At 54.3% G+C, this 141,393-nt stretch overlaps 2 protein-coding genes and 1 pseudogene across 6 annotated transcripts; 2 read left to right on the top strand and 1 right to left on the bottom strand.

The window, feature by feature from the left end:
* Window positions 1–25,246: 25,246 nt before the first annotated feature.
* LOC142440166 (interferon-induced transmembrane protein 2 pseudogene) lies at window positions 25,247–25,621 on the top strand (annotated as a pseudogene).
* Window positions 25,622–33,092: 7,471 nt separating this feature from the next.
* On the bottom strand, window positions 33,093–103,831 carry NDST1 (N-deacetylase and N-sulfotransferase 1). 5 transcript variants are annotated; one of them, XM_075541811.1, is made up of 17 exons: window positions 103,362–103,831; window positions 102,009–102,057; window positions 75,870–75,973; window positions 66,069–66,964; window positions 60,315–60,809; window positions 57,886–57,973; window positions 56,160–56,314; window positions 55,375–55,560; window positions 53,176–53,304; window positions 52,344–52,526; window positions 51,425–51,521; window positions 50,078–50,201; window positions 44,714–44,888; window positions 41,522–41,692; window positions 40,607–40,716; window positions 38,452–38,554; window positions 33,093–37,836 (listed from the first exon to the last, which is right to left on the bottom strand). In XM_075541811.1, the coding sequence occupies exons 4-17, from the start codon at window positions 66,579–66,581 to the stop codon at window positions 37,717–37,719; spliced, it is 2,649 nt and encodes an 882-aa protein (XP_075397926.1). In that variant the 5' UTR covers window positions 66,582–66,964; window positions 75,870–75,973; window positions 102,009–102,057; window positions 103,362–103,831; the 3' UTR covers window positions 33,093–37,716. The 5 variants fall into 5 exon arrangements, with proteins under 5 accessions (XP_075397926.1, XP_075397924.1, XP_075397927.1 ...); XM_075541809.1 differs by lacking the exon at window positions 102,009–102,057; XM_075541812.1 differs by lacking the exons at window positions 102,009–102,057; window positions 103,362–103,831 and adding an exon at window positions 102,978–103,006.
* A 30,645-nt stretch (window positions 103,832–134,476) lies between these two features.
* Window positions 134,477–140,585, top strand: RPS14 (ribosomal protein S14). Its single transcript, XM_075541808.1, has 5 exons — window positions 134,477–134,638; window positions 136,428–136,578; window positions 136,995–137,156; window positions 139,637–139,713; window positions 140,470–140,585. The coding sequence occupies exons 2-5, from the start codon at window positions 136,430–136,432 to the stop codon at window positions 140,535–140,537; spliced, it is 456 nt and encodes a 151-aa protein (XP_075397923.1). The 5' UTR covers window positions 134,477–134,638; window positions 136,428–136,429; the 3' UTR covers window positions 140,538–140,585.
* Window positions 140,586–141,393: the final 808 nt, after the last annotated feature.

Below are 141,393 nucleotides of genomic sequence, written 5' to 3'. Positions count from 1 at the left end.
GCAAGCTTCCTCACAGAACTCACTTATAGCAGAAGGAGGCCCGGCCCCTGAGGAAGGGTCCTTTTAATGGATTGCGCCAGGGTTTCAGCCCGAGTAAAGATGTTGCACCTCACCCTAATCCAACAACTGATTGGCTGTGATTCCATTGTGTTGGATCAGGTCATGGGAGATGACTAGGTGTTAACTGGCAAACCACTGAGAATCCTGCCACGTTGTCACGAAACCCAACTATTCCACATGCAACCCTAAGGTTACCAATGTACTGGGGACCTAAAAGTCTCAGAGAGAATATATGAGCCCCCTTGTTGAACAATTGAGAAAACCGAGCCCAGAAAGTAGAGGTTACAATAGTTATCAAATCCTACTATGTGCCCAGTAGTTATCAGACACCTACTACGTGCCCAGTGCATAGGACGCAAAGATGAGTCAAAGCTGGAATTCAAACCAGAGTCCACTAACTCCAAAGTTCAATGTAGACCCACACTGACATCTCATCGATGGGGGAAAGGTGAAAAGGGACAAGTTAGGGGAGGGTAGAGGGTGAGTGGGTTGGAAAGAGGGAACTGATTACAAGGATCTACATGTGACCTCCTCCCTGGGGGGTGGACAACAGAAAAGGGGGTGAAGGGAGACTCCGGACAGGGCAAGATATGACAAAATAATAATTTATAAATTATCAAGGGCTCATGAGGGAGGGAGAGTAGGGAGGGAGGGGGAAAGAAGAGGACTTGATGCAAAGGGCTTAAGTGGAGAGCAAATGCTTTGAAGATGATGAGGGCAAAGAATGTACAGATGTGCTTTATACAATTGATGTATGTATATGTGTGGATGTGATAAGAGTTGTATGAGCCCCTAATAAAAAAAATTTTTTAAAGAAAGGGGACAAGTTACTGTGGTTCCATCACCTCTTTCTCCAACTGTGACAGGCTAATTACTGTCAGGAAGGCAGGGGCGGGGGGGTGTGGAGAATCCGACTCAGGCTGGGCCCCTGCTCCTTCACGCTTCTGACAACCTGTCCAAAGTACACGAGAGAATGCAAACAGCCAAAATAAGAAACAAAAGACGAGTCGTTACAACTGGCACCATAGAAACACAGAGAATCCTGACAGAACAGTGCAGCCAACTACATGGAAGCACACTGTGCAACCCAGATGAAGTGACCAAATACTTAGCCGCACACACAGCCTACCCAACTGACTCAAGAAGAAATAGGGAGTCTCAACAGACATAGCAGTGAGATCAGATCAGGACAAATAGTTCCCACCACCAATATAAAAGCTCTGGTTTCCCTGGGGAATTCTATCCAACATTCAGAGAATCTTTGACATGAATACGATTCAAACTCTTCCAAAAGATATAGGGGGAGGGTGAAAAAGAATACTTCCTAATTCATCCCACGAAGCACACATAATCCTAGTACAAAACCAAAGATACCAGCAGAAAATAAAATTGTATGTGGAACGGCGAGAAGTTCTGCATGGCGAGAGCAAGGGTGAAAGGGAAGCCCTGACTAGGACTCACGCTCTCTGATTTGCAGACACGCTGTATGATGTGAATGAAGTCACTATGGGTCGGAACCGTTTCCATGCACCTAGCAACTGCAATACACAATGTGTTGTAACGGCGCCCCTGACTCCAGTAGAGTCAACCAAGGAGGCACGTTATGAAAACGTCTTAGCCATCACCAAGCCCCTGGGGTGAGGGGGTGAGTCCCTGGGCTTGGAGGCTTCACACCACAGTCTTAGGGGATCGGCAAGTCGACCGTGACAACATTGTTCACAAAGACAATGCTCTACACCTGCCATGGTGAGTAGCAACAGGGGTCTTAAAAGGTCGTGAGCAGCCATCTCAGGGGGAACTATTGGTCTCTCCAATCCAGAGGGAAGAAAACTGAAGACGACAAAAATGAGACACAGGATTCAGCAAAACAGTTTGTCCCAAGGGTTATTGACCAATGAGAACCATAGCCGCAGCTGCCCTGAGGTCGGCACTAGCTGGTGCCTGGCTACCCCTACTGACCATTTTGGCTGGGCCCACAGAAGGTCCTGAAAAGAATGGTACAAATATAGAACAGACCTCAGAATCATACACCAGACCACAGCTCCTGATCCGACAGGCCGCTGGAACCTGAGCCTGCGGCCCTGAGAGAGCCTTCCAACCTGGAGCCAAGTCCACCCCCGGGGATCGCGCTGCAGTCAAAGGACAGGCAGGCCTACAGACTAAACAATAACAGCCACCAAGGACGTGCTCTTCAGAACAAGCAAACCCACCAACCCAACAGGGCAGCGTTGGCTGAAACACAGCTCAGGAAGCGGGAGAAGCCCAGCAGGGCCAATGGAGAACCCAGAGAGGATGCGGAAAGAGGGGATTTTAACGAACATTACAAAATGTGTATAAATTGTTGAATGGAAAACTAATTTGCTCTGTAAACTTCCACCCAAACCACAATAAAACAAAAGCATGCTCTACAGCTACAGTAATCAAAAGAGTCTGGCACTGTAGAACAATAGACACATAAACCAGTCGAAGGGAACTGAGAGTCGGGAACTAAACCCACACGCCTACGATCGGATGCTTGAGAAGGATGTTAAATCCATTCAATGGGGAAGGAAGACTCTCTTCAGTAAATGACGCTGAGAAAGCTGGTTTTCCACACGCAGAGGAATGGAGCAGGATCCAGGCCTCACGCCGTACACAAAAACAAATTCAAAATGGATTAGGGGCTTAACTGTGCCCACTAAAACCATAATGTTCTTAGAACAACAAGCAGGGTAAGGCTGTAGTATCCAGTTTTCAACAACGGATTATCTAATACAACAAAAATACAAACAGCAGAAGAGACATAAATGGGAATTTTTAAAACATATTTTTTATTTTGTTCATTGAAAGATTTTGCCATACCCACTGCCAAAAATTTGACTCCAGCTCATAGCAAGCCCAAACAGGGTTTCTAAAACTAACTGAGTAATGGAGCAGACAACCTCCTCTTTCCGTCAGGGAGTGGCAAGTGGGTTTGAACCACTGACCTGTGGTTAACAGCCCAATGCCTAACCCACAACGCCACCAGGGCTCTTTGGAAGTGCCACAAGACACAGCACTTCCATGTCTAGGTATGCATATACCCCAAACTTGAAAGCTGAAACTCAAAAAGACGCGTAGACCAATGTTCATTGGAAGCAGCCTGAATGCCCATCACAGATGAATCAGAGGGTGGTCCATACGGAGTCCGTACAGACTGCCAGATGATGGTGCTGGAACACATGATGCTAAATAAAATAAGCTAGTCACAAAAGAATAAAGACTATCTGGCCTCGCTTTTATAGAAAGACAATAAGAGCAAATGTATCAAGAACAATGTTTATTAGTGGTTGGTTACAAGGGGCGGGAGGAAGAGGGAAAGGGGGATTAATGGCGATGGGAATATCATGTTGGCTAAGTGGCAGCGCTGATTACTGTCATTCCTGTTAGGAATTGCGCATTTGTCCAAAGTTGAATTAGCAGAAGTAGCCATCACCCCAGGTATGTATACGACAGGGACACAGAGGAGCAGTGGGGCTGGGGTTGCCAATGTTCAGTCAAACGCCTCCTGAATGCGGGTCCTTGGTTTGCGGGGGGTATCACGAGGCAGCCGTGCTTAGTGAACTGGTTCTACCTCCCAGTTTGTGGCCTCGTGCCTTGGTCTCCTTTCACCAGAACCACAAAGCAAGGCGGGTCAGGAGCGGGAGGAGGATGTGGACTGTGGCTGACCGCCTCCTTTGCCCCGAGACCAGAAGACCCGGAGGGTGCCTGGCTACTATTGCTCTTCAGACCAAAGTCTCCAGAGAAGGCGCCCAAGCAAAAAGGAGAAAAGGGAGAACGAAGTTGTTCCTTTTCAATAACTCCAGACCTCCTGGGGTTGGGCATCCCCTGAACTAGTGCCTTGACACCATCTTTAAACTTTAAACCAAAAATATTGTGTGAAGTCGTCTTAAAACAGAATAAAACCTGAGTGTAATAGCAAAGTGTTTTGTTCTGTGGTGCACAGGGTCATTAAGGGTCTGAACTGACTCAATGGAACCCAACTACGATGGCTTAGAGAGAGAGAGAGAGAGTTGGCCTTGAGTGTTCATCAATTTAAGAACAGTCTACAAGGTTCAAATGGACGACAGCCCATCTTAAGATGAGACAGGAATCGTAATGGGCAGGACATTTATGTAAACTAGGGAGGAATAACTCAGAGAGGGGTGAGAATGTTTGTACACCAGTGTAATCAATGTTTCTAAATGGGACATGTAGACGGGGAAAGAGGTTTCATGCAAGGAATTGGCTTATATGATGCTAGAGGTCTGGGGACAAGGCAAGTCTAAATCCATAGAGTAGATGGGCAGGCTGGAGCATTTAGACATGTGCTGAACTTGAAGTCCACGGGCAGGAATTCTTCCTTAAGATAACCTCAGCTCTGTTCTTAAAGTTTTCCAAGTGATGAAACCAGGCCCAACCAGATAATCTAGGATAATCTCCTTTTCTTAAAGCTGACTAAATAAGATCTTTAATCATAGCTACAAACACCTAACAAACTATGGAAAGCCTTGAGAAGAATGGGAATTCCAGAACTCTTTATTGTGCTCATGAGGTACTTGGACATGCCTCAAGAGGCAGTTAGGTGAACAGAACACGGGAAAGCTGCATGGTGTAAAATCAGGGAAGGTGTGCGTCAGGATGGTATCCTTTCACCAAATGTATTCGATCTGTATGCTGGGCAATATCCAGAGAAGCTGGATTCTATGAAGAAGAACTCTGCACCAGGATTGGAGGGGGGCTTATTCGCAACCTCAGATATGCAGATGACACACCGTGCCCGCTGGAAGTGAGGAGACTTGCAGCCCATGCCGACAAAGTGTGCTGGATACATCCGCTGTTCAGAATATGGAAGGGCAAGGATGGTACCTTGAGACGAAGGCGCCCTGACTCACGCCAAGGTGCGCATGTGAAAGTTGGTCCTTGAATAAGGAAGACCAAAGAAGAACTGATGCGTGTGAATTGTAGTCCTTGAGAAGCGGATTGAAAGTGCCATGGAATTCCAAGAGAACAAACAAATCTGTCATGGAAGAGTGCGGCCAGAGTGATCCTTTCCTTAGACACACGCCGGTGAGACTGTCTCGTGGTACTTTGGACGTGTTGTCAGGAGAGACCAGTTACGGCGGAAGGACGCCATGCTGGGTAAAGCAGAGAGGTAGCAGAGGAAGACCCTTGACAAGATGGATTGCAACCATGAGCTCAGGCATGGGTCCACGGTGAGGGTGGCTGGCACAGGGCCAGGCAGTGTTTCATCCTGTTGAGTAGAGGGTTGCTATGGGTCAGAACCGACCAATGGATCTGAACAACAACAGCACATATCTTTGTAGCAACACCCTGGATTCGTGTTTGATGGACTCATCAAGCTTGGCCTAGCCAAGTGGACACACACAAGGACAAGGACCATCATGACATGCTAAACAACACATGCCAAATAAGGTTTAGCATCCTTCCAATCCCCACCTCCCACCCCAGACCAAACTCAGCAGTCAGGAGACAGGGCCAACGTGTTCCAGAGGAGGGGCATTAAGGCTGGGCTAGTGGGTCAGTCTGGGTAGATGAGAGAAAGAATTTCATAGACACTCATACTTGTATGAGAAAGAGGTTTAGATACAAGAGCAGTTGAATATTGGGGAAACATCCCAGCCCAGTCCAGATCAAGTCCATAAGTCTGATATTGGCCCATATGTCCGATACCAATCTATAAATTCCTCTTCAGACTCACGAAATACATGCAATGATGCCAAATGAAGGAAGACCCTAGGCCAGATCATAGGAAGATCATTGGAAGTCTTGTGGATCCAGTGACGTTGTAAGCATATCAGCACTGGCAGGGGTCTCCACATGGCTCCTCCAGTTCTGAAACTCTGACTGCCTCAGGGTAGCTTCGTGTGGCTTCTCCTCAGAACTATCTCGCAGAGGGTGAATAGAGAGAGAGAGAGAAGTGCCTCCCCACCTCCAAGGAGGAAGGAAATACAGGAGTTCCCAGGATCCTCAGCGGAAGGCCAGGCCCACACAGAGGCCTCATTGGCTATGACCTGATTGACAACTAGACTCCACCCCCTTTACTCTTAATCCTCTCAAATCACAAACTGACACCAGATTACGTAACTACCACAGGTAGTATGGACTTCACAAACCTCCTCCAGCCCAAGTAGCTCCGTCCTCTGTCCTTTGGTTGGCCCACTGAACAGGCCTCAGTCCTGCTTAAGAGAGGGAGGAGAAAGGGGCTTGGAGCCACTAGGCAGAGTGCCCTTGGCCACATAGCTGGAGAGTGTTATTGTTAGATTCTGACTCCAATGCCCAACGCAGCAAAACCCTGCCTAGTCCTGTCCCGTCCTCACCACTGTTACGTTTGAGCCACTGTTGAAGGCACTGGGTCAACCCGCTTTGTGAAGGACCTCTCTCTTTTTTGCTGCCCCTCCACTTTACCAAGCAGGATGACCTTCTCTAGCGACTGGTTTCTCCTGACAACGCCTCCGAAGCACGTACGATGCAGTCTCGCCATCCTTGTCTCTCAGAGGCACGCTGGCCATGGATTCTGCTGTGCTCTTCCTTATTCGGTGTCCAGCTTCCACATGCAGGCGAGGCCATTTAAAACGCTATGGCTGGAGCCAGGAGTGCCTCCGTCTCCAACGTGACAGCGGGCTGTGCAACACCCTAAAGAGGTCTGTGCAGCAGACTGACCGAATGCAGCCTGCCTTTCAATCTCCCGACTGCCGCCTCCAAGCGCCTTGAGTGTGGATCCAAGCCGGACAAAAACCTTGACGATTTGAATCTTTTTCTCCATTTATCATGTTTCCTATGGGTCCAGGGGTGAGGACGTGGTCTTCGTTACATGGAGTTGTAGTCCAGACTGAAGGCTGCGATCAGCAAGCCTTTCACGTCCTCTTCACTTTCAGCAAGCAAGGTTGTGTCATCTGCGCATCGCAGGTTGTTGATAGCCTCCCGCCAATCCTGGTGCCGCGTTCTTCTGACTAGCGTCCAGCTTCTCTGAATACTTGTTCAGTGAGCAGGCTGAACGGCACCGGAGAGAGGCTATCGCCCTGATGCCCAGCTTTCCTGGAGTTAAACCGTGCAGCGTTCCCGTGCCCTAGTCACGCCGCGTGCCCAAGTTCCTCATGAGCACAAGGCAGTGTTCTGGAGTTCCCTTTCTTCTCAAGGCTGCCCACAGTTTGCTTGCATCCATTCAGTCACGTCCACAGTGAAGCATCGTTCTGGCATGCCCTGCTTTCCGCCAACGTCCACCTGCCATCAGCAATGATAGCCCTAGCTCTGTGCCCTCTTCTGAATTTGGCCTCAACTCTGGCACCTCCTGTCAAAGATTGCAGCAAGTGCTCTTCGCTGACCTCCAGCCAAAAGTGTGCTTGCCTGGGAGAGTCACCACATTGTTGTCATGTGAGCACCTGTGCGTCACCGCTCTCCGGCATGGGCACAGATATGGATCTCTTCCGGTCAGTTGGTCAGGTAGCTGTCATCCACCTTTCCTGGCACAGACAAGTGAATGCTTCCAGAGCTCCGTCAGCTTGTTGAAACATTTCGCTGGACTTTTAGAGGAAGACAGTGTTTCTCAACCTGTGGGTCGTGACCCCTTTGGCATCAAATGATCCTTTCCCAGGGGTCGCCCGATTCATAACAGTAGCAAAAGGACAGTGATGGAGTAGCGATGAAAATAATTTGATGGTTAGGGGGGGTCGCCACCACATGAGGAACTGTATGAAAGGGTCGCGGCATGAGGAAGGTTGAGAACCACTGGACAAAGGCTCTCAGTGCAGCTTGAACTTCTTCCTTCTGCACCCCTGGCTCTTGCTCCTGTAGCACCCCTGAGAAGGTGGAATGGGGAGCGGTTCTTTTTGGTGCCGTGACTCCGTGTATTCTTTCCGTCTTCTTTAGATGCTTGCATCATTTGCCTACAGAACCTTTCAGTGCTGCAACTCAGGCCTCTAACTATGTATCGATTTTGCGTACAGCTGGGGTGCCGAGCTAGACCTCAGATGAGCCAGCCTGCAGATCTCAGAGCCCATGAGCTGATCCACTCCCCCCAACAATGCCCTGAGAAGGTTGCTCTCTGGCTTCTTCCTCTCAGAAAGTGACTTGGCCAGGTCACGCGGAGGGGAGGGGAAGAGCCAGGCCATGAGCCACCTGCCTCCGGAGCACACGCCTCACTCCTCCCCAGTTAGAGGCTCTGCGCACTCCCCAGTCCTCACACAGGACAACACTGTGTGCTGGGAATACCCTCCTCTGCATTAGAGGCCGGACTCCAACAGGTGACATGCTGCCTCAGCCACACACCCAGGAAGTGGACCCCAATCCTCTCCCCATGGCAGCTTGCACACCCTTTCCTCAGCATCTGACCGTGGCCTCTCTGAGGGACCAGGAACCCCCTCTCCAGCTCAGGACCACCTGTGTAAGTTGGGGAGACCCCGTCCAGGTGTGGCCCGAGAGAACCTGTCATTGGCTCCAGGTGGAAGACCCTGGCTCCAAGGGTCCAGGAGGAGGCACCAAGGACAGCCTGTCATAGGCACCAGCCAACCAAATACCTTCAAGCCATCTGCCTTCCCAGCCTCGCGCTGGACCGGGCAGGGCCCGAGTTACCAGACAAACATGCATTCCTTGGGAAACCAGGGCCCCCTTCTGAGAGGCCAAGCCCCTGAAGGGTCCCTGTTCAGCCAAAGCTGCGGTCAGTGTGGCTGCAGCCTGGACTGCCCGCCCACCCCTTCCTGTGGGGCGTCAATGCCAGGGAGGCAGCGGCTGGACAAGGGAACAATCCCGCTCTGTCCCTGGCCTGGGAAGGTGGCCACGCCTCACACTGGGCTGGGGAGCCAACACTCTCAGGTCACTCCCAGGCCTCAGAGGACTCTCAGATACCCCTCCTCCAGTCCCCAAATGAGCCTGAACCCCACAGTTCGAAGACAGAGCCAGCATGGTTCAGGGGAGGAGTCCTAGGGCTGGACCAGCATGGGCTTCCCCAGTGGGGTCCCCAGCCGTGGGTCTCGGCCCACTCTCCTAGTGGGGAGGGTAGGGGGGACTTGGAAAGGCTGGCCGATAGCTTGGGTCACACAGCTGGGAAGGGCAAAGCTACACTCACATGCTCCCCGTCAGACCACGGAACCCAGTGTGGTCTTGGGTCCAGGGCACCAGGGAGTGGGCCCCCAGAGCTGAGTGCAGCCTCCCTTCCACAAACAGCACCCCCAGACACTGCCTGCGCAATGGCTGAGCAGTTGCTGGGTACAACGTGTACCCTGAACCAGGCCCCAGCTCTCTGAGCCCCCTTTGCAGACCTGGTAGGAGGGTGAGTGGGGGCTTTGAGAAGTTTGATGAGGGGAAAGCTAGGACTCCACCTCTCCTACCTGAGACACACACACACACACACACACAACCCTAACACACACATGACCCAAACACATACAACTCCACCCCTCCCAACACACACACACACACACACACACACTCCTTTCTAGTCCCAGCCGGAGCCTGCCTAGGCAGCCTGCCCTCCATGCTCAGTCTGGAGAGTGCCCTGTAAGGACCTACAGTGTCCCAGGCCCAGCTCCCCCGAGCTGGATGGGCCTCTCCCCAGCAGAGCCCAGGGTCCCCATGGGGTGAGTTAAGCCCTGTCCAAATGGAGCCCCCTATCCCCAACACCCCCACCTGGTAGGCTCATGGTCAGTAGGACTACCTCCCGTGCCCGCCCGCTGCCCCGGCCCCCAGCCAGCCCTGGCTTCCGGAGCTGCCCCACCCGGCCCTGCGCTGCATAGCACACATGGTTCCAATCTGTCCATGAATGGCGCCTTGTGAGAGCGCCACAGCCTCGCTCACCTCCACCCTCCTCGGCAGCACCCCCCCCCCCCGCCAGGGGGCTGTGGGGATACCAAACAGGGAAGGGGAGGACAAGGCAGCACAGCAGTGACACAGCCAGGGCCTGTGGCCAGGAAGAGTGGAGCTCCCGCCTGTCACCACGTCTGAGTCTGCACAGCGCCCTGTAAGAGTGCCCTTCCCCAGGCTGCTGAGGGGACTCACCAGGTGGGGCCCACCCTGGCCTGGTTTGCCCAGCTTCTGACTCAATCCTCCAAGGGCCCAAGGGGAAGGGGAGTGGGAGAGGGTTGCCTCCTAAGATCCTGGGTGACCCATATAGAAGGAAGATTGCAATTGCAGAGAGAGCATGGGCAGTCAACCTCAGCACACACACACACACACACACACACACACACACACACACACACACACACACACCCGCCACCACCGATCCCTCATGGTATGAAGGGCCCTGGGACCTCACGCATGGCCTCATTCCATCCACATTAAATCCTCCTCCTGTGGTTTCCATTTCACCCATGGCTCAGAGAGGGGAGGGAACTGGGCCACAGGCACACAGCTGCGGGGCGGGGCGGGAGGGGGCGGAGGGGGAGCAAAGCCAGGATGCCCAATCACCTGCCTCCCACCTGCCAAAGAAGCCCTGCCTCCCTCCTGATGCTGGAGGGGCGGTGCTTCCCTGGCACTTCTGTTGGTCACAGGTAACCAGAGGACCCAGACACATCCCCATGCCCCCTAGGAACTGGCAGCTGTGCCTGGCCTCAAAGATAAAAGTCACTGGGTCCTTAGGATCCCCTGCTTCAGCTTGTTTATCTGCAAGCCTTTAAGACCCCAGATGCTATATCTTTTGATAGCGGGGCACCATCAGCTTTCTTCGCCACATTTGCTTATGCACACATTTGTCATCAATGATCGTGTTGCGACAGTGTGCATCATGGAATGCCAATTTAATAGACGTGTTCTTTGCGCAAAGGTTTTTATGTGGAAGGAAACAGACTTTGATGGGGATTGGGGGAGGGAAGAAAGGAAAGAAGTCCCAGGCAGGGGGGACAGGGGAAGAAAAGGGTGGGAGCAGAGCAAGCCATTGGAAGTGTGATGCTTTGTGAATGTACCCCTACAGGCATTCCCCTCATTGCCAATGAAATGTTAAAAAAAAAAAAAAGGAAGATGTATGTGGTTGGAAGGGGTGCCAGTCCCCCACCACTAATCATGGGTTCAATAGGCACAATTGTACGGTTGAGATATACAAATATTATAGTAAAGTCACAGAAAGCATGAGAGATAAGACAGTCAAATAATGGAGTCAGACACATTTCATAGCAGCATGCTCACCTCTTGGATGGCCATGATCTTATCAGCCAGGTGTGCTCACAGCATGGACTGAGGTAAGGTGGGGCAGAGACCTGGCGGGAGGCTCAAGGACCCTGTTTATTGCTAACCAAGGGTTATATGTACTTAGCGGGGTGTGATTGCAGGTAACCACATGACACAGGAAGGGGCATAGGAAGGGGATGAGCTAGAAAGGGGATGAGCTAGGGGCGTACACATGATAGGAATGGGAGGGAGTAGAGGTATACATGTGACAAGATGAACGGACCCTAGATTCAATATGGCGGCCTAACTTTGGTCACCCTTGGGTGGGCTTGACCTCTCTGGGGTCTCCTACAAGGAAGCAGTCAACTACTATCCTTATCAGAAGGGAGTGGGCCTACTTGTTGTGGGATAAACAGTGGTGACTGCTTGCTCTAGATGGTTGATAACTCTTAGGGAAAATAATCCCGGATCTACTTCTGATGACCTCCAAGTGTATAGTCATTCCCAAGCAGCTAAGTTTGGCATACATTTGGGGGAGACAACTTGGGAGAAATCCTTTTGTTTCCCACAGGTGTACACAGAGTCCTGGTCCCCCAAAAAGCATTGATTGGCTTTCAACCATCTTAAAAGGTTTGTTTCCAACAATGATTGAGAACCATTACTACTGAGGCCATGGGCATGGAAGCATGAGCCAAAATCCAGGCCTCAGGAAAGACAGGGTGCCAGTTACAATGTTTCCAGTGGTAAGAGTGGCCATACTGGGAGGGTGGAGAGAGAATGGGGTGGAAAGGGGGAACTGATTACAGGGCTCTACAGATAACCTCCTCCCTGGGGGATGAACAACAGAAAAGTGGGTGAAGGGAGACGTCGGACAGTGTAAGATATGACAAAATAATAATAATTTATGAATTATGAAGGGTTCATGAGGGAGTGGGGCGTGGGGAGGGAGGGGGAAATGAGGAGCTAATATTAAGGGCTCAAGTAGAAAGCAAATGTTTTGAGAATGATGATGGCAACTAATGTACAAATGTGCTTTATACATGGATGGATGGATGGATGCATTGTGATAAGAATTGTATGAGCCCCCAATAAAATGATTAAGAAAAAAAAAACCCTTTGTGCAACTCGTTATCACCATGGCTGCAGACACGCTTTGCCTTCTGCTTGGCTCATTTCACTAAGCATGAAATTCCCCAGGTTCTCCCAGGTGGTGGGGCATTGGGCAGATCTGGTGTTTTGTTATTCTCCACGGTGTGGTTGTATCGACGTCTCCTTGTATATAATATATAATATTTTGTCAATTTGAGGATTAAGAGTGATGGGGTAGTCTAGGCTGTCAATCAGGTCATAGCCAATGAGGCCTCTGTGTGGGCATGGCCTTCCGCTGAGGATTCTGGGAACTCCTGTATTTCCTCCTTGGAGGTGGGAGGCACTTCTCTCTCTATTCACTCCCTGCGAGATAGTTCTGAGGAGAAGCCACATGAAGCTACCCGGAGGCAGTCAGAGTTTCAGAACTGGAGGAGCCACGTGGAGACCCCTGCCAGTGCTGAGATGCTTACAACGCCACTGGATCCACAAGACTTCCCACCCACTGGCCTGCAATCTTCCTGCATTCAGTGTCATTACATGTGTTTGGTGAGTCTGAAGAGAACTTTATAGGTTGGTATTGGACATGTGGGATAATATCGGACTTATGGACTTAATTTGGACTGGGCTGGGATGTTTTCTCAATAATCAACTGCTCTTGTATATAAATCTCTCTCTTATACACACACACAAACATAAATAAATAAAAGAAGGTGGACGCACTGATGGGTAAGGCTATGTGCCAACATGTCGCCCAGGGGCATGGTTTTCAGTGGTTGGTGGTTTGGATTCTCCATGTTGATATTTAGTACTATGAATTCACCTCCAAGTTGAGATCTGTTTTGAGCACTCAATCAACTGCATGGAAGTTGCCTTGGGTGTGTGACCTGCTTCCAATGTACATGGACTTTCTGGCAAATCTCTTTTCCTTTTTGCTGGACTAGATCCTGCATCTGGCTAGTCATCATCTAAGCTCAGTTATTAGCACTTGAACCAGGGACCTGCTATATTGCCTGCCAATACTGAAATCGGTTAACCTCTGCAGCGCATGACTCAGGAGGCTGCCATCTGACCTGTCCGCCCTGCAGCTATGTGCTTCAGGAGAAGCCTACAGCCTGAAATCTGACTCATGGACTTGGGATTTGCCAACCTCTACAACCACCATTCTCTTGAGGTGAGTTTATACATTTGCAGTTATAAGTTGCATGCATTGCCTTTCTAAAGAGCTCAGCCTAAGACACACAGCATGACCAAATGAAATGCATTCCAGGAACGCAGGGATGGCTCAGCGTTAGAAAGTCAATCAACATGAACGACATCAGTAGAACACAGGAAAAGAACATAATCACCGCTTTGAATGCAGCTTTGGGTAAAGTCCATCACACCTTCTAATGGAGAAAAAGCCGGCGCCTTCCCTTTGAACATGACGAGGATACCTACTCTAGCCATGTCTATCCCACACGGTATCAGAAGTCTTAATAAAAACAACAAGACAAGAAAAAAATGGTATCCAGGTTGACAAAAGAGAAATGGCATGATCTCTATTCATGATAGCATTGTCCTGTGAACACGAAATCCCAGAGAGTCCACGAGAAAAGTTCTAGAGCTAAGAAAGGAATTTCACAAAGTTGTAGGGTATAAGGTAACCAAACAAAATCAGTTCTGCTTCTATATACTAGCAATGATTAATCTGAAAATAAATTAGGGAAACAATTCCATTGTTAGTAGCAACTAAGAGAATAAAACACCTAGAGATAAGTTTTACAGAGATGTGTAGGATTTAACAAATGAAAACAAACAAAAAAACTGCTCAAAAAGATTAAATAAGACTTAAATAAATGGAAAGATGTACATGATTTGGATGGCATACAATTGTTAAAGATGCCTATAATACTCATAGCAATCTACAGATTCGACACAGTCCTGACCAAAGTTCTTTACAGAAGCAGAAAAATCAATCCTCAACTTTATGTGGAAAAGCAAGAGAGCCTAAATACCTAAAACTATGAAAGATAAGAACAATGTATAAAGACTCACACTTCCTGATTTTAAAACATACTACACAGTTATTTGTGAGAGTGTTATATCTATCCACCTTTAAGGGACTCCAATCAGTAAACTATTATTCAAATTAAGCACCAACCACAAAAGCTAGGGATGAAGAAATTGAAAGAGTCTACCAATGTCTTCAGTCAGAAGTTGATGAAACATGCAATCAAGATGAATTGATAATTATTGGAGATTGAGATGGAAATGTTGGAAACAAAGAAGAAGGAACAGTATGCAGCTGGAGCTCACACGGTATAATATTGTAAAACCAACCACTTGTCCATTGCAAATATCCTTTCCAACAACACAAAAGGTGACTATACACGTATTTCTGATGAAATACTCAGAAGTCAGGTTGACTACATCTGTGGAAAGAGACAATGGTGAGTGAGTTCAATATCAGCAGCTAAAATTAGTCCGGGGCTGACTGTAAAACATATCATCAATTGCCCATAGGTAAGTTCAGGTTGAAGTTGAAGAAGATTAAAACAAAGTCATGGGGGCCAAAATACAACCTTGAGTCTATCCCATCTGAATTTGAGGACTCCTCAAGAATAGATTTTCTGCCTTGAGCACTAATGACAAAAGCCCTGGTGAGCTGCTAGAGAAGCCGTCAAGAACACCACACACAAAGACAGCAAGGGACAGGAGAGAAGACCAAGATCACAGTGGATGTCAGGAGAGACTCCGAGACTTGCTCTTAATCATAGCGTACCAAAGGCAAATGGGAGAAAAGGTGAAATCAGTGAGCTGAGGAGAAAATTTCAAAGGGCAGCTGGAGAAGACAAAGTAAAATATTATAACGAAGTATTTATAGAGCAGAAAACCAAGAGTGAAGAACGCACTCAGCATATCTGAAACAGAAAGAACTGAAGAAAAATTCAAGCCTCGAGCTGCACTGTTGAAAGATTCTATGGGCAAAGTTCTGAGTGATGCATGCAGCTTCCAAAGAAGATGGAGAGCACACAGTCCCTAGAACAAAAGAACGAGTCAACATTCCATCATTTCAGGAGGTAGCACAGGAGCAAGGACCAATGGTGCTGACGGACGACATTCAAGCTGCACCGAAAGCCTTAATCTAAAACAAGGCTCCCAAGGCTCCAGGATAGATAGAATGCCAACTGAAATGTTCCAACAAGCTGATGAAGCACTGGAAGCGCTCATTTCTCTGTGCCAGGAAATTTGGAAGGCAGCGACTTTGCCAACTGACTGGAAGAGATCCATATTTGTACCCATTCCAAAGAAAGTGTACCCAAAGAATGCTCGGATTATAGACCAATATCATTGGCATAACACACGAGTAAGTTTTTGCTGAATATCTTTCCATAACAGCTGCAGCAGTATATTGACAGCGAGCTGCCCAGAGGTTCAGACCAGATTCAGAAGAAGACATAGATCAAGGGACGTCAATGCTGCTGTCAGATGGATCGTGGCTGAAAGCGGAGAACATCCGAAAGATGGTTGCGTGTGTCTGATTGGCTGTGCAAAGGCGTTCCACTGTGGGGATCCTCACACACTACGGCCAGTCTCGAGGGGATTGGGAATTCCAGAACCCTTCATTGTGCTCACGAGGAGCCTGCCCCTGGGTCAAGAGGCAGCTGTGACACATGTACAAGGGTCCTCAGGACAACTGAATTATGGATTGTTATAAGGTCTGTAAGAGCCCCCAACATAATGATGAGTAAAACACAAAAAGAGGCAGCTGTGACAGCAGAGCAAGGGCTACTGTGTGGTTGAAGATCAGGAAATGTGTGCGCCAGGACTGTGTCCTCTCAACACACTTACTCAGTCTGCACACGGAGCAAATGTTCAGAGAGGCTGGATTCTACTGAGAAGAATGCGGCCTCAGGATGGGAGGCAGGCTTACTAACAACCTGTGATATGCGGGTGCCCTAACCTTGCTTGCCGAAAGTGAGGAGGCCTTGAAGCATTTGCTGATGAAGATCAAGAATTGCAGCCTTCAGTACCAATTCCAACTCAATGTAAAGAAGACCCAAATCCTCACAACTGGCCCAGTGAGCAACATCTTGATAAGATGAGAAAAGATGAATGTTGACAAAGATTTTATCTTGCTTGGCTCCATAATCAATGCTCATGGAAGCAGCAGTCAAGAGATTGGAAGTCAAGTAAATGGGCTGCACAAGACTTCTTTAGAGCCAAAAAATGATCCTTGAACTAACTACAAGCTTTTCTTTCTTGATGTGTTTTGTTTTGTTCTTTGTCAGTGGTTTGTTGTTGTTTTGTTGTATACTGTTGCTTTGTTTTCCTCTGTCTTGTTTTTGTGCATGTTATTATCTCCACAGGTCTGTCTAAATAAGATAGGCTGGATGAACTATCTGGAGGAAAAACAACGGGACCGACAGTTCTGGGGGACATGGGATAAGGGGAGGTGGAGAGTAAGGAAGTGATGTTAACCAACCCAGGGACAAGGGAACCACAAGGGATCCAAATTGGTGGTGAGGTGGGAGTGGCAGGCTTGGTAGGGAATGATCAAGGGTAAGGTAACGAAGAGATATAGCTGTAACCCAGGTAGGGATGGAGCATGATAGTGGGACAGGAGGAAAGTAAAGGGAAATAGAGGAAAGAGCTAGGAGGCAAAGGGCATTTTTAGAGGTCTAGACAAAGACATGTACATATGCAAATATATATATGAGGATGGGGAAATCGATCTATGTGCCTATATGTATAGATTTAGTATTAAGGTGGTAGAAGGACCTTGGGCCTCTACTCAAGCACTCCCTCAATGCATGAATACTTTCTTCTATTAAATTGGCATTCTCTGATGCTCACCCTCCCAAAACAACTGCTGAAGTCAAAGTGGGTGAACAAGAAAATGTGGTGAAGAAAGCTGATGGTGCTCGGCTATCAAAAGAGATAGCATCTGGGGTCTTAAAGGCTTGAAGATAAACAAGCGGCCATCTAGCTCAGAAGCAACAAAGCCCACATGGAAGAACACACCAGCCTGTGTGGTCACGTGGTTCCGAAGGGATCAGTTATCAGGCATCAAAGAACAAAAAATCATATCATTGGGTGCACACCTCCATGATATGATTGCTGAGGAAAAATGGGTGCATAAGCAAATGTGGCGAAGAAAGCTGATGGTGCCCAGCTATCGAAAGAGATAGTGTCTGGGGTCTTAAAGGCTTGAAGGTAAACAAGCGGCCATCTAGCTCAGAAGAAGCACACCAGCCTGTGCGATCACGAGGTGTCGAAGGGATCAGGTATCAGGCATCATCAGGGAAAAAAAATCTTACCATAGTGAATGAAGGGGGAAGTGCAGAGTGGAGACGCAAAGCCCATTTGTCGGCCTCTGGAGATCCCCTCGCAGAGGAGTCTAGGGGAGGAGATGAGTCAGTCAGGGTGCGATGTAGCACAGATGAAGAACACAGCTTTCTTCCAGTTCATAAATGCTTCTTCCCCCCAACTACCATGATCAGAATTCTACCTTGCAAGTCTGGATAGAGCAGAGGTTGTACACTGGTGCAGATAGGAACTGGAAACACAGGGAATCCAGGGCAGATGATACCTTCAGGACCAGGGGTGTGAGGGGCGATACTGGGAGGGTAGAGGGTGAGTGGGTTGGAAAGAGGGAACCGATTACAAGGATCTACATGTGACCTCCTCCCTGGGGGACGGACAACAGAAAAGGAGGTAAAGGGAGACGCTGGACAGGGCAAGATATGACAAAATAATAATTTATAAATTATCAAGGGCGCATGAGGGAAGGGGGAACAGGGAGGGAGGGGAAAAAAGAGGACCTGATGCAAAGGGCTTAAGTGGAGAGCAAATGCTTTGAAAATGATTAGGGCAAAGAATGTACAGATGTGCTTTATACATTTGATGTATGTATGGATGTGATAAGAGTTGTATGAGTCCCTAATAAAATGTTGTTGTTTTTTGTTTTTTGAAAAAGACTCTTTTAGAGTATGGAAAAACAAGGGTGTTACTTTGAGAACTAGGGTGTGCCTGACCCAAGTCATGGGATTTTCAATTCCCTCCAGGACATGTGAAAGTTGGACAATGAATAACGAAGACGAAAGAAGAATCATGCATTTGAATAGTGGTGCTGGTGAAGAATATTGAAAGTCCGTGGACTGCTAAAAGGACAAACTTGTCCATCTGGGAAGAAGTATGACTGGAGAGCTCCTTAGAGGCAAGGATGGCAAGGCTGCACCTCACACACTTTGGACACGTTGTCAGGAGAGACCATTCCCTGGAGCAGGACATCCTCCTTGATAAAGCAGTGGGGCTGGTAACAAGAGGAAGTCCCTCAAGGGGATGGACTGGCACTTTGGCTGCAGCAATGGGATCAAGCAGAGGAACTGTGGTGAGCATGGCAGAGGGCTACGCAGCGTTTTGTTCTGTTGCACGGACGGGGTCACTACATGTCAGAACTGACTCAAAAGCATCTAACAACACAACATCCAGCGACAGCAATCAATCCAGCAGAGCACCATGCACACAAACTGAAGGAATGGAATCGTCTAGCCAGAAGCCCACACATCTGTGGTCAACTGCTATTTGACCGGGGCACTAAGCCCTTCAGTGGGACCAGCAGCATCTTTTCCGTGAGATGCGGATAGCCTTCTCATCAGACAGCGAGCGTTGTCACGTCGAAGGTGCTAAATACAGGTAGGTCAAAATGCAATGTCATTGGATCTCCATTTTGACCCATTTCAAAGTTGTTTCCATTTTAAGAAAGCATAAAAGGGAAAAGGGCATGGATGAGGCCTCAGTGAATGCCCTCGAACCACCAACCAGGGATGTGGATCGCTTTGGTACCATGCAGAGGTCACTGGAAGAGGATCATTGTGGATGTTGTGAGCTTAACATGTAACAGCCTGTCATCCCGCCTCCCTTGGGACCCGTCTTTAAATTGTTCTACTTTGTCAATATCTTCTACCTTCTTTCCCATTGAGGTTTTTCTTTGGGTTACTTTGGTATTTTGTTAGTTTGCTGTTGTTGTGAGCGTGTGTTTCTGTGAATGAACTCCAGGGCAGGTAAATCTATAGAGACAGGAACTGGACAGAGAAGGTTGGGGGGAAATGCAGACCAGGTGACCGCCTGTAGAAGAAAATGCCCTAAACTTGATTGTAGTGGTGATTGGACACCTCTTGTAGCCATCGGATGGCCCACTATGTGGGTCGTGTGCCAATGGACCCGTTTAAAGAAATACAGATGGAATTTTACTTTGCAGGTCTTGAAGCCTCTTTGTCATCAGTGTCACCAAGTGGTACAGGTAGAATCTGCTGGGTTGGTTTGTGTTTTATGATGTCTACGGACAAGAGCAATAAATTCAAATGTAACGGACGCAAACTAGAAGGTGGGGTGGACTCTCGCTCTGCGGAAGCAGCTCTGGCTGTCAGGTCCTCTGGTGGGAGATTTTCTTCACATTTATTTCCTTTTCTTCCTATTTCTTGGTGCTTTCTCAATTTCTCACATAGAACTTATCGGGGGAAGGCTCTGGCTCAGGTCTTTGCCTGCACCAAGCGTCTAAGTCACGGCAGGCTGCATTTTTAGCTTTTTTACTGTCTCCCTTTTCCCTCGCTCTCACCTGCTTTTAATTTGCGTCCTCTTGCTGTCTGCTCATCTCACCTTACACAGAGCCCAAAACCCTCTGCGAGAGAAGGCAGACACCGGGCACAGGCCCAGCCCACGGCTCCCCTCCAGGGCTCCCCCACCTCCTCACACTGCCTCCAGAGATAACGTTTTAATTAGTGTGGACAGAGCCAAAGACAGAACTATAAACACCAGAGGCAAAGACCCATCAAGAGCCGTGTAACCAGCCCCAGCTGTATAGATAATAGACCGTGCTCGTGCATGGGGTGTGAGGGGTGCTGGCCGCCCAGGACTTGCCCTCAGCCTCCTGTCCTTCTGTCCTTACAGCATGAGCTCCCATGAGGCCAGCCGGGTACCAGGGGGGCTGGGAGGAGGCCACTGTCAACATGGATGCGTTTGCAATTCAAGTGAGACAGGGCTGGGGGGCCAAGGTCACCAGAAGCCACCTGAACTTCACGACCTGGGCACGGGAACAATTTCATTTAGCCATCTACATAATAGATGCTGAGCACGTAATCTGAGAAGCTGGGCTCATCAGGGTTGGAGGAAGGTGTACGAACAACCTGAGATAAGCAGAACACAACAACGCTTGCTAAAAGTGGGAGGACTTGAAGCACGCGCTGACGGAGATCAAAGCTGCCAGCCTTCGGCATGGGTGCCTCCTCAGTGTAAAGAAGACCAGTGCCCTCACCACCGGGCCAATCGGCATCACCATGCCAAATGGAGAAAGCGTGGCCTGGTCACGGATTTGTCTCGCGGGGCCCACAGTCAGTGCTCCAGGAAGCGGTGATGGAGAGCTCAAGCGAGTCACTGCGGCGGCGGGTAGATCTGCTACCCAAGACCTTCTAGTCACTGCGACGGTGGGTAGATCTGCTACCCAAGACCTCTTCGACGCGTTGAAAGGCAGGGCTGCTGCTTTAAGGACTCAGGTGCACCTGCCCCGAGCCATGGTATTTTCAATCAGCTACTACGCCTGTGAAAGTTGGGCACTGCATAAGGAAGACCGAAGAAGAATCGATGCATTTGATTCGTGGTGATGTTGAAGAATATCGAAAATCTCACAGGCTGCCAAAAGAACAAACAGATATGTCTTGGAAGGAGCGACTCCTCTCTGGAGAAGGACATCAGGCCACGTGGAGTGGAGGGGCAGCGAAGGGCAGGGAGGCCCTCAACAAGATGGATGAGCACAGTGGCCAGAATGGGGTCCAACATGGCAACGGTCGTGAGGATGGCCAGGGCTGGGCAGTGTCTCCTGTTGTGCACGGGGTCTCCAAGGGGCGGAACCGACTCGATGGTACCCAGAAACAACAACAACATCTATACCACGGAGGCAAGAGGAAGTGTCAGACGAGACGGGCCTACTCAGCTGTGCCACATCATGTTCCGCTCCTCAATCTAACAGCTGGGCCCAAATGTCTGTAATATCAACAACGGACTGCCCTCCAGTCCATCCTGATGCGTAGTGACCCAGCAGGACAGACTAGAACAGCTCCTTTGGGTTGCTGAGAATTTAAATCCTCACAGGAGTACACAGCCTCATCTTTCTCCTGCCGAGCAGCTGATGGATCTGAACCGCTGACCTCAATGTATAACCCACAATGCCACCAAAGTGCCAATGTCTTTAGTATGTGTCTCTGTCATATAAAAACCTGCATCTAGCAGTTCCCAGTCCAACCCTGACTTATGGAGACCCCGTGTGTATCCGGTTAGATTGGGGCTTCGCAGGGCTTTTAAGGGCTGATGCTTCTGGTAGAAGCAATTGGCAGGACTCTGGCAAGGCACCGGAGGGCAGACTCAAACCAGAGCACACCGCACCATTTGCACCACCCAGGGATTCTGATCAAACAGGAAGAAAGTGTACCGGCCCCACCTGGCAGCTGCAGGTGCTCCCGCGCCTGGCTACACAACAGAATGCAGGGCACTCCTGAATGAGATGGGGGCAGCACCTCCTGGGTGTTTGAATATGTGATCATTGCTCTGTGGACGCTAATACACATGAGCGGGGCAACCTGGGGTCAGAGTCCCCACGGCTGCAGGGAGAGCTCGGCGGATGGGGATTCCCCATGAATTTCACATCATGCCTTGTGTCTGCTGTCATCTTTGATCTTCTTCAGGAAGTGCTCCGAGTCCTCTTATTGTTCGGCACACAGGCACAGGCAATGCAGGGCAGTCAGACGTCAACCTACCTGTGTCGTCCAACTGTGGCAGCAGGGCCGGGAGCGTGTCAGGCAGGCCCTCCACTCGTCAAGTTTAATCCCCATCAACCTTTCTCCAACCCGTGAGGGTCCAAAAGCCCAGAGAAGCCTCTTGGCCCCTTGCTGACCATCACTTGACCATAGGTGCAAGAATTTACTTTTCTTCCGTGATCGGCATGTCTAGTTTTGGGCCAGGACCCCACTGACTTGACTGTGGTGCTTTGTAGTAAGTTTGGAAGTCAGGAAGTGTGACCCACTGCTGTTTAGTCAGTTATGACTTTTAGCAAGCGCTCCGGGACAAGGAGTGTTTGTCCTCTGCTGTTCTGCGTGTTCAGGCCTTCTGGACCATTCTGGTCCCCGGCGTGTAGGATCAACTTGTCCACCTCCACACTGAGATTCTGATAGGGACTGTGTGGGGTCCATAGATAGATTTGGGAAACATGTCAACTTGCTGCTCGGTGCCTGTGGGAAACTGAGGCTGGAGAAGAGCGCGCATGCGGACCCGTTCTCGAGTCTCATAAGTAAGAAGCTGAGAGGCCAGAATTCCGAATGGAGGGAGGCCTTCTTACTTCATATTGACCGTGTATACGGCAACCTTGCCGGAGTTAGCTATTAGCTGCGATTGTGTGTGTGTGTGTGTGTGTGTTAGATTCCCTAGGACTTTCTCAGGCGGTGTCATCTGAGAGCGGAGAGCCCCCACTGCTCCCTCTCTACCTTGGACACCTTTCCTTCTCTTGCCTCCCTGCCCTGGCGAGAGCCGGGCAGACAGTGTGGAACGGAAGCAGTGAGAGCAGACAGGTTCTCTTGAGGGAGAAACCACCATCGGATCTCAGCTCCTCCTTTCCGGACTGTGGCGCTTCCCTGCCATTCCTAGTGGGTGGTGTGTTTTTCTCATGAAAAGGTGCTCCGTAACATTAGGCATAAAAGAAAATAATAACCATGGCCATTTGAATTGATTCCAGCGCGTCGGGACCCCACGGGACACAGTAGAACGTGCCAGAGGGTTTCCGAGACTAAGTCTTTACGGGAACAGAGAGCCCCATCTTTCTCAATGGGAACTGCTGGTAGATTTGAACCGATGGCCTTGCGGTGAACAGCCCAGTGCCTAATCCACAGCCCCACCCATGCTCCTTAGTGGTCATCACAGTGAGTTTACACTCACCACCAGTAGGATGGCGGGGATCAGTAAGTCATTCAACAAGTGCCCAACTACGTGGACAACCGCCCTTCCCCCCCAGAAGAATTCACTTCAGAGGACAGCCCTGAAGCTACAGCTCAGGGAGAGGGACCTGTCTGATCAGAGCACACAGGAGCAAATGAAGGGGGAGGAAGAGAGAGTGGAGCACATCCTGGCCACCAATCCCTAAGGACGATATCCCCACTCGGAGCAGCCAGTGCACAGAGAGGACCATATGGCTGGCCCCACTATGAGACACAACATCCCTCACTGACCCATAGCCCTACAGGGGCCAACACTGGAGACAGTGTGGGAATTGCGTCTGATCTGATCCCACCACACTGAGGCAAAACACTAAGGGCATTAAACAGAGTAGCAAGGGGAGCAGAACAAGGAAGTCCTAGGGAGTTCCAAAAATAGACTTTGGGGCCAGGGTGTGGCACCCCATCAGACACAACCAGAAAACACTCCTAAAGGCCAACAAACAGACTGTGAACTATTTATAGGCGTTTCTCTTTTTTTTGTCATTGGTTTCTTTGTTATTGTTTTGTTTTCTTTTGTTGCTTTGTTTTGCTCTGTCTTGTTTTTGTACGTATTATTATCTCTGCAGGTCTATCTAGATAAGATAGGCTGGATAAACAATCTGGAGGAGAAAACAACAGGACCGATGGTTCCAGGGGGACATGGGAGTGGGGAAGGTGGGGGAAAGGAAGTGGTGTTAACAAACCCAGAGACAAGAGAACAACAAATGATTCAAAATCAGTGGTGAGGAGGGTGTAAGAGGCCTGGTAGGGCTTGATCAAGGGCAATGTAACCCAGAGTAATTACTGAAACCCAAACAAAGGCTGAGCATGATAGTGGGACAAGAGGAAAGTAAAAGGAAATAGAGGAAAGAACTAGGAGGCAAAGGGCATTTATAGAGGTTTAAATAAAGACATGTACATATGTAAATATATTTATATATGATGATGGGGAAATAGATCTATGTGCATATATTTATAGATTTAGTATTAAGGTAGCAGATGGACATTGGGCCTCCACTTAAGTAGCCCCTCAATACAATATTTTGTTCTATTAACCTGGCATTTCATGATGCTCACCTTCCAGACACAATCACTGAAGACAAAGTGAGTACATAAGCAAATATGGTGAAGAAAGCTGATGGTGCTCAACTATCAAAAGACAGAGCATCTAGGGTCTTAAAGGCTTGAAGGTAAACAAGTAGCCATCTAGCTCAGAAGCAACAAAGCCCACATGGAAGAAGCACACCAGCCTGTGTGATCATGAAGTATTAAAGGGGTGAGGTATCAGGCATCAAGAAACAAAAAAATCGTATCATTGTGAATGAGGGGGAGTGCGGAGTGGGGACCCAGGGCCCATCTGTAGCCCACTGGACATCCCCTTACAGAAGGGTGTCAGGGAGGAGAGGAGCCAGTCAGGGTGCAGTGTAGCACTGATGAAACATACAACTTTATTCCTCTAGTTCCTAAATGCTTCCTCCTCCTTCCTCCCTACCCCCACTATCATGATCCCAATTCTACCTTACAAATCCAGCTATACCAGAAGATGTACACTGGTACAGATAAGAACTGGAAACACAGGGAATCCAGGACAGATGATCCCTTCAGGACCAGTGATGAGAGTGGTGATACCGGGAGGGTGGAGGGAAGGTGGGGTGGAAAGGGGGAACTGACCATAAGGATCTACATATAACCCCTCCCTGGCGACGGACAACAGAAAAGTGGGTGAAGAGTCGGACAGTGTAAGATATTGCAAAATAATAATTTATAACTTATCAAGAGTTCATGGGTGGAGACAGAATGAGGAACTGATACCAAGGGTTCAAGTAGAAAGCAAATGTCTTGAGAAGGATGATGGCAACCAAGGTACAAATGTGCTTTTAAAAAATAGATGTATTCTCCATCAGAGCTCATAAAGAACTCTGCTCCAGGAACTTCCAGGCCTTTCTCATTCTGCAGGTCTGTGTCCTCACACCCAGGAGATGGCTCAAGAGGAGCTCAAGATGGGGGGGCTGCGGACCCCATACCAGGCCACCCCCATGCAGTCCACCGTGATCAACATCCAGCGTGAACCCCACGTGCCTGACCATGTCGTCTGGTCCCTCTTCAACACTCTCTTCCTCAACTGCTGCTGCCTGGGCTTCGTGGCCTATGTCTACTCCGTGAAGTCTAGGGGCCAGAAGATAGTGGGCAACATGATTGGGGCCCAGAGCCATGCGTCCACTGCCAAGTACTTGAACATCTTCTCTACGGTCCTCGGCCTCCTGGGAATCCTCATCTTCGTCATTCTTCTCGCCACGGGCACAGGGATGAGTTTCCAAGCCCTGTCGCAGATGATGGGCCAGCAAGGCCACTAGCCACTGCACCACGCTGTGTCCTAAACCTGCTGGACGACCTGACCCCTGGCCTGCCTGCTGCCGCTCCTGTCCACAGCCGTTTGTGCATGTATCTCCATCTCTCAGCAAGCTCAATAAAGCGCCCTGGTGTGTAATGGTGCAGTGAAAAAAAATAGATGTATTCTATGATCAGGGCAATAAATGTACAAATGTTCTTGAAACAATGTATGTGTGGATGGATTGTGATACAAATTGTATGAGCCCCAATAAAATGATTTAAGGAAAAAATGCTGGGGAAGAGAGAAGGAAATCAGAATCTCCTGCATTGCTGGCCGGGCTGTGGGAAGGTGCAGTCTCTTTGGGAAAGAGTCTGGCAATTTCTCCAACAATTAAACACACAGCTACCATAGGGCCCAGCAATTCCACTCCTAGAATCAAGCCCAAGATAAATGAGGAGATGTGCTCACACAGAAACTTGGACATGAATAGTTACAGCAACATTCTTCATGTCCGCCAAGGAGTCAAAGCAGCCGAAATACCCATCAATGAACCAATCGGAAGCCCCAACAAGCGGAGTATCATTCAGCCGTGAAAAGAATGAGGTGACGGGCTGATTCACTCAGCATAATGCCCTCCATTTCCACGCATGCCATGTGGTGTGCCCTCGGCTCCTCGTTAGTCTTCAAGGAGATGTGGCACTCCACCGTGCGTGTACCCACGTTTTGTGACCCAGCCTTCCACGGACAGACGCATTGGCTGGTTGTCTCCATCTTCTTGCTGTAGCGCTGCAGTGGGCATGGGCGTGCAAACGCCTGTCCTGTGTCTCTCAAGGAGCCCAGGTGGTGCTGCGGTGACAATCGTGTCACAGTCCTCAGGACAAGGGGGTGCACGCCGGCAGCAGAAGGCCCTGTCCTCAGCTGTTGGAAACACCAAAATGCTCTTGAAAGATTCGCACAAACTGGTGACAGCAGTTTGCTCTGAAGACATGAGCTGAGGTCAAGGGGCAGAGGTCACAGGGTGACTTATTTCTCCCCATAGGTTCTGTTGTACTGTCTGATTCCTTAAACCGTGCCCGTGGGCTTTTTGTGTTTAGGTCTGTGCGTCTATTAAGAGAGTGAGTATTGCAATGGAGGCTGCAGCTCAGCCACGCACATCTTCTTCCGAACCGACCACGTTTAAGCACGTCTCGGCCTGAGCTCGGTGAGCGGCTGCCGACAACGTGACTCAGTGGTACACTTGCTTCGGTCTCCTGAAGGAACTTCCAAAAATGAGACTTAAATAAAACAACACAACCCAAAACATGTTATATATGTGTTATACCAAGCTAAGCTGGCTCGAATGCGGACCTTCCCGTGAGTCTTTTAAGGAAGATGATTTTAATGGTGGGCTTGAATTTACCAATATCATCCAGAAAGCGAGGTCCAATCAAAACCGCAGCTGCGAAGGGAGCCATTGGGCTAGTTACAGTCAAGGCAGACAGGTCGCTCAGAAGGTTGCATGCAGGCAGCAGCGGGATTTAGCCAGTTCTCACTGGTTCGGGGCAACCAATACCTAATTTTGTGTGTGGAGTTTGGGGAACCGTTGTTAAAATGGTCCTTGTAAGTATAATCAGAGAAGTCACCTGTTTCTAATATATCACTCACAGTGATTATTGTCTACTTGGCCAACCTCTGAAGCAGCGGTTCTCAACCTGTGGGTCGCAACCACTTTGGGGATCGAACGACCCTTTCACAGGGGTCGCCCAATTTATCACAGGAGCAAAATGACAGTTATGAAGTAGCAACAAAATTAATTTTATGCTTGGGGGCCACCACACACCAAAACACGAGGGACTGTATGAAAGGGTTGCGGCAGAGGAGGGTTGAGAACCAGTGGTCTAAAGGCAAGGGATCCTGTTCCTACAGTGAAGATGGTGAAGATGAATCACCCAGCTGATGATGCGCAACTTGCAAGTGAGGACACCGATCAAGAAGCAATAGAGAAAAATCTTAAATAACAGTTTTATTGTCTTTTTCATCAGGTATTATTGAATGTTTCCATGAATATTTCCAAGCTCTTTTTGATAACATAATCTAGTTTTATGTACCTTTTAATTGTTCTTTAATTATTAACTGTATTAATAATAAACTACCTTATGTATATGGTGTTGGGCTGGGCAGACTGGAGAAACAAGTCCACAGAAACTCACATGTATATAAGAGGAAGTTTTATATAAAGGGTAAGTGTACATTCAGAAAGCATCCCAACCCCATGCTGTCCAAACCCATAAATCCAACATTAGTCCATATGTCTGACACCGATCTACAAAGTCTTCCTCCAGCTCACAAAACACATGTAAGACGCTGACTACAGGAGGAAAGCAGAATCAGTGAGCATGTAAGCATCTCAGCACTGGCAGGGGTCTCCACACGGCTGCTCCGGCACCCAGGGCTGCATCAGGGTAGGTCCATGTGGCTTCTCCTCAGGGATGTCTTGCAGGAAGTGAGCCTTGCCAGCTGAAGCAGGGAACTGGCTAAGGCAGCTCTGCTCCCTGGTCAGACCATCAGAAAGCAAGAGACCTGAACACTAGAAAAGTGAGGCTCACTGACCTATTTATCTCTCTGCCCTTCAATTAATCCCACATGTGTTTATCGGCCAGGTTGGCACAATAAGCCTTAACTATCTCATAGCTCTCTTTTTTAAATCCTGAAAATGATCATTAGGGCATCGAACTGGCTGATAAATTATTTGAATCCCACCCCTGGTTCCAATGACTGGTTTGGGGGACTCCCAGGGGGCAGTCTTGATAGGTTTTCGTGAAGGACTCAGGCTGATCCCAGCGGTTCGTTGGGGAAAAGCTGTAAGAAAATTGAAAACTGCATTGAGGGAAGGGGCAGGACCATCGTGTTGAGGATGTCCCTGCTCGTTTGTCAGGTAGTAAGGGCCATCCTTTGGGAATTTCACTGGAAGACCTTCCCCATCCACCCCACATCCCTGATCTTGCTTCTTTTTGTGCCCCCAAATTCCAAGACTACTTAAAAGAAACACAGAGGCGGACTCTCATGTTTAGACAGGGTGCAAATCCAGGAACACTGATGCTATCAACTAGTTGCTCATGGATGAGCCCACAGGGGTCAGAGTGGAAGGGTGCCCCCCAAGGATCTCCAGGGTTGTTTGGAGAGTCACGACTGACTCGATGGCACTGGGTTTGGTTTGGGTTTGGCATGAATCACCTAGGACGCGTGGTGGCGCTGTGGGCTAAACGTTAGGCTGCTAACCACAAGGTCTGTGGTTCAAATCTGTGGGGGAAAGACGGGCTGTTGGCTCCAGGAAGATGTCAAGTCTGGGAGAGCCCTATCCATTCCCTGTTGGTTATAAGCCACTCCGTGGCCATAGGGCCTGACCACAATCACATAGACCTAAATCTTCGCCCGCCTGGGGTGACAGTGCCCCCTGGTGGATCACACCACATCACACCCTGAGACCCAATCACACTCAAGCTGCCATCCAGTGCATTCTGACCACGGGACAGGCTAGAACTGACCCTGCGGGTTTCTGAGACCGTTACTTTGTTCCTGAGACATCTTTTCTTAATTTATTATGAACTGGCTTTTCATGCATGTGTATCATTCCATAGTTCAATCACGACAACCAGAAGTGGCCCACAGCCCGTTTCCAAACACCCCAGGCTGTCACTCTTTAGAAGAGTAGAAAGCTTCCTCATTCTCCCGTGGAGGAGCTGGTGGTTTCGAACTGCTAACCTCACCGTGAGCAGCCCAACATGCCCCACCCGGGCCCTTCCAATCTCACCACTGAAGTCAAAGTTCAGTGCCTCCACGCGCCCCTGGCACTCGATATTTCAGTGCACACGTCTGCCAGTGTCTGGCAGAACGGCGGTGTTGGTCCCGACCCACGGCAACCTCATGCACAGCAGAGTGAAGCGCGGTCCGGTCCGCTCCCAGCCGGAGCCCATCGTTGCAGCCGCGCTGTCCGTCCATCTCCTGGAGGGTCTTCCTCTTCTTTGGTGCCCCTCCACTTCACCAACCGTGTCCTTCTCCAGGGACTGGCCTCTCTCGACAACATGTCCAAAGTGTGTGAGTCAAAGTCCCGCCATCCTTGCCTCAAAGGAGCCCTCGGAATGTGCTTCTGGCCACCCCTGGCACTTCCAACATTCCTCTCCATTGCCTAGCAGTGCACGCCCTTCTCGGACAGCACCATCACCGAGATCAGCCCCCGTCCACGTTCCACCTGCTGTCCCGACAGTGCCTCTCGGTGGTCTCCTGGTCTACGACCCTCTGGGGTCACGCGTGGCCTTGGACGGCCAGCTCCTTAAAGCCCGGACCATTGCTCAGCTTTTATTTAGCTTCTGTGACTTTGACATGCCGAGTTCACGCCAGTGAGAGTTGACAGAACAAAGCATTGTTGTGGAGCCGATCCAAGCTCACTGTCCGTGCAGAACGGGCCCTCGGGGTTTCTGAGGCTTGAGCTCTCTCCAGGCGCACAGCCCAAACTTCTTCTAAGGATTTAAACTGTTGGCCCTGAGGCTGGCAGCCCAGCCTGTCACCCACTCTATCACTAGGTAACTGACAAAACGCTCCCTTATTGTGGGGAGAAAGAAAGGCTCTCTCCTCCCATACAGAGACCCAGCCTCGGAAACGCACAGGGGCAGACCGACTCTCTTCTCTAGGTCACCATGAGTCGGCGGTGTTTGGCTATGTGGTTTCAATCCCCTCGTACGAGTGTGCTCGCAGCCTACTCGAGGCTGGATTCGGGTCAGAAATCCCGCAGATGCTGTGCCCAGTCCTCCTTGGGCACCAATCAGGAAGCTCGCGCTAATGTCGCCTTAGCTTGATGCTAGTGACACAGGTGAGATCGAGGAAACTGAGGCTCGGAGGGCCAGTGAGGGGCCAAGATGTCCACAGACACCTGGCCGGTGAGCGGCAGGATCCTCAGGCTCGTGTCAGTGCAAGCGTCACCAGGCAGTGACTTCACCCCCTAGCTGGGATACGCGGAGCCCTGCCTCGGTGGAGCCCTCCCTCGGTGGGGCCCTGGGCGGGTTGAGGCCTGCAGCCCCGGCCCTAGGGCACCAGCCCCCCCACCAGGCTGGCTGCCTCCCATCCTCCCATCAGCTTCACCCATGCCATTTACAGCGGGGTTTGAGTAAGGCTTTGTTTCATTCCACAGATGCAACATGACTACATCATCCATGTAAAACAGTTTATTTTCAGTCAGGGCGAAAGTCCCCCTCCTTCGGAGTGCAGACCCAAAACCCATCTGTAGACCATTGGACATCCCCTCACAGATGGGTCACCAGGAAGGGATGATCCAGCTGGGGTGCAGTATAGCACCCATGAAACACACAGCATTCCTCTAGTTCTTGAATGCTTCCTCCCACCCCTCCCCCACTACCTAGACTCCAGTTCTACCTTACAAACCCAGCTAGACCAGAGCTGGTACAGATAATTCAATACATGGATTCCAGGAGACATAAAACCCTCAGGACCAGCAATGGGAGTAGCGATACCATGAGGTTAGGGGAGGTAGGTGAAAGGGGGAGCCCACCACAAGGTTGGATAGATAGCCTGCCCACCCCCGCCCCAAGGAGGATGAATAGAAATGTGGGTGAAGGGAGACAGTGGATGGTGTCAGAAATTAAAATAACAATAATAACATATAATTGATCAAGGATTCACAAGAGTGGGAAGGCTGGGGAGGGAGGGAGAGAAAAAAGAGGAGCTGATACCAAGGGCTCAAGTAGAATGAAAATGATGACGGCAACCTATGTACAAATGTGCTTGATACAATGGATGGATGGATCGTTAAAAGACTTGTAAGAGCCCTAAATGAAATAATTTAAAAAAAGAAAGTCCCCCCCCATCCTGGTCTCCTGAGTGCTGTCATCGTCGGTTTGGTGTGGAGGATAGAGTCACACACACACACATACACACACAGACACTGTCTTGTGCACAGCAGTGCCTTTCCACACGAGGCATTCACCGTCCAGGCCAGGCTTGGAGACGGAGGGGACCATCTTCAACTGTGTCACCACGGGCTTCTTGTGACACACACAGAGGAGCTGAGCTGGATCCCCCGGGGACGGACACCTGGGCTGTCCCCTTGTTTTCCTATCAGGAAACACACTGTTCCGCACATAGGATCCAAGGTGACCCCAGAGAGCTGCCACTCCTGGGGGCCCCAGCGCCCTCGTGGACAGTTGGACGTAACCTTGAGCCTGCGGCCAGGCTAGGTTACCTACATGGCAAAGGGGAATTCAATTTGCAGCTGGAATCACACTGGCTCGTCCGCTGACTTTGGGATGGGAGACTGCCCTGAATTGTCCCCCAGGGGCCCGATCCAGTCACAGCGGCCCTCAGTGGGTTGTGGGAGGTAGAGAAAGGCCTGAACGCCCTGCTGACCCCTTGATTTTAACCCACTGAGGCCCGTTTTGGATTTCTGCCTTCCACAAATGGGAGGCAATGAATTGTGTCATTCCTACATCTGTAGTCATGTGTTACAGCAGATTAAATACAAAGACAAATAAGCCCCAGTCCCTGTCTGCTTCCGAGGCTGCCCACACCTGCTCCCAGGGCCCTCCGGCCGAGGACGAGACAGATGCCCCGTTCCTCCCTGATGGACGTCTACCGCAGCCCTCCCAAGGAGATGTCGTCCTGGTAACTGTAGCCAGTTCCTTTCGGGGGTGGCCGCATCGGACTCAGGGTTGACAAACCGAGGCCTGTGCAGGTGATGCCCTTCTGTCACCAGGACTGGCATTTGGGCCCTGGGGAGTTATCTGTCCAGTCAGCTCTGGGCCATCCCTCCTGGCTCACACTCTTCCCTACACCTGCCTGTGCATCAGGGGTTCAGTCCACCTGGGGGAGCCCAAGAGCCTGCACGTACCAAGCTCCCCAAGGGGAGCCCATTGCAGGCAGCTGGTCCCTCTGCTGGCCCAGGCTCACCATCTCCCGGAAGCCTCGATTCAGCTGGAAGGGGAGCATGACTTGTTGGCCCAAAGGTCTAGCTCCTTGGGCAGTGAGGCTCTCAGCCCACAGAGACCGGCCTGAGGTGGGCTCTCCAAAGTGAGCAGTCTCTGGGGACGGGGAGAGGTTGGTTGAAAACGCAGCTGCCGGGCCCCACTCCTGTTCTGATGAATCTCAGGAATCTGCATGTTAGCCACATTCCCATCCCGGGAGAGGTCAACTCTCTCCACTGCCCTGCAAGACGTGGGAGCGGGGACCAAGCGACTCATCCCTGTGGCAGGCAGAGCTTAGGCTGGACTCTGCTCTCCTGGTCTCCGGCCAGCCATGCCTGAGCCCCAGCCCACCCCCACCTCATTTACGGCAGAACCCAGGCTGTCAGCTGAGCCACCCCAGGGGGCCGTGTCGTCACAATGGCAAACTGCCATGTGTGCAAGAGCGCGCTGAGGACCAAACTTTGACCATCCGTGAGATCATCCCCATCTCCATCCTTCGCCCCACCCTTGTGCCAAGGACAGACAGAAGGCAGGACCAGCGTGTACAAACAGAACCCCACTTTATTAGCAGTTAGTTCGAGATTGTACATTAATGGAGGCAGGCTCCCACTTTGAACACAACCCAAAACGGCTGGTTGGAGAGCCCTCATCAGGTGAGCCGGGTGGCGCCCCCTCTCTCCACCCTCCCAGCCCCCCAGTGTGGGAAGGAAAACTCTGCCTGCTCCCCGCACGTGCCCGCCCCCCTCCAGTGAGCCCTCTCCTCTCCCCAAGACATGACATGAATTTCATGCAAAAATTACAAAAGGAGCCCTCTTGCTGATAATAAAAGCTACAGTCATAGAAAGCCCCTCCCCCTCCAGGAGCAGAGGGGTGGGAAGGATAGGCGAACTCCTTGGGATCAACGCAGCCCTGGTCTCCCTGGCCCTGGGCACTAGCTCCACACAGCGCCGTGGCTGCTCAGTGCAGCAGCACAGCCACCTCTGGCCACCAGAGCCGGCAGGGCAAGCCCAAGGGCCTCTGGGAGGGGAGCCTCAGGGTCCCCCAAGCTCACTTCACAAGAACTTTGGACCTGCTATACCCCCTTGGGACTTCCTCTCGTGTTTGAGAAGCCCAGGCCGCTCATTTGTCAATGGGGCGCTGGAGCCCCAGGAGGGCAGCCTGCACACACAGCTCCTAACCACCCACAGGCTACTCCTCCTGGCTCCTCCCTCCTGGAGTATTCTTCCTCCAAGTGCATCCTGGACAGGCGCCCCCCCCCCCCCTCTGCAGCCCCTGGGCAACCAGCAAGTAGAAACCCCAGGGCCACGAGAGGCAGGGAACGGAGCACCCCAGGGTCCAGAGGTAGCACACGCCCCGCCTGCCATCTTCCACTTTTAGCAGAGGGCCTCTCCTCCGAGGGTGCCCTCCAGCTAGAAGCTGGGCCCCCAAACTAATTTGCCCCACTGCCCCCATTTCAGGAAAAACAAAATGCACTGTGCCCCTGGCAATGAAAAACTGTTATACTAGAGGTCATGGCCCAGCACAGAGGGTAGGCACCTGCCCCGTCCTCCAGACCCCCCAGGTGGCTGTACTGCCCACTTTGGGAACCAGAACTCTCCAGCATCCCCTCCCTCCATCGGCCCCTCTGCTGCTTTGTTGGCACTTGGAACAGGGGACAGTGGGAGCACATCTCAGGCCGGGGTGAAGATGCCAATTCAGCACTGATGGCAGACCCACACGGCCAGAGGGACAAGGGTGTGAGGAGGTGGCTGTATGTCACTGAGAGACCCAACAGGACCCAGCTGGGGTTGGGGGGCAAGGGGGTGGGGGTGGCGAGGATTCTGCAGACAGCAGGCCGCAGGCACTGCTACAAAACCCAGAGTGGGTGTATCTGGAGGAGCTGCTTTTCTGTATGAGAAACACTGTTCAGAGTGCCGTGAGGACCCGGATTTCAGAAGCAGCTACAGGTGACTGCTCTTTTGGTGGAGGCGGGGGGGCGGGTGGCGGGTAGGCTGGACTACTGGGTCAATGTGTAGGAGCACCTCCCAATTCTTATGAGATCCTGACTAAGGCATCTAGGGGGAGTCTCATGATGTTTGCAACTTTTAAAATAGTTCAGGGGTAAAAAGAAAATACAGAGATTTAGCATCTCTAGAGGCAGAAGGACATGTAGCCAAAATATCCAGCCCTGTGAATGGAGGAGGGCCAAACGGGACTCACGAGCACAAGAGGGTGGGGCGTCATCTCACTTGCTCTTCTCACCGCTTACCGGGGTTAGCAGATACCTCACTGACGGTGGACAGTTGGTGCTGCTGGCCAAGTCCAGCTTCTTGTCCTCTGGTGCCCCCCCCACCCAAGGCCTGTGAGTTGCTGTGAGGGACAGACAGCTAGACTCACAGCAACCCCGTGCGACAGGGTGGGCAGAATAGAGCTGCCGTGGGGGTTAACGGGCTGCATGGTGGGTAGCAACTGAGCGCCAGCAGCAGCACTGCCAGGGAGGGCTCCTTTGCTGGCATCTGTGCCTACCCCTCGGGAGACTGTGGGAACCTGGGGGCTGCCCTCTGTCCGAGGAGGACAAAGTTTCAGGAGGAGATGCAGACTGCAGGGTGGAGGCCCTGTTGCACTGAAGCAACATCTCTCCCTCTCCCCTTCCTGTCAGTCAGTCTGGTGAGTGGGGGAGGAGCACAGGGCTACCTGGCTAGCCTACCCCCCCACCCCCAGCCTCTGGTCCCTCTCTTCTCCTGGGGGAACCCCTGTCCATTAGCTGAGAGACCCTGCAGGTCCGGCGTCCATCCCTGCAGGGCCTGGCAGCATCTGGGCCGTGTGGGTCCTCAGGGTAGCCTTAGGAGAGCACCGGGGAAAGTGACATCCCCACGAGCGAGCGGCCTGTAGGGACATCCAGAGTCTCTCTTCTGCTTCCTCAGGATCTCGGGCCAGAGGCAGAGGGAGGGGGACTGGCTGCCTCACAGGCAGCCACTCCATCCAGTCAGCCAGGGTCCTTGGCTGGAACAGGTCTCCAGGCCCGGGGCAGGCACCACAGGACATGGGAGCCCTGAGGTCCTCACAGGCAAGGAGGCCACCGTGTGGCAGATGAGAAGTGAGGCCCACGGACTCCAGGTTGAAAAATCCCCACGTAAAGCATGATGGGAACTCACATGAGTGAGACCACACGTGGCTGGTCTGGGACCCACTTCCCTCTCTAGTCTGTTGCAGACCTGGAGTAAGGGGAACTTGGCCAGAACTGAGACAGAGCCAGGGCCCTTCAAGATGTGGGGTGTAAAAGGGGGGCACAAATGCCAGGCTGGGGTGAGCAGCTCAGAGGCACCCTGCTGGGAAGGAGTGGTCTGTCCCCTGATCCATGGTGTGACTGAGGGAGGGCAGGGACCTGGCCCTGAGCAGTGTCAGAAGAGGGGCTCTGGACCCAGGGTGGGGAGCTTCGAGTTCCGCTCTCAGTCTTGGTGGTCCAGCCAGCCCGGTGGCGGCAGTCGAGTGGGCCACTTCCCCTTTCCGGACCTATTCCCACACCTTCCAAGGACCTGTCCAGAGCTAACCCGTGAGTCTTGTGACCAGGACAGAGTTCTCCAGAGAGTTTCTGGGGTGTCAGTTCACAGGTGAGTTGGCAGTTGGAGCAAGCGGGGAGGGGCACCTCCCCCCGGCCTCAGTCACTTCACATTTGTTAAAAGAAGGGGGTGGTAGGAGCAGGCCCAGCCAGAGATCCCACTGTCTGAGAGGGGCTGGGAGCCGTTCTGGGGGCCCCAGTGGGCATGCCAGTTCCCAGGGCAGCTCCCAACCTAGCACCATGTGAGGGGTGGGGGGCAGCCGGCGCCAGCCCCAGCTGTTTCCTTCGGCCAGAACTCCCCGAGGGTCATTTGGGCTTCATGACGCCTGATTTTCTGGAGAGAGTCCTTCTTCCCCGCACGTCTCACCACCTCTGTCCACCTAGGGTGTCCCCAGGATGCTTGGGAGAGGGAACAGAGCTGCTCCAAGGCTCCTCCAGCCTCCTTGGGGTCCCAGTCACAGGAAGACACACCTTTCTCCTTCTAGCTCAGCCTCAACCACAGAGCTATGACACCCTTTGGAACGGGGGGGCTTGCCACCATTTTTATGACTGAATTAAAAACAATCCAACCCCCCCCCGAAAAAAAATAGAATATATATATATACACATTTTATATATATATATATATATAAAAACACAGTGCGACCCCAGCACCCAGGGTATAAACTCTGGCACCAAGAAAAAAACAAAAAACAAAATATTAAAATACTTTAGCTTCTTCGTATCTGGGAGGTTAACAGGGTCTCTGGGCACCCTCCGCCACAGGAAGCTTGGGCGACGTGGTGGGCGGCAGGCTAGTCAGCTCTGCCCAGGGTTTGCCGGGGACCGAGGCCGGCAGGCACAAGACGCTGTGTGTACACGGGAGCGTGCGTCCTGGCCGGCCCTGCACAGCCCCAGTCTTTACCACAGGAAACACCACGCGTGTCAGAGCCCAGGGTGCAGAAAGGGAGTGGGCTGGGGCCTGGGTCTCTCTCCGGGGTCCAACGGCATGGCAGGGCCCCAGGGCTCGAGGGGGACCTTGAGGACCAGGTGCATATGGCAGGAACCAGAGATCCCCTCCCCGACAAGGAGAGCTGAGCGGTGATGGGTTCCAACATGTGTGGGAGTCCAGAGTCTGCTCTAGGGGACCTGGTGTGACCGACAGCTGAGCCCCTGGGCAGGCGGGAGGCATCCGGCCCCTTCCCCTGGCTTGGCAAAAGCCCTGCTGGGCTCTTCCCCTTCTGGTGTGGAGGACAGGGGAAGCGTGGCAGCTGATGTTGCAGGCACACCCTGCTGAGGTGGGTGGTAGGATGGAGGACTTGGACACGGTGGGGAGGATACAGTGAGGGGATGAGACCAGAGTCTCAGAATCCCTCCTACCAGGAAGCGGTCTCTCCGCAGAGAACCTGTGAACGGAGTTGACCTCGGGTGGTTTGGGAGGTCCACAGACCGCAGCCCAGCAGCGGATGCTCGGAGCCCCACGCGGGCGGCCCGGCTGGGCTCTTCTCTGGGCGCCATGTGGCCTCGGCAGAGTATTGCTCATAAGTGCTTGGGTGGCCTCGGCCCGCTCCCACTGCAGGTCAGTCTGGCTCAGCGTGAGGCAGGACGTCCCCGCCGTCACAGCGTTCAGTCTAGTGGTGGTGGCCGCGGCTACCTGCTGCTCTGGAGGTCCTCCCGCAGCCAGGTGGGCAGCGTCTGGCCCATCTTGTACAGCAGCTTGGAGAGCTCGATGTTGTGGTCCCGGTAATAGTCCTTCAGGAAGGCTCGGGACTGGAACACAGGGGAAGGGGCACTCAGGGCTCACCCCACACACCGAGGACTTGTGCTCCATCTTCCCATGGGGGTGCCGGCAGACGCACTGCAGGGCACAGCACACAAGGAGCGCACCAGGAACTTGGGCCCAAGAGGAGAGGAGAACATGGCACAGTGTGCCCACGACCCTGTCACCCACTGGATCGGCACCCTATCGGTCCTTCTAAAGTACACCTCAGTCCAACTCCAGAGACCCTGCCCACCTGTGAGAAACCTTTCCTACCCTCCCAGCTCCGGGGACCCCTGCTTATGCTGAGTCCCCAGGATGCTGCATGAGGCGCCTTCTGCCTGCCAGGCCCGTTGGGGTGGGGGCCTGGGGGGCTGCCTCCCTTCTAGACAGGGAGCCTTGAAGACAGGACCATGGCTGTCCCTGGCACTTCCTTGGGCACCACAGCCCTCGGCCCACAGCAGCAGATAGCAAATATCTGCAAATAAACTGATTCTGACCACATGCCCCAGCCCGGTCTCCTCCTGTCCAAGAAATGCCAAGGCCGCCAACCACCTGGGCGCAGGGGGTGGGAAAGCTGCCCGTGGCCCAGGCTGGCCTTCAGGCCGACGTGTTGCAGCACTTACGTCCAAGTCCATCTCTGGGTACTTGCGGCCCTTGCTTTTGCCCAGACACTTGGTCTTTCCTCCTTCCAGCAGCTGGCACCAAAACCCTTTCTTTGGATCAAACCTGTGGAGGCAGTGGGGGGAAGCGTGTGGATACGGAGTGGAGCTGGCCTCGCCCAGCCCCTTCCCACCTTGAGACCACGTCCGCAGACCCCAGAAACGGCAGAGACCAGGGCATCAACTCTGCACCGCTCACGCATGCACGCACGCACTCACCCACACGAACTGTGGGGGTAAAATTTCTCCTCTGGCCCTCGCCCACCCGCCCACATCTTCTCTCCCTCAGTAAGCCGCAGCATGAGCTGCTTTCCCAGCCTCCTCTGGGAGTTCTCTAACGCGGTGGTGGGAAGACCTATTAGAGGTCCTTTGGGGTTTTAATCCATTATGCTTCTATCAGGAAAGGCCAACCGTGCAAGTGCTTTAGGCAGCCCCCCACTCTTCCTACGGAGGGCTTCTCAAAGGACAGAGCCAACGAGCCTTCTGCTCTGACGTCACGCGCTGGGTCTTCAGAGACGTCTGAAGCTGTCATGGGGAGGGGAAGCGCGTTGGTGAGTTCGGAGCTAGGAGCAAACAGCCTGGGAGCGGGGTAGGGATCTGAGTGGAACACAGGGTGGGCCGTGGATGGTGCTGGGGGACATCAAGTCAGTTCCAACTCACAGTAATGACAGAAGGCAACAGCGCCCGGTCCTGTGCTGTCCTCGGGCTGACCGTTGTGTCTGAGCCCACTGGCTGCTGTTTAACGCGGGGCTCCCAGGACACACAGCTCCTTCAACACGCCAGGGCCCTCACTATCTTTATCCCTAGTGGACAGCTGAGGAGACCGGGGCTCGACAGTGGCCAGAGGGGTCACACCAACATCAGTCTCGACTAGACTAAGGTGACCAGACGTCCCGCTTTTGGCGGGACAGTCCTGATTGTTAACAATTTTTCCCGCGTCCCATGGCATTTTTTAAAAGTCCCGGTTTTTGGAAAGAATGCACGACAAGCTAGGGTATGCGGTTTTCGGCTTCCATGTGGCTGTTTCGCCAGGAGATGCGTTTTATCAACGGTGTCCCGCTGGTGTCCCGCTTTGCCAATGTTAAACTCTGGTCACCTTAGACGAGACAGTGCTCAACTACCACTACCAAGCACTCTCAGAGGGTGACATTCGGGGTCCTGGAGAGAGTGGGAGGAAAACGCAAAACCACAAAAAGCAGCCACGTGTGACCCCCAGGGACTATGGTCCCGGGTCACCTTCGGTCTGGAGCTGAGCTCACCTCTGCGTGAGAATGACCGACCATGTAACACCAAAGGCGCAGCATGGGCCCAAGAACAGAGGGTCGGGAAAGGAGGGGGAATGGGGGAAGTGGGGTCTGTGATGGCTCACTGAGGGGGCCCCGCTGGTGGGCCGAGTCGGGCGGTGGAGAAATTGCTGAGTGTCAAACCATGAGCTGCCCTGGAAGCCTCCGCCTAGCTCACACTAAGAAGTCGGTTTTGTGTGCTTGTGTTTCAGTGAGGCTTGAGGAGGCTGAGAGACTTGTCCATGGGGAGATGGCTGAGGAAGTTGAGACCTGGGAAGGGGACACGCCTGCACTCTTAGCTGTGACCTTCCCTTCAACTCCCAATAAGCTGAGATGGGGGCGGGGGGCTGTGACCCTAAGACTTCCCCAAGAACTGTGCCGGCAGGGGTGACTTGACTCCTCCTCTCTGCACTGTCTGCTGTGACTGGCACTAGAAGGCCGCCCTGACCCTTGCTACGCAGGCTGGCAACCACGCATCCCGGGGAGGAGGACTCTCACGCACTGGCCCCAGGGCTCTGACAGGAGGAATGATTAATAACTTCCCGAGTTCCCTTTTCCCGAAATTGCGCTTCACATGGTCACCCGACATTAGGGTTCCTTGTGGGGACTGCGGCTGCTTGCTGCTGGTCTGAATTGCATAGCCCAGCTTGAGCGGACATTCCAGGAGTGTGCTGGATGGAGCCATCACCTCCCTCCCCCTTGAATGTATGCCTTTATTGATATGACTCGGGATGAGCTCAGCTTTCCCGCGAGCCTGCCGCCCCACTCAGCATGTGTCTCTGGGCCCACACACTCCCCCAGAGGGCGGCGCCCCGAGAGACCATGGCAGCACTCACGCCAGGGTTTTGTGGTAGTCGAGGGTGTTGGCCACCCCGAGGAACTTCTGCACTGTGTCCATGACCTTGGCAGGCTCTGTCCGCAGCAGTTTGCCGTCCATCACCAGGATCTGGAAAGAATGGAGGGGAGGATGGCCCGAGTCCGCAGCCACGGCAGCAGGGACCGAGGACCCCGCAGATCTGACACTGCACTCTCGGATCTTCCTGGCACCCTGCCCCCCACCGCCTCCGGAGGGCAGGTGTCCCTAAGCCTCAGTTTTCCTCTGGTTAAACTCCCTGCTCTCTGCTAACTCTCCTCAGACCAATGTCATCCTCTTAAAGCCTATTACCAAAAACCCTGGTACACTTCAAAATCCTCTAGCCCCACCCCCGCTCTCCCTCTTTGCCCTTTGGCCTTTCTCCCTGCTCACACAGCCAGTGAGGCCTTGTCTACCACACTCAGTCCTGCCCGCCTCCTCCAGCTGTGCCACAGGGCCCCCTGGGCCCCCTGCAGAGCCTACTGAGCCGGGCAAGGGCCCGAGGGGTTCTCCCACACCAGCCATGGAGTGCACTGGGCTAGCGTAATGGCTGGAGGACCCCAGAGGCTCTAACCCAAGGAGAGGGGCACTCCAGGCCCCTGATGGCGGCTGGAGAAGCTGCGAGCCCAGGGTGAGACCCCTGGGGCAATCGTGGACCTGGGGCTCGAGCGCAGGGGTCTCGGCCACCACAGGGCATATTTGCAGCGGCTGCTCATTGTAGCCAGCCTCCCCCCCACTTCCACCTGCAACTGGGTGATCAGGCAGTACATTCACTGAGACTTGGCCTAGATCGCCCTCCTCCAACCCTAACTGCCCACGTTCACCTCCTGGACCTCCCCACTAGCCGATGTGAGCCAGATCCACAGTGCCCTCCCAAGGGGCAGGGGCAGGCAGGTACCTGGTTGGCATGAAAGGCGCCAAGCCAGCGCTCGATGTGGGTGGCATACCAGCCGGGCACCAAGCAGCGGTTCTGGAGGGCACGCAGCTTCGGGGATGCATCGGACCTCGCTGTAATGACCTCATGGAAGGTGTACTTCAGGGCCACGGGGTCATCGTGGGCGCGCTGGTGCTATGGGCAGGAGAGGGGTGGCATGTGGCCCAGAGGGCAGAGGGCATGAGACGGCAGCCTGGGAGGGAGCTGGGCCATTCACTATGCCTGGCCCCAGGCAGCTCCCGGGCCCTCAGCCCCCGCTGCCCCATCATGGTAAGCTGGGACTTGGACCAGACTGTAATTTCCAAAGGCTCACACAGCCCCATCCACAAACCGCCTGTGTGGGCTACTAGCCAGATTCACTGTGACTCGGCTGCTGCCCCTCTCTTCACACGCACGGATCTCAAGGGAAACCTCACCGTCACCCCCGTGAATGCACAACCACAATCAGTTGTCACAAATAGGAAGCAAATACAGGAATAAGAAAACTTCATCGCAGATACAGAGGGGGGAGGGGTTTCAAGGTCATGGGAAAATCCCATTATCTTTTAATCCCATTTCTACACAAACCCTTTGACACCCTCTCATATATCTATAATTGTACATGAAGTTACATATAACAGCGTATGTGTGTCTATATGTATGCATGTGTGTGTACAGATGGGGTTTTTCTTTTTAAAATCATTTTACTAGGGACTCGTACAATTCTTATCACAATCCATACATACATTCATTGTGTCAAGCACATATGTACATTTGTTGCTGAGGTAGTTAGGTTATTGTGCCAACCTGACCGATAAACACATGTGGGGTTAATTGAAGGGCAGAGAAATAAATGGCTTGGTAAGCCTCGCCTTTCTAGTTCTTGGGTCTCTTGCATGTGATGGTTGCACCAGGGTGCAGCTGTCTTAACAGTTCCTGCTTCAGCTTGCAAGGCTGACTTCCTGCAAGACATCCCCAAAGAGAAGTCTCATGGACCTACCCCGATGCAGCCCTGGGTGCTGGAGCAGCCGTGTGGAGACCCCTTGCCAGCGCTGAGATGCTTACACATTCACTGACTCGGCTTTCCTCCTGCAGTCAGCATCATTGCATCCGTTTTTTGAGATGGAGGAGGACTTTGTGGATTGGTGTCGGATATATAGGTTAATGGGTTAATGTTGGACTTGTGGGCTTCGGTAGCACCGGGTTGGGATGTTTCCTTGATGTGCATTTACTCTTTATATAAAGCTTTCTTTTATACATGAGTTTCTGTGGATTTGTTTCTCTAAAGTACCCAGAGTAACATCATCATTCTCAAAACATTTGCTTTGTACTTGAGCCCTTAATATCAGCTCCTCATTTGTCCCCTCCCCCTGCTCCCCCCTCCCTCATGAACCCTTTATAATTTATAAATTATTACTTTGTCATATCTTACACTGTCCGACATTTTCCTTCACCCATTTTTCTGTTGTCCATGCCCCAGGGAGGAGGTTATATGTAGATCCTTGAAATCAGTTCCCCCTTTCCAACCCACCCTCCAGACATCGTCACTCTCACCACTGGTCCTGAAGGGATCATCTGCCCTGGATTCCCTGTGTTTCCAGTTCCTATCTGTCCCAGTGGACATCCTCTGGTCTAGCCAGACTTGCAAGGGGGGGTTGTTTTTCTATTGCTTTAACAAAGCAATGCCTCCAAACCCCAGGCGGACATAGCTGTCTGCTGCAGGCCTGGAGCGCCGGCCTCTCCCTCCCTCCGTGTGAACGCAGCCCTTGGTGCTGGAGGGGAAGTGTAGGCCACGTGCCCCAAATGGAGACCTTCTTCACTGAAATCAGAAGGACTGGTAGACAGCAAGGAAGGGGGTGGATTGGGGCAGGTGGGGAACGAGGGAGGGGACTCCTTCTCAAGAATTCCTGGCATTTTAGAGATCAGGAAACTGTGCGGGGGGGGTTGGGGGGGAAAGGGGAAGGGGGTGTGACACAAGCCCCCAAAGGCCCCACGCCTGAGGTCACACACAGCTGAGCAGGGAGCTAGCACAAAGCCTCCCAATTCTCAGCCACCCTCCCTTTTGGAGGCCTGTCTGGATGCTCTGGGTGGCACAGAAGCCTCAGCCCCTAGTCCATGCACAAAGAACAGGGTCTTAGACTTAGAAGTGGGCTCAAGTGGGCTTGAGCTGGAGTCACATGACTTGCGGAGCCTCAGTTCTCACCTGTTAGCAGGGGACGGACGGACGGACGGACACAAACACACACACACACACACACATACTTCTGCCAGTTAGAACACAGCTGTGGGCCCCAGCAGGGCAGGTGAACAGTGTGGACCGGGGCAGACTCAATCATGATAGCTCTCCCTCTGTTTGCTGGTGCCCACCCCACCCCACCCCCCAATGCTGGGAGTGGCCAACCAGGTCTGCGCACTGTCAGTAAGTGTGTGTGTGTGTGTGTGTGTGTGTGTGTGGTGACACAGCAAACAGGAGAAGTGGCTTCCAGGAGTCTGACCTTTCCCTGAGGACAAAGCCCATGGGGTAGAGGTAGAGACGCCAGAGAGGAAGCAGGCAGCTTCCCCAACAGATGAGAGGAAAGTCCCCAGGCTGGGGCCGGGGAGGGGGACGAGAGATGTGAGAGACCACATAGCGGGCCTGCAGGGAGCAACTCAGAGGCCTTCCTTCCCATCGGGAGGGTGGGTGGGCTCCTCTCAAGGTACCGGGGGCTCAGGCCCAGGTGCCACCCAACAAGCTGGCACTGCAGTGCCCCCATCCCCAAGCCCCCTGGGAAGAGTGGGTGGCAGGGCAGGGACTCTCCTAAATGGCTGAGCCCAGGAGAGAGTCACAACAAAGTCAATTAAAGTTCTAGTCATCGTTCACCTGGAGCCGGGATGAGGACAGACGATCTCTCTAACGTGTCACAGTGCACCCCGGCTTCCTCTGAAATCACCCCACCCCACAAGGCAGGATGACTGCCACACTTGGGCTTTGGCAAGGTGGGAGCAGCCTCCACCTCTTGCTGGAGGAGAACCTAAAGCAGGAGGCCCTGAAGCTGGGCATGTGCGGCCATGGCTCTGCCTGTCTCCGCCAGGCTGTGAGCTCCAGACAGCCTGCTCAGAGCACGGACACGGTAAGGCCTAGTAAACACAAGGTGAATGAATGAGTGATAAGCTAAGCCCAGCCCAGCCCCAGCTCACCTGGTACCAGGAGTAGGCCCGGTCGGCCGGGTTGATGAGGATGGTCAGGATCTTGGCCTTGGGCAGCAGGGCAGCGGCCCGTCGGGGACCCACTTCCGAGTCAAAGTAGTTGGCACTTTTCTCAAAGTAGAAGTCGGAGGTGGTGTTGGAGGGGATAGGGAAGAACTCCATGTACCTGCGGGCCCAGAGAGGTGGGCGTGGGGCGCGTTCATGAGCAAGACTCAGGAGGAAGGGAGCGCGAGAGCGTGGCCTGGGGGCAGCCCTTCCGGGGACACATTCTAGCCAGCTTCCGTCAGAGCAGGGGCCAGCCTCTTCTGATTCATTCCTCTGCAGGCCCCGTGGTTGGAAGGATCTTAGGGTTTGAGTGACTGACATTCAACCCTAAGCCCTGGGGTCCCAACACCCACCCACCTTCCAAAGTTCAATGCCCCCACCCACACACTGACGAGGCTGGCTCTCTCGCTCTCTGGAGGTGCTGCCCTCTTCTGACCTGGGGTGGAATTTTCTGGGCTGTCAGTGGACCAGGAGACCAAGGAAGGGGTGCTGTCACCTGCTGTCCCCTAACCCCCCTTCCCCAGGGTGACTCTCCACACTAGTCCTCCAGGGCCCCTCTGGGCTGAAAAAAAACAAAACACCTCTGGAAACTAAGCTCACACTCACACCTTCCAGAGACACTTCCTCAGCAGAGACGGGAGCACAGCTTCAGGGATCACGGGACCCAAAGCCCACCCTAACGGAGGGGTCTGTAGGGTCTCACTCTGCCTAGGTTCCACTGCCCCATGGAGACCCACCCCCAGAATGAAACCTCAAAGTGGCCCCAGAGGGCCGTCCCCAATGTCCCCAGGCAGTGAATCTGAACCGCCGCAGACGGCCTCCTCCCTCCGAGCGGCTCTCCCACGTGCTCAACCCGCTGCACCCCAGCACTGTGTCTTGGGGCTCCCCGGAGCCTGGCTATCGAGGTCCCGTTCACCGTTCTGAGCACACCGCCATCCTGTCGGCAGTGCCTACACCAAGCAAGCAATGGAAACGGAACCTGGTCCCCTCGATTCCTAGAAAAGTCAGCGTCAGCAGCAGTCCCTGGCCTGTTTCTCCCACTGAGTGTAACTAGACATATGTCTCGCTCCATGTTAGCGTACTCGCTAGTGGGGTGCTGCCCCAGGCCCTGCTGAGGCTGCTGTTAAAGACAGAATATAACGCATCACCTTTCTAAAAGAATGCAAAAATTTGACTTTCAAATACACTTCTGGACACCTTCGGTTTTAGATGAGAAAGTGGCGGGCATGTTAAGAGAGGCCAGTGACAGGCAGATGTCAGACAGTCAAACTTACTGACCAGACAGGATACAGACTACGGCTAGGCCAAAGAGAAAATGAAACTACACATGGGGACCCCCAAGATCACGCCGAGGGTAGCCCGCAGGCGCTCCACCTCGTTTGCTGAGGGACGGAGACAGAGCGGCAGCACACGCCCAAGGCAAGGAAAGGACCAACGTACAAAGACACACCAGACAGAACACTGGGGCAAGCCACCCCACCTCCGCTGCCAGGCTCGGCACTGCCAGGCTCGGCAGGAAGCTGCCATTCGAAGCACGCGGTCAGGGTTCAGCCCCCGCTTGTCTGTCCGTTTGGTGTGCTTGTCTGTCTGTTTGGTGTGCAGAGGTGGCTTGTCTGTCCGTTTGGTGTGCTTGTCTGTCTGGTGTGCTTGTCTGTCCATTTGGTGTGCAGGTGGCTTGTCTGTCCGTTTGGTGTGCAGAGGTGGCTTGTCTGTCCATTTGGTGTGCTTGTCAGTCCGTTTTGGTGTGCTTGTCTGTCTGTTTGGTGTGCAGAGGTAGCTTGTCTGTCCGTTTGGTGTGCTTGTCTGTCCATTTGGTGTGCAGAGGTGGCTTGTCTGTCCGTTTGGTGTGCTTGTCTGTCCGTTTGGTGTGCTTGTCTGTCCATTTGGTGTGCAGAGGTGGCCTGCATGCATTTCTATAGCAACAAGTCACCGAAGGTGGCCAGGTTGCAGCTGAGCTTCCAGGGTAAGAGACTAGGATGAAGAAATGGGGGGACTCACTTCTGAGGGATCAGTCCTTAAAAACTTTATGTGTGGCTGTGGACCACTGCCTGTTCTGAGGGCCAGAAGACGAGCCCCTCTAGTGGGAAGGCAATAAACATACAACTGGGCAAGGGCAGCCACCTCAAAGGGGACTTGACCTTCAAGACACGATGGGGTCAAGCTTTCCGGATCTCCCTTCGCTGAAGGGCACAACTCGACCTGCGAAGAAACAGCTGCAGGCGTCCGTTAACAAGAATGTGGAGAGCGTGCATCTAGGAAACTGCAAGCCGTTAAACCCGAATCGGAATGCATAGCAATCGACCTCTTTGGTGGCGGTGGGCTGGAAGGGGCTGGCAGGGGGCTGCTGAGTGACGCAAGCATACGGTTACTTTGCTGGGACTGAGACATCGAGAAGGAATGGTGTTCCATTCGGCGTCCAAAAGGAACATTTCAGGACCTATCTTGAAGCCCAATCCCACCTCTGACAGGCCAGTATCCGTGTATCTCAAAGAACGTCTACTGAACATAACTGGTATTCACATGCGCACGCCACCCACGAAAGCTGGCGAAGAAGGAAGAAGCGTGCCAACGTGTGCAGTCTGAAAGGGAGCCAACGCGCGTGCCATCGGGATGCGACTGGGATTCCCAAGGGTTGGTGGAAAGGCGGGCCGTGGTGGAAGAAGTGGAGCTGGAGACCTCGTGACATAACGTCCAGGCCAATCACTTCTTCATCACACACACCGTTTGTTCACTAATATAAATGGCAACAATGCACGGGGCCCACCAGAAGGAATCTATAGGAACCAGATGATGGCATCTGTGGGATGGACAGGTCCAATATCGTCAGCCCAAACTAGATCGGTCAACTGTGAAACACACCGCCAAGTACGTACATCCAAGTGCATGCAGGGTGAAGCCGAAGAAAACAAGGCCACTAGAGCCAAAATACCACCTAAAGGAAGTACATCGCACCCGTGTGAATGTAGAGAACGTTTCCAGAACAGATTTGATGCATCCAACAGCAATGACCCAAGACCTGGGAAGATGTGGGGTGACATCAAGACCATCACATGCAAGAAAGCAGAAGAGCATGAAAAAGTCGAGGAAGAAAACACCAGAGAAGAGACTCTGGAACGCGCTCCATATACAGCGGAGTGAAAGCAAAAGGAGGAAGTGACCGAGCAAAGGAGCTCACAGACAACGTCCCAGGGCCGCCAGAGAAGACCAGGGAGAGCATCGTGACAGCGTGAGCGGAGACCCGGAGTAAGAAAGCCAAAGAGGGGGTGCACGCTCAGCGTCACTCGAGATGAAAGAATGGAAGAAAGCGCTCAATACCATGGGGGTGTGAGCAAAACACTGAGTGATGCAGGCAGCGGCTGAAGATGGACGGACTACAGAGAATCACAGTATCTTAAAGAATCAGTCAAGGAGCTGATGATACTACGACTGAAGTAGAAAGAAAATGTTTTGGAAAGATGATGACAACATATGTACAAATGTGCTTGATGCAACTGATGTGTGGATTGTTATAAGAGCTCCCCAACCATTTTAAGAGGCAGCACATGACCAAGAAGCACACGGTTCTGAAGGAAGAAGTCCAAGCTGCACTGAAGGCATTCGCGGCTCCAGGAGTCGACAGACACCAACCGAATGTTTCAACAAGCTGATGAAGCACTGGAGCACTCGCTCATCCGTGCCAGGAAATTTGGAAGACAGCTCCCTGGCCACCCGACTGGAAAACATCTATATTTGTATCGGTCTCAAAGAACAGTGACCCAACAGAATGCTGAAATTATCAAACAATAATCATTCATATCACACACAAATAAGCTTTTACTAAAGATCATTCGGCAATGGTTGCAGCAGCAAGTTGACGGAGAGCTGGCAATAATTCAGCGGGTTTCAGAAGACGTGGCACTCGTGATACCACTGCTGAGGTACGATGGATCGTGGCTGAAGGGAGAAGAGGCCAGAAAGATGCTGGCTTGTTTCCTTCACCATGCAAAGGCAGCTGACTGTGTGAGTCATAACACACAGTGGTGACACAGATGAAGAATGGGGATTGAGAACACTTCGCTGTGCTCATGGGGAACCTGTACATGGATCAAGAGGGGGCTGGCTGAACGGAGCAAGAGGACACTGCGAGGTTTAACCTCAGGCGATGCGTGTGCCAGGGTTGGGGCCTCTCCCCACACTCCCTAAGCCTGCGTGCTGAGCACATCCTCAGCGAAGCTGGATTGCTTGAGGAGGAATTCGGCATCCAAACTGGAGGGAGGCTTCTTAACAAGCTGCGGTTCGCAGACCACACAGCCCTGCTTGCTGAAAGTGAGGAAGACTAGATGCACTTGCTGATGAGGATCAGACCTGCAGTCTACAGTGCGGGCTCCAATTCAATGTAAAGAAGACCGAAATCCTCACCACCGGACCAATAAGCAACATCCTAGTAAACAGAGGAAAGACCGACGCAGTCAAGGATTTTGCTTGGATCCACAATGAAGGCTCATGGAAGCAGCAGCCAGGAAATCAGAGGACGAACTGCCCCGAGTGAAGGGGCTGCCCCAGACTCTTACAATGCTGCAAGGCAGGCGCGGCGCTCTGGAGACCACGGGTGTGGCCCCGGCTGTGGGCTCTCCATCGTGTCGTAGGGGTCTGACGGACACTGAATGAGAAAAAAGAGGAGCTGGTGCATCTGCAGGGGGTGAGGGTGGGAGTGCTGGGGAACATCCAAGTGCCCTGAGCTGCCCAGAGAACAAGCAAGGCTGCCTGGGAAGAAACCCGGCCAGGCTGCTCCTCAGACGCAAGGATGGCGAGCTTTTGTCTTGCGTACTCGGGACGTGTGGCACCATAGCTGGTAAAGCAGAGGGTCAGCAAAATAGAGGAAGGAGAGCGAGGAGGCTGCAACAACATAGCAATGAGGAGAATGGCGTGGGACTGGGCATGGTGCTTCTGCTGACTCAGCCACACCCGCAGCTCCACCAAGGACAGGCAGGGGGCGCATCAGAGGACCTCCTGCCCCATGGTCAGCCTACTGCAGCAGGAAGGGACAGTTGGAGGTTAGAGCCTGCTCTGGTCCTCGGGTCCTTGTTTCTGTGCGAGCAAGGGAGGGCTGGACTGACGTCCAGCAGCCTCTGACCGCAGGCGATAACGCAAAGGGGCAGAGTTTCCTCATCAAGAGTCCTGCCTGCGATGAGGCTCCATCACAACCCCAAAGGGCACTGTGCTCTGTCCCTGTTTACAGGAACTTCAGCTGCGTGAGAGCAAGAGCCAGCTGCTTCCTGCGGGGCTCACGCTGGCCTTCCCATCCTGCTGGGGGCGGGAAGGTCCCCTCACCAGTCGATGCCTTTGTGATAGTTGTGGCCGTTGAAAAACTGGATCTCCTCAAAGGTCTCGGAGCTGGGGTAATTGCTGCTCAGGTCCGGGTGCATGCTCAGGAACTGGTAGAGGGCGGTGGTGCCTGGGGGGAGGGGAGGCAGCTGAGACCCAAGGCCCAGTCCCTGAGAAAAAGAGGGAGGCAGGAAGCAACATCCGGGTGGGAGGGGGTCGTTCCCTGGGTTCTGGGATCACGCTCAGTAGCTCCCCTCTTTTCTAAGCCTTGGTGTTCTCAGGGAAGGATTTCTACTAAATGCAGGCTGGCAAATGCATGGCATGCACGTGGGCACTCCAACTCCTGCACCCTCTGCAGACATGACTAATCCATCATAGCATTTGTCATTGAACAAACGTTCAGCCTCGGAATCCTCTCCGCTGTACCACACGGCCATTTCCAAGTGCTTATTCCTGCCTCACATGTAACCCCAGAACTGGATGGTGTCTCTGGGTCCCTTCCAGCTTCTGCCCTTTCCGGCAATCTGGAGAGGCTTACTCCAAGGAGGGCCCCACAGCTCCCAGTGTGGCTAACACGGGAATTCTCGGAGGTCCAGGAATGCACCTGAGAGGTCTCCTCCTGTGGGTGCCCGGACCTCACTCTTGCCCCCTTGTCTCCCACCGACCCAGGGAGCTCACCCATGTCCCGTGGCGTGGTCTATGGCTCCTTTAAAGCATGTGCTTGAGAAGCCCCCGCTGAGGGAGAGCTGCAGTTTTGGGGACTCACAGCATGTAAGTGAGCTTTGGGGTCACGGATACCAGGGTTTAAGACCTGCCACTTCTGCTGAACTGGACGTGTCTGTGGAAGTCATTTAACTTCTCTGAGACACGAGTTCCTGGTCGGTAAAGCTGGGCTGCTCCCCATCCGTGCCTTAAGGGTGGGGCGCTTCAAAAAAGCTCGTGGGAAAATGGAAGGAATAGGTAATGGAGTTTCCCCGTGACCATTTAGAAGACCCCTCCTCGGGACGTGCATATGGGGTCTCCACTTCTTTCCTGCGCCTCCGACGGCCCTGCCTCATTGATCACAGGCCTCTTGGCATGGAACTCGTTTTGTCAGGCATGGCCCAGACCGAAGGGGCAGCTGGCGTGGGCTTCTCTGACTAAACTGAGAGACTCGCAGGGGGCCCTGAGCTAGAATTCTGTGCCCACCCCACCCCTGCTTTCTTCCCACCTACATACTGACCAACGCTGCAGGATTACCCCACCTTTATGGCTATTTCCTGGGGTAAACAGGGCAAGACAGCTCCCAGAATGTCATCACTGGGACAGCAAAAAGCCAGGGGGGCGTGAGGGGCTGCCGGCTGGGAGACCTGCCTGTTTTCTGAGGGCCGATGATGAGCAGCTTGGGGAAACGGTCACACGTCTTCTCCTTGGACCAGATGTCTTTGTGGCGCTTGTCCTCGCAGGGGTCCTGGAGCAGGGCGGGGGGGGGGGGAGCCCCATTGAGCAGTCAGGGACCATTTTGGGTTGTCTCAGCCCCCCTACCCTCCCACAGATCCTAGAAAACTGTCAGCCCCCGGCTGGGCACCCAACAGGGACTGGTGCGCTCCTGCTGCAGGTAACTGGCTGAGCTGAGGCTGAGCTAAGGGTTGGTAGGCAAGAGTCTAACGTAAGTGCAGCCTCCGGTCTCTGCTGCAGCTCTTCAACGCTTCTGGTGCAGCATGAGCACAGCCACTGAGAATACCTAACAGTGTGAGCATGGAGGTGTTCCAATAAAACTTTATTTACAAAAACAGATGGCAGCCGGACGTGATTCAGGGGGCCCAGCCTGCAGACACCTGGTGGAAACTTTGACACTACCACCAATGCCAGCTTCCGCTTTCAGGGACAGGCTTCCGCAAAAACCCCCAGGGCCCTCCCTCCTATCAGGCCTTTCCCAGTGGCTCAGAGCCTGCCGGGGTCAAAAGAGGCAGAACTAATCCGACAGCCAAGCCACAGCAGGGCTGCCGTCTCTTACCCATCATCTGTACATGTTCCCCCACTCCCTGTACACACTGTGTGAGTGTGCAGACACGTGGGACTGGAGGGGAGGTGTGCACACATGTGCACCCAGGAGCAAGCATACACCATGTTCCCACAGCGAGCAAGTGTGCCCCTGCACTACTTGACGGCACAGGTGAGGGCCTGCGGGGTCCGAGTCCTTGAGGCCCCGCCTAGAACCTGTCCCCGTGAGCAGGTGGACATTCTATCCAGCTCCAAGACACCCAGGCCACCGTGCACCTCCGAGACCCACCTGCCAGAGCGGGTCCTTCTCCTCAGAGAAGATCTGGAAATACTTCTGAGCCAGCTGCACAGGGGGCAGTGTCTGCAGGCGCAGGTTGGTCCAGGAGTGCAGGAAGCGCACCAGGTGTTTGAAGGTGTACAGGCCCAGGCGGTCATTCCCGTAGTTGGACAAGTGCGTCATGAAGATGCTGATCTGCTCCCGGGGTGGAAGTGGGGGCAGACCAGTCAGTGTCTGGAGCCCCTGCAGGGTCACCCAATGACCAGTCCAAAGTAACTGGCTGTCACCGAACTAGGTGACCCCTGCCTGGTTAGGCATCAAACCCCCAAAATCCCAGCTCACTACCAGCGAGTCGATGCCAATTCCCATCGACCCCTACGGGACAGGGTAGAACTGCCTCTGCGGTTCCCAAGGTTGTCCCTCTCTGTGGGCACAGAAAGCCTCATCTTGGTCCCCTGGCTGGCCACACCCAGAAAGAAACCTACCAAAGACCACACCCCAGAAGTGGGACGCTGACGTCCTGTGAGAGCGAAGCTGGGTACCAGCACACACCTGACATGGGTTTCCTGTCATTCCCGCCCGCGAGGCCATGACAGAAGAGGAAGACGAGCCCCAGGGAGCTCCAGGGGCTAGTACCACCTGTGCATGTGTGTGAGGGACTCCGGGCAGAGAACAGGGGCCCAACATCAGCGAGCTCATCAAAAAGCAGTGGGTGAAAGAGAGGAGGTGCCAGAGACTCGATGCAGGACGCTCAGCACAGGGGGCAGGGGTCCCGAGGGCCAGCCTGGCACTCCCCGCGAGGACCCCCTGTCCTCCTGGCAGCCCTGGGTGGTGGGACACTCACGGGATTGAGGAGCACGGTGAGGAAGAGCTCCCCCCCGTTGATGATCTTGTCCAGCTCGCTGGAGCCGCCGGGGTACTCGTTGTAGAAGATGGTGTGTGTGAAGAGGCCACACGTCTGCCGAGGGAGGACCTGCGGGCAGGCGGGGAACAGGAGCGAGGTGTCTCTGTGGCCAGGTGGGGCTGGAGGGCCCTTCCTCGGGAGCCGGGCAAAGCTAGCTCCTCCTCAGAAAGCCTACTTCCCGTGCGACGCGGAGTCAAGGTCAGGGCCTATATCAGGGCCTATTCCCATTCAGGCTCCTCTCACAGCCTCCACTCTTGGGGGTCCCTTCCCCTATAGCCCCTCCCCCTCCTGTGAGCCCACAGGCTTTTGTCATTCACATACACGCTGCTACCCTCTGCACAAGATGCCCCGCGCCCGGGCTCACAGCCGCAGGAAGTGAGCGTGCCCAGAGCTCAGGACGTTTGCCCATGCGGGCGGACCCTCGCTAAGCAGCCCCCTGCTGGGCCCGGGACACCCCTGGCAGCAGCACTCTTGGTCAGGCGTTGGCTTCTCAGTCCCCTCACAGATGGAGGGCTCTGAGAGGGCAGGGCACGCTCTGGCCCTGCCTCGTCCTATGCAGGGTGACAGGAGCTGTCTCGGTCGGTGGTGGTGGGAAACTGAGAGCCGGAAAGAGTGTGTGCAGACAAATTCTCTGGGGAGGCTGAGAGGCAGGTTCTGGTGGAGGGGAGGGCTTCACAATCGTGAGCTGCAGATGCCTCCCTGTCACATCCTCCCAACTGAAGTAATTCCCCGCCCCGCCTCCCCCCCAATATCGTAAGGTACTGCCTGCAAGCACGTGGTTGCTGCTATGCCCTGGAAGGCTGTCTGCCTGAAGGTCATCACCATCAAGAGCAATCAGACCACCCCACCCTAAGGAGGTCCACTCCTGTTTGGTAAGGATCAGACTATTCACCTGGAGGAGAGTTCAGGGACACCTAAGTCCAAGTCAGCTCCTGGCAGGTTAGGCTGCCATCTTATCTCCAAAACCCGCCCCTTTTGTGGTGTCTGCACCTTCCCATCACATTGTATCTTCTGTCACATTGTATCTTCTGTCACATTGTATCTTCTGGTGTTTGTCTTAGTGCCCCACCTTCCTGCTACGTATGTGTTTGGGGTGCCTTGTGCGCTCCAGATCACATAAGCCTGTGAGAGAAGACATTCACTCTCTCTCTGGTTCCGGTCTCCATGCTCCGGTGAGCCCTTGCATGTCTTGTCTGAGGTCTCTTTAATTTACCCCTCAATTATACAACTGCTCCCCTATGGCCCATTTGGTGGTGGAGACTGGTCCCCTACAGTTGGTGAAGGAGCCAGGCCAGCCCTCCCTGCAGCTGCCCATGGAGTCTGCGAACAACTCACCAAGAAGCTTCGACCCCATCACTGACTTCTCTCCTTCTCACACACCCCGCACCCCCACTGGTCAGCGGCTCCGCTGGGCTCCATGTTCTCAGCAGGCCTAGAGCCTCTGCACGTCAGCACCACACCCTGAGCCGCTCCTCTGGACACCTGAGGTGGCCTCCCTGCAACCCCTCTCACCTGTGCCTCCATCCTGTGGACTCAGCAAGATCCTTTTAAAACAGTGGTTCTCAACCTGTGGGTCGAGACCCCTTGGGAGTTGAACTACCCTTCCACAGGGGTCGCCTGATAACAGTAGCAAAATGTCAGTTATGAAGCAGCAAGGAAGATCATGTGATGGTTGGGGGGGTGTCACCACATGAGGAACTGTATGAGAGGGTCACGGCATGGAGAACCACTGCTTTAAAACATGAGTCAGATTGGATCACTGCTCTATGCAGAACCTTGCCATCTCAGACCACGAGCTAACGTCCTTCAATGGCCCACAAGACTCTCTGCAGCCCAGCCCAGTACCCCTCTGGCCGCAGCTCTCCCCACATTCCCTTTTCAGTCACTTGGGCCTCACAGCTGTCCTCAGACACCTCCACCCTCACAGAGGGACAGGGCCCCTGAGCTTCCCCAGCACTCATCACTGTCTCTCTTCCCTCAGTCCCACCCAGGAGCACAAGGCCCTCCTCCTGCCCAGGGAACCCGAGCCCCTCCCATCGGTGCCCCCAAAGCGAGCAAGATCTCATGAGACTGGCCGTCCCCACAACTCTGCTCCCGTGAGAAGAGGGCCTCAGGCCGGGCCAGCACCCAGCAGCTCACCATGATGCCGTTGTGGATGAAGCCGCGGCGGTAGCGGGCCGGCTTCAGGTGCGGGTACTCTTCCGTGCTGGTCACTCGGATGCTCCACACCTGCTTCCAGGCCTCGTACAGTTGCACGTGCACAGGGTACACGCCTGAGTGGTGGGGGGCCACGGCGTACCCCATGTCTGTGGGAATGCCGTGCTCCTGTGGACGAGGACCGAGCAGGGTGGGCGTGGGGCCCCGCCCCTCTACGCCCTGGTCTTCCTGGGGACACCGAAGGCTGGATCCCCAGGGCACGTGGTCCAAGTCCTCATGGGCAGATGGGGAGGGGTGTGCAGGGGGCCCAGACTGGCTGAGCAAGACCAGAACCCAGACCTCCCGACCTCCTCACGAAGAGGCCTCATGCGGCCCATGGGGAGGAAAGGATGGGGGCTCTTCCCGCCTTCTCTTGGCTCAAGCTGCTCGGTGGATGGGCCCAGGCTGGGCCGAGAACCAGCCTCATTCCCGCTTCATGAGCACCTCCCTGCTGAGCCGAAAAGGAAGAGCCAGCGCTCGGACCACAGCCGGGCCTGAGTTTAAGTCCGGCTGGGCTGCTGTTGACCTGCTGTGACCTCCGAGCCCAGCTGCTTGCCTATCAAATGGGGCCACTGCTACCTGGCCGTGGGGGTCTCAGTGAGGCATCCGTGAGACTGCAAGTCCCGGCCCTGCCCCGGGATGCCACCACAGAGGTGTGAGGCCAGCAGTTTGCAGGCCAGCCTGGCCCCTAGCCCACCCGGCTCTGCCTGGCAGGGAGTCTTACTCACGACAGCGAACTTCTTGTTCAGGGCCATCTGCTCGGCCAGCACGGACTGGTTGTGGAACAGGTGGGGCTGCATGTGACTCCACATGTGGGGGAACCACCAGAACTCCTTCACGTAGGACAGCAGCAGGTCGTCCCCGGCGTCCTCGGCGTCAGTACCTGCAGCCAACATAGGAGGCTCAGCCGGCCCACCCAGCCTCCAACTCTCGGCCCGGCACTGGGAGAGTTACCTGCCATCCAGCACAGACCCAAAGCCCGAGAGCCCAGCCTGGATGTGCCCTTGACTCCAAAGCCCTTCTCTTCTCTGGGCCCTGGGAACCCACCTGCACCACACAGGGCTTGGAGCCAGACTCAGGGTTCCCACCCACTCTGACGTGTCTGCTCTTCGTCTCTGCATTTTTCTAACTTGGCCGCGTGTCCTTGATACATTTGTAGAGCTCCTTATGCTGCAGGCTGCCTAGTTCTTTGCCTCTTAGGTATTTCCACTATGACTCGGATGGGTGCGGGCTGGGAACACAGGCTGTCTCCCACTGGGCCCTGCAGCTGCGAGCACAGGCTGGCCCGAGGACTGTTCCTAGGAGTCTGCCTGGACTGCAAGCGAGGCGGTCCTTGCTCACATGCAGACTTCGATGGAAAGTGGATCCCTGCACCCACTCTATCACTGGGTCTCCCTTAGCATCCATTTAAATTTGTTCCAGTTTTTCATCTTTTCTGCTTTCTTTGAGATTGAGGTTTTTAATCTGTTTTACCTTGTTATCGCTGTTGGGTTTGTTTTTTAATGTTTTTCTATGAAATCCAGGTTAGGTAAATCTATAGAGGCAGTTACTGGGCTCATAGTTCCTTGGGGCAATGGCAGAGCAGGTTGGGGGGGAAATGGGGAGCTAATGAGTACAAGACTGAAGAAAATGTTCTACAACTGCTTGTGGTAGTGACAGTACAACTCTTCTTGAAGTGAATGAACTACTGAATTGAGTACAAGGTAAATTATATGCCAGTAAAACTGCTGGGGACAAAGAGAGCCCAGAGACAGCTGCTGAGTGAACGGTCCATGATGGTGCCCACTCAGGGTTTGCCCCCTCTTGCCCACTCCCTAAAGGGCAGCATGGGAGGACCCTGGGTGCGCTCAGAAGGAGAAGGCAGGCAGGAACCACTCAAGCCAGAGCCTTGACCCTAAAGTAAAGGGACAGAGCCATCTTTCTTTGTGTCTTTCATTGTGTCTATTTCTGCACTATTCATCCCGGTCAAACCACCTCTTTTATCAGCAGAAGCTCCACAAGGAATCTTCAATGGCAGGGAGTGTCAGAAGAAGCCCTGGAGGCACTGTGGGTTGGGTGTCGGATGCTAACCATAGGTCAGTGGTTCAAAACCAGCAGCGGCTCTGCAGGGGCTGGATGAGGCTGTCTGCTCCTATAAAGGCTTACAGTCTCGGAAACGCTGTGTGGGGCGGGCTTCATGGCACTGGGCTTGGTGTTTTAGGAGGTTGGGAGGAATCAGAATGGAGAAGATGCCCTAACCAGAGTAGTACAAGCTGGACCTGCTCTCAGTGACCTTACCTGGGAAGGGCCTGGGGCGGTGACCAGCTCTAGTCTCTAGAGAGGCCAGAGTCAAATCTGCATCTAGCGTGGGTCGGTCTGCCCACTGCTGCTGCTCCTCGCAACACAGTGCTTGGGGTATCTGGGGGTTGACGAACCCCTGAAAGTTGCCAGTAGAGGCAGGGCCAGGCCACTTACCTGTGTGGAAGAATTTCCCTGAGTAGCCCAGGTTGAAGGTGAAGTTTGGGATGTGTGTGCGAAGTTCATTCTGTGTGTCAAACAGGGCCTTGGGGAGAGAAAGGGAGACCCGGTGAGGGGTAGTCAAAGCTGCTAGCACCTCCTGCTGGGGCCCGACAAGGCCCGCTGCACTGTTTGCACAGGCCCTGGGGGCAAAACCAAACTGCAGCCCTAAGCCATTTCCAATCTCAGGACGGCGACAGGGGCCTTCTGCAGGGGGGGCCCAGCGTGGACCTCAGGTGAGAAAGACCTGCTATAAGTTGGTCTCTGAGAGGCATCCTTGAGAAAGGACATGTCTCTGGATCTTGGCTTCCCCAACCGTAACACGGGGACACTGTCTGTCTGTTGGCTCCACTGGTGGGCTCTTGGAGAACTAATGAACTGTGCATGGAAAGCCACCGGAAGGGAGTTTAAGCTGGGGCTGCCGATGTGTCTGGGTCCCTGCCACAGTGTGCTGTACACGTGCAGGACTTCTCATCCGTGCCAGGCGGGTGTCCAGGGACCGTGGTTTTTCCCAAGATGCCCTGGTGCCCAAGGTTCCAATGAAGGGCACACCCAGAGCTTTGCATGTCAATGAGGGGACGCTCACGCTCCTGAGACAAGTGCTCAGTTATACTCTGCATTCAGGAGAAAAACAAAGTCCCTGTCCTGCATGATTCATGGGCTGTGGTGCAGAAACATGCAAGAGACTGGTTTCAGAAAACTATGCCAAGACAAAGACCCGGCCCGTCCGGGTAGTGCTGTCACCTCGGGCGAGCGACCGAGCTCACGGGCCCCAGCTGTGTGCCCTCGGAGGTGACATCTCCTCGGAGCCTCAGTGTCCTCTGTGAAAAGGGAGGTTGGGGATCTCCACCCCCAGGGCTGCTGTGAGGATGGGTGGGGGTGACAGAGGGCCTGGACCAAGCTTCTCCTGTACTCCTCACTTGGACCACGCCATGCTGCAGCCCCACCTGCACACGTTAATGAGGTGAGAGGACAGACTCACTGGAGCTTGGAGTAGGTGCTGGGGGTCCAGGGGAGGCAGCTCCACCTTTCCGATGGTGCTGAAGGGCACTGAGAAGGGGTGCTGGAGGGGGATGGGCAGCCTGCTGCGCCAGACACAGCGAGGGGCACCTCTCTCAGCACTGCCCCCCACAAAGGGCCCCAGGGACCACATGCTGGGGCCACCTGACTTCCTTGAGGGTCCACCCTGACCACAGGCAGCCTCACCAGGCCTCTCCCTGACGGAGCTCGAGGCCCAGGGCCCCCACAGGAAGACGGACACCGGGCCACTGGACCCAACAGGACTTCAGAATGTTCATGAGGAAACGGAAAGTTCACCAGTTATCTTTCAATTCCACTCTCTCACGTGGTGGCAGCACCACGAGAGGTCTGGGAGCTGGAGGACTCAGAGGAGGCCCCTTAGCCTTTCACAGGAGGGGCTCCTCAGGGGAACACAAGGCGGCAAGCAGCTCCCAGAAACACCCTGATGGGCAAGGCAGGGGAGCCAGGGGGCTTTGGGCCTGGCCCAGCAGCCTCCCGGATTAGCCCTCAGAGGGCCTCCCATCTACCCTCTCCCTCTTGACTTTGACAGTTGAGACTCAGATGGACCGGGAGTCCCCAGTAACGGGTCAAATTGGGGCTGGAAGCCAGGTCTGGGCAGCCCACACACAGCCAGCTCCCCCACACCTCCCCTGACCATGCAGCAGCCTCGCACAGCACGCCCTGCCACAACGGCCAATGACTCGGGAGAAAAGTATCTCTCTGTATCTGTCTACAAGCCTCTTTTATCGCCTGGGACTAACATCAAAAAGGAGTCTTAGTTTGGTGCTAATATGTTTCTGACACTTGCTAATCTCAGATGAGAGAGGACAGCAGCGTGGGCCTCCGGCAGACGCTCCCTGGGGAAGTTAATCCCTGTTTTGTTTCCACAGGATTTATTGTGATGGTTGGTCTCTATTTATGGCATCTGATACTAACTTTCCACTTAGACCAGTGATGTGGTTTCTTTTGCGAGTAACTTTAAACGTGGGAGTTGATTAAAACTGTCTTTCAAAGGCTGCCTAACGACCCTGGTGCTTTAGTTACTTTCCTTCAAAAGTGACCCGTCTGCATATGAGTGCTTTGCTGTGGCTTACACACAGTTTACTGGGGGAACATGTTTTGAATTCAGAGCTCCTCCCAGCCTGCCCCTGACTGGGGGCCCCATAAGCCAGGGGAGGAGACCGCTGGAACCCAGGGGGCTTGCACCCACTCACTTGGCTCAGGAGGGACTGCCTCCACAGCCCCTCTTCCCAGTCTGCCTCAGTTTGGAAGCTCCGCTGGGGCCTGTCCCCTGGCAGAGCCACACACAGGCCTCCCCTGGATGGGCTGCACCCCTTAGGCTGCCTCCCGCATGGGGCCGGCCATACCTTCACATCGTCCACCTGCATGCGTGTGCCCTCCTTGCCCACGAAGATGTCGTCGATGTCCACCAGGATGTAGCGGTCTAGCGGCAGCGAGAGGCGCTTGCCCGTGAGGAAGGCCACGGCGTCCACGAAGACCAGCTTGTGCAGCCAGAAGCTGAGGTTGTTGCCGAACAGCACGCGCTGGATGCCGTCGTGCAGGCCCAGGTCCTGCACCACGGTGGCGTGCAGCGCAGCGTGCAGGGCGGCGTCCGCGCCCAGGTGCGGGATGGACTCGGACGAGCGCGTCTTGGCCAGCAGCACCGGCTCGTAGGTGGAATGGTTGGACTGGAACACGGTCCAGTCCTCGCCGGGCAGCACACCCTTCTCCACCTCGCTGGGCCGAGTCACGTACAGCAGGGGGGACTTGGGGTTGATGCTGCAGTCCTTCAGGCCCAGGTTCGAGTGCAGGAACAGCGGGAAGCCTTTGAGCTGCGCGCTCAGCAGGCTGTTCTCATTGGCCTGCAGCGGGGGGCGAGGGGGGGGGCAGGGGACAGAGCTGTCAGATCCACAGTTCCTTGCCACCCCAGGGTGTCAGACACCGACAGCAACGTATTCACTAACGGTCCTGCAAGGGTCACTGAGCTCCTGACTCACAGCCCCAGCCCCCAACCCACAATGCCCTCACAGATCCAACGCACTCATCCGGCCGGGCAAGCAACAGAAACACTGTGGACCCTCTCACAGCGCCACCCCACGTGGCAGCCAGCGGGCTGCGGCACTGAGGAGCGGGCCAAGTCCACTGTGAGATGAAGACCTAACCTGGGCCATGTGGCTGTGTTCTCTGACTGCTTGGCCTCAGTGGGGCAGGGGGGAGGGGCTGGCACAGGAATCTGAGTATTCTCAACCTCTCCTTCTGCCCGGCTCACATCAGCCTCTGCGGCAGGCTCCGCGTGGGTGAGGAAAGAGAGTTAGTGCCCTTGGGTGGTCTGGCCCTGGAGCCTCTTTCCCCTACCCACCCAGCAGCCGGACTGCCTGGGGATCCAGTGACTGGCCTCAGGACACTTCCTCCAGGAGAGGAAGTCACACTCAGCCACCACAGGGAGAAGACATCAGAGGGGGCATCTCTGCTGGGGTGAGCAAAGATCATGAAGATCATCGTGGCCCCTGCACAGCCTTCCCAGCCCCCATAAATCCCTAGTGCCCCAGAGGCAATGTGGAAACACTGAGGTCGGTCCCTCCCAGGAGCCCCAGGTCCCATGCTCCTCCTCCCCCCATACCCACTGTCACTTCTCCCGAGCCTCCTGCTGCCCAGCTTCCTGGGGACCTGCGGGCAGTGGCCAAGACCCTTTCTCCCTGTTCTGGGCCCACTGCCCGTCTCCCTCGTGGTCTCCCCATAGGCCTCAGAGTCAGGCTCCCATGTCCTTGCAGCCGGCGGCCTCGGGACAGGGCTCAGTTTATCCTCCTCCTTGTGCCTGTTCTGTTTTGCCTTATTGAACTAACAAGCTTGCGCTCATCTTCCAAAACCCAGCGTGGGTGTCTTCCCTGGGGCCAGATCTAAGCCTGCTGCACGCCCTGCCCGCTCAGGGCCTCTCCCCTGCCAGCCTGGCCAGCTCAAGTACAGGCGCTGCATCGGAACGCTTTGGAGCCTGACTGCCAGTGGGGGCATATGCATGAGATGGACAAGCTGGCCTTTCAAAAGAATTAAGCTGGCTTTTCAAAAGAATTAAGGAGGAGCAGACCGGCCTCCAGGACCTGGCACATGGTGCCTGTTTCACACAGGTTTCTGTGTGTTCAGTCCACAGCTGTTCCCTGTGCCAGGCAGTGTGTGAGTGGCAAGGAGACAGTGAAAAAGAGGGCCCCTTGCCTCTCGTGCCTTAAAGCCAAGCAGGGAAGAGAGAGAGAGAGAGCTCACAGGACCACACGGAAAGACACGAAACTGAGGTGGTGCGTGCTGGGCAGAGAAGGGCCCGTGTCTATGAGAGCAGATGTCCCAGACAGAGGGACTCTGGAGGTAAGGTTTAAAGAAAGAGCAACTGTCCACAAGGGGAGAGGGGAGGGGCCAAGTTCCAAGAGCAGCAAGTGCAAAGGCCCCAAGGTAGGAAAGGGCTACCCAAGGTCAAGCAGCAGAGGGAGCCGGAGGGAGAGGGAAGGAGATAGGGGGTGGAGAGGCCCAACTTCCAGCACTCAGGATTTTGTTCTCAACGCAGTGGGAAGTCATCAAAGGCCGCACCAGAGGGCTTTGCACAGAGGCGTGCCGGGGCCGTTTGCATCTTGAAAATCTCCGCCTGGCTGCCAGGTGGAGGAAAAGCAGCGAGGCGGGCGTCCGCCAGTGAACAGCAAAGTTGAGGAAGCGGGTCTGGTACCAGCCCCCTCGGAGAGCCATCCGGTGGTTGTGCACAAGGGCCCCGCCGGCTATGGGGACAGGTGGAGGCTGACATCTCAGTGAGTCTGGTGCCACCGCGAAGACCTGTGTGTGCCCAGAAGGGTGCCTTTGGCTAATCCCCTCCATACGCAAGTGCTTTTTTCTAGTTTCCAAAAAGGCTCTGCAGGGTCCCGGCGTTGTAAACCACAAAGCAGGGTCTGGGTTTGATTCCAAACACCAGGAGGGTGTGCCAGCATCCCACCCCATCCCAAGGCGGCCTCCAGTGTTGAGGCCCGATGCAGAGCACCATCCTAAGAGGTCAGGCCCCTCGCCCCACTGCCCACAACCACCCCCGAAGTCGGCGCTGGCCAAGCACGGGGGCGGTGTGAGCCAAGGTGCCTGCGGCCGATGACATTTCAGGGCCTGCCCCATCACCTGCTGCAGGCCTGGGAGGCCACACTGGACCATGGGTATGGGAGGACTCCATTTCAAAGCCCTGACCGTGACCTGACCCCCAGGTGCTGGTAACTCAGCCAATGGTCCAGCTGGGAGCCATCAAAGGAAGGAGAAAGCCAAGTCTCAGATCACCCGGCCAGCCAGCAAGGAAAGGAGCCAGCTGGGAGGGACGGACTGACGGCGAGGCTGCACTCGTAGCGCTGAGCCCACTGCAGGCCTCATCCCACTAAAGGAGAAACCCTCTCTGCCGTCCAATCCACTCAGACCCACCATGACAGCGAGAGTTTTGAGGATCTGTATTGATGAGAAGCAAGCTCTCTCTGCCAGGTCTGTCTTTCTCTCGCTGCTCCGCTGGGGGCTCTGAACAGCTGACAAGCAAACCGTTCACCCTACGGAGACTGGCCTCACCCTGCCCTGCAGAGAGGGTCTGCCTCCTGGTCCTCAGTCCGGAGCACACCAGAGGGTAAATGCTCTACCCAATCTGATCAGCAACCACTACTGCCTGCCCCGAGTCAGGCCCTCTGTCAGGAGTCCTGGTGACCACTGGTCAGCAGTTCAAAACCACCAGTCACCCCAGGGAGAAAGATGCGGCTTTCTACTCCCATAGGGAGTTACAGCCTCAGAAACCCACAGGGGCAGTTCTACCCTATGGGTCGGAACCAACTCGATGGCAACAAGTTCGGTTTTGGTGACTTTGGGTGAGGTAGGACCTGCTCTCCCCAAGGACCACAAGGAGCACCTGTTGGTCAGACATGGGACATATCCCTGTTGTCTTTGCTGAACTAAACTTGAAAAACTCACTGCCATTGGTCCAATGCCAACTCATAGCAAACCCATGCAATGACAAAACATGCCAGCTGCCCTCGCCAGCACTGCCCCTGGCGCCTCTCTTGTCTGTGCTATATCATCAACATGCCCCAGTGAGGCAGGCATTGGCTGGGACTGGCCCGCTGTAGGGACGGGGTGAGCGCCCTGCCCATGGTCATAATAGTTAGGAGAACCAGCTGACCCAGGGTCTGGATTTTAAAGTCCATGCTGTCATCCTGCCCTGGGAACCCAGGACAGGGGGGTGGGGGGACTGGAAAGTGGAAGTCACCAGATAGGAGAGTCAACAAACCCTCTCAATTTGGCAAGCTCCCTACACCCCCACAGCCCCCAGGGCACAGCACACAAAGTGTCCTGATGTCCTTGCAGTGTGACCACCAGAGGGCGCCTATTGGAGCACAGAAACCTCAGGCTCAAACCCTGCCAGGCTAAGCAAAGGCAGGAAGAGCAGGGAGACCTGGAATGGCCACGGTCCCCACACGGAGGCTTCAAGTGCTCCTGCAGGTGAGTAATGGGGCTAGAACGCCTCCAAGCACCATGATACCAACTGTGCTCACGAGCCCAGCCCAGTACCTGGGCCCCAGACACTGGGGACCCTGCAGGCTAGCTGTGTCCTCCGGAGCCAGTCAGTGGTATGCTGCAGACTGGGTGAGGCAGGGTCTGTGGAGCCAGACTGCCAGGGTTCACGCCCTGGACCTGTGCTTATTAGACACATGACCACGGCTCACCTCCCAACCCTGCCGCCTGGCCCTCCTCTCTTCAATCAGGGAGCTGCCCATCCGCCTCAGTGGAGGGTGGCAGTGTCATTTCAGGGGCCATGGGGAGAGCACAGGTGGCACTGAGTGAGCACCTGCCGACACCTGTCCTGGCGCATCTAGGGCATGGGACTTGGGACCACGCGTGCTGAAGTTCACGGTGGAAGCGGGTACAGAGTCCAGGGGAAGAGGGAAACCAGGACTTTGTGGTGCTGTAAAGCCATCAACCGGGCCAGCGTTTTCCCCAGGGTGCGCTGTGCTGCAGCCAGGTGGAGAGCAGAGCTCCCAGCCGAGGAGCAAGCATCCTCCTGGGCTAGGTGCAAAAGCACCCCCGCTACCCCTCCACCCCGAGGGCCAGCTCCAAGCTGCTGGCCGCCAGCACAGAGCAGCAGGCCATCCAGGAGAGCTGCCTCCGCCCACCCGCAGGTGGACAGCAGGGAGTGCTCGGCAGCTAAGCAACAAGGTTGGCAGTTTGAAGCTGGGCAGTGGCTCTGCGCTGTGGGAACAAGGCCTGGCACTCCGTCCCATACAGATCACAGCCGAGAAAGCCCTAGGGGCCAGTTCCCCTCGCCCACATCATGAGCCAGAATCCCCACCTGACGACAACAGGTGGGTTGGCCACCTTCTCCCACTCACACGGAGCTTCCCTAGGCCCCTCACCTCCGGGGTCTCTTTATCAGCGATCACACCAGAGCGAGTACCCACAAGCACTGCCCTGTCTGCCTTTTACTGTGCGCACTCGCCAAGAGCAGGGCCTTTGGCCACCTCATCCCTCTGTGATGCCCTGAGGAGGTGTCCACAATGGTCCCCAAAGCTCTCTTCGGCCCAGCAATCACTCACGCGAGGGATGGCAGTGACCTCAGGCCTGTGCCTCCCCTTCCCCAGGATTCTCCACAGCACCCTCTCGTCAGGGACCCCAATCCTAGCAGCGGCTCCCTGTACCTCACACAGCTCCCCACCTGCCCCCTGGGGTTACCTGCTCCCCTTTCTTCCAGTGCAAAAGGGCCCCAGATGGGAGGGGCATGGGATAGAGAGCCTACCGTGGGGTCTAATCCCTCCTCCCCCAGCCCCCACCCCTTACAGGCTGCATGGTCTCAAAGAAGCAATTGGTTTGCCTTGGCTTGCTTATCTGTAAAACGGGCACATGCGCTACCTCACCCAGGAGGCTGGCATCAGAGGTTTAGAAGCGCCTAGTAATGCAAGTCCTCGCCTACTCTGACCCCTGCCCAGGGCCTGCCCTTGCCACGTGCCCACAATCGGGGCTAGCACTCAGGAAGCACTCACAGCTCCCAGTGCTGGGCACGCACTCTGTGCCACCTGGCCTCACGCCCACTTCACAGATGAGCACCCCCGGCTCCCAGCTGCCCTCCGTCGGCGCACCTTGAAGAAGCCGATGATGCCCACGCCGTATGCCACGCAGTACTTGTCGAGAAGCTCCCGGTTCCAGGCGTCCAGGTTGACGTACTTGAGGACGTTCTCGTAGATGATGAGGGCGAAGCGGCCGCGGCCCTTGTCGGTGAGCGTGGGCATGTCCCCCTTGCCCGGCGCGATCTCCGTGCGGTACTTGAAGCGGCTGGACTCCAGGATGGCCACCACCTCCTGGCCCAGCTGTGAGTAGAGGCTCTCCACGAACACCAGCACCAGCGGGTCGGTGCGGGAAGGGGTGACTGCCTGCACGGGCTTCAGCGGTAGCAGGCGGCTGGGCGCCACGGGCGGCGGGTCCCCGCAGTCGGGCTCGGGCGCCTCGGCCGAGGGCTCCAGGCCCCGCTTCCAGCCATACAGGTAGTAGGCCGAGACAAACACGCTGAGCAGGCAGAAGAGGAACAGCAGGAACAGCACGGCCTGCGGAGACACGTGCCGACACAGCCGCCGCAAGCGTGGCACGGTGGGCATCCTGGCCCCAAGACTCGGCCACTGGACGCCAGGCCGGCCCTGGTCGCCCCACGGCCACGCGCAAGAGACGCGATGGACAAGAGTCCACTGGCCAACAAATTCACAGAGACGTGGGAAGCGAGGCCCTCGGGAGATGGGGGACGGGGAAGACGGGGCCCCGTGCCTCCCCCCAGCCAGGGGCGCAGTCCACAGGCTGGTTGCGCTCCTTCCTTGCGCTGCGCCCCTTTATGTCACCATGGCAACCCCCCTGCGTGGTCCTGCGCAGCGTGGAAGCGCCCCAGGGCGTCAGGGCCTCCTGGGAGGGCCGGGCAGCAGGCTGCAGGGTGCTGGGCGGGCCTGGGGGGCCCACATGCCGCTCACTCGCTGGGGCCCTCAGGGCTGAGCTGTGGGGAGAACAGGACAGGGTCAGAGGGAGCGGTCACGCAGGACTTAACCTTGGCAGCCCCAGATTCAAGTACTACTACTGCCCAGGCTATTGGCGGCAGGATTTGAGGTGAGCCCCTTCATCACTCCCAGCCTCAGTTTCCCCACTTGTGAAAGCAGCCAACAGCAGTGCTCATCTCAAAAGGGGTTGAGGGATTAAGAGCATACTAGGGATAATGAGTATCAACCACTTACAGCCTTATCTAGCACATGGATCAGTAAATGATACACACACACACACACACTACCGCACCCCCGCTGCCCTGAGTGGATTCAACTCACACAGCTCTTCCCAAGGATGTAAGTCTTTCAGAGAGCAGGGGCCGCATCTCTGTCCCTCAGAGTGGCTGCTGGGGCTTTTGAACGGCCAACCTTACAGTCAGCAGCAGTCCGACGCTTGCCTGACAGGCCCACCACCACTCCCTTCAATAAATGGCGGCTGCTCTTTATTATTCTTAGGTGGCCACGTGATCAGGAGGGAAGAACCTGACCCTCTGTCAAGTCCAGGGTCAGTGAAAAAGGACCCTTTGCCACAGGATGCCTGGGCGCAGTGGGCTCAAACGCAGTCACAGCTGAGGGGGTGACGCGGGACAGGGCGGGGTTTGGTTCTGTTGCACACGGGTTACCAGCAGCCCCAGCCAACCGCACCGCACAGCAGCAGAAGCATCGTCATCCCGAGCCCAGAATGAAGCCGAAACAAATCGACGCAGGAAGCACAAAGCGAGACCACACAGTCAGGCCCTGGGTCTGCAGGGACAATCTGACCTCGGCCACACCGCGGCAGGCCATTCCCATCCACAATCCCCATCTGTCTGTCTGTCTGTCAGTGTCAGCCGGAGAGAGGCTCAGAAGCAGCAGCTGGGAGGAGTCAATCCCAGGGCTCTGCAGGTGGCGCCTCAGCTGTCCGGGGAGGCCCTGGCTGAGTCACTGAACGTCCCCCGGCCTCAGTGACCTCCTGTAACACTGCCACCCTGCAGTGCGGGTCACTAAATATGCCCGTCTCAAGAGTGAGGCACAAGAAATGCTCAAGAAGCGACAGCTGTCAGTATCTGTCCCTGATGCAGCCAGGAGTCCTGCATCCCTTTCATCCATAGGGGGCCCCAGGGGCCCCTGCCAGACACAGTGCAGGGGGTGTGTGATCAAACCCAAGGAACAATGGCAGGCACCCCCCCTTGCTGGGAACCTCAGTCCACCTAGGAGATCAAGACTATCTCCCCGAGGGGAGGTTGCTAAGGCAGGCCCACACACCCACACGCAACACATCCAGGTCCGTGTTCTCTCCAAACAGCTCCGTGTGTCCTGAGGCGAAGCACAGGGAGGGCAGCCAAGCACTCCAGCGGCAGCTTTCTGAAAGATCGGCACCAGGGCCGGGGCGGGGGCCACCTGTGAAATCCCACCCAAGCCCAAGCCATGCCCAAGCCCGCTCAGCATGGCCACTCAGTGTGGGTGCGGCTCACCAGGGACCCTACCAGGCTGTTACCCCCAAGGCAGTGACCGCAGAGGGGGTCACAGATGTCTCCATGAGAACGCATGCCCCCCCCCCCCAGCCCCACTTTGGGAATCGTAATGCCGTGATGATGGAATCCGGGGGACAGCATCTCGCCGAAGACAGACACTTGCAGAACCATGAAGAGGGCTGGCCTAAAGTATTGACGGCAATGTATGTACAAGTACGCTGAATACAGATGGCAAAAGATTTGTAAGAGGCCCCCTAATAAAATGATTAATTTTTTTTAAAAAAGAAAAGAAAGAGGTATTGTCTAGGTCCTGGGCGGGAGGGCCTCGTCCTACCTCTGTGGGGGTATGCTGTGTGGCCCTGGGCACCACCTGACCCTCTCTGGGCCTCCTGCCTGTTAAAAGGGCTGGGCCAGATGCTCACTGGGGCAGGCTCACCGCCTATACACCACCACCCGGCTCCTGCTCAGTGCCACTCCCACGGTGAACAGAGCAGCCAAGCAAACGAGTACCTACAATGAAGGGTGACCAGGGCAGCCGTGGGGAGGGGAGGAGATGAGGGTGGGCTTTCTGGGCTGGCCAGACTGGGAGGGCTGGCCCCAAGGAGGGAGATAGAGGCGCACTCAAGCTCAGTGGGGACTTGCTGCCATTCTGGCCGAGCTTGAGGTCCTGTGTACACACACACAGGGTGAATTCTCATCCCTTTTCCTCAGATGAGGGCAGCCCTCTGCCTGTGCCCACGCCCAAGCCCTACCTTTGCACAGGACCAGGACAGCAGTGCTGTGGTGGGAGGTGGGAAGTCCCTGAGGGTGTCCTGCCCCCTGCAGCCACAGGGCCCCACGGAAGAGACGCCCAGAGCAGAGCAGGCCAGCACCTCCCCTGCCAAGGCCTGAGCGCAGGGCTGTGGCCTCCGGGGCGGTACCAGCTTTTTAATGAAGCAGCCGGCAGAGGCTCCCAGGCACTGGGGGTCGTGGACCGCTCCGGGAATCTGGCAATGCGCTCCCTTAAGAAAATATGCACAGATGCTGGGAAGTGTAGCAGGCTTCCAGAAGTCCAGGCCCTGCCTCCTCCCGCCAACAAGCACATCCACGGGCCCACAGAGCACTGAAAGTAGCACCGGCTTCTCAAAGGACCGGCGGAGGGAGCTGCCTGCAAAGAAGCCAGCCAGTGCTCCCCAGAGGCGAGGATGGGCAGACTTCGTCTCAGGGACTTTGGGCATGTTGTCCAGGAGAGACCAGTGCCTGGAGAAGGACAGCGTGCTTGGTAAAGAGGAAGGCCCTCAATGAGATGGACTGACACCACAGCTGCAGTCACGGGCTCCGGCCAGGGCGCGGCTGTGAGGCTGGCGCAGGACCGGGCAGTGTTCCCTTCTGTGTGCGCGCATCGCCATGGCACCCACCACTACGGAGTCTAATGGTTACGAGGCAGACCGTGGCCTGACAGTGTGGGTTCAAACTCACACGCCACCACAGCAGTTTGGCCAGGGACAGAACTTCTCCGTGCTCCAGCCGGTCGATAGGGCCATCTTCCACACTGCGCAAGGCAGACCCAGAATCGGGCCCGGTCCACAGGGGTGCTACCTAAGGGCCACCCGCTTAGGTATCAGACACAAACCAGTCACCTTCCGGTCGACTGTGAGTCGTGGCAACCTCATTGTGGGAGAGCCATGCTCTCCCCGGGGCCTGCAGTGGCCGGGTTTTCGTGCCAGGCTTTCTTCCAGGAGCCCCTCTGGGTGAATGGGAACCCCCCACCACCACCATTCAGGGGCTTATGTCGAGGTGGGAGGACAGTTGCACAGCTCGGAGGGCGTAACCAATGCCAGTGAGCACAGAGGAGCTGGGGCTGGGCTTTCTTCCTGCGGGGTTTCTGGGCTCCCAAAGTCCGTGGGAAACCCCCATGAACTTTTCATTCCATTGCATTCCTTGTAAATGCTCAACAACAACAAAGTAAAATAAGTTACGCAACAAACTGAAAATCGTGGGCCAGAGAAGGGGCAGAGGGATCGGGGGGTGGGGGGGGTGGGCCATGTTGTCCCTGTCCCAAGGAAGGCACCAGCAGCTGCTGTGTAAACAAAGTGCTGACCACCCAGCTTGCTGGCAAGGGGCCCCCAGCACTGCCCACTGCTGCCGGGCCCTCCTCCTCACCTGCATGCCAGAGACCCTGGGACAGAGAACTGAGGGGTTTTTAGTTGCCCTAGATCCGAGACCACCCAAGCTCCCTCCCTCCTCCCCCCAACCCTGCCTCTTTGCTGACATCAACAGGTCCCTGTGGACATCAACACCACCAGTTTCTCTATATTCAGGCCTGGGCCTGGCCTCACCCAGCCAGACACCAAACTAATGTAGTCCCGCCTCACCCCAGGCTGCCAATGAAGTTCCCATGGCCTGGAATGCCTCCCATGCCCCTGGGACACTGACGCATCCTTCGAAAGCCCTCTGCAGTCAATCGGGCACCACCCCGGGCCCTGCCCCGGCTCTCACCCCTCAGCAAGGACCCTGTGCACCCAAACAGAATGCAGATGTGCACTCCTGCACCGGTCAGTTTGGGTTTTGTTTGTTTTTTTAATTTGGGATTAGTTATCAAGATTTTAAAATCAGGAGACTTTATGTAAAATGCAGAACTTCTAAGTTCTCTTTAAAAAGGTCCTGGTCCAGGGACCCTGGGGATATCCTCTCTGGCCACACACAGCGGCTCCTGCCGTGGCTATCCTCAGATGGGCCTGGGGTTGGGTCCACAGAGCCTCCTCCTTCCCACACGACTCCCTGCCCAGCCACGCAGAAAGTCTGGATGCTCAGGTGCAGGGCTCTGCCCATGAGAGCCTGCGGCCGGAGGGCTGGGTCATGGCGCGCTGACCTGCTGCCACCCGTCAGCGCTGCATTTCCGCGGCGCCTCTCCCCAGGCGTCTGGGCGTCCCTCAGGAGATAGAACAAGCAGCTGTTATTACCCCGGTTTACAGATAAGGAGACTCAGACTCCCATGTGGCAGGGACTGGCCACAGTCGCATAAGGGACAACTGGTCTTGGTAGAAGCACTAGTTTGCTTCTTGACGTCCGATTTGGCCTTTCCCCTCCGAGATGCCCAGCAGACTCACCACCATTCAGACTACTGGTGGGCACTGCGATTGTTGCAGTGCCATACGCAGCCTTTACTACCAGCCTGGCCCAGTGAGGGCGTACTCGTTGGGCCGCTAACTGCTAGGTCAGCATTTCAAAACCACCAGCCAGCTCCGCAGGAGAAAGACCAGGCTTTCTGGTCCCAGGAAGAGTGACAGTATTGGAAACCCACAGGGGCAGTCCTACCCTGTCCTCTAGGGCCACTCTGAGTCAGCACTGACTCAACGGCAGTTTGCTTTTTGGTTTGGGGGGACCTGGTTAAGCACTTTCTTCTATCAACTCGTTTAATCCTGACAACCAATCCTGTCGTCATCCACGTTTACAGTTGAGGAACAAAGAGGCTCAGAGAGGGCCAGTCGCTTGCCCCAAATCACACAGCTAGGCAGAGCCCAGACCCCGATGAGAGGTGCAGCTCCTGAGTCTACAGGGGATCCCCAGTGGGGGTTGGGAGAGAAGGTGGGACCCCAGCCTGTGCCCCTCGTGGAGCCCTAGCCAAGGGGCGGAGGGTAAGGAATGAGATGCTCTAGTTGCTAGGCAGAGGCCTTGGCAACACAGCACTTCTGGGAACCACGGCAGTAATGCCGTGCTCACTGCTCTGGAGGTCAAAGCCACTCTCTAGCCCAGCCCCACCTGAAAGTGCTCTGGTCCTTCTCAGGGCCCCTAGAGGCAAGGGGTCAGGGGGACAAGGGTCTGTGTGGAGAGTACGCTGTCTCCAAATGGGGGCCAGGTGAGGGGCCCAAGTTGGGCGCTGATCCATGGCTTCAAAAGGGAGACCCAGAGCTCCCCGGAGGAGGCACAGAGACGGCTCCCTGGCTCCCGCGGTGGCGTGCATGTACACAAAGGCCCGAGAGGGACTGCAGGTACCAGCTTGCCTCGCGCACAGCGTGAGCTGCCATCCTGTGACCTCCAGGCTCAGCTCTCAGGCTCTCGGAGCCCCCGTCTTCCCACTGTAAATGGGATGTTACTACTTGGCTTCCTGGCAGAGCTGCGGCCAAGACTGAGGGCGTGATGTGGGTCAAACCTTCAGTTCAGTGCCTGGAACGTCGGTTAAACGTGACCAACCCACTTAACAGATGCGGGGACTGAGGCTCAGGAAGGAACTGGTCCAAGGCCACATGCCAGATCAGCTGCAGATGCAGGAGAAGCAAGCCAACAGGCTCCAGGAAGGAGTGGGTGGGGCCAATCACACTGGCATGAGGAACAAGCCAGTCTGTATTTACAGAGCACCTTCGGGGGACCAGGCCTGGTGCTCAAAACCACCAAGCTCACTGCCATGGGGCCGACTCCGACTCACAGCAGACTTATAAAGACAGGCTACAACTGCTCCTGTGGGTTTCCGAGGTTAACTCTTCATGGGAGTGGGAAGCCTTGTCTTCTCCTGAGCAGCTGGTGGTTCCAAACTGCTGACCTTGTGGTTTACACAAGTGGTGGGGGGGGGGGGGTGGCCCTCGGGACAGGGGACCTTGGAAGTGAATAGGCACTGGGCTGGGCGGGAGTGGCAGCTACTGACCCAAGCACTGGTGACCCACATGCGTGGCAGGGCCACTCCCCACAGCTGACCCAGCCCTGCCCAGCCTGCCACACCTCCAGCGTTGTCACGCCACCATCCACCTCCCAGCCACACCCCACCCAGGCAGCCTGCCCTGCCCACCAAGCGCGTGCGCAGCACAGCAAGGAAAACCCTGCACATTCGCGCCCCAGCTCTGCCAGGCTTTCTCCAGTGCAGTCAGCCCCGAGAGGCGGAGAGCAGAAGCAAATCCCTGCCTCCCAGGAACTTGCTGCCCGCCCACCCCACTCCTGGCCAGGGGCCAAGCTGCTGTCTGTCAGTCAACCCCGGGTAGGCTCGGCCACCCCCACCAGGGGACTGTCAGAGATCTGGTTTGGAGTTGCAGTGAGCAGATGGAGACATCGGTGTCCAGAGAAGGCAAAGGACCTGCTGGGTCACTCGGACAAGGCCTGCCCCACCGGTATCTGCCTGGTCCACACTCAGCCCTTGGAAGGGCTTCCTGCTCTTAACACAGTCGCCTCTCACTTCCACACAACCGCCCCCACCCCACCCCCCATTCTCCTCCAAGGCCGGCCCCTCATCCGTCTGCCCCTTCTCCATCTCCACCAAGTGCATTCACGATTGAACCCCCACTTCCTACACATGGTGTGCCTGCCCTTTTAACAGCCGTCACCTGTCACACCCCTCGATGTCCGAGGAGGACGAGGAGGCCCCGAGAGGGTGGGCGTGTGCCTGGCGCTGGCTCCCAGTCCCATTACTGGCGAGCTGGGTGCTCCCTCCTGAGTTGCCCCCCGACTCCTTCCTCTGTGCCTGGCACCCAGGGCTCACAGCAGGTGCCCCTCTGGTTTCATTTGCATCCCACCAGCCTCCGTGGAAGCAGACCATACAATGCCCAGTCATAGGCAAAAGGAAACAAAGCAGAGACTGCTGCTTCAGGGAATCCCTTCTGGGCACCGACCAGGTCAGGGGACCTCAGGCCCGCACACCCCACTTGTTGGGAACTGATTCCAACAGAGGCTGAGTGGAGCATTACCTTTGACCCAGCTCTGGAGAAAGGGTTGACTGAGCAAACACACGTGGGAGTGTGCAGCACGGCCCAGGTCAGGACCCGCTGCCCTCTGGCCCCACCGCAGCCTCCTGCAGACCCAGGACAGAGGGCTGAGGTTTCCCCACACAGGGCTCGCTCCCTGTCCACCCGACCACCCCCCACCCCCGAATCTGCCTGGGACAGAGTCAAACCCAGTACCAGAGGAAGCTGGGTGTCAGGAGGGCGCGGTCTTTTCTTACAGAGCCCCTCACTGACAGCCAGCACTGACTGAGCTCCTGCCCACTCGCTGGATGTGCCAGGGCTTTGCTCGTTCAGGGCGTCCAGTCCTCACGACAGGCGGGGGGGGGGGGGGGGGAAGGACACCGCTTCAGGAAGAGGATGGGCCATCCATTAGAAAGTGGGCGTATGCATGTAGAGGCAGAGCTAGGGCAATCCACTTCTGAGCACTGCTTGCCCCATGCACGTTCTCTGCCCAGTGCCCCACTCCAGTCTAGGGGCTCAGAGCACACCAGGGGGAGAGTGCCACTTCCAAGTGCCTGCCCAGGGCTGCCTGAGGCCTGCCAGGAAGCCACCTGGGTGCAGGCTGACCCAGCGTTTCCAGCCTCCTGGGAGAGTGGCACAGTGGGGAATGGGGGGGGGGGTGTCCCTGAAAGGCAGCACCTCAGCCAGAGGGTTCTCACGCTCCTACACACCACAGGGTCTCTGTCTCTCCTGGCCCCAGGAGGGGCCTTCCCCTTCAGGAAGAGGAGCAAGAGTGGGCTGGGGCCAGGGGCAGGAGCTCACCAACAAGACAGCCCAGGGAGAGTGGTGACCATCTGCCTCCCGGGCTCCCTGTGCCAGACTGACACCAGACCCTCACCCATCACCTCTGCAGGAGATGCTGGCCCACCCTAGCGCCCACCCTCCCACACGGCCACTCCTCGCCGAAGCAGAGTCAGGTGCGTCCCGGGTCACGTCCCTGCACTGGGTCCCTGGCCCAATGAGGCACAGAGCAGATGACGCTGACAGGAGAGGGAAATGGAGACAAGGGCTCAGCCCCCTGCCAGCATCTCCACTCGGCGTCTTCCCTCGGTTGGGCCGCTGTGCCCTGCACAAGGAGGGGTCTGTGATTCTGCGATGAGGGGGAGCACTTGGGGGACGTAGTGAAGGCCGTGCTGTGGGCGCTTCCCTAGACATATGTGACGGACGGTATAAGCTCAGGAAGGGGTTGGCCTCTCCCCTGACGAAGCCACGTGAAGAGCCCGGGAACACTGGCTTTGCCCCTCTGACCCTCACGGTCTATACCAGGCCTAACGTAGGCACCATCTGAGCACCCACCCCAGCGTGCCCCTCAGCCCAGCGGCAAAGCGTGAACTCCCACACCTGTGGGCTGCGGGTGGCTCTGGGGCCTTGCCTCCCTAGGAGGAAGAGCCACAGAAGCTGAGTCTTCCTCCCCCCTCCTGGCCCTCCTCCACTAAGGATCTGCCAGTCAGCCTGGGGCCACCTTCCTGGGGTGCCCTTCTGGACACCTGATGAACTGGCTTCGGATCCTGAGTGTAGACAAGACCCAGCACCAGGCCTGGGCCCATTGCACTCCTGGTCCTGCCTCTCAGGTGCCCTCCAAGGATTTGCACACTCGTGCGCGCACGCACACACACGCGCGCGCACACACGCACACATTCAGGCAGGCGGGGGAGGCCTGGACACGAGGAAGGGGACTGGGGACAGGGCCAAGTTGGGGTGCGGACAAGATCAGGACCCACCGGAGCTCCAGGCAGCAGCTGCTCGGCTCCGCTCGGCCCAGCTCCTCTTCACTGGAGCTGTGTCCCCACTGCGGCTCCGCGCTCCTCGCTTAGCACGGCTGCACCTAATCCCAGAGCCAGGACAAATGGCATTACTGTGGGCCCAGTCCCCACCCCGGGAGGAGGGAAGGAAGGAAAGAGGGAGGTGGCCCTAGGACACCCTGACTGACCAACCACATTCTCCCAGGCCTTCAGCCCCAACCCTCGCCACCCAACCTCCAGGCCTGAGGAAGGGGAAGCCCTGTCAGGGGTCTGCCTAGCAGCAGGGTCTGCCCAGTAGCAGGTCCCTGACCCTCATGCCGATAGGCCCTCCAGTCCCTCCTTCGCAGGAAAGGCGCAGCCAGGGTGACAGGAGCCTTTGCTGGCAGCGGGAACCTCCAGGTCCTGGTTCCAGCGCTGCAGGCAGCTCCCCATGTCCCAGGGAGACCCGTCCATGCTCTAGACCTCAGTTTCCCCACCTGACCTGAAAAGGAGAACTGAGAGCCCCCGTTAGGGCTGGCTGGGGACCTCCACATGTGTGAGCTTGTCTCTTGGCCCCTGCCCCCACCCCAGCTTAACTGCCAGACCTTCCCCCTGCTCCACCTCCTGCTGAAAAGAGAGGTGACTGACAGAGGTGTGAGGGTGCTGGGCTCTGTGCCAGGCTGTTGAAATCCTGGAGCTGAAGAGAAACGGATGCAGCCAAGGCCCAGAGAGGGGCACCACCCCCCGCCAGTGCCACCCAGTAAGCCGCTGGACCTGGGCTCCGGGTCCCTGCTCGGCCACGCACCTAAAGGTTGGAGGTTCATGTCTACCCAGATTCACCTCCGAAGAAGTATCTGGCAATCTGCTTCCAAAAACGCTGCCACCGAAAATCCCTGGGTACTGCCCTGCGATCGCCTTTGAAATGTGGCCCATGTGTGAACTACATGCCAAGAAAGCAGCTAAGTACAACCTAAAGCTCTCTGAGGAGCCCCCTAGCACAGTGGTTACACGGTGGGCCCCTATCCACAGGTCAGCAGTTGGAAACCGCTGGCCGCTCCCAGGAGAAAGACAAGGCTTCCAACTTCTGTGATGGGTTCGTCTCGAAACCCACAGGGGCAGGTCTACCTCGTCCTAAAGCAGCGGTTCTCAACCTGGAGGCTGAACGACCCTTTCACAGGGGCCACCCGATTCATAACAGTAGCAAAATGACAGTGATGAGGTAGCAACGAAATAATTTTATGGTTGGAGGGGGGGTCACCACCACATGAGGAACTGTATTACAGGGCCGTGGCATTAGGAAGGTTGAGAACCACTGTCCTATGGGGTCGTTAGGAGTCAGGTTCAACTTCACGGCATTAAGTTTGGGTTTTGGCCCACTCACTGAAGGAAAAGAATTCAAAGTGAGACCAAAAATACTCTGGAAATCTTCAAATGAAGGATGACCTCGCTTCATCACTGAATGACTCTTGGGGCAGCACTGGAACTTTGTTAGGGACTACCCACGTGGAGTCACACCGCAAAAGGGTCGGCGGGGACGTGTGTATCAGCAAGGGAGGACCAGCCCAGAGGAGTGGGGCAGGGGTGGGTAGCTGCCCAACTCAGAGGCAGGGTCTCTGCAGAAACTGGGCTTCGTAAGACTTGCTAGTGTGTATTCTCAACAAAACAATGAGATTGAATTACGAGCTGAAAACCCTCCGGCGTTTTCTGACCTGACACAGAGGACGCCACGGTCAAAGTCGCTTTGCCACCGCGCGGCACGTGCTCCCCTCCCGCAGCAAACATTTCAAGCGCGTCCCTCTGAAGAGGAGCTGGCCTTCTTACGAGATGGCAGGGAGAGCACAGACCACTTGCTCCTGGCTGAGTCTCAGGCCCCACTGGCAGCAGCAGTCACAGATATTGGGGGAGAGGGGGGTGTTGGACAAGGAGACTGGGCAGGCTTCCCACGGCCCCTCATATCGCACCACAAGGGTGGTCTAGGCTCCTGCCCGTTGCCAGCAAATGTGAGGAGCCCCTGCCAGGGATTAGCAAGCAGCCTGGGTCACTCTTAAGAAGTCACCCGAGGCTCAGCCAGCAGGCTCAGGGCAGCAATAGGGAGAAGGGCCCAGATGGACTGTCTGTCCATCACAGCCATCCTGGAAGACACCAGGCATGAGGGTAGGGGCAGAAGCGCGCACTACTGAAAAGCCTGCAGGCCTGTGGCCAGAACAGAGGGGAGAGCCAGGTGGGCTGGGGTGAGTGGAAGCAAAAGAGCGGCAGGAACCCCCTAATCTTCCAGAGGCCTGGTGGGTACAGCAGGGGGCCTGCTGAGACCAGGAGGCCCCACATGAAAGAAGCTTTGTCCTGGCAGACACGCTGGGGCTTGTCACCAAGGCTGGAACCCGCTGGTGTGAGGGGGCTCAACACGTGTACACGGAGGCTTACAGGGGGAGATGCAGCTGGCCAGGGGAGGGGGCCGAGGGCCTTGCTTTGCCTGGATCACGGCCGGTTAGAGAGCCCGGACACAGGCCGTAAAGTGCCTGGTGACCTACTTACAGAGAGCTCCTTAAAAGAGGCCCCGGGCACCCAGGTGTACGCTTGGGCTGTACAGGGGCAGGGCGGGCACCTGCGGGGATGAACCTCCTCACGCTGGCTGCCTGGGAGCCTTCCCTGAGTTCAGCCTGCACTGGTCCACCTGTGCCTTCAGCCGGCCCTGCTCTGTCCAGCGCCCATGATTCCAGGGAGCCCCAACCCTGAGCGGGGCGATTCTGCAGGAATCTTCTCCAGAAGTGGCTCCCCACAGATCACCGTGTCCCGGGCCGAAGCACCTGATGGCACGACTACCAACACCACGCAGCTCTGGTCACGTGCTCAGCCTCCTTCTGCACATGTGCAGACTGTGGTGCATGGGAGGGACTCAGCTGGCCCACGCTCCCAGTTGGGAAGTATTTAAGCTGAGGTTCAAAGAAGTGTCTGGCTCGGAGTCCCCACATTCCATGGCACGGTGACGGGTAACTCAAAACCCGCCGGGGCCTGGGAGACACCACCGGATCTGCTCACAGCCCACACTCAAGTGTTTTCAAGTATGCCCTGCTGGGGCTGGCTGCCAGGCGGCAGGGTGCGGGGGTCAGGGGCACTCCGTGTGGCGTGCTGGCATTCCGGGGACCCACCAGACTCCAGCCAAGCCCACTGTCCCCGGCGGCGGTCACAGGCTGCCGTCTTCCTCAGCAGCCGACTGAGCGTGTCTGAAGCTCCTCCATAGGCATTTCCTTGTGCCACACGGCTGCTTTACAGGACGGGGTATCCCAGAAAGGACCTCTTCCCATTGGGGTTCCCAGGGGATTCGTGACTCCCCAAAAGAACACAGCGAGCCAGTTTCAGAAAGCTGGAAACACAAGACTCCCGCCTGCCTCCCTGCCCTGCCCTAGACTTTCCCCTTCAAGCCTGCGGGCCTTCTTAGTACTGATCGCGATCCCCCAGAGCTGACTATCAACCAGCACCTGTGCCCCAGCCCCACCCAAGTCACTCCCTCACTCCTCTTTGCGCCGTCCCTTGGCATCGGACACTGCTAACTGGTGGGTAAGAAGCCCTGGCAGTGCAGTGGGTAAGTACTGGGCTGCCAACCAAAAGGCTGCCGGTTCAAGTCCGCCTGCCCCTCTGCAGCAGCAAAGTGAGGCAGCCTGCTCCCTCCCATAGAGATTCACAATCTCAGAAACCCTATGGAGCAGTTCTATAGGGTTGCTCTGAGCCAGAATTAGCCAACAACAATGGGGGTTGGGGCAAGGGGTGTTTACATTACTGCTCTCCTTCCCCATATGTAGTGTGTGGAAGCCCTTGGATGGTACAGAGAGTGACTGCCCTCGGCTGCCAATGGAAAGGTTGGAAGCTCAAGCCCACCTACAGGGCACCTTGGGAAAGAGGCCTGGTGATCTACTTCCCAAAATAATCAGTCCCAGGAAACCCTATGGTGTCCGGAGCCAAGCTCTACTGTAAAAGACAGGGTTGCCATGGGTTAGAAATGGGTCAGCAGCACTGGTGTGTGTGTGTGTGTGTGTGTGTGTGTGTGTGTGTGTGTGTGTCTGTCTGTCTGTTTTCCCTGTCATTAGTAGTTTAGCCGCAGAACCTTCGCCTGCCGTGTGGGATACCTGAGTTTGATTCCCAGTCAGTGCACCTCGTTCAGTCTCCCCTCCTTTGTGAGTGGAGGCTTGTATGTTTCCAGGAGGGAGAACAGGCATTGGTGAAGGTTCCAGACTAAGCCTAGGAAGTTCATTCTGATCATGGACTTGCAAAACCCAGTCCTCAAAAGCCCCAAGGATCACAATGACCTGACGAGGGCGGGGCTCCCCCAGTGCTCACAGTCACGGCTGCCCAGGCCACCCATCGGCGGCTAGCCACAACTGCTTTCATATGACAGACAGGGTGACACCAAGGCCCAGAAACACCAAGGATCTTGCCCGAGGTCATCATGCTAGAAAGTGGCTATCCTGGCTCCCCTGGGGCCCAAGCCTGCCAGCCGGCCGGCACCCCACACTATCCAGCTCTGTCTGCAGAAGGAAGCCCACGTGCTTTCTCTGGAGGGGGACAGGAGACCAGAGGCACTCCAGCAGTGTGTACATGGTCGGCCGCCGGGCAGTGATAACAGAAAGACAAACAAAGCTCTTGGGAGCCCATGAGAGGGAGGCTGCCACAATCACCCAGCGATGGCCAGGAGTCTCAGTGAGGGACAAGGGGACAGAGGGAGGTGGTAGATACAAAGGAGGCAGCCGTGAGACCTTGGTCAAGTGCCCTTCTCTCTCTGGACCTCAGTTTACTCAGGTGTGGAAAAGACAAAAGACAAAAAAAACAGGTCTCCAGAGTCCGTGTCATTTCTAAAGACCCTTGTACTCTGGAAAAACAGGTCAGGCCTGGTGACTGCCTGGCGGCACGCCTGGGAAACTAAAATGTCCTTGGCCATCCTGGCCCGGCGACTGGAAAACAGGCCTGCGGGAGCACAGGCCCAGCCTGCATGCCAGGGCACCGCTGAAGTGTGGGTCCTGAAGGGATCACATTCCGCCCATTGTCCACTTCTTCACAGCTCCACTGGAGCGAACACTGCCCAGCCTGCACCCAGACCAGGAGCCCAGGTGGTGTCCAAGTGCCCAGCAGAATGCCACGGCAGGGCCTTCCCTAGCCAGAGCCCTCCACGCAACTCAAGCCCCCATGAAAAGCCCCTTGCTGGAACTCCGCTGAGGTCCCTGAGATGTAAAGACGAGGAGGCCTGCAGCAGCTCCGGGACTTGGGGAGCAGGCTCGACTGAAGCCCCTCCACCCGGAGCTGTCCCCTCATTCCCATTCCTAACAGGCTCCTGGTCGATAACCTCCCAGGGCCAAGTCTCAGCCCCTACGCTGACTGAGGACCTAGACCGCTTTATGAACAGCCTCAGTCTAGGAGGATGACCTCCTGCTGGCAGCAGAGCCAGGGCAGGGCCTGGGACCTCTGACCTCCCCGCCCCTTCCAGGAAGAACTGTGCTGAGCAGGAAGGCGGGGACACCACCCCCACCCCACCCCTCCCACCCTCGGACAGCCAGCCAGTCCTCGGAATCGGCCTTCTTTCTCTGTCCAGAAGGAAGAGAGAAGCAGGGGAGACTTGAAGGGAGAAAACAGAACATGAAGGGCCTAGAAGTCTTTTCTCACAGAGCAGTCTCTCAGGGAGGAGGAGGGTCCCCCCCAAGGAGCGAACAAACACCCCCCACCCACACATACACACATAGCCCCACAAACACTCCCTATGCCCACACAGACCCTTCACACGTACACAGACACACACTCACTCCTGCAGAAATCCCCTCTACCGTCACCAGGACACGCAGGGCCCAGGCCCATCTCCACCATACACTCCTCCCAGCGCACACGCCTCCCTTTCCACATCTCCCGCCCAGTCTGCGCTCTCCCCAGACGGCTTGCTGGCCTCCAGTGTCTCCTCGTCTGCAGTCGTGTGCTCTCTCACCCCCACATCCGCTCCATCAGCAAGCCATGGCAGCTCACCCTGCACCAGTCCAGGAGCCCAATGCCCCTGCCACCACCCCCACCAGCCCGCCCGCCTTCCCAGCCTAAGTGGCCCTCCTAGAGTGTGGGTCAGAATTCGTCACTCCACAGCGCCACCCTCCCACAGCCTTCCCTGCACTTCTCAGCCAACAGCCCCCAAGGGGCTCCAGGAGGCCCACCTCCCCCACCAGGCTCACGGGGACTCTGAGCCTTGGCACTGCGGTTCCCTCTGCCTGGAAGGCTCTTCCTCACAAACCCCATAGCTCCCTTCCTCCTGGGATCTCATGACTCTTTCCAGAGACACTGTCTTCCACTGCCAAACTCCTGGAGGCAGATTCTCAGCTACTCTCTAACCCACTTCCTGGAAATCCTGCCGCCTGATAGATGAATGTGTCTTGGTTTGCTGCAAACATCCCGGTGTGTGGCGTCTTGTTCACTGCTGGGTCCCAAACCTACTGCCACAGATTCTGACTCACGGTGGCCTGAGACAGGGTTGGAGGCTGTAGATCCTCACAGGGGCAGGCAGTCTCCTCTCTCTCCCATGCAGCGCCTGGGGGGGTTTGGACTACCATCTTTCAGGTTAGAGGCCCCATGCTTACCTGATAGTGCCTCCTGGGCTCACCCTGAAACAAAGGAGAGCTGCTGAGTGAGGGCCTGTACCCTCTCTCAGTCTGAAGTGTTTGGCTTCTGTGGGCCCCAAGGGTTACCTGGGGCTGATACCCAGTGAGGCTGATTGAAGCCTGCAGGATTATGTCCTGGGACAATTGTTGGCTGCGAGGGCCAGTGGGAGGAGCCCCCAGCAGTTCCAGGGGGCAAAGATGGGAACTGCCTGCCTCCATGAAGATCGACAGCCTCAGAAACCGGAAAGGACAGCTCTGCTCAGGGCAACTATGAGGCACAATCAACTGAATGCAGGACTTTGGGTTGGGTTGGGGTTTACCAATAGACATTTGTCCCTGTCACATGCCTTTTGGCTCCTGAGGGAGGAAACCGTCCAGGGCCGAGCACTGGGCGAGGGGACGTGGCTTGGCGGCCGCTGCCCTCCCTCCCTGACCCACAGTGCTGCCAGGGTCTGGCAAAGGGCAGCCCACACTCCCCTCCCAAGGGCAGAGGAGGAGGCCGGGTGCCACGCCGGCCTTTTCCTGTTGTCAACGAGAGGATCAGAAGAAGAAGGCTTTGTTCTCGGACTCAAGCACATGAAGGCCGGTGCCAGGCGGAAATGGCACGGGGCAGTGGGCCCCTCCGAAGCAGCTTATGGGAGAAGAGATAAGGCATGAGGGTGCCGGAGGGGTGATCTGCATGCCAACGGTTTCGTGCTTCCAGGGCCTTGCCTCCAGGCCTTACACATAATTCAGAGGGACAGCCGGCAGGCACCTACCATCCAGAAGGAGGTAGGGCCACAAGAGCGTGGCCTGACCTGCCAGTCAGGAGACCCTGACACTGGGAGAAAAGTCCCTTCCTTGCTACATGCCTCCATTTACCCATCTGTGAAGGGTCTATTCAGCCTGTGGCACTTGGCCTGTGGCACTGTGGGCAGGGCCGGGCCAGACCCCTCCCTGCCAACCTCTCCCACAGTGGCTCCCGGGGCACTGGGAGCCACTGCAGCCTGACAAAGCCCGGTGTGATAAGAGTCCCTGGGGAGAAAGAGAGGCCCAGAGAAGAAGCGGGCATGAGGATGTCGCTCAGCACAAGTTCCTCCCAGAGACCCTCGCTCCCAACCGACACTTGACTTTCTGGGTGTGCGGTAGGTCTGCATTTGTTGCCAGCTTCCTCAGACTCTGCACCAGCTCTCAGCAGGAGGCTCTCACCGCCCAAAGGAGGGGAGGCCCAGAGCTGCAGCTCGCCTCTCTGCCTGCAGCCCTCTGAGCTGCTGGGGCCCCTGCCATGCGGGGGGGCGGGGGCGACCTAAGCAAAGCATCCTCTCTCTCTCCTTCAGGGGTCTCAGGCTGGAGGCAGCCTTTCAGCCACTGTTTAGGGGCAGCTTAAGAAGCTCCCTGAGGGGAACAACAAGTGATCCAAATCGGTGGTGAGGAGGGTGTGGGAGGTCTGGTAGGAGATGGTCAAGGGTAATGTAACAAAGAGGAATTGCTGAAACCCTGGTGGGGACTGAGCATGATAGTGGACAGGAGGGAAGTCAGGGGAAATAGAGGAAAGGGCTAGGAGGCAAAGGGCATCTATAAAGGTCTAGATAAAGACATGTATATATGCAAATATATTTATATATGAGGTTGGGGAAATAGATCTATGTGCATACATTTATAGGTTTAGTATGAAGGTAGCAGAAGAACATTGGGCTTCCATTCAAGTACTCCCTCAATGCAAGAACACTTTCTTCTATTAAATTGGCATTCTATGATGCTCAGCTTCCCAACACAACCACTGAAGACAAAGCGGGTGAATAAGCAAATGTCGTGAAGAAAGCTGATGGTGCCCAGCTATCAAAAGATATAGCTTAAAGGCTTGAAAGTAAACAAGCAGCCATCTAGCTCAGAAGCAACAAAGCCCACATGGAAGAAGCACACCAACCTGTGCAATCACGAGGTGTTGAAGGGATGAGGTATTAGGAATCATCAGAACAATAAATCTTACCATAGTGAATGAGGTGGGGGAGTACGGAGTGAAGACCCAAAGCCCATTTGTAGGCCACTGGACATCCCCTTACAGAAGGGTCTCGGGGAGGAGATGAGCTAGACAGGGTGTGATGTAGCAATGATGAAAAATACAACTTTCCTCTAGTTCCTAAATGCTTCCTCCTCCCCCCACTGTCATGATTCCAATTCTACCTTGCAAGCCCAGCTAGACAAGAGGATGTACACTGGTGCAGATAGGAACCAGAAACACAGGGAATCGTGGGCGGATGATTCCTTTAGGACCAGGGGTGTGAGGGGCGATACTGGGAGAGTAGAGGGTGAGTGGGTTGGAAAGGGGGAGCCGATTACAAGGACCTACATGTGACCTCCTCCCTGGGGACAGACAATAGAAAAGTGGGTGAAGAGAGACGCCGGATAGGGCAAAATATAACAAAATAATAATTTATAAATTATCAAGGGCTCATGAGGGAGAGGGAAGCGGGGAGGGAGGGGAAAAAATGAGGACCTGATGCCAGGGGCTTAAGTGGAGTGCAAATGTTTTGAGAATGATGAGGGCAATGAATGTACAAAAGTGCTTTACACAATTGATGTATATATGGATTGTGATGAGTTGTATGAGCCCCTAATAAAACAATAAAAAAAAAGCCCCCCCGGGTTCGTGGCTAAGCAGCTGCAGCTTATCTGGAAGGAGGAACCACAGGGCAGACCTACCCAGAAGCCCCTATGAAATAGAACTGTCACAGCAGGCAGGGACTTGCCAAAGCCATGCCTACACCCACCCAGGGAGTGCTCATTATGCCCCTGCTGTGTACACAGCCGCACATGCTGCCATGAGAGTCACAGTAAAATGTGGTCCCCTGGCCCTCGCCTCCCACGTGCACCGAGCCCTTGGAGGATGCAGCAGGAGGTGGCTGGGCATGTGTGCTCCATGCCAAGGGGACAGCAGTGGCCACTGGGGAACGTAGGCTGAGGGGGGGTTCCCAATCTTCCACTTTTTGAAGAGAAGCCAGAAAGTCAGATTTTTATGTAAAATCTTCTACTGGCAAGGCCATTAGCTCAATGACTGGTGTGGGCCAAGGCCACTCTGCCTGTGGGCTGGATGTGGCCTGCCAGTTCGTGACCTCTGAGTGACAGAGAACACACTGGGTCCCCAGCTACCAGGGAAGGCTTCCCAAGGGAGGTGGGGAGGGAGAACTCCTGCATAAGGGTGGGGCGTGCCCACTAGAACTACCGGGCTCTAGCCACCTGGGAGACCCACCTTTGCCCCCAGAAGGAGACTGACCCTATCTAGGCCCAGCAGAAGCCACAAAGGCCAATGCCCTGGAGATGGGAGGCAGGGTTGCCCACCCAAGCAATTTGAGACCAAGTCAATCAGATGGCAGAAGAGCTCAGGTCCAATTTCACCCCTGCAGCTTGCAGAGAGGGTCAGCTAATGCCACGGGTGGCTCCACCCCCGGGAAGGGAGAGGAGACAATAGACCGCACAAGGAGGCTGAGAATTGTCCTGCCTGGCCAGGCCTGCTGTTTGCACAACCCAGCCTCAGGACAAAGCTGTACATGGGGGACCAGGGAGGACGCCCTCCTCCCCTGCCCAGCCCTCCAGCCTGCCCTTGTCGAGTGGGGAGGCGAGGGAGATCCCAAGATAAAGCCCTACCAGGAACACACAGCAGATGAGCGGCAGAGTCGGGACTCATCAGTATAGGAAACGTTGAACTAGCGGTTCCTTGGTGAGCACTGCGTCAAGGCCTTCCAGGAGCATGGCCCACACGCCCTGCGGTGCGCCCTGTGATCCTGACGTGTGCCGGCCCTGTGGGGCAGAGCGGAGCAGCCCGGGGCGTTCCGAGGCGGTCGATCTTGACAGGGCGGAAAGCCTCGGTTTTCTGGCAAGTGGCCTTGTGGTCAGCAGTCCAGCATGTCACCTACAGTGCCTCCAGGGCTCCTCTCTGTGACAAAAACTCAACAAGGCGATGCGACTCCCGATGACCGGGCAACACGGAGTAGAACTGCCCTCTTTACAGAAGTAGAAAGCCCTGTCTTTGCGCCCATGGACTGGCTGGCCGGCGGTCTCGAACCACTGGCCTCAGAGCTAGCAGGACAGCACATAACCACTTCGCAGGGCACCTTCCCTAAGAGTGACACCCTGCTAACGCGGTACTCCTGTTACTACCCTCGTCTTACAGGAGGGAAACAGAGGCACAGAGAGCTGGCTGGGACCAGTGGTCAGCCTCCACAGGCTGAACAGAAGCTTGAGGTCACACTGCCACTAGGCTACTCTGGCTACTCTGGACTTGAACTGTGCTGGCTCTCAGCAATACAGGAGGACTTCAAAAAGTCCAAGGGGGCAATTCCGTTATCTTTGCGTTCCATTTCCCCACGAGCTATCTGAAGCCCCATATCTGCACCGGATCTCAGGCTCGGGCCCCATCCAATGGCTGGAGCCGGGAGAGGAGGCAGAGCGGAGATGCAGGAGAAAGCAACTGCCCAGGTTCCCTGGGCCCCTCATCTCTGCAAACTCCAAGCCCAAGCCACAGCAACGGTAGTGCACTCGCCAGGGCACACCTCATGGTCAGAGGCTTATCTAAGGTACGGTAGGTCTGTCATGTTCCCTGGGTGCCACTTGAAGGGGGTACCATGGGGCTGCTTCTGTTAACCACAGCCATTGCCATAAGCAGTGGTGAGAGGTCACCAGCAAGTTAAAAGGAATACTGCCTTATCTGCGGGCTGTGGGCCTGCGGGCCAGGGCAGACTGGGGGACCCCGCTCTGCCAAGTGCAGAGAGACAAGAAGCTGGAGAGGATGACTCTGCACACATCCCAGCCCCATTTACATCAGTGGACGCTGGGGGCCGGGGCGGCCCTGGTCATGTCTGCTGCCTGCCATGTGTCGGTAGAAAAAGCGATGAGCTTGACTGGTCTTTTTGAGCCGGCCGGACGGCACAGCCCTCAGAAAGATAGGTGCCAGAGGTCTGGCCAGGGGCACAGTGCCAGAGCCTGCCTGGCACCTCTGAGCAGGGCTCAGGCCTCGTCATCCATTAGGGATGAATCACAGCACATCCTGGCTGAGCCTCTGCGCCCACTGGGGGTGACTCACAGCTCCCGGCAGCTAGGCAGACGGTGCACAGCTGGGCCCCGCATGGCCAAGCACATAGCTCAGCCTTCTCCACCCTCACCCTCCCCACACACACACACACCAAGCCCAGCAGCTCAGAGGCTCTGCCACTGGGGCCCCACCGCCCCTGCCCAGCTCCCAGCTCCCTTCCACAGCAGTCAATGACTTGGGCAGACCAAAGTGATAGGTGGGGAAGAACAGCCCTGAAAGAGCACCGAAGACTAGGCTGTGACCCTCGGTGCTCTGCTGCTACCTCAGGGGGGCCCTTTCCCACCCTTAGCCTCAGCTTCCCCAACAGTGCAAAGGGAGAAACTGAGCTCAACTAATTTCTTCCCAGCTCCAAAGCCCCAACTGGGTCTATTTTTACAAAGCCCCTGACACCTCTCAGGAAAACTCTGGGACCACGGAAAGCTCTGGCCTCCAGGAGTTACACAAACATCCTTCAGAGAAACAAAAGTCACACTTACAGAGCTTTTTTGTTTTAAAGGATATCAAGAGGCCCTTTTTATAGTCCACTTCCCATCCCACCTCCATTGTTCCAAATATCCTCTCAAGACTGAGAAAATGCATTTGGCTTCCGTCTGGGGTTTGGGCTTCTTGTGTTCTTCCTCTTGGAAGCTGCCCCACCCTCCTTGGCAGCGCTCTCCCCAGGGCACACCCATCTCTGCCCCCAGCATTGCTCTGGGCCACCCGGAGGGCTGCAGCTACCCAGCTGGTGAAGATGCCGGGGGTGGGGGGTGACATTCTTCCCCGCAGGATGCAGAGGCAGCTCTGGGTCGTGGTCCCAACTGGGACACTCTGTGTGGTCATGGGTGCACCCCTCCCTGCCCCTCTCTGGGCCTCAGCTCCCCAACTATGAAATGAGGGAGCTCCTAGCCTGGGTTGGGGGAGCCCGTAGGCTCCTGAGAAGTTCTTAGGGACACCGAGGCTGGAACCCCACAGCGAGGTGGCTGGTGGGCTCTGATCTTGACACACACCCCCACTCCCTCCTGCCAGAGGAGACCTACTGTTTACTCTCTCCTCCTGGCCAGGAGACCTTGAACTTGAACTTGGAGTCTGAGCCTCAGGTGGCCAATCTATGAGACAGGAAGAATAGTGGCAGGTACAGTTGTGGCCCCAGACCATCTCCATCAGCTCTCCTCCACAGCCCGATCCACTCATTTGATGAAATGTCATTTACTTTTCTTCCTTTTTTTTTTTTAATGCACTTCTCAAGAACCAATCTACACTGTGCTGGCTGCACAAACACTCCCCAGCAATCTCCCACTGACCCCTCTTCCCATGAGAGAGCGCTCTCAACCATCTTTCCCATAGGGTCCTACCTAGCTCTTAGCTGTGCGACCTCAGAACTCCCATCGATAATAAAGTGGGGACAGCAGGGCTGTACCTCATAGAGTTGTCCTGGGGAAAGCAGCTAGCAGGTATGTGTCAACTCGAGAATCAAGGTCAGCATCGATTACAATCATTAGTATGATGGAAATGACGGAGGTGCCTGGACCCCCTGCACTGGCCAGGCTCCGCCTTCTGGGACTCACGCAGCCTGGAGCAGTACTCTGGCAGCCTAACCTCAGCCAGAGCCAGCCTGCCACCAAAAGTGCCCTAAGTGCCCCCTCCCCGCCTCCCTCAAACCTCCCCACCCTTCCGGTCCCCCCACACTCCTGTCGTCCTTCCTCCAGTGGCCCAGCACCGCTCCCTTCAGTCCTGTTGGACATGGTGTGACCCATTTCCAAGGCCGAGGGACACGAGCTGCCACAAGACAGCCCCTCTGGAGGGCAGGGTGGAGACCCTGGGCTTTGCTCTGGACCCCAACGCTCGCCGTGAGCGCTGACAGACTACTCCCAAAGCACGGTGGGCAGGAGCTTCCGTTCACTCATTCTTCTGAAGTGAACAATCTCGCATTGGCTCATCACCTCCAAGATTCTGCTTCTACGGCTGGCTGCATCTCTCTCCTCCAAAACCACAGTCCTTCCCACAGAAGCGGAGCCTCTTTCAAATTAAAATCTCTGCATACTTACTGATCTGAATAGCTTCACAATGTGGTGAAAAACACGTGACGCTATTCACTATAGATTAGTAAGCACAAGTAAGACCATGCTTATTTTGACTGGGTACTCTGCCCTTGGCTGGTGATCTAAATAAGCTGATAGCAGGAGAGAGGTATCAATGTTTGGTGGGTGGCGGGTTGCATCTGACCTGCCCCAGTGGTTCCCCACTTGATGTGCACCAGAATCCCCTATAAGACTTGTTAGGGCAAACGACCCCGGCCCTACTCCACCTCCAGTTTCTGATTTAGCAGGTCTGCGGTGGGGCAGGGTAACTTCCTATCTATCTACCAAGCTCCCAGGTGGCGCTAACGTCCAGAGGTCAGTTTTGGGAGTCTCGGGTGTAACCTGCAGGTGGCTGAGGGCGGGCTCCCTGAGTAGGTGATGCTTACACAAAACCACACGCGCTGCCTGCCATCAAGTCCACCCGACTCAGAGTGACCCAACAGAACAGGTAGAACTGCCCCTGTGGGTTTCTGAGACTGCGACTCTGCATGGGAATCACAAGCCTTGCCTTTGGTAGTGCTTCCAACTCACGTCTATTCTGACTCTGGTGACCCCTCAGGTAGGATAGAACTACCCTTGTAGGTTTCCAAAACCATAACTCTTTACGGAAGTAGAAAGCCTCATCTTTCTCCCCAGGAGGAGCTGGTGGTTTTGAAGTGCCGACCTTGTGGTAAGTGTAACCGCTGCACCACTAGGGCTCTGCAGGCGATGCTCAGACTCCTGTAAAAGCATGATCAGGAGCTACCCAAGTCTAAGGAGAGGGAGGGCGCACCTCGGAGAAGGGCCCAGAGGTGATGACATGTGTTTCTCTTCCCCTGGCCTCTGTCTGGGCAGGTCGCCATGTGCAGGGCTAGCAGCGTCCCGAGCGGCTGCCATTGTGTGAGGACTACAGCAAACTCCCTCCGCCTACCACCACCTACCACTACCGCAGAGACCTGCCCAGACAGGCCAGCCCTCGGCCAACAGGGGGTGAGGAGAGCGAGCCGGCTCTGCCCCAGAGAGACGAATCCCTCAAGCCAGGACTTGGCCAGAACCCCCACAGCATCTCACTCTGCTCCAGGGATCTAGAAATGGGGCGCCCCATTCCTCCAGGAACAGCCTTCCGTTTGGGTAGCTCTGCTTGTTAATGTTTCCTCATGATACTGGGTAGCATTTGGTCTCCCCTGAGGCTGGCACCCATCAGATCTGCCAGGGCCCTCCAGCCAGAGCAGTCCCTCAGAAATCAGCAGACTCTGATCTTGACACCCCGCCTCCTCTTAGCCTTGTCTGCCACATCAGCTAGAAGGGAACCATGCATCGGAAATGGGTTCGCTCTCAGGATCTATGAAGAGGCCCTACGGCCCAACCACAAACACCCAATCAAACACGGACAAAGGATTTGAAGAGCATTTCTCTGAAGAAGATATCGAAAGTGCCGATAAGCCCAGGAGAAGACTCTCCCTCCTGGCCATTAGTCAGGAGAGCAATGCAAAACCAAGCCCACAGCGAGATCCCAGCTGTCACCCTCACACAGCCTGGCTGTTAACAGCAAAACGCAAGATAGCTCTTATGGAAGTGGAAACATCAGGACTCTCGGATACCACCGGTGCGAATGTAAAATGGGGCGGCAGCTCCCCAAAAGCTAAACAGAATTAGCATTCGGCCAGCGATTCCACGCCTAGGTCTACAGCTGAGCTACTTGGAAGCAGGGGCTCGGGCAGACAGATGCCTGTGTGTCCCTGCTACAGTCACTGTTAGAGACAGCTACAGGTGGCCTGTCCACTGCAGCATCGGTCACAGTGCTACAAGGTGCACCAAGCCCTCTGCCCACGGCACACAAACAGATAGGCAAATGGGGCACAGGCAACCTTGCGCCCTGGGCTGCTAAATGGAAAATGTGGTAAATCCATACAATACACTCTTATTCCGCCACGGAGAGAAATGAAGTCTGACAACCACCGCCACACAGATGGACCCTGAAGGCAAGATGCCGCATGCAAACACAAAAAGGCAAACACGGCTAATCCCTTACCTGGAATAGCCACAACAGGAAAATGGAGAGAGACCAACGTTTCCCAGGGCCAGCGGGGGAGCCGGGAATCACTGCTAAAGGACTAAGATCGACTGATCACACTAAAGCCAAACTCACTGCCAATGAGTCAATTCAGACTCATCGCGACCTTGCAGGGCAAAGTAGAAAGGTCCTGTGGGTTTCCAAGACCGGTAACTCCTTTATAATAGAAAGCCTCACCTCCTGGGGAGCAGCTGGTGGTTCTGAACTGCTGACCTTGGGTTCACAGCCCAAGGCGTACCCCACTAAGCTCCAGGCCCCTTGAGTTTGAGTCTCCACGAAGGACAATATTTAAAATTGGGAATGGCTATGACCGCACAGCATGGGGAGTGAAATTAATGTCACTGTATTACACACATCAAAATGGTCAAAACAGCAAAGGTCTTGTATTTTGCTACAATACAAAAAAATGTTTTTTCCCCAAAAGAGGCAGGGGAATCGCAGTACCAATTTCTTATGGCTGCTGTGAACGAGCGCCTTTTGGTTGTGGTGGGTGCTGCCAGCAGCCCTGTGAGGGCAAGCACGGGGGCGGCACACAGGGTCTTCCAGGCTGCGATCTTTCAGGAATTCCAAACGCTGGGTTAGCAGCCAGGTGGTCCTCAAGAGAGCCCCTTCGAGAAGAGCCGTGGCAGCACCCCCAACCAGAAGCCTGCGAGCTCTGGGGGCAGCAGCTTCCCAGCGAGACGGGCAGGCCCGGAGACCCAGGCAGCAAGGTCATCATGAGCGCAGGGCCACAAGCACGCAGGGGCACCAGCAGTCCGAACGAAGCAAAGAACTGGCGATGCCACGGAGAACGGGACACATGAAAGGGGACACCACACTGGGAGGGAACTGACGCCCAAAAGGAAACCGCTGCCGTTTTCCCAATTCTGCACACAAGGCCGAGGGCAGTTTTCATGTTCAGACCGATCAGGTACAGCTCAAGTTCTCTCTCCTGACCACCCCAGCAGCCTCTCAGCACGTGACCCACGGGTCACTGCACCCAGTGGAGAGCGCACCCTTGTGTCTGCGCCCTGCCCGTAGGGACAGTCCCGTAACCAACTGTGATGACATGGCATCAAAGGGCGGAAAGCGAGGGTACAAATTTCCAGTATTCTTTCAAGATGGGGGAGGGGGCCACGGCGGGGTGGAGCCCACTAGTGGAGATCTGAGAATGGCCGGCCAAGGCACATCCTATGTCAAGCAAATGAAATGATTTCCACCTGCCTCGTAAACACACGGTTTGTTCTCGCTACCGCACACCTGCATAGGGAGCCCTGGTGGAGCCCTAACTGTGCGTTGGGCCGCTAGCTGCAAGGTCAGCAGTTCTAAGCCACCAGCCGCCCTGAGGGACGAAGAAGGGGCTTTCTACTCTGGCGAGAGTTCAGGGGCCGTTCCACCCTGTCCGAGCGGGTTGCCGTGAGTCGGCATGGACCAGATGGCTGGGCCTACTCAGTGTGGTTTTGAGTGTACACGGCTGCATGTTCCACATCCCTTTGGTAAATTTACTAGTTTTCAAATATAAATAAATGTTCGTGTTAATGTCCATATTCGGATACACATTTTATTTCATATTTCTACATGCTTAATAAATTTTATTCTAGTTTATTGGGGGCTTATACAGCTCTTATCATAATCCATCCATCCATCGTGTCAAGCACATTTGTACACATGTTGCCATCATCATTTCCAAAACATTTTCTTTCTACCTGAGCCCTTGGTATCAGCTCATTTCCCACCCATCCCTCCTCCCTCATGAATCCTTGATAATTCATACTTTTTTTTTTTTCATGTCTTACACTGACCGATGCCTCCCTTCACCCACTTTTCTGCTGTTCATCCCCCTGGGAGGGTAAATTTTATTCATTTTCAATGACCCCAATTTCCTTGCTGTAGTGGAACCAAACATTTTACGAAGTGACATAACTTTATGTCCGGGTAAGATGACACAGTGACTGCCAAGTGGAGCGGAAGCACAAGAACACGCAGAAGGCCAGGACAAAAGGACCTGTGAACCTCTCGTGGCGACTCCGAACCACCTCGTGTGGTGTGAACATCAAGACTGGGGTAGGCCGTGAAATGACTGAGAACTCAAATTATCCCAGACACGCGGGCCCTGCTTTAAGGAATGAGCTGCTCTTGTAATGATGAAAAGTACTGGCTCACAGGAGGGTCAGGTGATTGTCCTGCTCACACTGGGCCGCTGGAACCTCTGTCGAGAATTTCTGCAGAAGCCCTAACAAGGTTCTGTGGTCTGAGTAAGTCTCCAGGATGCAAGCTTACAGTGAGCATCATAAGCGGGAGGGGCCCCTACCTTCTCCATCAGTTGGTTCTGCATCTTGTTTTGGGGCAAACAACTTAGTCCTAAATCGTTTAGTTGTCAACTTGCTATGGATGGATTTAGCAACTGGTGCGATAACGACTGATAAATAGCAACACATTGGATAAGTAGAGTGTGCATATTGTCATATGTAAGCAGAAGACAATGTTCTGGCTTTATCCGTGCACGGGTACACAAATTAATGAAGAGTGTTTCACAACCCATTGCTGTCTTGATAACAATCCCTAAACGGGAAGTTTCTTTTAGAGGAAGCAAAGATGTGTGTGGGTTTCCATAACGTGGGAATTGGTAGCGGAGAGGAGGGGGTGTTAGGTTAACTTGTTGCTTAGTTGGACCCGTTTTTACCAGGTCTTATCACAAAATACGGGAAGACAGGGATAGACTACTGATCCTCTATGTCTGAAAACAGAGTGTGACAGCCAATAAACTTAGTCAGGGATAAAGCTCAATCAAACCACTTTCAGGGAAAGGAGCAGAGCCTGATATTTCCATCTGCCTGTAGATTCCACTCCTGATCTTCCTCAAGCCGATCAGCTAAGTATCGCATTAAGATAGGCATCTCTGCCAAGCAGTTTATCACATTTACCTGCTTCACAAGTCACCCGGGTAAAGAAACTGCAAATCAGGTACTTCACATCTATATGAAAATTGTATTTGTCTACGTGCAGAGACCAGTCCTGTGACAACACTGGCAATATGTCCGTGCATTGTAAAGGCACGCAAGAGAAAGTTTCATAACGAGGTGAATATGCCTTGTGACCCACCACGTGCTATCCAGTCACTGATGTAGGGCATCATTGTCAACAAGCAGCTGGCGTTTTCCCTCCTGTTCAGTTACTCTACACCTCTTCTTGCCACCTCTACTGTCCAACAAGCAGTTCTTGAAACCAATTTAGGCAATGCCTGAGTATTAAAATGTCTAGTACACTGCCAAGAGCATGTGGTAGCAATGCATGCAATCCTGCAACCGTACACTTAAGATTCTAGATGGCCTGGAAAAGACTGCTGGAGACCAGACACAAAAAGCAGCTAACAAAGGGGAAGCGGAAAACGTCGCCAACAAGATGCAGACACTGGAGTATGGACTGATGTTGGCTCTGTGGAGCAAATGTGTCGCAGAGTCTTCATCGGATGAGTGGGATTTTTCAGAAGTAACCTTAAAGCCATGCAAAGATCTGGACCAGTCATACACAGAGCATTCGGACCACGGGAGAGAAGGTTTTGAAAACACAACAGAGCAAACCCGCCACGTCCTGATGATCACGCAGTTCTCCATCACAGACTCATTAGAAAGAAACACGTACACTCCGGGGATGCTCCCGAAGTATCACTGAGTGCCGGGGATCAATTCTTCATAACCACATCCTACACCATCACTGGCACACTGAGATCTCGCAGGAGGATAGATGTGTATGAAGTCCTTTCAAATAGATTTTCCTTCTAAAACAATTTGGATCTACCTAGTAAATGGAGGAAGGCTTCCAGCAGGCTCGTCCTGATAACATAAACGCACACCATTATGGAGAAGTGAGCAACATTGTCTATTCTTCCATGAAAACTAAGATTACAGATTCAGGAAAGACAAATCTGCCCCGGGTAGGAATGGATGGCTCCATAGAAGCTAGACCAGGATGCATATTTTCCAAAGTTGAAGGTGCCGATGGCACACACATGGCTGGTCCTAATTTTAATGCCTACCAACTGCCCAACAGAAGGCTCCATGATGACAGAGACCACGACTCCAGGCCTTGACTCATGATCCTTACGGCGTGTGGAGTAGACCCTGTCCAGTGGTTTAACTGCGCGACACAAGCATTGCAGAATGCGTAAGAGCAAAGGGCAGAGAGGAAGGTGTTTAATGTATACCCTGCCAGAGACGGGAAAATCAAATGTAGTCATTTGTTGTCCTACTTGGTTTCTCATCAGGCCAGGTCTTTTGTGATGTGTTTTCATTGGATTGTTTAGAATTATGGCGTTTACTGTACAGCAGGCACCCAAACTGAGAGATGAGCCATTTAAAGTTAAAAAAAAAAGTTTTAAAAACACAACGATGGTCCATTTTCCATTGTCGGAGTTTAGCAGTTTACACTGATTGCTAGACAACTAAGTTCAGAATTCATTTTCTTTGTTGTAGAATCTGTGGAGTTACTCTTTTTCTAGAACATGGGGTTTGTAGTGAACATCTTATCCCCAAATCCACTAAAAGTGCTAATAATCCAGTCCCTCTCACGTCACGAAACTGGCACAGCATAGACCACTTTTGTGTTCAGTTGCTAATAATTTAAACCAAAAACCTAAACTCACTGCCACTGAGTCCATTCCTGCTCATGGCGACCCAGTGGGACAGGGCAGAGCGCCCTTGTGGGTTTCCAAGACTATCAATCTCCACAGGAGTAGAAAGCCCCGTCGGTCGCTCTCCCTCCAAGCAGATGCTGGTTCCCCTCCTTATCCGCTAATAACATAATCACATTTAAAAAGCAGTTGCATCACGCGTAGCTAAAACACACAGATATACATATGTGTACATTACACATACCTCCACTGGAGCGTGTGAGTAAGCAAGGAGGAGGCACCACAGATCATCTGTGTTGAGACCTCAGGCGACTTAATTTGGCTCTAGAGAGAATATGCAATCATTTTGCACCAATGAAGGAACCAAACACATGTCCACATTCCCTTAAGTAGGAAGTAGCCAGGCAGGGATTTGAACCCAGATCGGCTGGCTTCAGAGCCTAAAAGTCCAACTTCTGCACTGCCTAGATCTCCTTGTTAACTGCCCCAAGTCTAGCCTAGGTCACCCCTCCCCGTCACTGTCCCAGGCCACAGGGAGGCTTGCCAGGAGTCTAGAGATATCGATCCCTGGTGATAAGGGCAGCCTTGGGACAGTCCAGCGGGGCCTCCGAACCAGGCCACTGTGTCCAATGCAATCTTCAGACCTCGCTCAGCGAGGACACAGGGAGAAAGCTGAGCCTATGGAACTTGAGCGCATTAACGTTGCTGAAAGGGGAGAGGAAAGTTGCGTAAGAAGCAGGAAATCCTGTCGGGCCTCCTGGAGGAGGCCAGTATCGCCACCACCCCGGCGAGTTTACGTTCAAACCCAGACTCACTGCCAGCCAGTCTATTCCAGCTCGAAGCACGCCGGGTAGGAAAAAGCAGAACTGTCCCTGTGGGTTTCCAAGGCAGTCAATCTGTGTGGGAGAAGAAATCCTCAGCGTTCGCCCACATAGGTGCTGGTGGGTTTGAACTGCTGACCTTAAGGTTAGCGGCAGCCCATAGTGTAACCGACGACACCACAGGACCTCCCGGAGTTTACTAGTGGGGGAGGCATGCTTGAAAAAGGAGAGTGAAGCTGGAGGCACAGGGAATCCAGGGTGGATGATACCTTCAGGACCAGGGGTATGAAGAGCAATACTGGGAGAGTAGAGGGTGAGTGGGTTGGAAAGGGGGAACCGATTACAAGGATCCACATGTGACCTCCTCCCTGGGGGATGGACAACAAAAAAGGGGGTGAAGGGAGATGCCGGATAGGGCAAGATATGACAAAATAATAATCTATAAATTATCAAGGGCTCATGAGGGAGGGGGGAGCGGGGAGGGAGGGGGAAAAAAAGAGGACCTGATGCAAAGGGCTGAAGTGGAGAGCAAATGCTTTGAAAATGATGAGGGCAAAGAATGTACGGATGTGCTTTATATAATTGATGTATGTATATGTGTGGATTGTGATAAGAGTTGTATGAGCCCCTAATAAAATGTTAAAAAAAATCATCCAACTACCAAAAAAAGAAAAAGGAGAGTGAGAGTGCTTGCACAACTCAAAGGACGGAATTCATGCCACTGAGTTGTACACGTAGAAACCTCTGAACTGGGGTAGGTTATGCTATGTTTGTATTCTCTGCAAACACAACAAAAGCAAAATTGTTTTGGTTTTGTTTTTTAAAGAAGAGTGATAGCTAGATGTGAACTCAGGACGTTATGGTCTCCTAAACCCCAGGGACCAACATGAGTCCAAACCAGCCTCCTTCCAGAGCTCAGAGCTCAGGAGGAGGACAGGTCTTGGAGTTCAAAGCCAGGCCCCCTGTGCAAGGAAAAGAGCTTTGGGGCTGTGTGAAAGGAGTGGTCCTGGCACTGCGCACTGGAGGGGCAGGGTCTTGGGGATGGTGATGGAGCGCAGCACCCTCTAGAGGAGTAGAGCTGGGGAGGCAGATGAGGACCCCCAGGGAGTAGAAAAGAGGCCGCCCTGCTTGAGTGTGTGTGGGGGGGGAACTGTGGGGGTCATGAAGCAGGGAGGGGAAGGAAAGATGGGGTGCACTAGTGCTCAGTGAATGTCCCGTGGAGATGCACATTCAAATAGTCGATGAAGCCAACCTGTTTCAGGAAACCAGGCAAATGAGAAGGAAAGGGCCAGGAGACAGCCTGGCACAAAGTGCCCCGGAGAGAGGAGCTTGGGAACCTTCTGCCATGCCTTTGCCAACGTCTGCCCCACCATGTGCATCCCTCCCACGAACTCCACACCACCGGATCGATGCTGAGGGACAGGGCTGCATACCAGCCCCACAGGAAGGAGAAAGCACCTTTGCTGGTGGGTCCCACCTCCTCGCTTACAAACTGGAATACCAATCAGCTCCCTCTACCTTCGCCCCTACTGACTCAGCCGGATTTCGTCATGGTCAAGGATAGAGTGAGTGGGATGGATGCAGAAGGTCAACTCCTCTATGAAACAACCGTCCCCAGCAGCCCAGGCTCTGGCCACCAATCCAGTCTCCCCAAGGGGCCCCTCGAAGGAGGGCCAGACGGAGTGTACCCAGAGGTCAAGGAGGGTCCAGCATCCGTGGAATTTCCCAAGCCTCGCCTCGCAGGCAGGGACATCCCAGAAAGGCTATGAGGAAATCAGGGTGAGGGCCTGAGCCACTCAAATGCCGGGGTTCCCAGTATGGAAGGGGAACTGAGAACGGTCCCCTGAGCCTGACCCTGCTGAGACATGCCTTCTGCACCCATGTCAACTCACCAGTCTCTTTGCATATCTTCATCAATGGGGCCCTCACCTCCACCCATGGGCAGCTGATTTCCCTTTAAGCTTCAGAGCTCAAAAGGCAGGACTATGCCCTCTGCACAAATGGCCCTTCAAGGCTTGACACTGTACTGCCTCCTAAAACTCCTTTCCCAAACCTCAGGCCACCTTTGATGACCAAGGCAGCTGTAGAACCAGACGGCGTCCTTCTTCTCTGTGCCACTGCCTGAGCCAGTCAGCAGAGCTGACCAGGAGAAGCACCATGCGAGCTGGCCTCACTCCTGCCAGCCCTGCCCCCATCTTTGGCCAGGTGGCCAGAGAGCAGCAGCACAAGACAGCAGAAACAGCCCAGGCCGGGGGCAGGCGAGCCTGGGTTCAAATCCAGCTCTGTAAGTGATTCAACCTCTGAGCCTCCATGCCCCCACTGAAAATGGGTGGGGGTGGTACCAACCCCTTTGCAAGAGTATTGTGCGGTTTCAATGGGGTATCTGTACAGGGCCTGGCACAGCGCCTGGCACAAGGCACAGTAACAGGCCACAACCCTCCGTCCTCCACCAACTACAGAGAAAAATCCAAGCTCCTCGGCAGCGCACTCACTGCAGCCTCCCCCTGGCTCATTCCTGATGCCCTGTTGCCCGTCCTCTCAAACCCGTCCTCCACCCTGTGGACCTCGCCCACCAGCCCACCTTCCCAAGCCCACCCAGCACTGCTCACCTCCTGCTCACAGCCATCACTCAGACCCTCGTTGGCTCCCCGCCCTCAGGCCAACAGCCTTCCCAGGGCAGCCACCAGAACCTCACCCATTCTGTTCCCCCTGGCCACCCCGGCCATAGTCATTTTTCCATACATATTTAACAAATTACCCGAACATTCCATTTCAAGTCAAGAATGTCCAAGTCCTCCAAACAGTCCAGATATTTGAAGCCATACCCAAAACTATATTTCTAGCCAGCAGAAGTCAACCTGTCTCTAGGGACTGAAAGGCCTGGCTTGACCAGTACCAAAGACAGGTCATACGGGTCCAAAGCTTAAAGTAGAGAGAGCTGTGGGCTGTGCAGACCAGAGCCCATCTCCAAGTTTCTTGGCCCATGCGTTAATGATCTCGACAACATCTTGACTTGTAATCGTAAGTGTTCCTTGATTACCCCTTGTGACGGGAGGCTCGCTGTCTATCTTGTCTTGCCTGTGACTCCCTCCCTCCCTTTATCTGTTGAGTCTCCCACCGAAATCTCCTCCTGTCCTAACTAAAAGAAAGAAGCTCTCATGCCTCGGGATCTCCTTCAGCTTTTCAGTCCCCTCACTTAATCACTTACTTTTCTGCTGTCGGGTTAACAATGGAGTTTGATTCAGAGCGACCTCATATGACAGAGTAGAACTGCCCCTACAGGATTTTCTAGGCCCTGGTGGAGTGCAGGTGTCCTCAAACTACAGCCCGTGGGCCCCATGTGGCCCGCTGAGGACATTTATCCGGCCCGTCAGGTGGTTTTTTTTTTTTTTTGCCCCGTTTGCTTCTTTACTTCAACATACGATATGTGCAATGTGCATAGAAATTTGTTCACAGTTTGTTTTTTTTAACTATAGTCCGGCCCTCTAACAGGTCTGAGGGACAGTGAACTGACCCTTTTAAAAAAGTTTGAGGACCCCTGGCGTGCTGGTTTTGCAATGGCATGCTAAGCAAGGTCAGCAGTTCAGAACCACCAGCCAGCTCCAGGAGAGAAAGATGAGGCTTTCTACTCCAAGAGTCATGATCTCAGAAACACAGACAGTTTCACCCAGACCTATAGGGTGGCCGTGAGCCAGCATCATCCCGATGAGTGGGTGAGTTTGTTTTTTGATTTGTTAAATCGTTACAAAAGCAAACCACCAGGCCTTTCAACCACGAAGTCGCTGGATGGATTCGAACTGCCGGCCACCCTGTTAGCAGCGGAGAGCGTAGGCATTACAGCACCAGGTGCCTTCCTACTTCTCGGAGTCCAGCTAGCTAGAGGTATCCCCGCTCTTATTATGACATGCTGACAGTGAACTCTGAGCCCAGAGGGACTTCTATTCCTAGGGTCCAGGAAAACTCTACAGGCCCTGTGAACCAGAGGCAGTGCAGTAAACAGCCTTGCCAACAGCGAGGGGAGTAGTGCATAAATGGCCCCCCAACTTCTTTCCTTGTCTACCATGCTCTCCCCTACATTTCAAGATGCCATTTACTATACTGCAATTTGTCTCTCATTGTTTAAATGACTCCAGGCCCCCATCACCTCCCGGAAAGACTCAGACAGCCTGGATGCAAAGGGCAGTGGAAGCCTGGGCCACCCTGTACGTCCACTCTCGAGGTATTGCCTGAGGATCAACAGAGTGCCTGGCAGGCTGTGCAAGGCTCAGGAATTCTGTAGCCCCATGTGTGTTTTGTTAGGATCCTGCAATCTGGGCATTGCTCAAAGTTCACACATCCTATCCCCATTACTGTCATCAAGAACCTCTGGGGCTGGGCCACCCAGAGGTGGGACCCCTAACCAACCCAGCCCCTTAGCTTAGCAATGAGGACCTTGCTGATGGTGGCCAATTGGGAGCAAAGAAATCTTGGATGGAAATCCCCTGACTCTGGGTTTCCCATGTGTCCAAGGGCAATTTCTCTGCCCCACCTCTGCCCCCTGCTGATCTGAAAGTATCCTGGTCTGAATGGGCAGAGAAGACTGCTGGGTGCTGGGGAGAGACCACTGGACAAAGCTCCCAGCTGTCCCCAATCTGAGCAGGGAAATGAGCTCTGTGAAGCCACAAGGAGAGTCCTCCTGCCAGATACCCAGCCTGGCGCCAGAACCTGTACCATGACAGAGCCCCAGGTTCAAGTCCCACCGGGGCCAGGGCACAGAAACCTCACCAGGAGCCAGACAGGGCAGAAGTCAGGTCTGGGCAATGAGGCAGGGGTGGGGGCAGGTGTCCTAATCTCAACTGAAAACGAAACTGTCTTGTAGGGCTCTGTGGTTAGAAGAGGGTGCCACCTCTCAGCTCCACCACGTCTACCTACCTGACCTTGGGCTTGACCAGCTGTACAGCTCAGTTTCCCCCTCTGTGTCCTGTGGTCAAGAATGAGGTGGGAGGATTCAATGAGATCATGCCTGAAAGCAATTTAACCCAGTGGCCTGCCATCCCAGACACAGTCAGTACTTGTTGAATGTAAACATGCCACCATTTTCCAAGGCACGCGCCAGCTGTTTGTTCACAGATACCGGATCCCCCTACATTACAGGTGAGGAAACTGAGGCTCCGGGAAGGCAAGCAACCAACCCAAGGTCACATGACACCCAGAAGCGCCATCTGTATCTCCGAGGGACAATACTACCCCGGGCTTTGGGGCTGGGGGGACGGGAAGGGGCTCCTTTTAGAAGCACTGGAGCTGATGGGCATAGGGCTGTATCCTTTGGGCCTGGCACGCCGGGGTAATGGGATCTGGGTAGGGGATGCACGGCTGGCCCTCCGGGTTCCCAGGTCCCACGGCACCCCATCCTAGGCATTAAGCGCAGCGATCAACAGGGGGACTCGCTGCGCCCGAGAATCGGCGAGGGAGGGAAGTTGGAAATCAGGCCGCTCTAGCCTGGAGAAAACCGGTCCGGCGGCCTTACCCTACCGAAGCTGGGACCCGGTCTCTAACCCCCTCCCTCGCCAGACAAAAGTTTCCCCTGTTCGGGCGCCGGGGAGAGGGAGGGGGAGGGGGCATTCCTCGTGAGTGACATTATCCGTGACCTACAGCTGCCGCGCTGCCCTCGCTCAACCTCAGCCTGCCCGCGGCCCCGGCCCCGCGCGGCCCCCCACCCTTTTGTCTCCCACCCCCGCGCGCAGGGCCCTGGACTCCGCCCGCCCTCCCCGCGCCCGCCCGGCGCCCGCCCGCACTAAACTTGCGCCGGCAGCGCCCGGGCCCCGCGCGGCCTGCACGCGCGGCCCGGGCCCCGCCGGCTCGGCGGCTGGACTGGCCGGCCGCAGCCCTCCGGCCTCTTACCTGCCGCGGCTCGGCCACCCCGGAGGAGGCGCTTGCCAGCCCGACGCCGGACGCCCGGCTCTCCCGGCCGTGCGCGCGCCGCGGGGCTCGGGCCGCGCCGGGATTAACCCCTTCCCGGCCGCCTTCCGCCGCTCCACCCCCGCTGCACGCCGCCGCCGCCGCTCCGCCTCCCGCCCCGCTGCCCCCCACCCTACCTCCCGGTGCCCAGCCCCCGCCGCGGCCCCGGCACTGCGCTCACCCCTCTGCCGGGGGGCTCGCCCTGAAGACGGGAAGTTGGGACGCACGACCTCGCTCCCCCGGGCTCGCGGGGCACAAAGGGGCGTACCCGCGCGCCCAGAGCCCCCCAGCCCGCTTCCCCGTAGCCCCTCCGGCCCGGGCGCCTACCTCCCCCGGCCCAGCCGCTGGGAACCGGGCTCGATCCTGCGATGGCGCGTGCGTGCCGCGCGGAGGTCCGCTCCCGAGGCCCGAGCGGCCGGCTGGCGTGCCGCGAGCGCCCCGGGGCGGGACCGGGCGCTGCTCTCGGGGCTGCGTTTCTCCGCTTCCACCCGGATTCTCCCTCGGCTCTCCCGGCCGACTCGGTGCTGCTCGGCGACCACGTGACGCGGCTGCCTTTGACCCCTCTCTCGGAGGGGGTAGGGGGCGGGGGTGTCAGATGCTGCACCCGAGAGGACCCGGGGCGGCCGCCCGGAGTCCCGGAGGCAGTGACCCCCGGGAAACAAAGCCCTAGGGAAACCAACAAGTTATTCGGGGTCGGAGAGAGAGAGAGCAGCGCCGGGGGGGTCGGAAGAGGCAGCCGAGGGGAGGAGGGAAACAAAGACCCGGGCCCGCGGGATCTGCAAGGGCCCTGGCCTGGGCCCAGGGGAGCCTCCAGGCTCTGCCACCAGCAGGCTGTGACAGCCCTTCAGGGCCTCCCCAGGCAGCTCCTGACCAACCAGGTGCCTGCCAGAGTGACCCTTCCTGGGCAGGCCTCCCCCTCCCCCCATCCTTGCCCCGACTCTGGCGCAGGCCCCCACTCCCAACTTATTTCCCTCATAGTGATTATCTGGATCATTTCCTAGTTTCATTGTTGATTAGAATGACATCGTCCCCCAACAAGTTGTTCCCAGCTGAACCCCCAGCACCCGGTACAGTGGAGGCAGATGAAGCAGGGATTGACCTTGGGCAGGCAGGTCTTTTCTCCAGCCCAGCCTGTTGCCTCTTTCCTGGTTCTCCATCTGCAGCCTCAAGGACCCTGCCCCTTAGGTGAGGATTCCGGAACAGCGAGGCCCAGAGAATCCAGGAGGTTTATAGGAGTCTTGTATGTAGCTGGGGAGAAGCGCTCATTCAGTCACCGCAGTCTTGTCACCGATGTTGGGGTGGATCCCAGGCTCCTAACTCCCCGCTATGCCTGCGTGACTTCTTTGAATGAAATACAGCCAGACAGGACTGAGCCTAAGGAAGGTGACCAGGAATGCAAACAGGATTTCTCAAAGGCAGATTGACTTCCTGGGCCACACTCCAGCCACCCCACCAGTTTGGTAAAGGAAGTCAAGTTCTCTGGGAATTTTGTGTTCCTAAGGTCAATATTTAAAGATTCTGGAAATGGCCTGGATCTTGCGCCCGTTAAAAAGCCCTTGACCAGTGTTGCCCAAAGTGGCCAATACCGCCCCCTGGGGGGCACTAGAGCAATAGGGGGCTTGCAAAAGCAGATGCCTACACTTTATCCTGGATTATAGGTTATAGTACAAATGTTTTTAATCGCCTGGGGGTGGGGGGTGCATTGAAGTAATTTTCTCTCTTTTTTTCCAGGAAGCGGGTGATGGTAAGCCAAGTAAGTTTGGGAACCCATGTCCTGGACTATTTCCTCACACCATGGGTTTAGCTTCAGAAGGCCACTCCATCCATGAGGCCCTGTGAGCTTCCCAGGGGCAGCACTGTGCCCCTGGTGAGGGAATGCTGGGCTGAGAGCCGTGGATTTGCACCCTCAGGAAATGCCCAGGCTGTGTGGAGGTGACCTGCATGTCGCTACTGGCTCTAGACCTGCTGGTGCTAAAGGGCAGCTGCAGGTCCCTAGCCCTTGGGGTTCAGAAGGCCATGTGTGTCTCTCTGCCTCCATTCCCCTTCCATGAGAAGAAGCGGAACAGGCTGAGGGTGGTTGGGGGGAAAGAGCCCAAATTCTGGGTGGGTTCCAGGTGGGAAGCGGCAGTCTCAACAGAGGGCAACAGAGAAAGGGTTTAGGGAGGGCCGAGTATGGCCATTGGGGTGGGTAAGGGAGGCCAGGATTGAGTGGTCTAGACAAGCAGAAAGGGTTAGGAAAGATTTGGGATGACCTTGTGTGATAGGTTTATTGTGCCAACTAGGCTTCCATAGGACCATGTGGGAGGAGTTTAATCAGCTCACAGCTTGATTGGAGTGCCACCGAGATAAATGGCTTTCTAAGGCCAGCTCCCTCCCCTCTTTCTCCCTGGTGATAGGACCAGTGCACTGCTGGCTGAGTTAGCCCTTTGCCTCCACCAAGTGCTGGGCTATTGTGGGGCAAGGCAACCCGTGGATCCTGTCGCCTTGCCTTGTGTGCGTGCATGCTTTGCTGGAGCTTGAGACCTACTTCATGCTTCTTGAGGATCATGACATGGGACGCTACTGGCCTCTGCTCCGCCTCAACTTCTCATCTTCCTGCAGTTGCTGCCCCACCCTGCCTGTCTTGCCTGAGGGCAGACTCTCCTGTCTGCTCCCTTGACCTGGCACCGGAAGCCCTTGTGAGTTTAAGGACCTTCGGTATATTAACTGTTCCACAAAAGTGAGTCAAACTGAGCCTTCTGTACTGCTGTGTGGACTAATTAGCTGTTAGAGTCCTTCTCGCTCTGTAAACCTATCCACATATATAAATAATCGTAAATGTTCTGGTTTTGTTTCTCTAGAGAACTCTGCCTAACACAGCTTGTGTGGGCACCTTCACAGGCTGAATTTCATTCAGAGGGATGAGAAGGTTGTCTGCAGGTTGTGACAGAGGCCTGGGCGGGGGGGGGGGGGGGGGGGGGGGGGGGGGGAGGAGAGGCAGGACTAGAGGCAAAGAGGACATATCTAGTGGGAACTCCAGGAGGTGGGGTGACTGCCCATCTCTGACTTCTCTTCCCACTCTTCTCCAATCTTCAGAGTTGCTGTTCACTAAGAGGGACCCAGAGCCTTTCAGTCACTGTCCCCCAAAGGCTTAGCAGGAGGAGCCAGCCAGGCCTCCCCCAGGGGCTGGCCTTTGGGGGAAGCTGAGCACCTGCAGTGCTCACCACTGTCTAGCATCCCGTGGTTCTGAGGAAGACTGCCTCTGGGAGACCCAACTCCCCCATCCCCTCAGGACCAGTCACCTCTCCCAGGGCTCTGAGGCCTTCTCTGTACTGACCACTCCCCTATCGAGTGAGTCTCCCTTCTCAGCCCAAGAGGCCTCTCACTGCCCACTTGACACTGCTTGGCTGCCCCAAGGTCACCTCCAAGGCCAATGCTGAAATCCTCCTCTTCCCAGCAGGCCTGCTTCTCCCCTCCGCCTGTGTGCCCAGTCCACGGCTGGTCCAGAACAGCACACATCCTGCCCTCACCTCCCATTGGTTTTGCCTCTGTTTTATAGCCCGACTGCATTTCTTCACCATCTTCGCCATGGCCACTCCTGTCTAAGCCGCCAGCGCCTCGATCCTGACCTCTAAACTGGTCTCTGTCCTGCCAGCGTCACACCTCTGCTGTTATCTCACCATGCCTGCTTTCTGTTTGAAAACACTGATCTCAGCACACATGGCCTGCTTCGCTGTCCAGCTCATCTCTGCCTTGTCCTAAAGGAGCACCCCATCCTCCCGGTTTCCCGTTTCTCTGTTGAGCGTGCATCTGGACTGGAAACCCCCAAATCCATTTGCAGGGTCCACATGTGGACTAAGCCTCTGGTGGCGCCACGCTGACCACAGTCAAGGAATGTGACTAGCCTGGTGAGGAGACAAGGACATTTTGGACTCGATTATGGCAAATGGGGTTATGTTAAAATGTAGCATCTTATCAGCTCCCTTTTGGCCCATTTTTAAGTTGTTTCAGTTTTGTTTCTCCTTAAGGGGGGCGGGGGGATGGAAATAGGCCTGCTTGGAGCCTCTCGGGGAATCCCATCTGACCACAGACCAAGGTTGTGCACAGCCTTGCTCTCCTGCAGACTGCGCTGCAAAGTGGATGGTAGCAGAAGTAGTGAGGTTAAAATGTAACACCTTATCATTTGCTCTCCCTTTCCATCCACTTGAATTGGTTCAGCTTTCTTTTTTTTTTTTTTTTAATATTTTCCGTTTTTTCAATCGAGGTTTTTCTCTTTTCCTTTGTTATTGTTAGTTTTGGTTTGGATATGTTTCCTATATGTGAGATCCAGGCTAGGTCATTTTAGAGAGAGTGACTGGATTAATGGTTTCTGGCGGTGTGGCAGGGGAAGTGGGGAAATGAGGAGCTAATAACACTGAGAACAGGAAAGGAGAAAATGTTCTACAATGATGGCCATGGTTGTACAACTCTTTCTTAACTATTGAATTGCTTGATTTATGAGTTACCGGTATATGACAATAAAACCTTTTTTTTTTTTTTAAGTACGCATCTTGATGGCCTGGGATTGAATCCTGGCTCTTCTCAATTACCAGCTGTGTGACTTTGGGCCAGTCTTCCAAGTTTTCCATGCTCAGCTGCCTTAACTCTGCAGTGAGGTTTGTAATCATTCCCATCAAAAGCATCCACTGCCATCCACTCGATTCCGACCCATGGCGACCCCTATGGGCAGAGTAGAACTGCGCCCTGTGGATTGCTGAGACTGTTGGTCTTCATGGGAGTAGAAAGCAGAGTGGCCGGTGGTTTTAAACTGCTGACCTCATGGTTAGCAGCCCAAACAGTAGCCACTATGCTGCCAGGGCTCCAGCAAGAGAAATACAGGAGTGAACTATGTAAAGCACTTGGTATGGTACCTATCACATATTGAGCACTATGTATACGTGTTAGCTCAGTGATTAGTTTTGATCTGTAGGTCTTGGGTTAAACGCTTGTTTTCCCAAGGACCCTCAAGGAGAACAGGCCTTCAGGCACACACTTGACGCCTCTCTCTATGACCCCTGGCCAGCTCCAGTACCTGAGTCGTGGACACACGCTGCTGCTTCACAGCCTCTAATCCCCAGCATTTATGTCACGAAGGGCCTGGCGCTCTAGAGAAGCCTGAAGCATTCCTATCTCCCATCTTGGGGCCTTCTGCTTCTGAAGACCCCCTCTGAGCCTTCAAGGCCCCCCTTCCCACACCCCTGTCCCACACAAAGAGCACCTGTTCCTGGAAGCCTTCCTGCCCTGCCAGGACTCTGGGCCCCAATCATGGCCCTAGTGGTTTTCTTGGACTGTAGTGGGATGTGTCAGGGACAATTCAAATTTCATGTCATTTGTATCTTTAAAACAATAAAAGGTGATGCGATGAATGTGTAACGAGCTGCATGTGAATTCATGTTTGGACTCCGGTGGAGGTAGAAAATAGCCTCTGCTAGTCCACATGACTGATTTGTGGTTTGCAGAACACGGTCACCATAATTACAGCACTGACCACATGGAGGTGGAACACTGCTCGCTCGCTTGCTCACCAGTGCGCGCTCTCTCTCTCTCACACACACACACACACACACACACACACACACAGCTGGACAGCTCTTCAAGGGCAGAGGCTGCTTTCTGATGGGAAATCTGCAAAATGGGTAGGTTAAGAATGCTTCAGATGTTCTGTCCAAAAGGCCTCCTGTAGCCTTCCCCAATCTAGGGCACAAAGACTGGAGGAAATGCTGAGACGGACAAGCAGACCCCCTTCTATACACACCCATGGCAGCTGCCCAGGGCCTGCCCCCTCTTCCCCCCATCATCCTCTGGGGGGTGGGGCAGTGCTCCGATCTCTGGTGCCTAAAACGAGTTTGTTTCTCTCAACACTGGCAATGGCCAGTCTTCATACCTCTGTTGCCTTTTTAAACGTCTTAATCTCATGCTGTGTTTGTTGTTGGTTCCAACCTGATTTTCACCAGGGCTGTGTGGGGAAATACTTTAAAATGCTCACTCATCTTACTCCCTCTTTTGTCTTTTCATTGCTGTTGTTATGTATGAAGCTACTCTCTTGTCTTTCAGCTTCATCTTGCTCTCTCATCTAACTTTCTTGTTCCCATCCCATCCCCACCTTCGTCTCTGGGTATTCTGGGGCTCCTCTCTCTCTCTCTCTCTCTCTCTCTCTCTCTCTCTCTCTCTCTCTCTCTCTCTCTCTCTCTCTCCGCCTTTTTGTACAAAGATTAGTTTCGATGTAGTCTGTAGCTTCTTTGTAAAACAATTAAAGAAAAAATTTTTTTAATAAAAACCAAAAAAAAGGAATGTTTCAGATGGACTGTATGTAAAAGATTTCCAGAGGCCAGCCTGCATGGGTAGGAAATGGTGTGGGGCAATTAACAGCAATTAGCTGCTTACTCTGGTGTTTGCTACCCACTTGCTATTTGCTACTTTAGTAACCTAGACAGCATGAAGTTTAGAGAAGTCAAGCAAACGCCCCAAGGACTGAAAAGGCTTCAAGTTCAAGTCCACCCAAGTGAACACTTGAGTTCTCCCCATTACTTACCCATCTCCTGGTTGGTCCCCAATACCATCTAGGTACTGTGTCTTCTCCCAGCTGGCCTACCTTCCACTGTTGGGAGGGTATTTCTAAATGTTCCTATAGCAGTCCCATACCGGGGCAAAGCCTTGGGCTGCTACCACACCTTCTCTGCCCCCCAGGGACTCTGCTGGCGGGGGTGGGTGTGGGGAGTGGGCTCTTTCATGCATCTCACTTTGCCAGGTTTTATCATTTTCTTTTCTGTACAACAATTCTGGGGCCCAATAACTGCCCCCAACCATAGACACAATGTTGTTTTTCACGCCCGATTTACAGAAGAGAAAATGGAGGTTTGGGCAGCTTACTGGACACCCCTTAGCTTGCCCAAGAAGGGTGCTGATCACAGAAACAGGTCTTCAGACTACCAGCCTACGCTCTTCCAATCCCCGCAGGAGCGGGTGAGCGGGACCTTGAGAACAGGGACCCACTCACTGCCATCAATGCCAACTCTTAAGGGTCAGGGCAGAACTAACTGCCCAGTGGTTTTCTGCGGTTAGGACTGTTTGCAGGAGTACAAAGCCTCAGTCTTTCTCCCTTGGAGCTGCTGGTGGTTTCGAACTGCTGACCTTTCTGCTAGCAGCCAAGTGGGCAACCACTGCCCCGGCCAGGGCTCCTTAGAGGGTGGAGGAAAATCTCCAGAATGGGGAGATAACCGCTTCCATAAACAAATGTAAATCTGCTTTGTGTGTTAATTGCAGCTTACTGATTACAACCTGGAAATTAAAAAAAAGGAAAACCACACACCTGGTCTCCAAATGACTGGTATCTGAGCTGGGCTACAAGTCCCCTTGAGGACAGGGCCTGGCTGCCCAGGGCGGGTCCATCAGAAGGTTCTGCACTGGCTGTGCCCTTGGCCCCAGCCACCCCTCACTCAACTCCGGGGTTACTGAACAAAGAGAGAGAGGAAACATGGTCGCTGCCCCTCCCAGCTCACCGCAAGCCCTGTGTGCTCCAGGGGCTGGCAGGGGCTGAGGTTAACTGAAGCAGGTCACCGGGCCTCTCCTCTAAGACCTCTGGGGGGATCGAAAGCCCAACCTGAGGCTTAGCAGCTGAGTGCGGAAGTACTGCCTGGAGTCAACTCCTTTTCACATCATTCAAACCAAAAGACCATAGTAACCAAAATAGCTACATAAATAAGTGGGGGGGGGGTGCTTCTCCAAAGTGATTCCTGTCGCTTACTTTGGCCCACTCTCAATTGTGTTTGTGACAACTGTCACTGTCCAGTTAAAGAAGTAAGGCCCCTGGTCTCCACACAGGTCCAGAGATGTTTCCACTGGGTGGGAGCACAGGGGTCGTGGAGGTCAAGGGCCCAGTATTGCCCAGCCCTCTGCCCCACCCTCCTTCCCAGAGGCACACAGCTCACTCTGGGAACTGCCTTATCGGAGTGATTCTTCAAGGAAGCCAACACTGTTAAAGAAGTAGTCACAGCTGCCCAGACGGGAGGAAACAGGCCTGCCCGGGTACCCTTGACTGGGAATAGCGCCCTGGTGGGTGGTGGGTGAGGTGTAGCGGTGTACAGGCTCAGAAACCCAAAGGGACAGTTCTATTCTGTTTTATAGGGTCCCTATGAGCATGAGCTGGCTCGACGGCAGTGTTTGGCTTGTGATGGAGCTATGACCAGACCTGGGGGCCCCTGAGCTGGGAAGGAGTGACCCCAGCAAGACAAGGCCTGACAGGTCCAAACATCATTCCTGGGCCCGTGGGGGTACCCCAGCACGGCCGAGCCTTACTGACCCTCCTGGAAAGTTGGCTCTGGAACCAGCCAGACACTTGCTTGTCTGGGGCGATCTGCTCTGACAGGCATGGAAATTCTTATCATTCCAAGGCCCCCTCTTCACACAGACCTGTCTGGGCTGGGTCGGTCTTGAGATGGTGCTGGGGTGGGCGGGGGAGCGCACTAGGTGAAGGTTTCCACACACAGGGGGACACACAGCAGTCACACTCATTCACACGTAAATACTGCACGCACACCGTGGCACGCGCATCCCCTCGCCTTCCCTCCGAAGCCAGTGGGGAGGCGCGCTTGTGGTTTCAGTGCCACTCAGCCGGCTGAGACTCAGGCTTCACTGGTGCATTGGTGAAAGGAGCTGACAGCGCTTCACAGAGTGGTTGAGAGGGTTAAATGCAAGGGTAGAGAATTGCTTAAGCATAATGCCTAGTGCAGCTAGAGTTGTTTTCGTCATTTTATTTTTTTATTAATGAATCATTCTGTTGGGGGCTCTTCTGTCAATCCATACATCCAATGCGTCAAGCACATTTGTACCTATGTTGCCATCATTATTTTCAAGACATTTTCTTCTTGTTTGAACCCTTGGTATCAGCTCCTCTTTTCGTCCCCCCCCCTCGCCCAGTTATTGTCATTTTAATTCAACACTCCCCCAGAGCTCACCAGGTTCTCTTTTTCTTGTGCACATACACACACTCTCACACACTCCCAGAGGTCCACTCCCAGCCTCCCTCAGCCAGCTGCCCTACTATCCCAGCCCTAACACCCTCTGACCCCCCACGCCCCTCCAGTCTGGGCCCCTCAAACCCTCGACATGGGCCATGTGTGTCCGGCATCCCCCACCTCTTTACAGTCCCAACCTCTGATCACCTCCTGTACAATCCAGTGCCAGCCCATCTCCTCCAGGAAGTCTCCCCTGATGACCACTAGTCTCCTAGTCTCCTTCCTCCTTGAGGGCCCTGTGAGTCAACCCCACTTTGTCCGCCCCTGGAATTCCCGACTCTGTCAATGGGAGCCTCTTCCTTCTTCCTCCCTGGAGTTTTGTCTTTATTTTTTAAAGTTGTACTTGCATATAATTCATATACCATGTGATTTAATAGTTCAATCATATTCAAAAAGAGTTGTACAATCATCGCCGCAACGATCTAAAACATTTTCTTCTTTCTTGTACTTAACTGTTACTAACTCCCTATAAAGTCTTTTTTTTTCCTAAGCAGAATTGGTGTACCCTAAGTTCACCTCTTGATCCCCCACGTGCCAACAACAGTTCTAGCCGGTCAGTTGTCATTCGTCTGCCCGGGGCTGGCAGCAGGGCAGGACCAAGAGGTGCTGGCCGGTGACCCAGCTGGAGAGAAAGGATGATCTCTGAGAAGGTGGAGGGGCTGCCTCGGGCCACAGAGGGAAGAGGACAGTCAGAAGGAGGAGGGGGTGGTGCATGTGGCTGTCGCCTCCTTAACAACTGCTGCCTGCACCCTGACACCGCCTGGGAGAGCGGGATGGTGCCCAGAGACAACTGAACACTCCCGTCGAAGAGTCTGCCAAAACGAAACCGAATCCTATTCAAGAATTCTGATGTACAACAGAATTTCAAATTTTCCGACTCCAGACTTCCTGAAGGAGATGGGCCCTGTGATGGTTAGATTTGATGTCAGCCCAATGCCCTTGTGTGAAGGTATGGGCAGGGCTCAGTCTCTCATCAGGACATAGCCTGATGATGTCTTCATGGCGGTGGGAGGTGGTTCTTAGGCGCCATCGAGTCGGTTCCGACCCGTAGCCACCCTGTGCACAGAGCAGGTCTTTCTTTCCCACCTTCTTCCTGCTTGCTTGGCTCTGGAGCCCACAGCCCAGGTGGCCTACTAATCCGGGAAGCTGGTGACACCTGCCATGTCCTTGCCCATCTGGGAACCATGCAGCTCTGCCCCACCTGCCTGGGATCTCCTGGTGTTCTCTAGAAAGTGAAGCCTAATTCCCAACACCAAATTCACCGGCATCCAGTGGATTCTGATCCGTAGCAATCCCTTTAGGACAAGGTAGACTCTTGTGGGTTTCCAAGGCAGTGATGAAAACCTGATCTTTCTCCTGGTGGTTTCAAACTACTGGCCCTGCGGTTAGTAGCCCAGTGTGTGACCACAATGCCACCAGATCTCTGGGGACCCACTAACTATCACCCTGAGATCATCTTTAAACCTTAAGCCAAAATTATCCCTGCAGCCGTAACAATCAGGTAGTTTAGCTTACTTAGTGAACAATGTCTGCGTTGAGCCTCGCGCTGTGCTCTACTGTGTGTTTGGTTTTTTACTGTGAGTTAGGGAAGGTTTGCTGAGCAGATCAGTTCATTCTGAGTCCTCTCATCCATTGCAGGCCCCTCAGTGAACCGTCCCTTATCCCACTTCCGTCCTGGAATTTCCCATTTCGGTTTCTCCTTTGATCCTCACCTCTGAACTTTGACCTTGGGTAATCGCTGCCTTTTAAATCTTACATGGTTGGTTATTCTAACCTAGAGGTGAGTTCACTTCTAGACTTGAAGGATGAGTAAGGGCTGTCGTCTGGGAATCCCACCAGTCTCGAGCTGACCAGTGAGGCTGGTCTCTTACGATTCTGCGTTCTGATCCTCTACCCAAGGCATTCTACTGTGACCCTTTTCCAAGCAGCTGCAGTGGTGGCCAGGGACCGGCTAGTTCTTCCACGCTCAGGGCTGTGGGGAAGGATGTTTGCATGGTTTCTTGGTCTAATTGTCTCCGCCTGTCTCTGGATCCCCATCATGCTTCCTTTGCTGGACCAGGAACAACGGTAGTTGCACCTTGGATGTCTGCTGAGAGCAGCGACTCTCCACTTTCCTCACGCTGCGACCTTTCACACAGGTCCTCATGTGGTGGTGACCCCCACCATAAAATTGTTGTCATTGCTACTTCCTAACTGGAATTTTGCTACTGTTCTGAATCGGACGACCCCTGTGAAAGTGTCGTGCGACCCCCACAGGGGTCGTGACCCACAGGTTGAAAAGCACTGGCTTAGAAGCTTTGACCACCAGTGGCTACTCACCAAATTAGACCATTGTCTCTGTGCACTCTGCTATCCCAATTGACCTTGATCTCAGGGCAATCATTTCAGGATCTCTATTAGGCTGGGTTTTCTAGAGAAACAAAACCAATATAGAAAGATAGATCTCAATCAGTTATCAGGCATCAAAGAACAAAAAATCATATAATTGTTTTCTCACTTCCCCGATACGATCGCTGAAGACAAATGGATGCATAAGCAAATGTGGTGAAGAAAGCTGATGGTGCCCGGCTATCAAAAAATATAGTGTCTGGGGTCTTAAAGGCTTGAAGATAAACAAGTGGCCATCTAGCTCAGAAGCAACAAAGCCCACATGGAAGAAGCACACCAGCCTGTGTGACCAGAAGGTGTCGAAGGGATCAGATATCAGGCATCAAAGAACCAAAAATCATATCATTGTGAATGAGGGGGAGTGCGGAGTGGGGACACAAAGCCCATCTGTAGGAAACTGGACATCCCCTTATGGAAGGGGAGAGGCAACAAGCCAGTCAGAGTGCAGTGTAGCAATGATGAAACATAGAAATTTCCTTCCCCCACTATCATGATTCCAATTCTACCTTACAAATCTGGGTAGATCAGAAGATGTACACTGGTACAGATACAAACTGGAAACACAGGGAATCCAGGATGGATGATCAGGACCTTCAGGACCAGTGGTGAGAGTGACAATACTGGGAGGGTGGAGGGAGAATGGGGTAGAAAGGGGGAACCGATTACAGGGATCTACATATAACCTTCTCCCTGGGGGATGGACAACAGAGAAGTGGGTGAAGGGAGATGTCAGACAGTCAAGATGTGACAAAATAATAATTTATAAATTATCAAGGGAGGGGGGAGCAGGGAGGGAGGGGAGAAATGAGCTGATGCCAGGGCCTTGGGTGGAGACCAAATGTTTGGGGAATGATAAGGGTAACGAATGTCAAATGTGTTTTACACAATTGATGTATATATGGATTGTGATAAGAGTTGTATGAGGCCTCAATAAAATGATTTTAAAAAGAAGAAAGATCGATCTTCTGGTTTTTTTTCTCAAGTCTGAGCCTTGATATAAATTTTTATATGTAATAAATAAATATAGGGAAATATTTAAAATAAATTATAAAAAAGAAATATAGATATATAAAGAAATTCATATCACAGCTCAGACTGGTCCCAAGCCTCCAGACCTAACAACTCGTTCCCTCAAGGTCTAAGAAGTCATCGTAACTTTGCCCCCAGGAGAGTATTGTGCTTCTTTAAGAACTATCTCGATGGGTGTCAGTGGGTTCAAGATGAAACATGGGGGCAGTGCATTTATTCTGAGGGAGGCACAGTTTTGAAAAGGAGGGGTTAATAAAATAATTATTTATAAACTATAAGGGTACAGGGGGAAGGGGGGAGGGGAAAAAGGAAAACAAGGTGATTCCAGGAACCCAAGTGGAAGGCGAATTTTGAGAATGATGAGGGCAATGAATGTATAAGGGTGCTTTACTCAATTGATGTATGTATGGATTGTGATAAGAGTTGTATGAGCCCCAATAAAAAGATTTATTAAATAAAAATTTTAAAAAGAAGGGGTTATACATCTGGGAAAAGGTAACCAATGACCTCAAACTGTACATTTATTTATTTAAATAAAATATTTTATGAGGGACTCATACAACTCTCATCACAATCCATACATACGTCAATTGTGTAAAGCACCTCTGGAACTGTACATTTAGAAACTTTAATTGGTGTATGTTTTGCTATTTCCAATCTTTTTTTTTTAAAGCCTTTGAGCAATATCTGTTGTCCTTCTGGACTTTAATTTGTGACCACCCATCTGTCTGCTCTCCCAGTGAAAGTCACCGTGGAAAAGAAGGCAAAGCCAAAGGAGAGAGGCCAGACGGGGCCCCTCTGTGCTTGGAGCCCAGGAAGAGTCCTGCTGAGGGATGGGGCAGCAGAGAAGGCCATCTGGAGCTGAGGGTCCCTGCTGGGTCCTGGGATCACACATGTTGGGACATGTGTCAGGGTGGCCCTGCAGCATTTAGGACAGGCAGCAGCTTGGGCGGGAGAGGAGCTGGAGCCAGGCTCCCCACCTTCTATGGAGAAGAGGATACGGGCAGCCTTGAAGCTGGGGAGTTCTCATGGGAGGGAAGGGGCGGGCCAAGCTGGGTCAGTGTGGGCGTCCAAGTCAGCAAGGTGTGAGGGAGATGGCCACTGTTCTTCAGACTCCATTTGGTTCTGAGAGAGTAGTTAAGACTCAAAGTCAGTGAAGTATAAAGTTCTGGGAATCTGATTTTCAAATTCTAAAAGGTCATAATTCTAATACACTAAATTTGTAACTCAACAATTTTGTCATTTTCAAAGGCTTTTTAAACATGATAAATCTGACTTTCTAGAGTAGCTCTGCCCAGACACACAGAATGCAATGCACCGCACCAAAATTTTAATGATCTAGTAGCTACATTTTAAAACATTTTAATCATATAGAGGACTTCACTGAATAGATCCGAAAATATTTTCATTTCAATGTGTCATTAGTCGGGAGAAATCATTCATGAGATGCTTCAAATTCTCCTTTGTGTATGAAGTGCTCAAAATCCACCATGTCCTTGACATGTGCGAAGCATCTCAGTTCCAGCTCATTCCCATTTCAAGTGCTCATTAGCCACATGGGACCAGCGGCTGGAGTGCCGGACCCCACAACTCAGATGCTCCACTCTAGCATGCTGGGACTCAGAGATGCTGCCCGTGCTGGGGGTTCTGAAACACTGCGACTGGGATTCCAGGAGATAGGATGGTTTCCATAGCTCCCCTTAACATATATGCCTTTTGTGTAGAAAGAAATCCAGCCCCCCGCAGAGCCCCTGGGGAGGGGCCCAGCCATCTGGTCAGCTGGTGGGAGGGGGTGCGTGTGCCTGTGTGCCCTGCAGCTTATCAACACTCCCCTCCTGTGTCTGGGTCCTGGGAGGCCCTCCCATCTTGACACCCTTCTGGGGAGCAGGTGGGTCCCTGGCTCCTTGGCCCTCTCCCCTCTGGAAGGCTTTGGGGCTGCAGCAGCAGATGGAGCTGGGCAGTGTGGTGAACGCCCCCAGTTGAAATCTCCTGAGGGTAGGACTGGTCTTCATTTGCTCAAGGCAGGGACTGGAGAAAGGAGCCCTGCTGGTGTAGTAGGTTACACATCGGGCAGCTAACTGCAAGGTCAGCAGTTCAAAACTACCAGCAACTCCTTGGGAGAAGATGGGACCTTTTACGCCTGTAATGAGTGACAGTCTTAGAACTGCACAAGGCTAGTTCTACCCTGCCCTGTAGGGTCACGATGAGTCAGAATTGAGTGAGTTTAGTTTGGGTGGGTGGATGCAGGAGCCCGGAGGATTGGGGAGGGCAGAAGTCAGAAGATCACATTTGGGGCTGGGAGAGCCCAGAGGGCCTATTTGAGTGTGTCACCTTTGAGACCTGGGTGACCATAGGTCTCCTCTTCCTACTTTCAAACTCCCTGTCCATCCATCCATCCATCCATCCATCCATCCATCCATCCATCCATCCGTGGACAAATTCGAGGAGTCTGCCCTGCAGGGAGGCAGTAGGCCCCACAGGTGTTGTATCCAGGCTCTGATTTCTTGCCTTTGGGAAGCTCTCCCAGGCCCAGAAACCTCCGAGTTAGCACTTGGTCTGTGGGTAGGGGCTTGGGCCAGAGCCAGAGCTAGACAGGGGTGGGGGTGGGTGGCTCAGCCAACACCGCCCAGTCTCTGCATCTGCATCCACTCAGCTGCCCACGTCTGGATTCGGTTTCAGGGTTCCTGCTTTGTCCCTGTCCCACTTTACCCTCTCTGGAGGCCAAGAGGAAAGGTGAGCAGGGGATGGGCTGTCAGCTACTAACGGTGTTCTCCGAAAATAGGTGTGGTCAATCTAACCTTGGTGCCTGGCCTGCCCATGGGTCTAATCCCACAAGGGAGTGGGTGGTTTTTGTCGTGCTAATGAGGCAGGGTTAGTGCTGGGTGTATCTCCAGCCAATCCCCTTGGAGCTACAAAAGAGATGAAACAAGTGAAGGAGAGGCACCAGCCCACATGGAGACTGCTCCGGAGCCACCAGGACCTGCCACCAGTCACCAGCTTTCTTCTGGAGGTGGCACTCTGAGTGCAGACAGCTGGCACCTGACCCTCAGCGAGTCATGTCTGTGTTATTCCATGTGGCATTTCTGCCCCTGCAGCATAACTCCAAGCCCAGCCCATGTGCCCAGGGCCTGGCGGCGGCAGAGGCTTCACAGCTGGGGAAACTGAGGTCTGAGAGGGCTATGACTTGACTCAGGTCATACAGACAGAGGACAGCCAGGCTGTCCTGGAGAGCCATAGGCTCAGTGCCCACCCAGGAGCCCTCCCACCTCCCCACTGTCATTTAGCCCCCAGCTCCCGGGCACCCAGGCCTCCACAGCTGAGACAGACAGCAGCGGGAAGCACCAGCAGCCACAGGCTCGCCGGGCTGCTTCCAGGTTGGGTGTCCCCTCCAGGGAAAGCTCCAAGGTTATTCCACAAGGTCAGGAGACCAAGGGGTACAGAAAACACCTCTGCTCTCCAGGGACTGGCTCTGCCCAAGCAGGATGATGGCATGACAGGAGGCAGGAAAGTAGCCCCAGAGTCTAGAGAGCTCCAACCTTACAGTGAGACAGGCCTGGATTCCAGCCCCAGGGAATTAGCCTTGCGATTCCTGTCACAACTTCCCCTTGGCCCCTCCTAATTTCCAGGCTTAGAGGACTCGAGTGTAAAATACTTAATTCATAGTTATTCTCTCTCTCTCTCTCTCTCTCTCTCTCTCTCTCTCTCTCTCTCTCTCTCTCTCTCTCTCTCTCTCTCTCTCTCTCTCTCTCTCTCCCCCTGCTGTGGAATCTATTCCAACTCAGAGACCCCATAGGGTAGGGTAGGGCAGGGTCGCACTGCCCCTGTGCGTCTCTGAGACAGTGACTCTTTATTGGAGTAGAAAGTCTCCTTTTCCTCCTGAGCAGCAGCTGGTGTTTTGAACTGCCAACCTTGTGGTTAGTGACCCAACATGCAACCACTACACCACCCGGACTCTCTAAACTCAGTTTATGTTGATAAATATTAGTTCTCACTCAAATCCCCTGCAAGAACTAAGTAAACTCTAAGCTTGGCCACCTCCCAACCCCCACCCTTATCTGCCACCCTTAGGTGACATAAATATATTCCATAAATATTTATTAAACAAACAGATGAATGCATGCTGCCCAGAGCGAGAGATGCAGCAGCTTAGACCGCGTCTATCCTCAGACAAACCTCCCAATCTGCCGGGTGGTCTTGTAGCTTAAGAGAACAGAAGCAACCGGTTTAAAGCACTGACTATGTGCCGGGAGTTGCTAAAAGTCTTTAGAGCATGTAACTTCTCCCATGCTAAGAAAAGGCATGCTTGGCTCAGATAAGGAAACTGAGGCATAGAGCGGTGAAGTTGCCTTGAAGTCATGTTGCTGGCTGGTGTCTGAGTCTAGGTTTTGCTCTAACCAGCCCGACTCCAGAGCCCACCCTCTCCACTGGAGCCAGGGTAGCCTGGGGGTCTCATCCAGCTCCTCCTCACCCCCCCCCGCCCGTGGTGGGTGCCTCCAGTCAGGGTGGGGTCCCTCTAGCAGGCTGGCACTGCTCGGGTTGTGGTGGGTCCTGCAGTCAGCCTTTGGGGAGTATGGGGAGACGAAGTGGGGGCTCTGCTCGCCCTGGGCTCTTGTCCAGCTTGTTGTCAGAGACCAATTCCTGCAGCTTTTCGCCTGCTTCCTGGCCCCGAGGAAGCAGGAAACAAGCCACTGAGGGTGCTGGCTCTAGCGCTTGTCCTCCCTCAGCTCATCCTCTCTGCCCCCCCACCTGCCCCCCATCCTCTAGACCTCCTCCTTCCTGGTCCCAACCAAAGACCTTGAACCTGAGGCCCACACCCTCCCTGACTGGCTTTCCAGTGTGGCAGCGACCACGCAGGCACTAAGGAAGCGGTTCTCAACCTGGGGGTCGCCACCCCTTTGGGGGTCAAATGACCCATTCACAGGAGTCGCCTCATTCATGACAGTAGCAAAATGACAGTTAAGAAGTAGCAATGAAAATAATTTGATGGTTAGGGGTCACCACCACATGAGGAGCTGCATTCAAGGGTCACGACCTGAAGAGGCTTGAGAAGCCCTGCATAGCCGGGCTTGATGTTTCCCTCTCTAGGTGGGCAGGTCTGGGGAAAGCCCGGCCACCCGCCAGAGGGAGAGCTCATCAACCACCGTTGTCTCCACAAGGGGGCCCCAGGGTCACCCGACACTCCAACCCGGGTTGGAGCCCCGTTAGCTTGTCATCACGCCCCCGGAACAGAAGAGGAACCCCAGGCCCCGGAGGAGTCAGAGGCATGTTCGCGGACCGAAGCAAATGTTTCCCCTCGTCTGTCTCCAGAGATCGTGTGATAATTATAATCACTATGTGGCAAATATTTACCAAGCTCTGGGGCTGCCAAGAGCTTCCCTCTCATTACCGCTGGAATGCCCTCAGCCGTGGCCTGCGGAGGAGGGAGCCCCGGAGTGTCCGCGAGGCAAGTCACCCGCCCAAAGTCCAACGCGTGGCACATCCACGGGGCAGACAGTCACGTGCAGATTTGAACTCAGGTGCGCTGCTTCCAAAGGCTCTGGGTCTAGCCCAGACAGGGCTGGCCCCCATCCCCAAGCCCGGCCCCATCCACCGGTGTGGGGGTGCTGCCTCAGGCCTGCTGAAGGTGCTCAGACCATAAACCCTGAGAAAAGGGCCAGGTGCTGCAGAGCACGTGGGCTACATCCACGTCTGCACCCTCTCCGTGGGGCAGCCACGCTGGCCAAGCCACCGCGGTCCCCAGACAGCCACGCAGAAAAGTCGGTTGGAATGGACACGTGGATTCAGATTCAATCCACGAAAGCCAGCCACACGCTCCGTCTGTTTCTACAGACACGCTTCTTTGGCCAGGCGCCTCAACCAGAACCGGGCCCGGGCCAGGGGAATACATGCAGAACCTTTGTTCAGGAGCTGTGAAGGCATTCCTTGATGACAGAATACGAAAGCAAGTGCAGGTCACACGCATGAGTGTGGGCTGTACCCAATTCTCCCCCCACCCCTTTTCTCCAGTGCACCAAGCTCCTGCCCTCTCAAGGTTTGGGGGACTGCCAATCGGCCTGCCAGGAGCTCTTCCAAACCCAGGCTTCTCTGGGCGTGGGGTGCTCCTCGCCCATGACGAGTGGAGAGTCCCCTCCTCGGGGTGGTCTGTGGGGTGTCCACATGTTGGATAACCACCCACACGGCATGCCATCGCATCTCCTGCTTAGTCCCGTCACCGTGACCGTGACCGCCCTCGCTCCTAACCACACTGCTTACTGTCAGTGCCGCCCGGCCCGCCTTCCGAGCCTACCCCGTGTGCGCAGTCCCTGTGTGTGAATGAGTCCTGAGCGAATGGGCATAGACTCCACCGTCGGAGCCCCCATCTGCCTGCCTCTGCCCCCTCACACAGGTGCCCAGACACCCCAAACAGAGGGCCGCAGAGACCAAGGACACAGCGTAGACAGAGTAAGAAGACCCATAGAAGAGAAGGGGTGGTGGGGTGGTGAGGAGAGGCAGAGGAAGAGAAAAAAGAAATGGAGCTCAGTGGAAGGCGAGAAAGACAAAGAGGGGGAGTGAGTTGGGTGTGGTGATAATCCCGTTTCTTCTCCTTATTAGTGAAACTAATAATTACTCTTCATACCTGGCCGCTCCCTGGCCTTTTCATCCAGGTTGGTGGGGAAGGTTTGAAGATGAAAGTTGGGGGTTGGGGGGGCCAAGGCAGGGGGGGGGTGCTCTCAGAAGCTACAGCTCCTCTGCTCAAGTTCCAGGACTTCGAAACTACCAATTAAGCTTGGCAGCCCCTCCAATTACCCCCTCCTGCCCTCAGGGATGCTGTGCCACCTACTCACGCCTTTCCAGATGGGAGCAGCAGGTCGCTGCTCCCCGGGCCTGGCTCGGCTACCAAAGATGCTGAGTGGCTACAGTTGGGGTGGGACTGTCAACTGAAATGTCTTGGGGGAGGGGCTGCACCCCCACCCCCCAAGAGACTAGAAAGAGGAACCTCACACCAGGTGGCATAAAACATCAGAAACTCAAGAGCCCTGCCCGGGCTGAAATTACAGCCCACCCCTGGGGCTCACATCCCAGGCATGCCCAGGGGTCTGAGGCCCGAGTCTGGGGGCCCTGACAGATGGCAGTGGGGGAAGGGTGCTGCCTGCAAGGGGAGAAGGAAGATAGAAGCAGACAAAGGAACAGCCTCCAGGCGCACACCGCCCAGCCCCAATGCCAGAGTCTCAGTCTCCGACTGTGGGAGGGGAAGCCTCTTTCGTCTCAAAGAGGCCTCCTTCCAAGCCACCATGACCTACCTCTCCTTGCACACCTGCAGGGATGGGTTCTCCCTACCTCCTGCTGTGGAGCTGCTGGACTGTGTGAAGTGATCCACCCAGTCCCTCCCTGTGAGACGCAGCACTGTGCCCCTGACGTGACATAGGCAGCCTTGACTTTTCCCATGAGCTGCTGCCGCCTGCATGCCACCCAGGTGGCTCCAAAAATGTCAAGGCCAGAGCTGGACCCCTGCCCAGGTCACAACATTCCCAGGCCTCCTTATTTTAGGAACTGGCTCCCTGTCCAGCCGTGCTCCATCCTCTTGCTGGCTTCCAGCCACCTGAGCATTTCTATCCCCAGATTTCAGATTAGATCCTGCTCTCCAGCTTCCCCCAGGCCTCCCATTGTGCACCCCAGTCTTGCTCCCCTTCGCCCATTCTCTGAATGAGGAGCAACTCTCTCCACACCGCCCCACATCCCACCCCAGGCTCTAAGTTACTGACTAGCTAGCTTGTGCAGTGTCTGGCTATCTCCCCCATAGACTGTCCCATGCAAGATCCACGTGCCCACGAGACACTGCCCTATCCTTGCCAGGCTCTCACACAGCGCCTGGCAGCGAGTAGGTGCTTCTTATATGTGTGTGTGTGTAGTGGGGGGTGGACACCAATGACCTGCTACCCTCTGTTGGCTGGGTCCTGTTCTTCCCAGAAATGTCTATTCAGAACCGATCCTCTGTAAGCCAGCCCTGCACTGTGGCCAAGTGTACCACACTACATCTGGATCTAGATGGCCTGGTTCCCCTCTGGTCCAGCTGAGTGACCCCACTCCTCCCTTTACTGCCTACTTTCTAAAATATCAAGATAATATACTGAGTTTCTGGGGTGTGATGAAGCAAATAGGGAGTGTGTCCAGGAGAACCCCATCAAACCAACAAGTCACCAGGTCCACACACATACACACCCATCATACCAACAAATTTCCAGGTACACACACACCATCCCTAACCAACCAACTTCTGGGCAGAGCTCTCCTGCCCCCTAGCGGTCACCGAGTTGAGAGCAGGCGAAGCGTAATCCTACACTTCCCGTGGACAGAGCTGGGCTTTAGGAGCAGAGGAGCTGCCAGGGAGGGTTCTAAGCGCCACCAGCCTCTCAGCCATCAGCATCAAGGCATCAAGTCTTAACCATGACCTCTAGCTTACAAAGCCTGTCTTCAATCCTTTGATCTGGGGGTAAGGGGCCCTGTCTCCCTCCCCTCCACATAAAAGTCTTCTCCCAAGTCCCTAAATGAGCCAAACTTTCCTTTGCCCTAAGGCCTAGTCTGTTTCTTCTGCCTCAGTCCTCCTTGCTCACCCTCTCCTCCCCATCCTGGCTGACTTTACTTACCCTCTGGGCCTCTGCTTAATGGCACTGTCCCAAAGAGACACCCCCCCATCCCTAGCCCAGGCCCCCCACCTGCTCCTGATGCCGGCAGGCCCAGTCTTGACAGTAAGGTCAGAATGGTCAGTACCGACAGGGGCAGGAACTCGCCGACTCCTAGCTGTGTGTCCATGGTGAACCAACTTACCATCTCTGGAACAAGGCTCCTTTCTCCCTTTCTCCCTGTGTCAAACCTCCCTCCAAGGAGAGGGAAGGGAAGCCGAGTGCACATGACATAGCAGCTGTGGTTACAAATGGGAAGCCAGGGGCCTTCCAGACTGGGCTGTGGGGGAAAGGCTCCTGTGCATTCTGGTGTCTCAGGGTCAATTCCCTGCTCTGCATTCATTCCGCTGACAGACAGTAAAAAGCCTGGGTCCTGGGTTGACTGGGTTCTAGAGTGAGGTTGTCTGGGCACAGCTCATGGCTATGTGGGAGGGAGCATCAGTTTAGGCCACTCGGGGCTCCGCCCAGACGCCGCGGGGTGACTCCTGCAGCCCACTGCACAGAGGCTGTCTGGTGAGCGTGATGAAAGGCGTTGTGCTTGCGGTGATGATGTGACCTTTGTCTCTTCGCTGCTCCCCCAGCCCAGGCCACCCCTGGTCCCCTGAGGGTTCTAGATGGCCCCTCCTCTCTCCCATACTCTCCTGAAGCCTCCAGAACCTTCTGCTGCCCTCTGGGATTCCGAAACATCAACAGCAGAGTTTCCTCTACTTCCAGGTCTTGTCAGACTATCCCAGTCTTGCCCTAACCGGAAACCTGGCCCTCCCCTAGGACGGACACCCACTCCCGCAGGCCTCGTCTCTCACCCCGCACGGCTTTCCTCTCCCGGGTGCGCATGTGGGATGTCCTCCCTGCTCCTCGCTGCCTCTCTCCCTGCCTCCTGCCAGACCAGACACCCTCTCCTGTCCTACCAGCCCCGGGTCCACCCCTTCCTTCCCTGAGGGCCTTAGCCCAAGTCACTGTCAGCTGTTGGGACGGTGGTAATTCTTGGTGCGTTCAGCCATCACATGGATGCGGTGTCTAATACCGGATGTCCTCTTCTCCAGTCTCGTCCTCCCATTCCATGGTCATTAGCAATACCTGCGAGCCCGCCACCAACCAGCAGCCGCATGACCCCTCCACCCAACCCTGACGGTCAGCTCGCCCCCAGCCAACTGAAACTGCTTTTATTTAAAAAAAATCATTTTATTGGGGGCTTTCACAAATCTTATGACAATCTGTCATTCAATTGTATTAAGTACACTTGTACATATATTGCCATCAACATTTCCTTTCTATTTGAGCCCTTGGTATCAGCTCCTCTTTTTTCCCCCTCTCTCCCTCCCCCCACCCTCATGAATCCTTAATCAATTATATATTATTGTTGTTATTTCATTATTTCATGTCTTACACTGTCTGCTGTCTTCCGTCTCGCACATTTCTATTATTTGTCCCCCTGCGGGGTGGGCTATATATCTAACCTTGTGATGGGTTCCTGCTTTCTCCCACCACCCCACCCCACCCCCTGCCACTGTCACCCTACCCTCATGATATCAATACTCCCACTACTGTTCCTGAGGGTTTTATCTGCCTGCATTCCATCTGTTGAGAGCTCTTATCTGTACCAGTATGTGCACTCCAGTCTAGCCAGATTTGTAAAGTAAAACTGGGTCACGGTAGTGAGGTGGTGCATTCAGGAACTAGATGAATGACGTGTTTTGTAGGTGCTATTCTGCACCCTGGCTGAATCATCCCTTTCTTGTAACCCTGTACAGGGATGTCCAACTGTCTACAGATGGGCTTTTTACCAACTCTCCTCTTTTACTTCGATATAATTGTTTCTTTTGGATCTTTTGATATCGACACCTCATGATCACACAGGCTGGTATGCTTCTTCCATGTGGGCTTACTTGCTTCCCTGCTAGATGGATGCTTGTTTAACTTCAAGCCTTTAAGACTCCAGATGCTTTATCTTTTGATAGCCAGTCACCATCCACTTTCTTCACTACATTTGCTTGTGCACTCATTTTGTCTTCAGTGATCACGTCGGGAAGGTGAGTATCAAAGAGTGCCAGGTTATCAGAACAAACAGTTCTTGTGTTTAGGGAGGCCTAAAGTTCATCTGCTATCTTACTACTTTAACATATAAATATATGTATATTGGCCTCTATCCCTTTCATTATAAATTAACATATTTACATACATACATGCACATAGCTATATCTCTATAAATAGCTTTTGCCTCCTACTTCTTTCCTCTGCTTCCACTCCCCTTTCTCCTGTCCCAGGATCATGCTCCCCCTTCACTTGGCTCTCAGTAACTCCTCTCGGACACGTTGCATTTGATCCACCCCAACAGCCCTCCCTGCCATCAGTTTCAGATTTCTTGTTGTTCCCTCATCCCTGAGTTTTCTTGCTCCCTGCTCCCCCTCCCCACCCTGTCCTCTCCCATGTCCTCCCGGCACCAACGGTCCTATTGTTTTCTCCTTGGAAATGCTTGTCCTGCCTGGCTTATATAGACAGACATAGGGGGAAAGGGGGAAAAAAAAGGTAAGTTGTTCCAGGTCGGTCTGCTGGCCCTTATGTATGTTTTCCGATCAAGTCTGATGAGGTGCAAGCCCTGCCCCCCAAGTCAGAAGTCTATTTTCAGGATTCCTCAGGGACTTGGTTACTTTGCTCCCCTCGTTGCTCAGTTGTGCTCCCTTTGCGTTTCACCCCACTGTGCATCGGGGCGCACTTTCCGCAGTGTTCCCAGTGCTGTCCCCACAGTGCTGTGGGTCAGCGAGGGACCGTCAGTGTCGTGTCTCGTGGTGGTGCCGGCCCTACGGTCCTCTTTGTGCATGTCTTCCCCAGGTGGGCCATGGTGAGGTCCACTCTCTCTGTCTCTCATTAGCTCTTAGTTCACACCCAGATGGTCTGGACAGACCCGCAACTCTCCTGGGGCTATACCTTCAGTGCTGCCCTCTGTGTTACATGCTTCTGGGGAGAGGATCAACATGGCTCAGCGTGGGCCTGGCCCCGTCATCCTCTGTGCGCGTTTTCCTCAAGGCTTGGCGCTCTGGGACGGGGTCTGGTCGCTCTCTCCACGAAACCACTCTCTTTCAGGTCCCCAGTGCCCTCCATGCTGCTATGCCCAGTGGTCACTCTGTCCCCTCCCCTTACTGGGCTTCTCCACAGCACCCATACAGATGCCAGGCTCCTGCCTTCCCTTTCTCGGTGGCTTCCAGGATCCCTTCTCAGGGCTTCTTCCCCTTGCGGACCTTGCTTTCCCTTCTTGTGTCCTCCATGCGCCTGCTTCATGCTGGACGGCCCGAGACCCCGTTTCTGGAGGACAACGGGGGACTAGACGCTCCGTTCACAGCTTTACAGGCCTCCTGTGTGAGGAAGACCTCAACAAGATGGACGGACACAGCAGCTGCAGCAAGGGCCTCAAACAGACCAGGGGCGTGAGGACGGTACAGGACCGGGCAGGGCTTCCTGCTGTTCTACTGTGGGTTCTGGTCGCTATGAGTCAGGACCAATATGCCAGTACCTACCAGCTGAAGATTCCAAAAGTTACACCTCCAGCCAGATCCCAGATTCCTAACTCACACCTGACACCCCCCACCCCCAAACAAACCAAAACAATATACTTTCTTTTAGTCATCCCTACATGATCCTGCCAGTCACCCCAGTCAAACACTGGGATCTCCGACAGGTCTCATTCTCTCACCTCCCATGTCTGATCCACTAGGATGTGTGTAGGATTGACTATCAACATTTGCCCACATTTTACCCACCTCTTTCAGTCTCCCTGGTGCCACCCTGCTCTGAGCTGCCACTGTCTTTCCCCTGGCTTACTGTCAATGCTGCTTAACTGGGCTCCCTGCTTCGACAGCTGCCCGCATCCCGGAGAATCTGTTCTCTACAGAGATCCACAGTGGTCCTGATAAAGAGAAATCAGACCCGGTCACTGCACTGCTCAAACCCCCCTCCCCCCGCCAATGGTTCTGCTCGGAGGGAAAGCCAGAGCCTGGATAATGAGTGTCCACAGTCCTGCCTGCAGCCCCCGGCCCGGCACCGCGACATGTCTGCATCTGCCTCGGAGCCCCCCTTGCTACCCTCTCCAGCCCCCCTGACCTCGGGGCTGTTCCTAAACGGACCAGTTGTACATTAAGTCAGGCCTTGACACCCGCTCTTCCCCCTCCGCCTAGACTCAACTTCCAGCTCTGTTCACATTGACCAACAAGGACACCACTGACCTCTGAAGTCTACCGTTTTCCCTTGGTCCCTTGAATCTATTACACAGTTGCTCTACTTAGTCTGCTTTCCAGGGCGCTACAGAGTTCTGATGTGTATGTCGGCCCTGCTCCTCTAAAGCCGAGGTAGGGCTTGGTGTCTATTTTGGTTACTGACACGTCCCTCGAATGGGGCTGGACGCACACGAAGAGCTCAGAATATCTTTCCTGAAGGAGCGAGTGGACCAAGAGGACTGTGGGTGCAGCGCTGACAGTGTGGGCATGGGGTGCGGGAGGACGATAGACAAGGCCAGAGGAGTGACAAGTACTCAGCCAAAGGTGGCCTCTGTGTGCTGGCCTGACTGTGCTTTGGACCAGCTTAGTCTGACATAACAAGGGAGGCCCATTAGCCCCCGAACACCCTCACGTGCAAACTCAAGGTCAAACTAGCCCTAGTGCGCAGAATTTTAGCTACTGAGAGCCTGCTTGCTCGACATCATCCACACGACTGTTCACCCACTGCTCACTGTAGGTCAAGGACACACAAGGACCTGAGCTGCGTCTTTTCTTTACTTCAGAAGGACATGTGGCCACATCCCTGCCTTCCCCTCTCCCCTGCAGCTGGCTTCCCTGCCTCTGGAAGGTCTCTCAATGTGGGGGCCAAGGCCTGCATGGGGGGCTTTGCTCTTGTGGGGTCACATCCATTTCCACGGTCTGTCCTGAACACCTTCTAGTTCACCACAGGAGATGAGGCTCCAAGCTGCTCTCTCATCACTCTTCCCCCACCCCCACTATTTAAAAAAGTATCCAAGCGCATTCCCACCTCGGGGCCTCTATTCGTTCTCCCTGCCTGGAACTGCCTTCCCCTCTTCGTCAAAGTCATTCCCACCCTACTCTCAGGACTCAGCCCAAATGCCATCAGTATTGCCCTGTCCCAGGGCCTGCCCCAACCCAGCCAAACCCACTGCTGCCGAGTCGGTCCTGACGCAGACAAAGCCCATGGGGCAGGTAGGCCTGCTCCTTAGGGTTTCTCAAGCTGGAAATCTGTACAGGAGCACAGAGCTTCCTCATCATTCTCATGCCGAGGCTGCTGGCTTCGTGATAAGGAGCCCCAAATGCCACCGTGCCCCAGGGCGGTTTGCTTGTCACAGTGTGGGATATCAATGCATGTTTATATAGTTGTATATATATGTATATGTATATATATGCCTTAGAGATACAAGGGAATTCAAAGCATTTGTAAAAATGGGATTAAAGGAGAATGGAATTTTCCCATCCACTTCTTTTGCCCATCAACTTTTTAAAGCTCCCTCATCTATATGTAAAATAAAAGGGTCCTAGTGGTACAGTGGGTTAAGTGTTGGGCTTCAAGCCCAAATGTCAACAGTTTGAGCCCACCAGCTGCTCCAAGAGAGAAAGCCAAGGCAGTTTGCTTCAGTGGCCACCATGATTCACAGTGGACTCGACCACCAGGGGCTGCCTACGTAGACTATGCGCCACAGTGCAATTAGTCCCCCTCCACAGAACTAGAAAGACCCACGGACACGATGGACTAATGGGCTATGCAAATGTGTCCTCACATCCCTGAGGGGAAGGGGACGGGATGGGCCCAGCTACGACCACCAAGTGCTGTGCAAAGCCAGTCCAAGGCCCTGCACAGAGTGGGAGGAAACCCCGGAGCAGACCGCAGAATCAGAAAGGAGACCGGGCTTATTGTGTGGATGGAGACGAGTGTGGTCTTTCGAGAGGATGGCTCTAGGACCCAAAGGGCAGCACTTCCCTGAGGACAAAGACCAGAGGTTAGGACAGATGGAGGAATGAATGGAAACGGGAACCCACGAGGAGGAAGTGATGACGGGGCATTGGGGGGATTGCAGTGGATGAATGGAATCAGGTGTCTGATTTACAGAATATAAAACTGTAAGCCTTTCTACAAACCTTCATCTAACTCACAATCAAATTGTTTTTAATGCTATTACTCTCACGCTTTATGGATTAGAAAAACCAAGTCCAAAGAGGTTACTTACAGATCTCGCTCCAGGGCTGGATGTCGCAGAGCTGAAACCGGAGCCCAGGTCTTCTGACTCTGGATGCCGGTTTCACCATTAAAACGAAACAGCTATCTGAAGAAAACAACAAGCATGCTGATTACATGGTCAAAGCGGCGTTTGAACCAGCGACTTTGCTGGGTCCCCAGCGGGAGCTGGGACTTCCCGTGGAAACGCTCGTCCTGCAGTGACCACGTGGGCTGCCTTCCGCTTGAAAGAGCAGGCCCTGCGCCCCCCTAGAAGCCCCCCTCACTGAGGCTCAGAGAGTTGTTTGACAGAATTCTTGCCCAAATGAAGGACACACTTCAGTTCCTGCTAACACATGAGGGGGCCGCAAGGGGGGATGAAAGGATAACGGATAACGGATCTACTGCCAAACGTTGTCTCTCACTGTTCATTGTGAATGAGGCTGGGTGACAATGCAGAGAACCAGTTTTGTGTTCAACAGCTTCAACCACTTACCCTCCCAATAGCTTGCCCCTGTGCCACCCGGAATTCTCGTCGCCCTCTTGCAGAATCCTCTCTTCCCCTGCACCCAAGTGAACCCCTCTCTACCCTCTGGTAGACAGGGCGGTGAGGATGGAGCAGGACCAGGCAGGGTTTCCTTCCGTTGTGCATAGGCTCAGCACCCCCACCCCAGTTACCACAACGTTTCCACAAACTTCTAGAAGCTCCTTTGATCTCGTCTACGGAGGAATCCACGGTTGCTAGGTTCCAGCTCACAACAGCATGAACCACTGCTCAGTCCTGTGCCACCCTCACGAGTCCATTGTTGCAGCCACACATCCGTCCATCATGTTGAGGATCACCTCTCTCTGATGGACCCGCTGCTTGACCAAGCACGATGTCCTCCAGAGACGAGTCCTGCCTGACATCCGTCCCACGTACAGGAAACCCAGTCTCATCATCCTCACTTCCAAGAAGCCTGTGGAGAGACTTCTTCTGGGATATATTGCTTGCCTGTCTGGCAGGCTAGCGAATATTCTTTGTTGACATTGTCACTCAAAGGCGGCGATTCTTTGGTGGTCTTCCTCATTCCCTGTCCTGCTCTCAAACGCAGAGGAGGCGACTAAGAATGCCATGGCCTGGGCCAGGTGCACTTGAGTCTTCAAAGGGACACCTTTGCTTCTGACACTTTAAAGACATCTTGTGCAGGAGATGTGCCCATTGCGACCCAGCCTTCGATTTCCTGATGACTGCTTCCACAGGCATTCAGTATGGATCCAATCTTTGACAAATGAAGTCATGTCTCTAATTATCACGATGTTTTTTTTTTTCACAAGAGAAAAACTTGTAGTTAGTTCAGGGATCGTTTGCTGGCCCTTAGGAGCGTTTTCCAGTCCAGTCTGTTGGAGCACCACGCCCTGTATCACGATGTTTATTGGTCTGGTTGCGAGGGTTTTTATTTTCTTCACGTGAGGGTGCAATCCGCATCGTCAGTTTCCATTTCTGATCGATTCAGAACATCTCCTTGCGGTAGCTCCTTTGATAGACATCACTAAAGTGCTTCAAGGCCTCTCTGCTTTCAGCAGGAAGGGCTGAGCTGTCTGCATGCTGCTGTTGCTCGGGCGCCTCCCTCCACCCTTGATGCCATGTTCTCATCGAGTCCAGCCTCTAAGGGAACTGACCCAGCACAGAGTGAAGCACGACCAACCTCTCCTGACTAAACCAAGCAGTCGTCCCTTGTTCTGTTGGAGCCATTGCTCCTTGGTCCGTGTACAGGTTCTGGGTGAGCACGGCGATGTGCTCTGGAATTCTCATTTCTCCTTCATCCAGGATCCGCCTGACATCAGCACTGGCACGCCCAGATTCCACATCCTCTTCTGAGTCCAGCTTCAGTTTCTGGCAGCTCCCTGTGTACTGCTTCAGGTGTATGCACCAGATCTTCCCCCACATTTACCTTTCCTGTGATATTAACGATACTGTTGGGAAATAGCTGTCTTCTGCTGGGTCACCTTTCTTTGGCACAAATATGGGTCTTGTCCAGTCATGTGGCCAGGACATTGCCATGCAGGTGTCTTGGCATCGACAAGGGAGGGAGTGCACGCAGTGCTGCATTCCTTTCTGGAAACATTCCCCTGGTCTTCTGCCATTTTAAAGGAGCCATGTTTCTCACCAGTGCCTTCAGTGCAACCTGGGCTTCTTCAATACCTTCAGTTCCTGGTCATATGCTACCTTAGGGTGCATCTCACACAACACTGGATATCTTGCCCACAGAATCCTTCAATAGTGCAACTCAAGGCTTGAATATTTTCTTCAGTTCTCTCAGCGTCCTTCCTTTTTGGTTTTCTAATTCCACATCTTTGAAACATTTCATTATAATGGTTTACTTTGTTTCCTTGAGCTGGCGTTTGAACTCATTAAGCCAGACCATAAAAGGTCTCTCCTTCAAAGAATATATGAACAAGGCAATTCACAGAAAAGATGCACTGATCATGAAAGAAACAAAATTCAAAAAGAGGATATTTTTAATTCTAACTTTAGCAGGAATGAAAATTGACATGAACTTTCTGGGGGACAGTTTAGCAACATGTATCAACATTTATCACCTATCCTGCATCAACATTAATATTTTCCTTTGGACTTAATTTACCCTCTGGAGCAGCATTTCTCAACCTGTGAGTCGCAATACCTTTGGGGGTCGATTGAGCCTTTCACAGGGTGGCCTAAGACCACCGGAAAACACATATTTCCTATGGTCTTAGGAACCAAGACATCATTGCTCCTCTATCCATCCCCAGACAGATCCGCCCACATGCAGATCCACCCACATACGAGTACCCGGCATGAAGACTGTTACCCATGCTACATCATGCTTTAAGACAAAATTTCATATATTTGTAATTAGAAATAAATATTTCACAATATATAATTATGTATCGTTTTTGTGATGAATCACTGTTTTAATTATGTTCAATTTGTAACAATGAAAATACATCCTGCCTATCAGATATTTACATTCTGATTCATAACAGTAGCAAAATTACAGTGATGAAGTAGCAAGGAAACTAATGTTATGGTTGGGGTCACGACAACATGAGGAATTATATTAAAGGGTCGAGGCATTAAGAAGGTTGAGAACCACTGCTCTGGAAAGAATAACAGCATGTTTTTAGTCTTGGCTATTTGTACAAACTGCAGAAGGAATTTACATGTCCATTGATCAACAGCTGGTGGAATAAATTATGGTACATTTACATGAAAAAGACCATATAGGCACTAAGAAGCGTGGAGGAAGGGTATCACTGCTATGTACAGACAAGAGGGATGAGTTGTTGGGTAAGAGGGGTGAGGGGGGGGAGTAGTCATTGCACACTTTTGGGTAACTTTATGGATACAATTCATATTCAAAATATTAGTAATTAAAAGACTTGTAAAAATTGTAGATCTCTACTATTTGTTACGGAGAGATAACCACAACAATGTTGAGTAGGGGGAAAGTTACTAAGTAACATCCAAGTATAGAATACAATTTCACTTACATAAACCTCAGAATTCCCAATCCTGCACTACTGTGCAATCTACCAATGACCCAAAAAGCACTGATTGAAACAGTATCTATTTGATACTGTTAGAAGGATTAAATGAACGAATACATGCAAAACGCTTAGCCCAGGCTGATTCCTACCAAAATTAAACTAAATCAAACCCGTGGCCGCGGAGTGCATTCGGGCGCACAGGGACAGAAGAGCTATACATTTCAAAGCTGTACATTCACGACCTGACGGCCTCATCCTTCGCCGCCGGATCCGCTCGCTAGGGGGGTCCACAATGCGCCACGAGGGGTCTTGGTATAAAGTCAGCATTGAATCATTTATTTTTCCACGGAGTATCCCGTAGGCCAGATGACTGGATCACGGCAGTTTGTTGTCCGTCCTCCGTGCCACAAGGGGCAGTGTAGCTTCCCAGCGCCCAGGCGCGGGGTCGGAAGAACGGAAGTTCATCTAGCTGTGACTTCCGCCACCTGGAAATGTAGCCCCGCCTCAACCAACGGGATAACCCTTTGGTGCAGCCGCAAAGGTTCATCTGCTCTCGGTGAGAAGACGCCTCTTAGCCAGACTTCTTTCCCCTGACCCACTGGTCAAGTGTCTTTCCTGGAGCGCGAATCTTAATCCCTTTAGAAACGCTAAAGGCAGTGTCTTCCGGGACTCCGGGAACCTCAGACGTAACACTTCCGGGGGCGCGGAAGTGATCTGTTGCCCCGCCTGCCCCCAACCTCTCTTTCCGGTGGCGGAGTCTAGAGAAGACGCGCAGGTATGAAGCTTTGCTGGGGACAATCGGGCACCATCCTTCAGTAGCGGTGTCCCGCAGGGCTGGGGACGTGGGATTGGGGATCCTCCCGTGGGACCTGCCCGGGTGCTGGTGGGGATGTGTGTGGCCGGCGTTTCCAGACTCGGGTTTCGATTCGCGGCCTGCTCACATTCAAGTTCGCGCCCCGCCTGGGGAGGGAGGGAGGCGGCCTCGCGTCAGGGCTGCCGCTTGTGAAATTGGAGTGAGTGCGGCCGCCCCGCGTGGTGGCGCGGAGAGGACCCCAGTGGGTTCGGGACCCCCACCGGCTTCCCAGGGGCAGCCTCCGCCAGGACTTATCCCCGGCTCGCTCACTAGTCAGGAAGGGAGCAGCCCCAGGCGGCTGTGGAAAGAGCCGGGGAGGCGGTGCAGGCGACGCCTCCGCCCGGCCTGCGGCGGGGACTTAGAAAGCAAGCCGTTGCCGGGTCGACCACGTTGCGAGTTGAACAGCCCCCCCCCCCTCAAAGCCAGAAATGAGGGTCCGAAAAGCAAACCAGCTTTTCCTGGGGGCATGCCCGCAAGGGACCTTTGCCAGACCCCCTTCAGAGGCGACGTTAGGATGGGGAAACTGCAAAACGGATATTAACGACCCTCACGGCATCTGTCCACAGTGCTTATGCCTCCCCTGGATGGTCCCCCCCTAGAGAGTGCTAAGGCTCCTCGCTGCTTTGTGTATCAGACACTAACTCTTACTAAAGCGAGACGCGTGGGCTTCTGCGGGTCCCCAGTAGTTGGTGTTGGTGTGTGGAGCACAGGCCTGGACACTTGGGGTCTGCGGCGTGGTTTCATTTGAGCCACATCATTGTCCTCCCGACTTTTGGAAAGTGTTAGAAAATTGTTGTGGAAGGGTTGTTGGGCGATGTCCCCGGAGGGTGGGCAGCAGTAACCTTAACACTAGGGTCATGGGAAATAAACAGGAGGTGGCTGAGGGGTTGGTGCAGAATTGCGCATGCAGGAGGCTCTCCGCAACAGTGCTCATTGACAGATGGGCATATTGGCCTTGGCCTTCTGTTTGCATTTGGTGGGCTGGTCTTCCAGGCTCCCACTAAGCAGTATCTGGAAAACCCAGGAGTGTTGCGGGATGGGTCTCCTAACCTGGTCCTGGTCCTGAATATATCAGAAACTTCTCTTTGTTTCCTATCTAAAACAGCGGTTCTCAACCTGTGGGTCGCCCGATTCATAACAGTAGTAGCAAAATTACAGTTATGAAGGAGCAACGAAAATATTTTATGGCTGGGGGGGTTCACCACATCATAAGGGTCAGGGCATTAGGAAGGTTGAGAAGCCCACTGATGTAAACTGAGAGCAGCGGTGGTTCCTAAAGAGAACAGACAGCCTGTCAAGGCAAACAAGTCTGCTTTCAGCTCTCAGCTGCGGGGATGGTGAAGCCGGGCTGTGGGGGGGTGGTCCTCTGTGAGCTGCGCAGTCACTCATAAAGTCCCAGATAGCTGTCGGGCCATACAGAGCTGTTGGTTGGACTCAGAAGGCATCAGACCGCCGCCCACGTGCTGTCCTGTTTAAGGAAACGTGAGGTCTGCTGGAGTCCCGAGCTTCGGTCCTGTGTGTTCTATGAGCTTCTGGTAAGCGCTGGCAGAAGTACAAAGGAAGGTTTTGGGCCCTTTCCACCACCAACTGAAGAAGCAGCTGTGGCAGCTGTCCGTAATGGAGCGAGAGGGGCAGGGCGTGGGTGTCCTTCGCAGTGGGGAGCAGGCGCTAGGTGCCTGTTGCTGACGTTGCTGCTCTCCCTTGCGCGCAGACATGGCGCCTCGCAAGGGGAAGGAAAAGAAGGAGGAGCAGGTCATCAGCCTGGGCCCTCAGGTGGCTGAAGGAGAGAATGTCTTTGGTGTCTGCCACATTTTTGCCTCCTTCAACGACACTTTTGTCCATGTCACTGACCTCTCTGGCAAGTAAGTACCTGGCCGGGACGGGGGGACTGAGGGACAGCTTAGGCTGTTCTGAGGATGGGACGTTTCTCACTGCTGCAGTTACTGCTATGTGTGTCTCGTAACGGTGAATGTGCTTGGTGGGTTTGAACCACTGGCGTTGGTGGGTAGGGCAGTGTCCCTGGGGCCCTGGTCACCTAATCCACAAGGATCCCATGGCACCATGGTAAGAAGGCTGAGTGGAGATCAGACTAAGGTGTGATGCAGCCTTGCCATCTCCACAGCAGCACGGGTGGTGGTGCTCACGTGGACCCCCCCCCGTGCTATACAGGGATGTGGGGGGCCTTTTGTGTTTGCCAGGGGTGCCTGTGTTGATACACCCCGCAAGCTGTTGGCGAATCTTGGTTGAGTGGGAAAGAAGTGACTGCCTTTGTCTCTAGGGAAACCATCTGTCGAGTGACGGGCGGGATGAAGGTGAAGGCTGATCGAGATGAATCGTCGCCCTACGCCGCCATGTTGGCTGCCCAGGATGTGGCCCAGAGGTGCAAGGAGCTGGGCATCACGGCCCTACACATCAAACTCCGAGCCACTGGAGGAAACCGGTACGTGGCGGGCAGTGGGGAGAGGGCAGTTCAATGCTCGCTGTCTGCCTGGCCCTGCATACAAAAGTATTGGAAGAGAGTCGGGCCTCTCCCTTGTCGTGCCTGGGCTGGTGGTGGAGGCAGACTGTAAACAACTAAAGGGAAAAATCACTGCTGCTGAGGGGTTTGAACTCCGCCTGCTTTGTGTTTAGCAGCCAACACCTGGCAGCACCCCCGGGGCTCTAGAGCAAGGAGTATGTGCTTTCTAATCGCGTGGTATGCTGGGAAGCAAAAGTATGGTGTTGATCAGGAACGTAGTCTTCATTTTCCAGGAGGCAGGACAGGAGGGAGTGGATCCCAGCTAGAGACAGCTGCGGGGTGCGGGTGCTGAAGTAGGGTGGGGCCTGCCCATGTGAGAAGAGTGGGCAATGGTACGAGGTGGTTGGTAAGGGGGGGGATCCTTTGGGCTGTGATCTGGTGTGGACTTCAGCCCAAAGGGTGAGAGGGACCCTCTTGTGATGATGATGTGCCCCTTGCGTTTGAGACAACTGTCTTTTATCACTCTGTCTTTCTTAAATCTTCCTCTCCAGGGCTCCCTCATCTGATTGATAGAGCTTTTGTCTTGTCCTTGTACCCTTTTAGACTTTGTAAAAGTTCTCTTTTTATATTTTTTAATTGTTTTATTAGGAGCTTATACAACTCATCAACATGCATCAATTGTGTAAAGCACATTTGTACATTCATTGCCCTCATCATTCTCAAAAAATTTGCTCTCCCCATAAGCCCTTGGCTTCAGCTTCTCATTTCCCCCACCCCCCCCCAAGTTCTCTTTTGAAAGAGGTGAAAGTCGTGAAGATTTTTTTTAGTAGTGACGGGATTGTTTTTCAAAGAGAATTGCGGGGTGAGAAACAGAACAGGAAGGGTAGATGGAGGAGATGAAAATAGACAGTTTGCATTAGAGAGGGCCTGGAATCTGAGTCATGGAATGGAGCAGGAAGGGACGCATGGTACCTTATCCAGGATGCTGGCAGAGGGGCACACTGCTTGCTATTAGTGTGTGAGCATTCTGATCCTCTGTTGAGCTGCTTCTTCATTCAGTCCCCTAAGAGTTCTGTCTCGTTTAATTGGTTAAGGTAAACTCCATTTTAAGAAAACACCAGGAGGTATTCTTAGGTATTTGTTGTTTTGGAGCAGTCGCCTTGGGGATTCATTCACCCGTCATGGCTCTAAGAAGGTCAGGGACCTGTTTGAAAGTGAAATTGTGGTCTACGTTTCCCTCTTTCCATCAGGCTTCTTGTTCCAGTTTTTAGTATATGTGCTGCCAAAGAGCACCATCAAAACTTGCACTAATGGACACTATCCAATTTTTCTGGTCTTACAGCAAAAAGAATTTTTAAGGCGAATAGTCACACATTCTCTAACAGCCCACACCTGACTCACCTTCCTCTCGATGGCTATTTGCAAGCTCAGTGGACGCATTCTGGACTGGCTGCCTGTGCTGTTTTGCACAGCATGATGTCATCAGGCTCCATCCCTCTCCCTTCTGTGTATCCATTCGTCTGTTGACAGGCATGTGCATTGCTGTCTGCTTTGGAGAGTGGTGAATAGGGCTGCAGTGGACATTGGCATACCCACCCACCTTGGTGCTCACAAATCTTCCATTTAACTGCCACGGTGTTTACACCAGCCTGGCTGTAGGATTGGCCGTCCACCAACTGGAAAGATTCTGCGTGTCCTCTGCACTGTTAGCTATTGAGGGCTTTCCCATCGTGCATTGAGGATTGGGTTTCCTACATTGCTAAGGAAGGTTGTTGGGATTTAAGTCTTGCATTCCATGAACTGGATCATCTTGTCCATTCCTCTGAGTCTTTAATCCCTTTTCATTGAAGAAGTTGATTTCACAGTGTTTGTGGAAGAATAGGATTGGGAGGTCGTGGATGTTTCCCCTCGAACTTTTTGAACCCCTCTCATAAATCCTTGATACCCCCGATTAGATTCATTGCTAAGTATTTTGTTTGGTGTGATTGAAAATGGACTTGTATTTCCGTAGTTTCTGATTTTCATTGCTGGTGTGGAGAAGCTCTGCTGAGTTGTTATTGTTGACCGTGTGAGGGTTTTTAAATTTTTATTGAGGATTTTAGAGTACTGTCTAAAAACAATGCGTGGCTGAGTGCCTCCCCCTCCCTATCCCCCAATCCTTAAGGAGTTGGTGGTGTGGCTGTGCACAGGTGACAGTTCATGAGCGGCTCCACAGGGAACGTTGGACTGTCTGCTCTGGTAAAGAGTTCGGGTCTTGGGAACCCCGGAGCAGTTGTACCTGTCTGAGAGAGTTGCTGAGTGGGCATCAGTTTGTTGGCAGCAAGATTGAATTTTAAGTGACCTGACCCACTGAGCCAGTAATGGCTTTTTTGCCCTGAGCTGGAGGATTGGCTACCTGGAAACAGGAGCGCTGCTGGCTCAGCTGCCAGGTGGCCAAAGGCTTTTCGTTTTTTGTCTCCTAGGACCAAGACCCCTGGCCCTGGGGCCCAGTCTGCGCTCCGAGCCCTTGCCCGCTCAGGGATGAAGATCGGGCGGATTGGTGAGTGCCTCCCCGCCCTCTGGCAGTCCTGTGTTTCACTTAGAAGCATGTTTCTCTCTCGGCCCCTGGGCCTCATCCTGTGCCTTTAACACCTCCCTGAGTGCCCCCTTACCCTCTGCTGGGATGCCAAGCCTTCTGCCTGCACTGGTCACCTGGCTGCCCCACATTGCCTTGTACAGCAGTGTGGGCCATCTGGGGAGGGGCTGGGCATGGTCTCTCCCTTTCAGGCTTGCAGAGCTGGGGGGCTGGTGGTGAGTTAGGGAGGTGGGGACCCTGCTCGCCAGAGACCACAGCCAGTGCCCCACTGCCATAGCCCAGTATGCCTCATGTGCCCCTCAGCTCCTTGAACCCTCCTTGCTTGGTCTCTGCAGTGATGGCAACTGGTACTGGCTCCTCAACCCAAACTCTCGCCCTCTCCTGCCCGGAGACTTCCAACCTTTTCCCTACTGGAGAGGCATAGGCCTTCAGTCTTGTCTCAGAGCAGTTCCCTCCCAAAATTCCCTGGGTCAGGTGGTGGGAACCCACAGTTAACCATCTGTGCCCCCACTGGACTTGAGTTCCTTCCCCCTCTGGGCAGTGAGGTCAGACTACCTCAGGAATGGAGGTGGGCTGGCAACTCCACGTGGCCTAGTTCTGTGTTGGGGTTCATTTAGGGGGTGGGGGCTGTCCATTGCCGATCAGTTGGGATACTGCCCTAACTGATGGCCCTTCCATCCAGCTTCAGGTGCTGATGCTTCTTTCCTCTTCTCCCCACAGAGGATGTCACCCCCATCCCCTCCGACAGCACTCGCAGGAAGGGGGGCCGCCGCGGTCGCCGGCTGTGAGCGGGACTCCGCAAATTATTTTCTGTCAATAAATTACCTTCGAGTACATGCTCTGAACCTCATTCCTTTCACAGCTGGGCTGCCCTAAAGGAGCGGTCAAGTCTCCCAAGTTTGACCAGCACCCGGGCTGGCTTCAGCTCACAGGTGCAGTTCTGTAGCCTGTAGAGCAGCGGTTCTCAGCCTGTGGGGTCGAGACCTCTTTGGGGGTCAAGCAACCCTTTCACGGGGTCTCCTAAGACCTTTGGAAAACAAATTACAATTTACCTGCCATACATTACAATTCATAACAGTAGCAAAGTTACAGTTACGAAGTATGAAGATAATTGTATGGTTGGGGGTCACTACCACGTGAGCTGTAGTAAAGGGTGGCGGCATGAGGAAGGTGGAGAGTCCCACTGCTCTAGAGTGTCCTGCTTCACCCAAGACGCAGACTCCCTGCCATGGAGCGGGCTCATCCTCCGGGCTTAGCCGCCCACTGCCCACCTAACCGACTGCCCTGGCAGGGACGTGAACTGTTGCAGAGTGAGCAGTGGGGCGACAGGAGGGGTCAGGGCTGGGCTGGCTTCACACTGCTGGTGGCACGGAGTGGACTCATCAGAATTGACCAAGGCCTTGGAGACTAGAAAATGGACCGCTTCATGGAGAGCCTGAGCAGAGGCGGAGCCTTCCAGACAGGCTCCAGATATAAACGTGGGTGGGCGAGCTCCCCCACACCTTCTGTGCGAAAATGCTCCTGTGCCTTTTTCCCCTTGTCAGATCTTGCAGTGTTCCACAAGGGTACATAAAGAACATCGCGACTCATCCGCGAACAAGACGGAGTTGTTGCTTTCAGGAACCTCCAGATGGTCCCGAGCGC

Source organism: Tenrec ecaudatus, chromosome 2 (assembly GCF_050624435.1).
Source record: "Tenrec ecaudatus isolate mTenEca1 chromosome 2, mTenEca1.hap1, whole genome shotgun sequence".
Taxonomy (NCBI): Eukaryota; Metazoa; Chordata; class Mammalia; order Afrosoricida; family Tenrecidae; genus Tenrec; species Tenrec ecaudatus.
The sequence above is the reverse complement of the archived record's forward strand: the minus strand, read 5'-3'. Positions and strand labels throughout refer to the sequence as shown.

Excerpts from the sequence above, each read along its gene's own strand:
- NDST1 (XM_075541811.1), bottom strand. The coding sequence starts at position 66,581 with ATGCCCACCGTGCCACGCTTGCGGCGGCTGTGTCGGCACGTGTCTCCG. Across the intron at positions 60,810-66,068 it reads GCATCATCGGCTTCTTCAAG|GCCAATGAGAACAGCCTGCT; the intron begins GTGCGCCGACGG and ends CCCCCGCTGCAG. Across the intron at positions 44,889-50,077 it reads TATCACAAAGGCATCGACTG|GTACATGGAGTTCTTCCCTA; the intron begins GTGAGGGGACCT and ends CTGGGCCCGCAG.
- RPS14 (XM_075541808.1), top strand. The coding sequence starts at position 136,430 with ATGGCGCCTCGCAAGGGGAAGGAAAAGAAGGAGGAGCAGGTCATCAGC. Across the intron at positions 136,579-136,994 it reads GTCACTGACCTCTCTGGCAA|GGAAACCATCTGTCGAGTGA; the intron begins GTAAGTACCTGG and ends CTTTGTCTCTAG. Across the intron at positions 137,157-139,636 it reads CGAGCCACTGGAGGAAACCG|GACCAAGACCCCTGGCCCTG; the intron begins GTACGTGGCGGG and ends TTTGTCTCCTAG.